Below are 131,783 nucleotides of genomic sequence, written 5' to 3' on the forward strand. Positions count from 1 at the left end.
GAAATATTTACTGTATCGAATGAGTCTCGTGAGTGCCAATGTTTTTTGTTTGTTTGCCTAGCGCTCAGGGCTATTACAATGTGACGTTTTTCTCATACAACTTAAAAACAAGTCATCATCCATCCAAGTACACATATACTAGGACAGTCGTGGGACCACAGCAGTCAACGCCAGGGAGAACATCCGTTATCAATACTACAGAGGGAGAGGTTTAGTATCATCACGTGTACATGACATAGTCAGGTGACATACGGAGCATCTGGCAACAGTATGACTCACAATGAAAATGATAGTTTATTACAGATTAAAATGCAACAAAATTTGATGTCTACTGTCTACCTGTTCATAGTCCGTCACATCACCATGACTTCCTGTCTACCAGTTCATAGTCCGTCACATCGCCTTGACTCCCTGTCTACCAGTTCATAGTCCGTCACATCGCCATGACTTCCTGTCTACCAGTTCATAGTCCGTCACATCGCCATGACTTCCTGTCTACCAGTTCATAGTCCGTCACATCGCCATGACTCCCTGTCTACCAGTTCATAGTCCGTCACATCGCCATGACTTCTTGTCTATCAGGACATAGTCCGTCACATCGCCATGACTTCCTGTCTATCAGGACATAGTCCATCACATCGCCATGACTTCCTGTCTACCAGTTCATAGTCCGTCACATCACCATGACTCCCTGTCTACCAGTCCTAGTCCGTCACATCACCATGACTCCCTGTCTACCAGTTCATAGTCCATCACATCACCATGACTCCCTGTCTACCAGTTCATAGTCCGTCACATCACCATGACTTCCTGTCTACCAGTTCATAGTCCATCACATCACCATGACTTCCTGTCTACCAGTTCATAGTCCGTCACATCACTATGACTCCCTGTCTACCAGTTTATAGTCCATTCCATCACCATGACTTCCTGTCTACCAGTTCATAGTCCGTCACATCACCATGACTCCCTGTCTACCAGTTTATAGTCCATCCCATCACCATGACTTCCTGTCTACCAGTTCATAGTCCGTCACATCACCATGACTTCCTGTCTACCAGTTCATAGTCCGTCACATCACCATGACTCCCTGTCTACCAGTTCATAGTCCATCACATCACCATGACTTCCTGTCTACCAGTTCATAGTCCGTCACATCACCAAGACTCCCTGTCTACCAGTTCATAGTCCGTCACATCACCATGACTCCCTGTCTACCAGTTTATAGTCCGTCACATCACCATGACTTCCACTCTACCAGTTCATAGTCCATCACATCACCATGACTTCCTGTCTACCAGTTCATAGTCCATCCCATCGCCATGGCTTCCTGTCTATCAGGACATAGTCCGTCACATCACCATGACTCCCTGTCTACCAGTTCATAGTCCATCACATCACCATCACTTCCTGTCTATCAGGACATATTCCGTCACATCGCCATGACTTCCTGTCTATCAGGACATAGTCCGTCACATCGCCATGACTTCCTGTCTACCAGTTCATAGTCCGTCACATCACCATGACTCCCTGTCTATCAGGACATAGTCCATCACATCACCATGACTTCCTGTCTATTAGGACATAGTCCGTCACATCACCATGACTTCCTGTCTATCAGGACATAGTCCGTCACATCACCATGATTTCCTGTCTACCAGGACATAGTCCGTCACATCACCATGATTTCCTGTCTATCAGGACATAGTCCGTCACATCACCATGACTTCCTGTCTATCAGGACATAGTCCGTCACATCACCATGATTTCCTGTCTATCAGGACATAGTCCGTCACATCGCCATGACTTCCTGTCTATCAGGACATAGTCCGTCACATCGCCATGACTCCCTGTCTACCAGTTCATAGTCCATCCCATCACCATGTCCCCATGTCTTACGGACGCAATCAGTAGTGTTTTCTGACTTATCGCAGATTCTACAGCTGATAATTAGGTTTCTTATATGACATTGTCACCGAGTGTCATCTGCGTGTGACTGGTGTACACATGGCGACAGCCACCCCTGCTCTCAGGCTCCTAATGTGACATACATATATTTCACTGCAGAAAGGTTACAAGAAGCGTGCACATATTGCGTGAAGCAATTACCAGCTAATTATAAGTTGTTTACATTAATCTAAAGTGACTTGACGGAGGATAAAACTTCGTAATTTCTGAAATTACGACGACTATTTCTGAATACTGATCACGTTTGTGAATGTCGCATGAACTCATGGAGTTGAAGCACGTATTTCCATTTTATTTCTTGTAAGCCAACTGTTTAATACAACATGGCAAGGTGAGTGAGTGAGTGAGTGAGTGAGTGAGTTAGTGAGTGAGTGAGTGAGTGAGTGAGTGAGTGAGTGAGTGAGTGAGTGAGTGAGTGAGTGAGTGAGTGAGTGAGTGAGTGAGTGAGTGAGTGAGCGAGGGAGTGAGTGAGTGAGCGAGTGAGTGACTAAGTGAGTGAGCGACTGAGCATACCTTAACGCTGCGTTTAACAACAATTTAATTATCACTGCGTGATATTTTAAGCGAACCAGGTGCAGGCCTGGGACGTTTGCCACTTGCTTGAGCACGTTTTTTTGTTTTTTTGTTTGTTTTTGTTGGGGTTTTTTCGGGGGGGACAAACCAAGAGTCATAATCAGGGCGACATGTGGAGTGAGTCCCAACTCTATACAGCAAATTGCCACGCCTAGCGAGGTTCTATTGTCCGATCTAGCGAGGTGTTATTGTACACGATGTTTAATTAAAGCTTTGTTTCAAAACGTGCCCGCTGCAGCTATCAATTATCCCCCGGCCACGAGCTGAGAATATCCACAGATCAGCCGCACAGATTTCGTCCGTCCAAACCACCAGCTGGTCTGTGCTACCTCCTCCGCCGTGAAACTCCGGAGAGAGAAAATGGTTTGAATGCAGTGAAGTCAAATACGTTTAAGGCATGAGCGGATGTCGATACGATTATTTGATGCCGTTCTGTTATTGGCTACTGTGGACATAGAACTCTTACTGGAGATATTTAAGGTACCTACACAAGGCGGAAACGCTCACGAGAGACCATTACACTTCGATCTGACAAATCCCCGCTTCCCACGTCTCATCGGGCAATAGTTCTTGTCTTTGATTGGCTTCGGTTATTGGTGTCACAGCGAGGGAGAACACGGATGTTCTGTTGCAAGGAGCACAAGGAATACCGTGAGTGACACACAGACACACGGCTAGCCGAGGCTGTGGGTGTAAGGTTGAAATACACGTCTCCTAACTGCCAGTATTCTGTAAAACCTTGGATAGATTTCCGGAACTTTACCCCTCCCAGTGAAGGGGCTGTGAAGTATATGGAGCCCCTGTGTTGAAAGTTGTCAACTTTGTGTGGCAGCTGATGCCGATTGTGGGAGAGTTGTGTTGGAGCCGGAGCCAAGTCTCAGGGTACCATCCTGCAGCCCGGGGGAGCCGCGATACGTGACCCAGGTAGGGAGAACCCACATATATCTCACACAAAGCAATATAGGGGATAGCTGTATGTACTTAAAGCATATCTAGTTTATATAACAGGTGTAACCTTTATTTGTGTTTGTTTCCATTTGATGTGTTTCTTAATATGAGGATAATGTTCTCATAAATAGGAATTGAAACTGGTAGATATATTATGATGTTGTTGTGGAATGACTAACAGACGTTAGGGTGCATTATTTAGCACTGACGTTGAAAAGTTGAAATGTAAAAAGGTTGATGATATGAGATGGTTCAGAATATTGCTCTTCAAAGTTAGCTAATATCTTTCTCACCAGTCGAGCGAAATAATGTTTGATGGTGGCAAAAGATTAAACACATAAGAAATGGTTATTCGATGTTGATGTTTTTTGTGGCATCACTACCTCATATATTCATTTATATATTTCATGTGTATACGAGTTTGAATATTACGATTGAACCCATTCTTGAAATACTGCGTGGGTCACTATCAAAATTATTTATACGTAACTCTTTTTCGAGCAAATGTTATGATTCAAATTCAACATTACAATACTGAGAAATATTTTAGCTTGTCTTATCAGAGCGGCACAATTTGTCATATATATGAGATGATTTATTATAAATTCATCAATGAATATTGGTCAAAATAATGTTTAATACTCCCTCGTCTGATAACCTATCTACATTGTGGGTAATAGTTGGGGGGATTCATGGAGAACCTAGTTGGTAAAACTCTTGACCTGTCGTTCCACCTCGCCCAAGTGACGGGTTATGTTTTGATGACGTTTGTATTTTTTGGTCAAATCCAATCTTCAAGTGAATACTTCCTTTTTGCCCCGCATATCATTGAGAAAGACACAGGTCTTCGTCCGACATGTTTCACTGATATCCCCGGGGTGGGTGAGTAAGGGCGGGGGAGATCGGGGGGTGTTGTAACTCCATCTTAGGATGTAAATGATGCATATTGGAGGAAGAACTTTGTTCTTGTCTTTCCAGGTTTCCTAATACATGTATACTTAAGGTGTTCATCACAGATGTTCGCTATGAAATATACAAGTGTATTCGGAAACCTAAGAAAAGCAGGTAGAAAGATAAGAATATGAACCTGTACTCGCACACTGAAACTTGCCTGGGGCAGTGTCCCACCTGAGAGGAATATACTTGTTTTGATGTGACATGTTGTGAGGGCTCGAGCCCTGATTCCTTATGTGGAGAAGGCAGTTTCAGTGAATGGCGTAACCGTGAGTTGTGCATGATGCTGTGAAGTGGACGTGTTCTGTGTGTTGTTGCTGTCGGAGGGACGAGACACGTGGCACATGTACTCTGTATAGATCCGTGAACACAGAGTTGTGCATGATGCTGTGAAGTGGACGTGTTCTGTGTGTTGTTGCTGTCGGAGGGATGAGGCACATGTACTCTGTATAGATCCGTGAACACAGAGTTGTGCATGATGCTGTGAAGTGGACGTGTTCTGTGTGTTGTTGCTGTCGGAGGGACGAGACACGTGGCACATGTACTCTGTATAGATCCGTGAACACAGAGTTGTGCATGATGCTGTGAAGTGGACGTGTTCTGTGTGTTGTTGCTGTCGGAGGGATGAGGCACATGTACTCTGTATAGATCCGTGAACACAGAGTTGTGCATGATGCTGTGAAGTGGACGTGTTCTGTGTGTTGTTGCCGTCGGTGGAATGAGACACGTGGCACATGTACTCTGTATAGATCCGTGAACACAGAGTTGTGCATGATGCTGTGAAGTGGACGTGTTCTGTGTGTTGTTGCTGTCGGTGGAATGAGACACGTGGCACATGTACTCTGTATAGATCCGTGAACACAGAGTTGTGCATGATGCTGTGAAGTGGACGTGTTCTGTGTGTTGTTGCTGTCGGTGGAATGAGATACGTGGCACATGTACTCTGTATAGATCCGTGAACACAGAATTGACTTGATTCTGTGAATGTATCTGTACCAGTAGCCACATCTCTCTCCATTGGTTCTACACTTTCTACTATACCACCTGATGATACAGAGATTTACCAGAGTTGACACTGCCCCGATGTGCATTGTTATAGCGATGGTATGTCCCAGTCGTGGGATTCTGCTGGGAGACGGAAGGTGCGCCTTGCCCTATCAGTCTAGGCGCAAGCGAAATTTCTGAATGAGAACCGTGACTTGCTAATGGAATTGAAGGTTTAATCACATACTGCAATTATCTAGATAAGATCGTGTCGACACTGAAGACGACGGGGCTAGCGTCGGGGGAGCCTGTGTGGACACTCCGACCCCTGCAGAGTGCGATGTTCAATAGTACATGCTGTGGGAGAGTCGGGTAATAGCTGCATACAAACACGTGGTGTGAGGTGTTTGAGTAATGGCGAATGACGAAACATGTGCTCTGACATTGTCGAGCAACAGCACAAACGACAAAAGAGGGAACTGACGAAATGATAGTGTCAGTGTCATGACGTTAAAATGTCTTTCAAAATTGATTTATGTCGGGACGTGAAAATGTCTAAACAAAATCATTTCGGGCGTGTAGATCAATATCTGGTGTGTCCACAGGCAGGACACATTGATGGCATACTGTTGATTAACTTGTGTATGGTTGTGCTCGGTATTGCCCGCCTCTCCGACTGAAGAGCTACCCCAAACTGGGCCACGTTGGAGAGTGCTGGGTCCCGCGAAAATCCCACAGATGCTCTGTTGGGGACATGGCAGGGGACATGGCAGGGGACATGACAGGGGACATGGCAGGGGACATGACAGGGGACATGGCAGGGGACATGACAGGGGACATGCCAGGGGACATGGCAGGGGACATGACAGGGGACATGGCAGGGGACATGACAGGGGACATGGCAGGGGACATAGCTGGCCCGTCCAATGCCAACCTTCCTATCGGAGATAATAGGTGACTACCTGGGCACGATATGGTCTGGCATTGCCATTTTGCAGTCAGAAATATATGCCGATCATTCTAGCGAATGGAAGAACAACAGGACGCAACATTTCGTCCACATATCGCTGGCCAGTCAAATGTCCATTCACAATAACCGAATCAGTTCATGTGTCATGTGTGATACCGCCCCCACACAATGTCCCTACCGCCTCTATACCGATCATGGTCAAGAATTGTTGCCCCGGAATACCGCTCGCCGCTACGTCGCCAACAACGGTTTCTGCCAAAACGTTGATTCCCCTGTATATAGGGTGTAACGCCAATGGCGTACATCCCGTCCGTGGTGTTGCCTAGCCCACCCCATTCTTTGCCGCCTATGGTATGCTGTTAGGGGCACACTTTGCTTTCTCAGACGGGCTGCATGGAGCCGGTTTTCAACGGTAGGCGTTGAAATTCGCCTTCCCGTTAGGAGCTTATTTGAATCTTTGACGTGACGACCTACTCTAGGTGTTGGATTTTAAGGGCCTCCAACGCCCCCGTCACATTGCAACACCAACCCCCGTGTTCCCCAAACATTCGGGAAACTTGGGATAAGTCCACCCCATACCTCTACCCCCCACAACCCACAATTCGCCACTTTGTCTGTTCACTGGAATATGCTCTCGAAGTCACTTTAAGCGCGTGCTAAGCTCAGTTGCAAAAGTGATAGATGTTGTGTTCATATACAACGACTCGGTATTGTAAATGTACACCTCAACGACAGCTGCATCCGCATCATTCGTTACCTTATTTTTGGTCGGTTGTATATACTCTCTCCTTCCCCCAGACCCCCCACCCCACCCACCCCCCACCCCCACACCCCCAACACCAACACCCCCAACACGCACACCTAAATGGGTAATATTTCCAAGGTATACCTTTATAGGAAGTAGGATTTCATAGGCTAAGCTGTAGTGTAATTAAGATTTCAGAGGTATAATTATATACCGAGCGAGATTTCCTGATAAATGATGTGTAACTAAGTGTTCAAAGCAAACTACAATCAGTATGTAAATATGTATATTTTATCTTATTATGAGATAGGTTTTACTAAAACCTTATAGTTATGGGTATCCCTGGTTTTACACTCTGTAGAAGTTCCAAGAATCACAAAATCCACTTTCTTTTGCCATGTCGATATTCAAAGATGCACAGCAAACGTAGACGTTGAGTATTTCTGCTGTGATTTCAAAGAAGTGTGAATGTTGTCATATTTCATTCTCTGTAATGTTGAACAACGCAGTGTTCTAAATCAGTGACTTGATCACGCGTTACTGAGTGAAATAACCTGGAAGATATACACAGAGGGAGGAGGGAGCAACTGCTTGTGGTATTTGAATCTCCTTGGAACAGTCTACCTATTCGCAATTTTCTATTTTATGGTGTTCTAAAGTTTACGAAATAGGGAGCAAGCTTCTCATTTCTTTCCACGTGGACGCCGCACCGCGTATCAGTAGCTAATAACGAGCATTAGAAAAAGCGTCATGAGATGATGGATGAAGTCTGACAAGGAGATGAATGAAGCTGCGCGCGACCTTCAGCAGTGGGGGGTAACGTCTTCGTGCCTCACGGCTGCAGCTTGAACAACCTGTTATACTACGCGCTCGACAACCTGCAGATATATACTGAAACGCCATGATTATTTCTGTACATATGCACAATCAATGGTTTCAGTCAGAACACAACATGAGTGTGAACAATTTTAAGGAATACATACATATATAGACCTTATATAGACCTTATATAGACCATATTTAGCCCATATACTTTTCTTACATGCCACAGACCCGTGGAGATCCGGGGTAGAATAGGTCTCCAGCAACCCCTGCTTGTCCCCGTGAAGATCCGGGGTAGAATAGGTCTCCAGCAACCCCTGCTTGTCCCCGTGAAGATCCGGGGTAGAATAGGCCTCCAGCAACCCCTGCTTGTCCCCGTGGAGATCCGGGGTAGAATAGGTCTCCAGCAACCCCTGCTTGTCCCCGTGGAGATCCGGGGTAGAATAGGTCTCCAGCAACCCCTGCTTGTCCCCGTGGAGATCCGGGGTAGAATAGGTCTACAGCAACCCATGCTTGCCAAAAAGGCGACTATACTTGTCGTTAGGGGCGACAAACGGGATCGGGTGGTCAGGCTCGCTGAATAGGTTGATGCATGTCATCGTATCCCAATACCGTGGATCGCTGATCATAATGTCAGTCACTGGATTGTCTGGTTCAGACTGGATTATTTACAAACCACCGTTATATTTCTGGAATATCGATGTGTGCGGCGTTAAACAACAAACAAATAAAAATATCTTACAGGTCACACTATATATATCTCTGTCAACGCTGTGCTGCAGGGTAATATCTTGAAGATACAGTAGTCCACACGTAAGTCTGTTGGTATTTCTCGGGACCGGAAACAACAAATTGTAATTCGAATCAGTAGAGCTGCTTCTTTTTCTGTGGTCACTGCCGAGGCTTGACGCCATGTACCAGCAAGGTGAGCTGTGAGGCTTGACGACATGTATTAGCAAGATGAGTTATGAGGCTTGACGACATGTACTAGCAAGGTGGGCTAAGGCTTGACGACATGTACTAGCAAGGTGAGCTGTGAGGCTTGACGACATGTACTAGCAAGATGAGTTATGAGGCTTGACGACATGTACCAGCAAGGTGAGCTGTGTGGCTTGACGACATGTACCAGCAAGATGAGATATGATGCATGACGGCATGTACCAGCAAGGTGAGCTGTGTGGCTTGACGACATGTACCAGCAAGATGAGTTATGAGGCTTGACGCCATGTACCAGCAAGGTGGGCTATGAGGCTTGACGACATGTACCAGCAAGGTGAGCTATTATGCATGACGGCATGTACCAGCAAGTTGAGCTAGTATGCATGACGGCATGTACCAGCAAGGTGAGATATGATGCATGACGGCATGTACCGGCAAGGTGAACTATGATGCATGACGGCATGTACCAGCAAGGTGAACTATGATGCATGACGGCATGTACCGGCAAGGTGAGCTATGATGCATGACGGCATGTACCGGCTAGCTGCAAGTTCAATTACTGCAAGCATGTCATACATCAGCTGTGGCCATTACACTCTGGGCATCAGTCCTCCTTAACACGGTGTATTCTGAAGCCGCTTTTTAGGTTCTTTCTAGATCGGTATTCAGGACGCGCCAAGGAAAACGTCACGTCCTTTTTTATATTAAGGACGCATAAACTTCCCACTAACATGCAAATGTGTGTCACATGTGTGTGTGTGTGTGTGTGTGTGGCGGGGGCTGGGGTGGGTTTGGGGAGGAGTGGGGTGTGTGTGTGTGTACGGCGGGGGCTGGGGTGGGTTTGGGGAGGAGTGGGGTGTGTGTGTGTGTGTGTGTGGCGGGGGGGGGGGGGTGGGGGGGGTTTGGGGGGGAGTGGGGTGTGTGTGTAGGTGGGCTGGGATTGTGTATCGATATTAGATATTGTTTAGCTACAGCTACAAAACCAGTTAAAAGTTTGAATTTAAAACTATGATCCTGATTTTGTTTCAAGATAAACACTGTCTGAAGTATAATTAGTTTTTATAAATAATTTTTGGGGAGAATTTTATTTTAGCATCATCATAGCTTCCGGCACGCGAAAGAAAAGCCTTGATGAGAATGTCAGTTTGTATCGCGGCACATCGGGCGGAATGGTCTTCACAGAGAATACAAGACTTGATGAGAATGTCAGTTTGTATCGCGGCACATCGGGCGGAATGGTCTTCACAGAGAATACAAGACTTGATGAGAATGTCAGTTTGTATCGCGGCACATCGGGCGGAAAGCTCTTCACAGAGAATACAAGACTTGATGAGAATGTCAGTTTGTATCGTGGCACATCGGGGGGAATGGTCTTCACAGAGAATAAAAGACTTGATGAGAATGTCTCGTGGCACATCGGGCGGAATGGGGACCATATATGTTACTTTTGTCGAGTTTCAATGCGGGAGAAAACATTAATGTGAAATGATCGATGAGTATCGGTTTTAGTAATTCAAAATATATGAGCGATTGCCCTTTTATTCACAGTCAACGCATCATGCTACGCATATAACGATTATCATATGGTAGTTGACTCGGGGCAAGCGAGGGGAACACTCGATCGGAGTGGGGTGCGTTATCGAGTTATATTATATCCCCAAGATCAATGTCCACTCTCCGCAAGAAACACGTAAACTATTCAGGACAAAATTAGTTATGGCATGCTTAGATCGGCATCAAAACCTTCCATGAAGAGAACCCAATACAATCAATTTACTTGAATATTGGCGCTGCCAAACCATTCACTGCGCGCTTCTTGCATCAAGGATTATCAGTAGAAGCTTAGAAGGCTATCACCTCCATCGTTCCACCAGAATCTCGCCTCGGCTCAGTCATTGTCCCAAGGGCAGATGTATGTTTGCCTCTAAAGGAGGTCTAGTCGACGTATTGTTTCTGCCTGTAGGCGAACATGCTCCACTTGCTAAACTTCATGTGACACACGGAACAGTGACAGGGACTTTGTTAAACATTCGTGACCAACTCCTGTTATTCCGGGACAAGCCGAATAACGACTCGGGACCCTCTCGTGGCCATTTTTGCGACCTGGTTCCGTCTTAGCGCAATTGTCAACTCGTTGCGTGATGGTTCACAGATGTTTTCCCATATATTATATATGTTTCAGATGCAATTTAAAGCACATCGGGACGTGCGGAATTAAAAAGTATGATTTTACACATTTAACTATGCCTTGGGTATACTTTTAGATGCAAGACATATGTAAAACCAAAACTTATTTCTGAGGGATTCTTTGTCGAAGAACTTGAAAACATACGCGCACTCTGATTGGTTTGTCGTATTTTCGCACATAACATTCATCGATAGGGGAACAAGTCTTCTTGCAGGTTAGGGAAAGGGGCGAGTGGTGACGAATGTTTGTGAAAGTCTCGATATCCCCGAGCTCTGACTGGAACGACCGCTTCAATACCCGCCATCACCACATCGCCACATCACCACGTCATGACGGTGGCATGTTGATCCCCTGCACTGAAGACAGCACTATCACATTTCAATGTCACATCCCGCACCGTGATGCGATAAACCTCAGTGAACACAGACAGCATATAGACAGCTCATCCTTGAAGCGGTTTGTACTTGGTGGGGCTGTAGAAACGGCGGATATCATAGCAGGATCCCACACGTCAATCGGTCTATAGAACTGTCACACTTCTTCATATCGTGCTCCACACACCACTGTCCAGTAGGCCTCCATCGATGGTCGATAAATCAACTTAATTCACAGCTTACAATTAAATTATACTAAATTTGAATTTCCAAAACAACATAATTTCGTCGTTTTTTTCCGGGAGGATGTTATTCATATTGATATATCTGACAGTTGTATTGAGCGTGAACTGTTTCTAAGTGGTGTCGCGGGTGATGTATGGTGTTGGAGACTATGCGGTACTGTTGCCAGCACCTCCTCATCAGTTGAATGCCTGGAATGAGCTCTTCATCAGTTTCTTATGAATACTGAAACAGCGGGCAAATAAACGTCAGTCAAATAAGATTGTAAATTGACTTGACGTTGAATCAATTAATCATTTACAGAAACAAATAAATCTGATGAGCTGTTCTTTCGGTCAGGACGCCAAGTGAGTGAAGTGGGAATTATAAATGCAAATGTTCCATTATAAAACTGCATCAATTCAACAGCTTTGCATAATCAGCAGTTTATTGCCTATTCATGGAAATTAATGTTTTCTAATTTCGAAGATGCGGGAGTTATATGGCCATGAATGTTACATTCTTAACTATAAAAAAACGTAACCTGTTTAAAAATGGATTATGTATGAATATATGTATTCCGGATGTATACAGTGAGTATTTACTATATGCTTAATTACAAGTCTTGGTTTCGCGTGAAACACATTTTGTGAGTGAGTGATGCAGGTCGGGTCACCATTACATTTCCTGTCAAAATATCCAGTATACACATGCTACAATCCACGTGTCAATTCCTTCAAACCAAAACCTGGGGATTTTCAATTTGACGATCATGAAAATATCGCATAGGATTATTACACGAACATGATAGCAACAGATCAGTGTTCACTGAGATATAACAGTTGTCGACTGTAGAACAATAAAACATCTGTTTTCAAAAAAAGGAGCCTAGATTCATCTAACGAGCTATCAGGTTTTCACCGTGGGCGGACGTCGATGATGCCAGGAACCTGATATCAAGAACGTTTTAGACTTCTAGTAATGTTTGTTCTAGTAGAATTCTAGTAGAATTTTGTTTTTATTGACATTTAATGCGTACAATGTGATAAATAGAAGCTAAACTGAGACGATGACATTTTCTGAATACGTCGTAACAGCTTAGACTAGATGTAACTGCATCTTGCAAATGACTGTAATGCTAGAGGTGTATGCGTTCAGGAGACAGCACATCTCATGACTTCACTAAACACTATTGATAAACATCTCCATTACAAGTAGTTATTTTCCAGATTTATTTGCACACCATATCCTCCATTGATGAATGTCTGAGTTTCAGTAGATGACTAACTTTCAGACAAGGAGAGTATGTGCAGTTGACCTTTAAATGAGATCACTACGAACATATACTTAACGCTATTGCAAATCACCCATGTGTATATGGAGGTTTGAGTTGGAGCCGTTCTGTTCAAGAACATGAAACTGTACAAACCTTCAGTCGCCTAAGACCACATGGTGATGAACAGTTTTAATATCACTGGAAACAAGCTGCGAATAAGAATTTATTACTGGCCCGTGAAGAGATCACCCGTTTAATAAACATACAGCTGTATTACACATTGTTTAATACCAAAACGCGTGCTTATGTACTCTCGGAACACGTTTTTCACGAACAAATATTGAAAGCTCTCAACATCCCTTGGCTTGTTCAACGACATTGCGTGTGGAGTTGATAGATCACTGAGAGGAGCTTATGCACACTTGATGACCCCAGCAACCTTGTTGCTGGGTTGACGTCACATGGCATTGTTTCGCCGATGGATCTTGCAACAACATTCCACAAATTACGTCATCGGGTATTGTGACGTTAGTGTAAGCTTTGAGGTGCAAGGCCCGTTCCATAAGGCAATCGTATTGTAGCGCAACGACATTCGTTAGTCTAAGTTAAAGTATATGAGTATATGGTATTAAATCATACGTTTCAACTTTTGACGTGTTTGAAGTATTATTCTGTTAAACTCAATTGGACTATGCCGTGGATCGTGTAGGTGTCAGCCTATTCATACTCAACAATATAATCCCCAAAAAGTTATAAATGGCAAGTAATAAATAAAATACTAAACTCGCTCCCGTGTAAAACCAATTTTATGAAACATAAAATATATTAACGCTATTGCAATCGCGTATATGTATATGGAGGGTTGAGTTGGAGCCGTTCTGTTCCAAACTAGAATATGAAAATATTCAACTCTCATTCGCCTACGACTAAATGGTAAAGAACAGTTTTAATATCACTGGAAACAATCTGCGAATAATGATGAATTAAACGGGCAGGTAAACCTGATTAAAAATGTTATGAATTAATGACGTGTGTTCATGGACCCAAGAAAATAGTTCCCGAACGCAACAAATTGTCATTGTCTGCACGTGCAAGATGAACACATTGTTTGCTGTTTCATGAACAGCAGGAGATAAGCACGTGTAACATTGCACGTTACCGTACATCGAGTCATATCCTGGTATTGGGCTAACGGTGACAGTCAACGTCAGGTGGAACAACATTTTAACGTCACTCAGACCGGTGGAAACCTGGGGCGGCGGTACGATACCACTGGACGTGTTTCATATGTCCTCAGTACCTGCCGTCCTTGGAGTCAACCACAGTGGCGACATGAGAACCCCGTTAACTTTGTCCTGCGTTACATTTTTATGACGTCACGCCACTAATGCACGTTAATGTCACAGACATTGGTATATAGAGGTATCCCGATATATAAGGGCGATAATAATCGCCTAGTGTGTCAGGGTACCTGCACTCAATGGTCACCTGTATCGTTTATATTTTGTAATTAATTCGGAACTGAGACAAAATATTATAAAATTAGTCTATGTGAGAGTTGTACATCCGTGCAGGATATCATCAGATATGTGGGCTGCAGCTAGGAGTTTATGTGAGAGTTGTACATCCGTGCAGGATATCATCAGATATGTGGGCTGCAGCTAGGAGTTTATGTGAGAGATGTACATCCGTGCAGGATATCATCAGATATGTGGGCTGCAGCAAGGAGTTTATGTGAGAGATGTACATCCGTGCAGGATATCATCAGATATGTGGGCTGCAGCTAGGAGTTTATGTGAGAGATGTACATCCTTGCAGGATATCATCAGATATGCGTGCTGCAGCTAGGAGTTTTTGTAAGAGATGCACACCCGAACAACATATCAGCAAATATATCGGCTCCAGCGCTAGGAGTTTATGTGAGATATACACTTCCGTACAAATAGCATAGTATACAGGGCTTTGTCTTTATGAAAGAGATGCGTATGTCCTGGAGTATTACAGGTGGCTGGGTGGATCTCCTGGAGTATTACAGGTGACATGACGCATGTCCTTGAGTATTACAGGTGACTGGGTGGATGTCCTGAGGTATTACAAGTGACTGGACGTATGTCCAGGAGTATTACAGGTGACTGGACGCATGTCCTTGAGTATTACAGGTGGCTGGGTGGATGTACTGGAGTATTACAGGTGACTAGACGCATGTACTGGAGTATTACAGGTGACTTGACACATGTCCTGGAGTATTGCAGGTGAATAGACGCATGTCCTGCAGTATTACAGGTGACTAGACGCATGTCCTGGAGTATTACAGATGACTGGACGTATGTCCTGGAGTATTACAGGTGACTGGACGCATGTCCTAGAGTATTACAGGTGACTGGGTGGATGTCCTGAGGTATTACAGGTGATTGGGAGGATGTCCTGGGGTATTACAGGTGACTGGGTGGATGTCCTGGTGTATTACCTGTCACTGGAAGGATGTCCCGGAGTATTACCGGTCACTGGACGGATGTCGTGGAATATTACAGGTCACTGGACGTATGTCCTGGAGTATTACAGGTGACTGGGTGGATGTCCTGAGGTATAACAGGTGACTGGGTGGATGTCCTGGGCCCACTTGCACAAAGCGATCTTAGCGCTACGACTATTGTAAGCCTATGTTAACGTATGGGAGTTACGATCATCTTAGCGCTTAGATCGCTTTGTGCAAGTGGGCCCTGGAGTATTACAGGTGACTGGACGTATGTCCTGGAGTATTACAGGTGACTGGACGCATGTCCTGGATTATTACAGGTGACTGGACGCATGTCCTGGAGTATAACAGGTGGCTGGGTGGATGTCCTGGAGTATTACAGGTGACTTGGTGGATGTCCTGGAGTATTACAGGTGACTGGACGCATGTCCTGGATTATTACAGGTGACTGGACGCATGTCCTGGAGTATTACAGGTGGCTGGGTGGATGTCATGGAGTATTACAGGTGACTGGACGTATGTCCTGGAGTATTACAGGTGACTGGGCGCATGTCCTCCAGTATTACTTGTCACTGGACGTATGTCCTGGAGCATTGCAAGTTTTGGATGGGTGTCCTGGGGTAATACAGATGACCGGGTTGATGTCCTGGAGTATTACAGGTGACTGGACACATGTCCTGGAGTATTATCGGTCACTAGACGTATGTCCTGGAGTAATACAGGTGGCTGAATGCATGTCCTGGAAAATTACAGATGACTGGGTGGATGTCCAGGATTATTACAGGTGACTTGGCGTATGTCCTGGAGTATTACATGTGACTGGACGGATGTCATGGAGTATTACAGGTGACTGGACGTATGTCGTGGAGTATTACCGGTCACTGGACGTATATCCTGGAATATTACAGGTCACTAGACGTATGTCCTGGAGTATTCCCGGTCACTGGACGGATGTCCTGGAGTATTCCCGGTCACTGGACGGATGTCCTGGAATATTCCCGGTCACTGGACGTATATCCTGGAATATTCCCGGTCACTGGACGGATGTCCTGGAGTATTCCCGGTCACTGGACGGATGTCCTGGAGTATCACCGGTCACTGGACGTATATCCTGGAATATTACAGGTCACTGGACGTATGTCCTGGAGTATGACAGGTGACTGGACGCATGTCCTGGAATATTACCGATCATTATAAGTGACTGGGTGGATGTCCTGGAATATTACATGTGGCTGGATGTATGTCCTTGAGTCTTACCGGTAACAGGACGTTTGTCATGGAGTATTTCCGGTCACTGGACGTATGTCGTGGAGTATTTCCTGTCACTGGACGTATGTCCTGGAGTATTTCCGATCGCTGGACGTATGGCTTGGTGTATTACAGGTAACTGGGTGGATGTCCTGGAGTATTACAGGTGGCTGGATTTATGTCCTTGAGTCTTACCGGCAACTGGACGTATGTCATGGAGTATTTCCGGTCACTGGACGTATGTCATGGAGTATTACCTGTCACTGGACGTATGACCTGGAGTATTTCCGGTCACTGGACGTATGTCCTGGAGCATAACAGGCAACTGAACGTAGGTCATGGAGTATATCCGGTCACTGGACGTATGTCATGGAGTATTACCTGTCACTGGACGTATGTCCTGGAGCAGTGCAAGTTTTGGATGGGTGTCCTGGAGTAATACAGATGACCGGGTTGATGTCCTTGAGTATAACAGGTAACAGGACGTATGTCCTGAAGTATTACCGATCACTTGACGGATGTCCTGGAGTATGACAGGTGACTGGACGCATGAACTGGATTATTACAGGTGACTGGGTGGATGTCCTGGAGTATTACATGTGACTGGGTGGATGTCCTGGAATATTACAGGTGGCTGGACGTATGTCCTGGAGTATTACAGGTGACTGGACGTATGTCCTTGAGTATTACAGGTCACTGGAGGTATGTCCTGAAGTATTACCGATCACTGGACGGATGTCCTGGAGTATGACAGGTGACTGGACGTATGTCCTGGAGTATTACAGGTGATCATTACAGGTGACTGGAATATTACAGGTGGCTGGATGTCCTGGAATATTACAGGTGGCTGGATGTATGTCCTTGAGACTTACCGGCAACTGGACGTATGTCATGGAGTATTTCCGGTCACTGGACGTATGTCGTGGAGTATTTCCGGTCACTGGACGTATGTCCTGGAGCATCACAGGTGACTGGACGTATGTCCTGGAGTATTACAGATGACTGGACGTATGTCCTGGAGTATTACAGGTGACTGGATGTATGTCCTGGAGTATTACAGGTGACTGGATGGATGTCCCGGAGTATTACAGGTGACTGGACGTATGTCCTGGAGTATTACAGGTGACTGGACGTATGTCCTGGAGTATTACAGGTGACTGGATGTATGTCCTGGAGTATTACAGGTGACTGGATGTATGTCCTGGAGTATTACAGGTGACGGGACGTATGTCCTGGAGTATTACAGGTGACTGGACGTATGTCCTGGAGTATTACAGGTGACTGGACGTATGTCCTGGAGTATTACAGGTGACTGGATGGATGTCCCGGAGTATTACAGGTGACTGGATGGATGTCCTGGAGTATTACAGGTGACGGGACGTATGTCCTGGAGTATTACCGATCGCTGGACGTATGGCTAGGTGTATTACAGGTAACTGGACGGATGTCCTGGAGTATTACCGATCACTGGACGTATGTCCTGGAGTATTACAGGGGGCTGGTGTCCTGGAGTATAACAGGTGACTAGACGGATGTCCTGGAGTATTACAGGTGACTGGACGTATGTCCTGGAGTATTACAGGTGACTGGACGTATGTCCTGGAGTATTACGGGTGACTGGACGTATCACAAGACCAAATAGCGTCCATTCCAATTTGGAATGAACGTTGGAATGCTTTGGAAAGATCGCTCATTCCAAACTTTCCAAAGCTTGGAAAGATCGATCTTTCCAAACAATCTAAAACTGGAAATGTTTGGAATGACTTGGAATGGTTTTGAATGGTTTGGAATTGTTTGGAAATATGGTTAGAAGGAACAAGTTAAAATATGTTTTATCAGTAATTTGAACAATAAAAAGACTATGAATTAGGGGCTTAAGGGGTCGCTTATATAGTAATTTTGAAATTTTGAGATTTGGAAAGAATGCCAAGAGTGGGTGGGGGACGAACTAAGGGAGCTGTGTGTGTTAGGTGGTTGTTAGATAAGGTAGTTTTGGTTTTATTATTTTATTTGGGGTTTAAATGCGACTAATTAGTCCTGTTTTAATTAGGTATAAACCTAAGGCTTTGAATTTTTCTAATTTATTCTATGGATTTAGGATTGATTCTAGTGTAAGTCCGGTTTTAAGATTTAGGGTGGTCAGTAGTGTTGTTCGGTGTGTTTGGTAGTGTGTGCAGTGAATGAGTACGTCTTCTGGTGTTTCTTGTTTGCAATGTGGGCAGTTTCCTGTGTAGATTAGCTATTTTACGGTGATTATTTAGTTTGGTGCGGCCTGTTTGTAGTTTAGTAATTATTCTGTCAATTTTTTTGGATGGGTGTAGTATTTTTGGTTTATTTAGGGGTTTTTTTAGTACTTTCCTGATTTGGCTATTTAAGTTTTGGTATATATTTTGCCATTTTTTTGTTGATTTTTTGTTGAGTGAGACTTTTCTGATTTTGAGCTGGGTAAGTTTAAGCTTATTTCTGGGAGTTAAAGGGATCATTTTGCTGCTTTATCTGCCTTTTCATTTCCAAAGATTCCTACGTGGGCGGGGGTCCAAATGAACTCTATTTGTTTACCTGCCCTAGTTAAGTTGTTTGAGCTACTGAGTATTTGATTTATTAGTTTGGGGTGGTTTTTAGTGTTTTTATTTTTGAGGGCTTGTAGTCCACTGAGGGAGTCGGTTAGGATGAGGATTTTTTTTTTTTTTTTAGATTGCTGATTGTGTAGTGCTGAGACAACTACTGACTGATATAGAAGATTTAACGTGCGCTTTCCGACTGCAGCGTATTTCGCACACGGGCCTGGCCGGACCATTTAATGTATTCCGAAAAGGGTGAAAGCGGTGTGTGCAACCCAAGAGGGGTCTTTTAGGGGTTGCTTACATTGAATTTTTGAGATTTTTAAATTTGGAATAAATGCCGAGGTGGGTGGAGGAGGGAACTAAGGGAGCCGGGTGAGGTGGGTGTTTGTATGTTTATTGGATTTTGGATTGGTAGATTAATTAGTTTTTAGATGCGCTTAATTAGGTCTGTTTTGATTAGGAATACGCCTAGGACCTTGAAGTTTTCTAGTTTATATTGAGGGTTTAGTATTTCATCTAGAGTAGGAACCTTATTTAGATTGAGGGTGGTTTGTAGAGTGGTTCTGTGTGTTTGGTAGTGGGTGCAGTGGATGAGTGCGTGTTCTGTGGTTTCGGGTTGTTTGCAGTGGGGGCAGTTGCCTGTGGTGTGTCTTTTAAGTTTTTTTAGGTGGTTATTTAGGTTCGTGTGTCCTGTTTGGAGTTTTGTAATTAATCTGTCAATTTTTTTAGAGGGGTGTAGGATTTTAGGTTTGGCTAGTGGTTTTCTGAGCACTTTTTTTATTTGGCTATTTGAGTTTTGATATTGATTATGCCATTTTTTGGTTATTTTTTGTTTGTTTACACTTTTAATTTCTGATTTTGAGATGGGTAGGTTTAGGCTTATTTCTGGTATTTTAAGAGATAATTTAGCTGCTTTATCGGCGCTTTCGTTGCCGTAAATTCCTACGTGGGCGGGGATCAACAAGAAGGTCATTTGTTTGCCTGCTTTTGTTAGGTCGTTGGAGCTTTTAAGTATTTGGTTTATTAATTTAGGTCGTTTTTTGGTATTTTTGTTTTGGAGGGCTTGTAGTCCACTAAGGGAGTCGGTGAGAATTAGGATTTTATTGTTGTTTTTAGATTGTTGGTTATGCAGGGCTGAGGCCATGCCCATAAGTTCGGCCGTGAATATAGATTGGTTGTTAGGGAGTCGGTAAGATTGTGTGGATATAACTGGTTGTGTGGTATGGACTCCGAAGCCTGTGTGGTTGGAGATCGGGTCTGAAGATCCGTCAGTGTATATGTGACACCCATTTGGCCAATTTTCGTGTATGTATTCAAGTGTGGTGGTTTTAGCTATGTTTGGGTCGGTTTGTTTATTTATTTGGTTAGCTAGCGTTGTGTCTATTTGGGGTATTTTGAGTTTAGGGGTGAAGATATTTGATTTGTTGCAGTTTAGTTTAAGATTTTGAGTTTGGTGTTCATTGAGGTAGTTAGTTATTCTTTGGGATATTGGGGTGAGTAAGGGGTGTTTGCGAGCTAGAGTTTGGTTTCTTGGGCTTATGTTTTGGTTAATTATGAGACAACTAATATGTCTCAAGATTAAGTATTCGGCTGGATGGCAGCTGCCATTTAATTACAAAACAGACAGTCGTCTAGACGGCTCACATGTAAGTGCGCCGACATGTGCCTAAGATCATAAAATGTACGATCTTTGGTAACATCTAATTTATTGTTGTCTCACGCCAGAGCTGTGAATAATTCTGTTCATTGAACAATTGGAATTCAGGAAGTTATCAATAATTGTTTTACTTAACATAAGATAAGATAAGTTGTTTACAACATAATATTATGATGTCAGGACGTACTACAGTCAAAACCATATATTTTAAAATCAATTTAATGAGAGACTATGATTTCCAAGTCCCGATTAGCAAATCAATGAGGTATCAGTTTCACCACATGTGCACAGACCGCCTATACTTATATATATATATTTTTCATAACTATTCTCCAGTTAAAGTCCTATCCTCTTATCAAAAAATCTGTGAGAGTGATCATCATTAACGAAACTCATTCTCGTCAAAGAATACAGAACAAATGAAGAATCAGATGCATACATTTATTGCCATGCTTCATTCATCACGTGACTAAAGTAATATTACGGCTGAAATCTTACTTGCATGGTTGTTTTAATAGAAAACTTACGGTTTAAAAACACAAGTGATCTTAAATAATGTTTTTAGGTTTGGTTTATAAATACAAGAGAAGACTTTTTATACATATAAAACTGGTCGAAAATACAGCTGAACAATAGAAAAATAAAAATAGGAGTTGTGAATAGTGACAAATTTTAATTACATCACCGTGTCAATATTTATTGATTGATTCCGTCAAACAACTGTCAAACCATTTATTGCCATGTACGTACATGTACACAGGAAGTCGGCGCTGTCCGAGGTAAATAAACATCGTGGTTTTATGACGGGAGATCAGACGAACCGTGAACCAGGGGCATGTGACGTAATTACACCTAAAGGTGGTAGAACCAGGGTATTGTCTCTTGGACTGGCTAATTGACCGTACGTATAATTGGTAAATATATTCGTTTTGACACCCGTGTTTCATGCGCATCCCGGCTCATAAGCAGAATACAGACAAATGAGGCCCCGTGATCAGCGGAGCGTGAACAACATGGATGCCGCCTTTCGGCCGTACCGAACAGTCAAGCTGCGATTTCGGAACTGAATCCAATTGCAAGCGGAGACAAGATTACTTCCCTTACCCAAACATGATCGTTGCTCAGAAATCATGAAATTAATGCGAGCATGACATTTATGCGAAAAATGCGATCGTCAGTCCCTTATTTTAATATGTTTCATTTCATCATGATAAAAAAGTGAGTCACTTATAAGGTTACCACGTTGAAAATGGAAACGATCGTTAACAAAAACAACAAAATGTATTCTCTCATCACTCAGCCTAACAGTGATGTAACTGCAAATTAAACAATCAAGTACGCTAAAGTATTTCACATGGTGGGTGGAGGACCAGGGGCACTTTGAGTTTGACAGGTGTCATCAACTGGTCAAGTAACATCACGGTTTGTATATTCACGTTGATTGGACAGTCTAGACTGGCGCCAACAAATCATGACGGCGTCTTCAGAACAGAACAGAACTTTATTTCTCCCAGGTTTAGGCTTACGTGGATAATGGAAAAATTTGTTTAAGTGATAGCACATTTGTAATTCAATCTAATATACTTTCCTTGATTGATTATATGGCTGCGGTCGTAGATCCGGATGTATCTAAATATGCTCAGTATATACACAGGGTTTATTGTTATACTATTAGGTTTAATAGATACAATTGAGTATTTATACCCTTGATCATAAAGTTAGTCACTACTTTCACTCTTTGATTTGTATGATTTGGGTTATGATTAAATTGACAAAATAAGAAATCATTCCGTGTATATGTGAATTATATATTGTACCCCAATACGTAATTAAATTGTGTATAAATAAGAACACTAGGTTAATTACTGTAATTGATTTATTTGATAAACATATTCACATTTAGTTGTGTGATATGTCACAGAGGTAAAGCTAATTCATAACAACTAATTGTCCCATTTATTTGGTTTCTATCTTTTATATGAAACAAATGCTATAACATGGGGTGATAAACTTCATTGGCAATAGACGTAGCATATAATTGTCCACATGAACAGTCTACTCTGTTCCAGATATGTTTATTCATTTTGTCAGCATTTAAATCGTTGCATTCCTGGCTAGATGATTCATTTGACGAAATCTTGTTCCCTGTTTTGAATTACCGTCAGATAGTTCCAGAACAATTATAAAATTTTCAGCCCTATGTGTTGCGCATAATTCCGAGATAATTCGAAGTTTCATATTCTTGTACGAACACTTCAAAATTCATTTATACCTAGTACTATTATGTACATATGTTTATAAGTTCAAATTATAATAATGAGGCCCTCTATATTCTCGAAACGGTCTTTGTTCTACGACAACCGTAAGGCGGTATGGGAAAACAAAATATTTGTTTAATTGTTCAAAGTTCAAAGTCAATGTCATGTGATTATAGACAAGGAAGATAAGAAATTAAATATAAAGAGTAGCCACTTTAAATGCCAAAATTTCTTTTAGTTAAATTTGCTCACGATTTGGTCTTTTCGTGGTACATAGTGCCAAAATACTCTTAATTATTTACTTTCATGTCATTACTAATCTCACATAAGGTCAAAAGTTGTACAACTTTTAACAGATATGATTATGACATGTTGTATCCAAACATTTCCAAACATTTCCAAACATTTCCAAACAAATCCAAGCTTGGAAATATGACCTTTCCAAATATTGGAATGGTCATATTTCCAATTGGAATGGTGGTATTTCCAAGTTTTGGATTTTTTGGAATGGATGATATTTTGTCCAGTGTATGTCCTGGAGTATTACAGGTAACTGGATGGATGTCCTGGAGTATAACAGGTGACTGAACGTATGTCCTGGAGTGTTACAGGTGACTGAACGTATGTCCTGGAGTGTTACAGATGACTGGACGTATGTCCTGGGGTATTACAGGTGACTAGACGGAAGTCCTGGGGTATTACCTGTCACTAGACGTATGTCCTGGAGTGTTACAGGTGACTGGACGTATGTCCTTGAGCAATACAGGTGACGGTGTTTCAGTCCTCTTTCATTGAGGGTACGGAATGAGGCACTAAGTTTAAACAGCGTGGTGCCTGACTACCAGTGGTGCTTGTGCAGGTTGGTGTACGTTGACTTTACATTCAACACGATTGTCTAAATTAGTGTGAAATCGATATGAACAACCCACATACTCAAAGGGACCTCTGATTTAATTCCTTATAACAGTAGGTCGGTCGTTATAATTATAAATACAACATATATACAGCTATGAACGGGACCAACAAGCAGTTCGTTATATCCGTCATGTCGTTGTAAGCGGGTTGGTTATAAACGTAGTTTACTGTATTATCGCCGCTTCGGTGACAACAGAGAACAGTTCCACTGTGTGTCCTTGCAGCAACACCCACAGTCGGCTGCTGGCAGGAAATCGAATGGCTGTTGGCTTGCATCGTATACGCAGATTGGCGGACACCTTTTGCAAATGCGAGATATTTGTGAGCAGAGAAATCAATGAGTCGGACCACGAGTGTTTTCCAGAGTGATGTTATGCTTAATAGAATATGTTTAGTAGAATGGGATATTCTCAGTATTCTCGCCTATATCTTTGATGGATCTCCTTCCCAGATTTACTTATTCAACTCAAGGTGTTGAGATGCTGACGGAGACGATGTCCCCATTACCGGATGGGAAGCTCGTACATGCTATTTGAACACAGCTATGAGCATCTCAACGGCACCCAGAGTACCAACTCGACAGCTGAGCATTTCGTCATCATCTTAATGATACTTCAGTGGAGCTCAGAATTACCTTAATGCATTTCTATTAAGGTAAAACGCGACGTTTCTATTCCGATTTCACATTCACGCGTTCCTACGGTTATGTTTTAAATGTCATAAACACTGATGGGTATTTCCATATTTATTAAGAAAAAAACTGGGATTTCTCTAGCACGAATAAATACAGTACTGTAGCGTTGTTTTTGTTATTTTGACAGTTATCTGGAGCTAGACGTTTTTGCATACATTAGGAAACGCCTGCGATCTAATGTTCATTAGGGCTGTTGAGTAGTTTCTCATCCAATGCTCATATTATTCTATTTGTTGTAACTAAACCAGATAAGATGTACTGCAGAGCAACTGTAGCATACCTAGACTCATTTCATCTCACGTTTTGAGGAACTATTGTTTTCCGCGATAGAGATAGCTGTTGCACGTTAACCAGTGTGAACAAGAAGTCAGTGAATAACTCCGAGGAACGAATTGGTGATATAGAAACTCGCATGCTCCGACGTTCATATAGCTTGGGCCTCACACTATGAAGGTCAAACTCACACAAGTGAAGGTCAATTCGTAAATGAACTCCTGCAGTCAGTCACTTGACGTCCATGGGCGTATGAACAACACTACACATTGTGACGGTACTGTATTTCCTGTATGTAAATAGTACCCCAATACATTCTTTTTTCCTAACGAAAAAAAAATACACACCGACATTTATTTGATGCGTTCCCCTTTAAATTAGCTTTTTTCATAAATGGAAATCGTCCTGTCTACGATTCGGCCCCTCGTGGCGTCCGCTGACTGGGACCAGTTATCCTGGAATGTGTTTCAGAATGTATTCGACATTTCCGTACGATAACTCTAATCAGTAGTTGAGTATCACCGACCATTCAATGACGAAACACTGAAGATGTCTCCCGTCGATACGACTGTGTGTGCCGTGTTCACGTCGTGAGCTGGAAGTTCGTGCATGACGTCGCGTTGCCACTGTTCCGTGAGGTAGTCCGTTCTAGAACTGTTCCCCTCATCAGACACTAACTCGTTCATGTTCTACGCGATGTGTCTTCCATGCATGCACAACTGCGTGCTATATTGTTGGCAATCACATTCATACTCAGTGTGTAGCTCTACTTAAAACAACAACATGGATTTGACTGTGCAAGCTTTCCACAATGCAGCGTGGTGATGACGTCACACAAGGGGATACGTGCAGCTGTTGCAACATTGGAGTCAGTAAATTCGAGGTTTAGAATTTACAGAATTTGAATCAATTTCAAATTAACGTATCAGTCCAATGACGTGAGTGTATATGTTCTCTCGTCGGAATGTATGTAGACGGGGTGTTCGGCCTGTATTTGATAAACATCTTCTCTGATCTCGCCGCTTCTAATGTGAATGTGTGTGTGTGTGCGTATTTGTATGTGTATTTGTGCGTGTGTATGTTTGTGTATGTGTGTACCCGTGTGTATGTGTGTGTAGGTATATGTATGTGTGTTGGTGTGTAGGTGTATGAGGGGTGTGTGTGTGAGTGTGTGTGTGTGTGTGTGTGTATTTGTGAGTATGTGTATGTGTGTAGGTATATGTATGTGTGTTAGTGTGTAGGTGTGTGTGTGTATCTGTGAGTGTGTGTGTATGTATGTGTGTTAGTGTGTGAGGTGTGGGTATCTGTGAGTGTATGTATGTGTATGTGTGTAAGTATATGTATGTGTGTTGGTGTGTAGGTGTATGAGGGGTATGTGTGAGTGTGTGTGTGTGTGTGTGTATTTGTGAGTATGTGTATGTGTGTAGGTATATGTATGTGTGTTAGTGTGTAGGTGTGTGTGTGTATCTGTGAGTGTGTGTGTATGTATGTGTGTTAGTGTGTGAGGTGTGGGTATCTGTGAGTGTATGTATGTGTATGTGTGTAAGTATATGTATGTGTGTTGGTGTGTAGGTGTGTTTGAGGGGGGGGGGGGGGGGGGGTGTATGTGTGTGGGAGGTATATGTATGTGTGTTGGTGTTCAGGTGTGTTAGGGTAGTGTGTGTGAGTATTTGTTATTATGTGTATGTGTATGTGTGTGTGTAGGTATATGTGTGTGTGTTGGTATGTAGGTGTGTGAGACTTTTGGGTTTAGAATTTATCAAATATGAATCAATTTCAAATTATCGCATCAGTCAAATGACGTGAGTGCGTCTGTTCTTTCGTCGGAAGGTATGTAGACGGGGTATTCGGCCTGTATTTGAGAAACATCCTCTCTGATCTCGCCGCTTCTAATGTGAGTGAGTGAGTGAGTGTGTGTGTGTGTGTGTGGGGGGGGGGGGGGGGGGGGTTCAATGCCCATCACGGTCTCTCAAAGGTTTAGGACGGTGCAAAATTGGCAGAAGATCTATTCTTGTGCGACTCGTCTTGGCGGAGACATAGCAACTACGACCATAACATCCAACTTAAGATTGACTGTTTGGTTATGTTCAAGAAGAAATCGCTACTGTAAATATGACAAAAGCCTACAAATGTCCTTACTGTCAGTCAGGCCACGTTCCTACCTTGCTAGTTCTGTTACTGTCACCATTCCCTCACACTCCAGGGCTGATTTATGTACAGAACAAACAGACAATACAACAATCGCGCCAGCACTGCTGATCACAAGAATTCCAAGGACAATAGTCCTGTCTGGACGTCGTCACTTAGTCCCTCTTCCAGCTTAACAGTGCAAGACAAGTAGGCATGCGGCCCTCAATTATTGGTTATAATCAGATTCGTGCATTTCTCTGTTTGCTAACACCGTCTTTGTGGCTGTAATTGGATGAAGTACGGTATAGGACTGACTGTGTTGGTAATTGATGCCCGGCGGTTGGCCACGATGGTCCTGGGGAAATAACAATGATAAATGGAGCGCTGTGTTGTAGCATGTCTAACTCAAGCATCACATCTATCATTGCTCATCAGATCAAACAATTCTCTTTGTTCTTCCTTAATACTGATTGACTATATAACACAAGGACGAGGGGCCACATGCATGCATACGTTAATCATTGAACCAAGGCATGTATATATGACACACGTGGAAAATAATGACATGCCAGCGTGGATGGCCCAATACCAGCACCATGCACAGTACCAGCACTTTGTCCACAGGCGTATGTTTCCGCTGATCATGTTGATGTAGGGACCGCGTTTTAATAGCTAAACGGGGAGTGATACGGTGTTAACACTGTTGCCACATTGATGTTAAATGTTGTCAGATGGTTACAGATTGGTGCTATCTAAGTTGAAGTTGCCTGTCACAGATACAGTTTGTAAACAATATGCCCACGACCAATTTCTTGACGAAACATGGCCAACTGCTTTTCAGCTGTCTCAACCTTGAGACCAATGGTTTATCCTACAATGACGTGAACAAACAGAGAGATATTGTAATATTTCGTACGTTCTGTCATCACTATGAAATCAACAGTTGTGTATTCAGGATTATCATGACAATACAATAATACTATTGTAACCACAGCGTATATTGTAACAGGAAAAGTACACTATACCTTGTATTGTCTTCAGTACCTGTTTCATGGCCTCACAGATGCACAAAGGTGTTGGCGTGTAACGTGACGGGAATACACTCATTCTTCTAACAAAATAAGGACATCGATTTGCCTTTAGAGAAAGAAGCATTCATTTTCTGTCCTTGACTGGAATATACGTGTGAGTCGTTATTAGGAAACCCAGAATACTACAATGTAATGGTATCATCATCATTTGGGTAATATCTTGTATAGAACCTATCTGATCATTCGTCAATGAACTCTTAACACCAAGATCATCACCTCATGAGACGGCTCGTGAACGTCCTTTCCCCAACTTATCACCGCCTCCACTCGTAATCCCTACAAATCCCTAAGAATCCCTACAAAGAGAGATATGTTGCTGGATCAACATTTTACAAATGTTAAACCAAATTCTTGTCTCAAGGATTAACCTCAATGCTTAATACCACCACGGCAGGACGGTGTATATATTCACAGAAAATATTTGAGATGAGTGGAATTAATACCATCTGATTTTTTAAAAACTCAAAGATTTGCTTGGAGATGTTGCACTCCCACAAGATAACCAAGTTCAATTCTGTCAAAACATTTTAACACACTTGAGAAAGAACTGCGTTCCTTGGTCCATGTGACATTCGGTGTTAAATGTGGTCACCATAGTTACAGGTACATATCTATCTTCAGAGGTTGGGGGACAAATTGTCCAAAACAATGAAAGTAAATAACATCTGAAGTTTACCTAGAATTCAATATGTGAAATGCTGTCAAAACATCAACAGGACATTCGCCTGACACGTGACTCGGAAGGGTCCATTGGGGGGATGCGTCTCTCAACGGCCCAATACCTATTTATTGCTAAAGCTTCATAAACGTTAAATCTCCATATCTATGGGAACTAAACTACCCTCTCCTTTAAACACAAACTAACAGACAAGAAATACCAATATTCACACGTGATGCAAACATGATAAATAATGCTCTTTCAATAATAGGGTCAATATCATTCTACACATGACGACACTTGGCATACTTATTACACATCACCAGATCGTTTTTAACACACAATTCTTTTAAAATCGCATGCATTCTAACTACTACGACATATGGTTGATATTAAATGAAACTATTTGTCCCATGAGGAGATATATACGTGACTGTCTCGTCCACTGCTCAGCCACCGGCCACACCAATGTAGTTTGTCTTCGGACTCAGTTACGAGAAGCGAACCCGCTATAACCTTCACATGTTTCCGGCAAAAGAAGAATTTGATGGCATTGTATCCAGCATCATTCACACTAAAACGGTTATTACCGTTAGGTAGAAATGACATTCACCCCAGGAGAGATGACAATCGAGAGACAGTCTCGACAAGGTCATCAGAACCATGTTCTAACCGCCGACAGCATAAAAACGATATGATACGCAACAAATAAAAAAAATTAAATATAAATATGAAAAAACACTACTGGCAGCAGATGTCCGGCCTGGTTCTACTTTCCTCATAAATAAATGACTATACATAATGAATATCGTTCAGGATCCTGCACATATATCAGTATATATTTATAAAGGGAGAAATATCAGTGTAACTCCTGTTAGCGGATGTACTGAGAGCATCGATCTCCGCGCTCGATAACTTACCATATATAGTTATACCATATCAACCAGGATGAAATATGTTTCAGAAACACACAATTAACCACTTCGTCAGGGCCACACAGTCATCGGTCACAAAGAGAACTGTCCCTCTTTGTCGTCTGCAGAGAGGATGTGCAAACGAGGTCATTTCAATCAGTGAATCATCACGTTAATGTAAACAGAATGATATATGTCTGGGTTCATTATATTTGTAAATAGCACTGTCACGACGACCGCGTCTTTTGACGACCATTGATAGTGAGGAGTAACACAAATAAATCATGTCCCGCCAGGTGGAACTACAGTTTGAGAGATATTTCCAACCATCTGGTACGGAAGTTCAACTTCAAAATAACTAAAATTAAGTTCGGGACCATTTGTGTCATTATTTCTACAAACTGTCACTCCTATGACTTATCCAGGTGATTTCCAAGAAATGACTTCGTCCAAGCTGTGCCAATATGCAACAGATTGCGATGAAATAAAATATATATCTATGGAGGACTATTTCCTCAATTGTATTTAAAACCTATGTATTTTTAACCATTAATTTGAATTAGACCAGAATAAAAGTTAATATTTTTTAACTTGAGTAATATTTGTTAGGTTTATCGCTCCATGTGTTCCCGGCGCGGCATGTTCTCAGAAAGCTGACCTGTGTATGCACAATTAGCTAATCATGCGGTCAAACAGACTACTGATTTAATAGCGTTTTTGTCGTTATTGTAGAATGAATAAAAACCTACAGTGTTGTGATATTTGAGGTCGCCTCACTGTAGATTCGATGCCGCTAAAGTGCTCCGTTCCATTGCATCCTCTAAATATCAGTAATTTACTTCTACAGAATTGGACACTGATATGCTAACCCCTGTCAGTACATGTCCGGCCTTGCTGTACCTGCCTTATGTGGGTATGGATAACACCGCCTCCATTGTCCAGTGGTAGAGCGTCCGCCCGAAGAGCGGAAGTTCAGGGCTTCGTCACACCAAAAGACGTTAAAAGATAGTACTCGGCATTAAGTGGCTAAAACAAGGACTGGACGTGGGGTACCGGTGTTAAACTGCTGCATGCATATGGACACACACACACACACACACACACACACACACACACACACACACATACACACACTATGGATAGGTTTTTATACACTCGGCCGATCAAGATCACTCCTATATTCTGTTGAAGGGCGTTATTGTAACTCTCGTTACCACAGTCCAGTCTTGCCAAAGGATCTTCAGAATCATTTATAGCCAAGGTTTATTGTGGTGTTTGAGATTGGTGCACGATCCAGATTAGTTCTGTATTTCTATAAAAGAGGAATGGTCATATTTTAACTCTTTTCAGCAGTACTATTTCAACCCGTGACGGCATGTGCATATTAGGCATACAGTTATACATAAGACCGTTCAATAGTAGCAATATATGTCCACGGAATGAAACATGGATAAGCCTTAACTTCATTTCCGCCCGGAATGCACCACGTGATTGCATTTACCACTGTTCTTCCTCTTTCTCTACACAAGTGGATAGTTGAGGGTGATTCTCATCAGTCAGGAATTACGTGATATTTTCAAAGCAAATAACATTATTTCCTGCACGGTAATATTTATGTCAAACAATAAAACTTGAAAAACAAACCGATTTCTGCATGTCTTTTGGTGAACCTTTGACAGGAAATGGATATTTTCTCATATTGAGCTGACTCCTTATTGAGCTGACTCCTTATTGAGCTATTTATCCTCTTGTTGAACAAACCCCTTGTTCATGTTTAGCTGTTCATGTTTATCTGCAGGTGTCGCCTTGCATTGTCATCAACATGTTCGGTAAGCAGTAGACTTCAGAATACAAAAGGAAATTGCCTGCCACAAATATTGCATTGTTCCAAGGTAAAAAAGGTAAAAGAAATATTCCAGTCAGACTTTTAAATAAAAAACGATCAGGTTTTGCTGCAATAGCTGAAAGAATATGTTACCTCAATACAACATCCCAGCCATGTACGTGTGTATCACTTGTGTTACTGTTACACACAACACAATCCCATGTCCATGAAGAAATTAATCATTCTGAAAGTGGTGGATCCTGATGGGGGTACAACTGTTTACAACTGATGACACTTTGTATGCGCAATTCCTACCATGAACACATGTTGATTTAGTTGTCAAACTATTAACAACGGCTTACATAAGTATTTGTGATTGTTGCGTATGCTGGATGTAAAATATCTGAAAGCCACTCTCTCTTTACATGACGACCATGTAAACACCAATGTAGCCGCCACGGTCAGATTATCTGTCATCTACATCGTGACATGCATACAGTATAGTCCCACGTGTATGAAACTCCTGTCTCTGTGGTAATATAGCCGTAACCGCAGCAGCACACGCGTGTTGTGTTGTCAGGAGTTGTCTGCAGCGAAACAGCACAATGACATTTTAACTGTAGAGTTCCAGTGATCTGAAGGATGGAGCAACCGTTTGATCATTTAGCAGACACTTGTCAAAAGGATACGTTAAACCTTACGTAGAAATTGTTAAAGAAATAATAGTGTGTTCTTCTCTACATTGTATGATACCATGTTCATAATAACACTTTGAAAACAAATTCAAACGATATGTCAATTCTTAAAATCATATGGCATTAGCTTTTGAACTTGTAATGAATTTCGAGATTATTTCGTCTGAAACATTCGCAGTGCTTCATTACTAACAGCGAATTACGTCCATAGATTACGCGACGTCGTTTTATCGTGCACAAAACGAAACATACTTTGAAATAACTGCGAATGAAAAGATTTGATATTTATTATGATGGAAAACATATCGTGTTGGAAACCCAAATTGGAAAGGTTCACAGCGAAATGTTTAATTAAATCTCTCTATATCTTTGAATTCATCGTCCTGAAATATAGAAATATAGATAACTGTGAATGAAAAGATTTGATGGGACTCAACAGTTCTGAGCTACATCCAGCTACCAGTGTAAAAATCTGGTTAAGAATGATATTAAAAACAAGTTTTTACGGCTGCGAACTGCTCTTTGATATTAAGGGTCAAAACTTAATGTCATTGAAAATACTCAACGCTATTTCGCACGAACTGTACAAGGACTTGATAAAAGATCTCCATCAGAATCAACTATTGCTAATCTTGGGCTTTGGACAATGATCGGCTATATCGACAAGTGTAAACTTCAGCTGCTTGGCCGCTTATGTAACTTAACCTGTAACAGTTTTGTTAAACATATTTTTTGTGCATACATTGCAAATCCAACTAATCCTAAATCTGTATGTGGAGATTCATTATCAGTTCTTAACAAGTATAACCTACGAAACCTTTGTACATATGTAAGCTGTGGTGTATTTCCTACAAAGAGAAACTGGAAGCAACTTGTTAATAAAACCATTCATGAATATGAAGAAAATATGTCGCGCAGAAAAGTTTCTGTCAATACAGGTCTTTCACGCTTCATGCTAATACACACAAAGCTTACTCACCATATACGCAACTAGCATATCTGTACCCAGAACAGACGTCAAGTTGAGAATTTTGTGTCAGAGTTTCATCACGAAACAAAGCTTCCAGGGACTGTATATCGTGTAACAAGCATGCCTTTGATTATGATAATCACATCATATTACATTGTGAAGCTCTACTGCAGGAAAGAAATGACCTGTTTTCAACTTTTATTGATCTGCTTGATGTTGAAACCTATGTCCAGTTGGAATTACAAGATGAAGAAGATATGTTGTCATTTTTCTTTGGTGCTGATACTCACTTCTCAAAATGTATTGATATTGTTACTTGGGAATCTGTTATTCTGATATTTTCGGCTTATGTACTTACACTAAGGCCTTACCTTGATTATGTCATCTGATCTTACCTTTTGTACTGTGTGAATGGCATAACACTGGTGTATACACTATATGTACAGGTAATATGTGTTTGTGTGAATACATTTGATTAATTATGTATAATCTTCGGATTAACTTGTGGAGGAAATAAAGAATCTCTCTCTCTCTCTCTTTGAAAACAAATTCAAACGATATGTCAATTCTTAAAATCATATGGTATTAGCTTTTGAACTTGTAATGAATTTCGAGATTATTTCGTCTGAAACATTCGCAGTGCTTCATTACTAACGGCGAATTACGTCAATAGATTACACGGCGTCGCTTTATCGTGCACAAAACGAAACATACTTTGAAATAACTGCGAATGAAAAGATTTGATATTTATTATGATGGAAAACATATCGTGTTGGAAACCCAAATTGGAAAGGTTCACAGCGAAATGTTTAATTAAATCTCTCTATATCTTGTCGTTGAATTCATCGTCCTGAAATATAGAAATATATGAATCTGTAGTGACCAGGCACTGTTGGTATCATCAGTACAGTGCATTTTGTGGATATCATATTGAATTTTACGCTATTTTCAGGATTTTGTAAATGCCATTACAAAACAGGTTTGTAAAACAAACTGTCCAGGCGAATACAGTCCTTGCTTCTGTAAATATTTTAATGCTGTAGCCATTGCAAACACGCGGATGTTGTGGTCGATGTATGATCACAATAATGCTGTTGCGGATGGAGACACGCAGATGTAGTGGTCGCTGTATGATCACAATAATGCTGTTGCGGATGGAGACACGCAGATGTAGTGGTCGCTGTATGATCACAATAATGCTGTTGCGGATGGAGACACGCGGATGTAGTGGTCGCTGTATGATCACAATAAAGCTTTGTGGATATAGACACAATCGAATTGAGACAACGATGCATGTTATCATTCAATAACCATCAAATAGTCAATTCCCTTACACTGATTTACCCACCTGGACTAGAAATACAGGAGACCAGTGAGGCCGCCTCATCTGTTTCATATTCACATCTTTGCATAAAGATTCAGAGTGACAAAACACTCTCCCCAAGACTGTGTGATAAGAGGGATGACTTCAACTTTCCAATAGTCAATTTTCTTTATGTCGAGCAATACACCTGCAGCTCCAGCGTTTTAGTGTATACATTTCACTTCTCTTGAGTTACATTTGAGAATGTGGTTTTCAAGAAGATTTCAAAAGACGTTATGTAGCTCTTGCTCAAAGGCTGTCTGATCACGGTTACAACAATCAAGGCCTCAGTAAAGCTTTCAAAAGTGTATGGTACACGTGTGGAGTACATTTCCAAATGTAAGGCATCAGTGACAAAAATGATGTCCTATGCAATTTCCTATTCTTGCCTTTCAGGTGAACAGTTGACCTGACTTTTCATGTGATTGTGACGGGTGCCACCGGTTGGGCTGTCTGCGCTCACCATTGTGCGAACACCCGGTTTCATCGCTAGTTGATAGTGATTCATAAACACCTGCTCCTGATATTGTCGGAATCGTACAATCGACTCTGTTTTGGGCAGACATTTTCCATGAATGTGGAAAGTGTTATGTCGCTTCTTGTTTGGATGATCCTGGCACAGTCAGGCTGGTAAGGCTCATCATCAGCTCAGGGTCCTTGCCCCCTCTACACGCAGCCCAGACAGCGAATGGGACTTCTCCCATGAAACGCTGCCTAGTCGAACCCACCCAGATCTTTTCGGAGAATGTGAAACTCCCCAACACTGCAGGCTTCTGCATTACCAAGATTGTCAGAAGGGCTGTATTCCTGGTAGCAAACCCGGGTACTCTCCCAATGTCAGTCAACAGATTGGGAGGCACCTAACCTAGAACAATGGGGTGTCGGACAACTTGGTACTTGATATGCAAGCGTGGCATTTCAAAAGCGAGGTCTGCAAATGTGCAATGTTTTTCATTAATCTTGTTAATCACATTAGTGTTAAAAGTTACAGAAACTTCAATAATATAAATGATTTCATTGGATTTATCAAAAAGGACAAGATCAGGTTTTATGGCCTGGATACGTCTGAGGCTGTATACGGTCCTATTTCAAAGAATTTTGTATTTATCATTTTCCATGACGCCCTCTACATATCCTGGGTTGTACCATGGATGGACTTATGTGTCAAAACCAAAAGCATTACGAAGACAATGTCGCTTAAGATACTGTATTTGTGCTAAAGCCGGGCATCCACTGACAATGTGTTGGGAAGTCATTAAATTTATTGCATATAATTTACATTTAATATTTACATTTTGATGCAAAATCACACATTTGACGGTTTCGGGTGGGAAGTGATTGGTCCTGAGTAGCAGACAGAAAGCCTTCTGTTTCACCTTTCAGGCCAGCCCACTTCATACAAGGGAAGGACTTTGCAGGGTTACTGATCCTCGCAACACACTGCACATGAACTCGATGCAGTGGTCGTTCAGATAGCCTCTACTTGAAAAACTGAGTCTGGGCCGATTTGAGACACTCGCTTGGTTGACACTCAATTCTGGACCGTCCAGCAGCACAGAACCATCAACAAAATACACATTGACATTGGGACCCGCCAAAAAAACTGCGGAATGCCTTGTTTTTATAACGAGTTTTGACATGCTTCACAAGAGGGTCATCAAACAAATACATGTGTGCAAAAGTGGACTGTACAATTCTATCATGAAGATGATTGGTAAATATAAGCGATTGATGGAAGAACGAGGGTGGTGGGATCTATTGTTTGACATCAATCTTCGTGTAAGGATGTCAATACCCTGCAATTCTTGTTTCGTCCAATCCACAAGACTATAGGAATAAGAAAGGACGGGTACAGCATAAGTATTTGTGGCTTTAACTGTATTGTGAGCGTTCAGCTCTGAACTCCAGATTTTCTGAAGCCTTGACTCTGCCCGACGTTTTTCCTTAATATGAGCATTCTGGAGTTAATAGAGAAATATGGAGAAATATAACACACTGGAGATTGAGTAAGTTCTGTTACCAGGGACGCCGCCATTAGAAGGGTTTACCCGCGTAGATGACGATGTCGGAAGCTGGTCGTTTATTAATCCTGGTATTGACGCCGGTCACGTCATTCGGAAGGCTATTAGCGTTATTAAGTGATTGCGGTCGATGTTTGTGTCGGACTAGGGCCCTTATGATTGTCACATGTAAATATCTGCCTCTACGCTTCAGGAAACAATGTCGATCTAACTCCCCTCCTTCGACAGGCTATATTTTGCATGATTACATTAATCTTTCAAAACTAATATTTTTGTGGTTTTAAGATTTTTCATGACAAAATAATACAACAATAAAAGCCAGTTGAGCTTTCTTTAAACGATTTCTATTTGACATTAAAAATTACAACTAGGAGATAAACATACTGTGTATTCAATGTAGCGGTAGGGTACCTGCATTTTGTGGCCAATAACTGTAGAAGTCTACCCACATTCATTGAGAAAATATTGGCTTCCGCTTGCGACCGTCAAACAAAATATCAAATTGTATGTTTTCAAATACTTGTGATCACTATCATTTATATATTTCCGCAATGTGCACTTTGAAGAATAATCAAAGAGCTGATCTCAAGTTACTGTTTTCTGACGAAGTAACCTTTCTAGAACACTAGGGCAGACACTTTAAAAAAAGCAAATACTTTACAGTTTCATTTAACTTAATGGCTTTGCGTTCCCTCGGCACACAGAGAAAGCAGAAAAACGACTTGGCGTGTCGTCAGTTTACGAAAACGAAATGCTTTCTGAAAGCATAGCTTTCAACATGGATTGTTATTACCCCGCTCGCTAAGTAATGCATAGGGTGTCACTCCATACATCTATCTGCAGCGACATACGTCAAACGCCATACATCATACGTCACGCCTAAATACCCATCGGAGACACAACATCCGTGCGTCAAACGTGTGATGTGCAAGGTAGAGCTAATTTTATTCGTTTTAATTGGAGCGAATGAATATGGTTTAACTCCGCTTTTAGCAATATTCCAGCAATATCACGGCGGGGACCCCAGAAACTGGGCTTGTGGGTAATCGAACCTGGGTCTTAGGCGTGACGAGTGAACGCTTTAACCACTAGGCTACACCACCGCCCCCGTCTTAATTGGATAACCGTGACATCACACATGGAACATAAGGTTGGAAGTTTCTTTTGATTCATACGTAAAGAACTAGACTGCAGATTTACTACACTATATCGCATCGGGCTCTATCCATGTGCCTGATAAGGTCAGTCTCTTGGTCAGTGTTCATGGGCGTGATGCGCCCTCTAACTTTCAATTTGATTTAAAGCAAACAGTTCAGCGTGGTGAATTGACGATATGTAGGCTTACGTTGGATGATGCGACTTGCCATCGGGGTCCCATTCGAAGCGTATTTTGTGGCACTGTTTCCAGAAGTTGTTTTTTTTATGAATGAACGTAAGCGACTGCACGATCAGATCAAACTGACCATTCCCGGTATAATTAACAAAAGCGACACAACAAAACAGAAAACTCCGTGAAAGAGTTGTGTTCATCCAGTGTTCGTGGCGACAGGTGGTGACAGACAGCGACAGTAGGTCCGACATTAAAAAAACCCGGCGCTGTTCGACGTTATATATTTTCTTACAGTTGTACTTACAACGATGTGATTGAATTACAATTAATTGAAGAATTTCTTAAGTACAGATGATCTTGAGCGCTGCTGCTATCCTGTTTGCAAACACAATACCAAGAACTCTTTTTGCGTACGCATAGAAACTGACAATACCCATGTTTGGACATTACTATTTATTGGCTTTGCAACCAGCTTCGGATTGGTCTGCTAAACGAACGAAAAGTGTTATGTACTTACACTTAAATACATATCTAACGTGGGTAATACATAACGTAACACACTCATTCTAGTCAGATACCATTTGTACGAAACTAGTGAACTTTCCATTGACTTTCCTTTCGCTCGGTCCCCAGAGTCAACTCGTTTCCTAAAACGGTATCTGACGAAAATGAGTGTAGTGTTCTCTGCATAATGAATTCTTCGTGAGTGGTCAAGTGGGTGGTCATAGGTGGTCAAAGGACAGCTGTAAGCGCTGTCTCTTCATATCACAATACAGGATCCGTCGCAGCCAAAACAGAAACACCCAGGAAGCAGTCCGCCTGGAGACGTGACGGAACACCGTCTGTCGTTTGTCCTGCAGTCACGGGGCTCTGGACGGACTTTCAAATGTAACCTTGTCATCAACTGTAGGTACTTAAATTCCCGGGCTTCTTGCGTATGATCTATGTATTGTTTACAGGTATTAAATAAACATGTATTTTACATGTATCAAATCGAGAGACAAATAGGAAATGAAGTTTTACATATTCTTGCCTTTACAGTTTCAAACACCTCTAATTGTGCTATGCCACAATTTATTTCAATATACACTGCTCAAAAAGGTTATTCTCAGATAATTGAGCAAAATGTATATCCATAATAAATGCATATCCGTAATACATGCATATAGTAAAAAATCATATCCGTAATAATTTCATTCATACGTAATACATTCACATGCGTAATACATTCACATGCGTAATACGTCATAAATTCATATATGTAATGTTTTTATTTATCATATACTTCAGTGTGAACGAATGAGTTTTTTTAAGATGAGAAAAGTGATAAGTGAACAGTTGATATTTCTCTGCAGTGAACATAACACATTAACGGAAGTTACAAGAGTTACCTCCCCTCGAATTGTCTCCCTTTATCATACGTGTCTAGCACTTACACAAACTGTTGAAGTCCTCTTTGATAAGGCAAAGTGATAACAGATGGTCATTTATGAAGTTAATATCGCTTCTTGCCGTTTGTTATTCCCTCAAAAATGGTTCGTTATAAACTGTAAATTTCTCATTTAACTCGTCAATCGAGACTGTTCGTTTCGCAAATCGCCATTTTTGTTACTTCACCAGCGTGTATTTTTTCACTTCAAACAGCAGTCTCGTAGTTTCAAGAATATTTTTGGTAAAAGATGATTTTGTATATAATCATATCTAAATGTATGTTAGGGAATTTTCGTGACCCTAAATATTGTTATATACTTTTTGTTATTTGTTTTAAGATTTGGCAAACACAAAATTACTTTTTAAGTCGCAAATACAAGGGGTGGTGAACTGTCCATGTGTGTCTGTTAGGGAGAATTTACATTTCAAGGTTTTACATTTGTAATGAAATAATTATTTTTTTGGGTAGACAACTACACAAAAAGTATATAATAAATAGTATATTCCATGTGTCTCGTGAAATATCATGTTTCTCTCATCTCGTGACGGGGCTACGCCACTGGTGAAAATATCTCTTTTGTCTCCGTCACTCGATGAGAGAAACATGATATTTTACTCGACACATGAAATATCCTGGATATACGTTATACATTCAAATACGTGGACATATGCAGGTTACAACATGCATTTCGAAAGGTATATTTTCCAAACTTGGTCTTCTATTCTTTATTCCCGCATTCTGTGTGTCTGTGTGTCTATGTGTCTGTGTGTCTAATGTGCGTCTGTGTGTCTAATGTGCGTCTGTGTGTCGAATGTGCGTCTGTGTGTCTAATGTGTGTCTGTGTGTCTTATGTGTGTCTGTGTGTCTAATGTGCGTCCAATGTGTGTCTGTGTGTCTAATGTGCGTCTGTGTGTCTATGTGTCTGTGTGTCTAATGTGCGTCTGTGTGTCTAATGTGCGTCTGTGTGTCTAATGTGTGTCTGTGTGCCTAATGTGCGTCTGTGTGTCTAATGTGCGTCTGTGTGTCTAATGTGTGTCTGTGTGTCTATGTGTCTCTGTGTCTAATGTGCGTCTGTGTGTCTAATGTGTGTCTAATGTGCGTCCAATGTGTGTCTGTGTGTCTAATGTGCGTCTGTGTGTCTATGTGTCTGTGTGTCTAATGTGCGTCTGTGTGTCTAATGTGCGTCTGTGTGTCTAATGTGCGTCTATGTGTCTAATGTGTGTCTGTGTGTCTATGTGTCTGTGTGTCTAATGTGCGTCTGTGTGTCTAATGTGTGTCTGTGTGTCCAATGTGTGTCTGTGTGTCTAATGTGCGTCTGTGTGTCTATGTGTCTGTGTGTCTAATGTGCGTATGTGTGTCTAATGTGCGTCTGTGTGTCTAATGTGTGTCTGTGTGTCTAATGTGCGTCTGTGTGTCTAATGTGTGTCTGTGTGTCTAATGTGCGTCTGTGTGTCTATGTGTCTGTGTGTCTAACGTGCGTCTGTGTGTCTAATGTGTGTCTGTGTGTCTAATGTGCGTCCAATGTGTGTCTGTGTGTCTAATGTGCGTCTGTGTGTTTATGTGTCTGTGTGTCTAATGTGCGTCTGTGTGTCTAATGTGTGTCTGTATGTCTAATGTGCGTCTGTGTGTCTAATGTGTGTCTGTGTGTCTAATGTGCGTCTGTGTGTCTAATGTGTGTCTGTGTGTCTAATGTGCGTCCAATGTGTGTCTGTGTGTCTAATGTGCGTCTGTGTGTCTATGTGTCTGTGTGTTTAATGTGCGTATGTGTGTCTAATGTGCGTCTGTGTGTCTAATGTGTGTCTGTGTGTCTAATGTGCGTCTGTGTGTCTAATGTGTGTCTGTGTGTATAATGTGCGTCTGTGTGTCTAATGTGCGTCCAATGTGTGTTTGTGCGTCCAATGTGTGTCTGTGTGTCTAATGTGCGTCTGTGCGTCTGTGTGTCTAATGTGCGTCTCTGTGTCTAATGTGTGTCTGTGTGTCTAATGTGCGTCTGTGTGTCTAATGTGCGTCTGTGTGTCTAATGTGTGTCTGTGTGTCTAATGTGCGTCTGTGTGTCCAATGTGCGTCTGTGTGTCTAATGTGCGTCTGTGTGCCTTGTGTTGTTTTGCATGTGTCTTGCGTGTGTGTGGTGTGTGTGTTGTGTCTTCATTTTGTATGTTGTGTGTCATGCATGTGTGTTGTGTCTTCATTGCGTGTGTGCTTTGTGTCTTGAATGTGTGTGTCGTGTCTTCATTGCGTGTGTGTTGTGTGTCCTGCGTGTGTGTTGTGTGACTTGCATGTGTGTTGTGTCTTCAATGCGTGTGTGCTGTGTTTTCATAGCGTTTGTGTTGTGTCTTCTTTGCGTGTGTGTTGTGTCTTCATTGCGTGTGTGTTGTGTCTTCTTTGCGTGTGTGTTTTATGTCCTGCGTGTGTTGTGTGTCTTGCGTGTGTGTTGTGTCTTCTTTGCGTGTGTGCTGTGTCTTCTTTGCGTGTGTGTTGTGTCTTCATTGCGTGTGTTGTGTCTTCATTGCGTGTGTGTTGTGTCTTCTTTGCGTGTGTGTTGTATCTTCATTGCGTGTGTTGTGTCTTCATTGCGTGTGTGGTGTGTCTTCATTGCGTGTGTGTTTTATGTCCTGCGTGTGTTGTGTGTCTTGCGTGTGTGTTGTGTCTTCTTTGCGTGTGTGTTGTGTCTTCATTGCGTGTATGTTGTGTCTTCATTGCGTGTATGTTGTGTCTTCATTGCGTGTGTGTTGTGTCTTCATTGCGTGTGTGTTGTGTCTTCATTGCGTGTGTGTTGTGTCTTCTTTGCGTGTGTGTTGTGTCTTCATTGCGTGTGTGTTGTGTCTTCATTGCGTGTATGTTGTGTCTTCTTTGCGTGTGTGTTGTGTCTTCATTGCGTGTGTGTTGTGTCTTCTTTGCGTGTGTGTTGTGTCTTCATTGCGTGTGTGCTGTGTCTTCATAGCGTGTGTGTTGTGTCTTCATTGCGTGTGTGTTGTGTCTTTATTGCGTATGTGTTGTGTGTCCTGCGTGTGTTGTTTGTCTTGCGTGTGTGCTGTGTCATCATTGCGTGTGTGTTGTGTCGTCATTGCGTGTGTGTTTTGTCATCATTGCGTGTGTGTTGTGTCTTCATTGCGTGTGTGGTGTGTCTTCATTGCGTGTGTGTTGTGTGTCCTGCGTGTGTTGTGTCTTCTTTGCGTGTGTGTTGTGTCTTCATTGCGTGTGTGTTGTGTCTTCATTGCGTGTGTGTTGTGTCTTCATTGCGTGTGTTGTGTGTCTTCATAGCGTGTGTATTGTGTCTTCATAGCGTGTGTATTGTGTCTTCATAGCGTGTGTATTGTGTCTTCTTTGCGTGTGTATTGTTTCTTCATTGCGTGTGTGTTGTGTCTTCATAGCGTGTGGGCTGTGTCTTCATAGCGTGTGTGTTGTGTCTTATTGCGTGTGTATTGTGTCTTCTTTGCGTGTGTGTTGTGTCTTCATTGCGTGTGTGCTGTGTCTTCATAGCGTGTGTGTTGTGTCTTCATTGCGTGTGTATTATGTCTTCATAGCGTGTGTATTGTGTCTTCATTGCGTGTGTGTTGTGTCTTCATTGCGTGTGTATTGTGTCTTCATTGCGTGTGTAGTGTGTCTTCATAGCGTGTGTGTTGTGTCTTCATTGCGTGTGTGTTGTGTCTTCATTGCGTGTGTATCGTGTCTTCATTGCGTGTTTGTTGTGTGTCCTGCGTGTGTGTTGTGTCTTCATTGCGTGTGTGTTGTGTCTTCATTGCGTGTGTATTGTGTCTTCATTGCGTGTGTATCGTGTCTTCTTTGCGTGTGTGTTGTGTCTTCATTGCGTGTGTGCTGTGTCTTCATAGCGTGCGTGCTGTGTCTTCATAGCGTGTGCATTGTGTCTTCATTGCGTGTGTGTTGTGTCTTCATTGCGTGTGTGTTGTGTCTTCATTGTGTCGTCAATGACATATAACTCCAAGGAGGAGTTCCAGATGCGATATTCCTGAGTCGAGTTGTTTAATCTACCAGTTTGTGTGAAGTTCCTTCTGTACTTTGAACAATTAGTGCTAGTTACATACATATCCACAGTGAACATGGCACATTACCCCCAATCGATGTTGAGATCTCTACTGTGCATTCTCTTACAATCATAGACGTCGTTGTCATCAAGCATCATTTAACTGATAATTGCACTGATTGAAACATGTCGGTAAGAACTTCCCATTAGAGACGATATGAATGTTGGTTAACAAGTACTTGTTCAGTCACCAAAACTAAAACATAACAAAAATGTGCTTTATTATCGCACGGGTAACCCAATTCACGAGTTTTAGGGCTTGCCTGTGTGTTTGAGAACCTTGCTCCCCTATGTCCGGCACGGCGTAACGTTGTGTAATTCTAAGCCCATATAACCTGTACTGAATAGCAGAACCTGGCGTGTAGCATACACTATTTAACACATCTTGCGTCTGAAATCAATTATTAATAGAAACACTTAGTTTGAAAGACCAATGTAATATCTCATGTCAAATGCAAGTTTTTAACGGTATTTGATTAGCATCGTAACAAAACGTATTTTCTCTTATTTTGTTCATGAAGCACAGCCACTTAAGTGAAACATGAGTGAAACTGACGGCATCCTTGAGCGATGTCCACGCTGCGCATGTGTGTTTACGGGTGAATTATTGATTTCATCATTAAATGTATATCTTCCACATTAATAACCACTAAAAGGTTTTCTGTAGATTGAATGTCTAAGTGAAGTTTGATCACGTTGTGTTGTAGCTTGCGGAGCACAATCTATATGTTATTGGCGTCATTGTGAAATCCACTAACATTTTCTATGCAAGTATGTACCAGGGAGCAGGGGGAAAACTTGGGCTCGTGTTGGCAGAAAGGTTGGGTTGAAACATCACAACCACACACTGTTGACAGGCTTACAAGGAATCAGCGTTAGTCTTCTTCGGTTTATCAACGGGCAAATCAATCTAAAACTTCATATATATTTGCACTTTGTTTTTTTTATTCATAACTCGATGAACCTAAAGAGAACAGCACATCAATGTTTACGTACGTCACAAAAATAGGGGATACTGGGAAATAACTTAAAATATGGGATACTGGGAAATAACTTAAAATTTCCAAAATTGTACGAGATATTAGTTTCTAGTTATAGTTGTATAATAATACTGAATGACATGGGAAGACATTAGTGAAGGCAGAGAAGTATGACGGCGGATGTGGTGACCACCAACGATGCTGCAGGACACGCAGGACACACAACAAACACGCAATGAAGACACGATACACACGCAATGAAGACACAACCCACACGCAATGAAGACACAACACACACGCTATGAAGACACACTACACACGCAATGAAGACACAATACACACGCAATGAAGACACAACACACACGCAATGAAGACACAATACACACGCTATGAAGACATAATACACACGCAATGAAGACACAACACACACGCTATGAAGACACAGCACACACGCAATGAAGACACAACACACACGCAAAGAAGACACAATACACACGCAATAAGACACAACACACACGCTATGAAGACACAGCACACACGCTATGAAGACACAACACACACGCAATGAAGAAACAATACACACGCAAAGAAGACACAATACACACGCTATGAAGACACAATACACACGCTATGAAGACACAATACACACGCTATGAAGACACACAACACACGCAGGACACACCACACACACACACAAGACACAGCACACACGCAATGAAGACACAACACACACGCAATGAAGACACAACACACACGCAAAGAAGACACAACACACGCAGGACACACAACACACACGCAATGAAGACACACCACACACGCAAAGAAGACACAACACACACGCAATGATGACAAAACACACACGCAATGAAGACACAACACACACGCTATGATGACACAGCACACACGCAAGACAAACAACACACGCAGGACACACAACACACACGCAATGAAGACACACCACACACGCAATGAAGACACAACACACACGCAATAAAGACACAACACACACGCAATGAAGACACAACACACACGCTATGAAGACACAGCACACACGCTATGAAGACACAACACACACGCAAAGAAGACACAACACACACGCAATGAAGACACAACACACACGCAAAGAAGACACAACACACACGCAATGAAGACACAACACACACGCAATGAAGACACAGCACACACGCAATGAAGACACAACATACACGCAATGATGACACAACACACACGCAAGACACACAACACACGCAGGACATACAACACACACGCAATGAAGACACACCACACACGCAATGAAGACACAACACACGCAATGAAGACACAACACACACGCAAAGAAGACACAACACACACGCAATGAAGACACAACACACACGCAAAGAAGACACAACACACACGCAATGAAAACACAGCACACACGCATTGAAGACACAACACACATGCAAGTCACACAACACACGCAGGACACACAACACACACGCAATGAAGACACGACACACACATTCAAGACACAAAGCACACACGCAATGAAGACACAACACACATGCATGACACACAACATACAAAATGAAGACACAACACACACACCACACACACGCAAGACACATGCAAAACAACACAAGGCACACAGACGCACATTAGACACACAGACGCACATTAGACACACAGACGCACATTAGACACACAGACACACATTAGACACACAGACGCACATTAGACACACAGACGCACATTAGACACACAGACACACATTAGACACAGAGACGCACATTAGACACACAGACACACATTAGACACACAGACGCACAGACGCACATTAGACACACAGACACACATTGGACGCACAGACACACATTGGACGCACATTAGACACACAGACGCACATTAGACACACAGACACACATTAGACACACAGACGCACATAAGACACACAGACACACATTAGACACACAGACGCACATTAGACACACAGACGCACATTAAACACACAGACACATAGACACACAGACGCACATTGGACGCACATTAGACACACAGACGCACATTAGACACACAGACACACATTAGACACACAGACGCACATTAGACACACAGACACACATTAGACACACAGACGCACATTAGACACACAGACACACATTAGACACACAGACGCACATTAGACACACAGACACACATTAGACACACAGACGCACGTTAGACACACAGACACATAGACACACAGACACACATTAGACACAGACGCACATTAGACACACAGACGCACATTAGACACACAGACGCACATTAGACACACAGACGCACATTAGACACACAGACGCACATTAGACACACAGACACATAGACACACAGACGCACATTAGACACACAGACACACATTGGACGCACATTAGACACACAGACGCACATTAGACACACAGACACATAGACACACAGACACACATTAGACACACAGACACACATTAGACACACAGACACACATTAGACACACAGACGCACATTAGACACACAGACGCACATTAGACACACAGACACATAGACACACAGACGCACATTAGACACACAGACACACATTGGACACACAGACACACATTAGACACACAGACGCACATTAGACACACAGACACATAGACACACAGACACACATTAGACACACAGACGCACATTAGACACACAGACGCACATTAGACACACAGACGCACATTAGACACACAGACGCACATTAGACACACAGACACACAGACGCACATTAGACACACAGACACACATTGGACGCACATTAGACACACAGACACACATTAGACACACAGACGCACATTGGACACACAGACACATAGACACACAGACACACATTAGACACACAGACGCACATTAGACACACAGACGCACATTAGGCACACAGACACACATAAGACACACAGACGCACATTAGACACACAGACGCACATTAGACACACAGACACACAGACGCACATTAGACACACAGACACACATTGGACGCACATTAGACACACAGACACACATAAGACACACAGACACACATTAGACACACAGACGCACATTAGACACACATTGGACGCACATTAGACACACAGACGCACATTAGACACACAGACACATAGACACACAGACACACAGAATACATACACAATCATTACATTTATCAATAAAATCTCTGATATCAGCACAGTCCATTTTACGATTCCGACTATATCATAAGCATGTGTTTATGAATCATTCTATCATTAAGTTAGAAATTACTCGATTCTAATTGTTTAATCAGAGGTTGTCAAATCTCAATATATAAATTTTCGTCGTTTTCATTGCGATTCCTGCACATGGCAGAATGTGCGCATGCGTCAAGGTGTGAAGACGTGTTTATGTCGTGGGAGAAACATCAGCACTAAAAGTGGTGAAAAGTCAAGTAATACTTAATCAAATTTCATATTATGGTGTGATATGACTTCATGAATTTTGGTTATATAATTCTCCACTACAAGTCGACATTGTGCTTGTAAACGCACCTGTAATCAAGCTCACCTCAGGTCAGGTAGATATCGACTTTTGAATTCGTCAGCCGTGCGCCCGCCCTTCTCGTGCGGCCATGGGAGTCACACTACAATGTTGGCGTGTCCGCATTGGGATATTTTTACCCCAAACTCATCAATCAAAGTTCAAAGTGAGTAAATTGACTTTATCAGGAACATTTTTACAAAGACAATTTTGTTTTGTACTCATTCTCTGTTCACCTGTGTACATGAGTGGCCGACTCACAACTGACTGTGGGGACAGACGTACCGAACGTTACCGTGAGAAAGTTTTCAAATTCACATGTGACAGTTCTGATACAAATTGTGGTAGCAACGCTGTTAAAAGTCTTTTGTGACATTGAAATGAACCCTGGGCCAAGGGATAGGGTATCTAATTGTCGAACTAGGTCGGCGAGGCAATCAACCCTGACTGACGAGGGAGACAACGAATTGAATGTCGATACTGATCATATCGAGAAAAATGAAACGGATATTCAGAAAAGTATCAGGTCGGGAATTTCAGGCTTGAACAAAAGGTTTGACAATGTGATATCTGAATTCAATAATGAATTTGATAAACTGAAATCAGAAAATACTGAACTGATGAAATGTGTGACAGATTTAGAGGATGGTGTTGATAAGGCTGAAGCACAGAGCAGACGCAATAACATTATAATGCATGGCATTGAGGGGTCTCCGGATGAAACTTGATATCAGACTGAGGAATTAGTGCGAACGTTTTTGAAGGATGATTTAGACATCGAGGATGCAGGTTCAGATCCTAATGAATGCGCACACCGGTTAAAAAGCAAAAGTAAATCAAAACCTATTAAATGCAAATTCCTCTCTTACAAATCAAATCCAGAGTGTTTTCAAGTGCTAGAGATAAGTTAAAGAAGAATGAGACCCTACGAGTTGGAGAAGCCTACACATTGAAGACACGACAGACTAGAGCCGGACTCACCCACCCCATGCTGGACACTAGAGGTGAAGACACGACAGACCAGAGCCGGACTCACCCACCCCATGCTGGACGCTAGAGGTGAAGACACGACAGACTAGAGCCGGACTCACCCGCCACATGCTGGACACTAGAGGTGAAGACACGACAGACTAGAGCCGGACTCACCCACCCCATGCTGGACGCTAGAGGTGAAGACACGACAGACTAGAGCCGGACTCACCCACCCCATGCTGGACGCTAGAGGTGAAGACACGACAGACTAGAGCCGGACTCACCCACCCCATGCTGGACACTAGAGGTGAAGACACGACAGACTAGAGCCGGACTCACCCACCCCATGCTGGACGCTAGAGGTGAAGACACGACAGACTAGAGCCGGACTCACCCACCCCATGCTGGACGCTAGAGGTGAAGACACGACAGACTAGAGCCGGACTCATCCACCGCATGCTGGACACTAGAGGTGAAGACACGACAGCCTAGAGCCGGACTCACCCACCACATGCTGGACACTAGAGGTGAAGACACGACAGACTAGAGCCGGACTCATCCACCGCATGCTGGACACTAGAGGTGAAGACACGACAGACTAGAGCCGGACTTATCCACCGCATGCTGGACACTAGAGGTGAAGACACGACAGCCTAGAGCCGGACTCACCCACCACATGCTGGACACTAGAGGTGACGACACGACAGACTAGAGCCGGACTCATCCACCGCATGCTGGACACTAGAGGTGAAGACACGACAGCCTACTTATCTTATGACAAGCTCATCGTAGGTGATGATATTTTTGTATTAGACAGTAATGGGGGATTATAACGGGTGTGCAGTACACGAGGTAAACACTCATCGACCCGGAGCAGACCCGGTCACCATTCTCCTGCAGACAGGGCGGATAGCCCACCCGACCCGTAGCAGACCCCGTCACCATTCTCCTGCAGACAGGGCGGATAGCCCACCCGACCCGTAGCAGACCCCGTCACCATTCTCCTGCAGACAGGGCGGATAGCCCACCCGACCCGTAGCAGACCCCGTCACCATTCTCCTGCAGACAGGGCGGATAGCCCACCCGACCCGTAGCAGACCCCGTCACCATTCTCCTGCAGACAGGACGGATAGCCCACCCGGCCCGTAGCAGACCCCGTCACCATTCTCCTGCAGACAGGACGGATAGCCCACCCGGCCCGTAGCAGACCCCGTCACCATTCTCCTGCAGACAGGGCGGATAGCCCACCCGACCCGTAGCAGACCCCGTCACCATTCTCCTGCAGACAGGACGGATAGCCCACCCGGCCCGTAGCAGACCCCGTCACCATTCTCCTGCAGACAGGACGGATAGCCCACCCGGCCCGTAGCAGACCCCGTCACCATTCTCCTGCAGACAGGGCGGATAGCCCACCCGACCCCCAGGGGAGGGGCGACGGGAGACGCGCCGAAGGCTCTTCTTCTCGCGCTTCTCTTTCTTCTGCTTCAGACAAGGAAGAAGGCCGTGGCCCACTGAAGTACCAGCCCGAGTCACGTCACAACTTCCCCGTCAACAGACAACGCCTCTAAGCTCGACATTTAACATAAATGTCGAGCTTGGAACGTGCAAGGCTTTCATTCACACATTCAAAACACAGACTTTTTGAACTTTTGTCAGAAATATGAAATAGTTTGACTAATAGAGACCATGCAACCTGTCACTGACAGGGTTAGAAATATTTTCCCAGACTTTATTTGGTTTGCATCACTTGCCAGGAGATTGAAAAACTCTGGAAGATTTTCAGGCGGAGTGGCTGTGTAGTGAGTGATTGAGTGAGCTAATGCTTTACGTCACATTGGCAATATTTCAGCCATATCGTGGCGAGAAATTATACATTTTGAATACATATATTTTAACTAAATAAAAACCTGTCATCGATGGACAGTAAAATTACTAGAATATCACAGATTAATATTTAAAACTAGCATTCAACTATAAAAAGACACACTATAAATAACGGTACAATATAAAAAAGGGCTATAGATCGCCAGCAGCTGAAGGTAGATCACCATACTAGGGACCATGGGGACTTACAGTACTTAAGCTTCCTGCATGGAACCCAGCAGGATTTACATCATCCCTTCAGCAGTTAGCGGTTGTACGCAAAGTTAGCCACAATTAAAATCACAAATATATAAAAAGTCTAGTAGGCAGAACTATTCTTCGAATGACATGGACTTACTATATCCTCTCAGGGGGACAATAATTTTACACTACGTCAATCCCCTTTGAGGATACAGCCAATAACAAACTCAGATATAAATTCATTCTACCAATTTTAAAAAGTTTTTCATTTTATACAAGACATTATCAAAATTTACTATACAATTCTATTTCTTTTAAAAACTCAATAATTAAATGAGAATGAATATTGTTAAAAAGATCCTTTAGAGAAGATGATTTGAAATATTTATCCCTTGTGATGGCAAAATCAATACAGTCCAATTGTTTTCAGTCCAGCAGGACATGCTTGACCGTGATTCTCTCATCACAAGGGATACAAAATGGACGATCTTCACCTTTTAATAAATATTCGTGACTATATCTACTATTGCCAATACTACATCGCCGTAAAATGACCTCTTCAAATCGGGACTGACAACCCAAGTAGGTGTAACCGATATTTGGTTTAATTTCATGTAATTTATTGATACCTACTTGAGTGTCCCACTTCTGTTCCATTTGATCTCTGATGTAACATCTAAAAACAGGTTTGATATCGCTGTATGGATTCAGAAGTGGTGTCACAGATTTGTTGTGTGCTGCTTTTGCAGCAGCATCGGCCATTGTGTTCCCAATGATTCCAACAGGACTAAAGACGATGTCATATTGGCCAGTAGCAAGTTTATTATATGATTCAATAATTTGGATTAAAAGTGGATGGTTACATGATATATTTTTGATATCCTGAAGACATGAGAGAGAGTCTGAAAATAATACAAACTGCTTATGCTTAGATTGTTTACCAATATATTTTAGAGCTGTTAAAATGGCATGGGAATCGGCTGTAAAAATGGAACTATGATCTGGAAGTCGTGAAGAAATAGCCCTGGATCCAATGACAGTGGCGCTGGCAACCGCGTCACCATCTTTGGATCCATCTGTGAATATAGTTTTGTAAGTTTTATATGTGTTCCGCAACTGATTAAATGCTTGTTGGTAAATTGGTTGGTTTGTTTCGGATTTCTTAAGTTTAGTTAATGACAGATCAACCTCTGGCTATACCAACTGCCGTGGTGGAGAAGACAAAAGCTGAGTTGGAGCTTTATTTTTAAGATCGATATTAGCAGCAGAAATAGCAGGTTTGATTCGTAGACCGAGTGGAGGAATAAGTGATGGCTTTTTAAGGTATATGTCCTCATAGAGAGGATGAAAAACGCAACCATATGCAGGATAAGTTTGATTTGAATAAAGCTTTGTAAGATATTGTAATGAGAGTTTTATCCGACGTTGATTAAGTGATGGCTCATCAGCCTCCACATACAGACTTTCGATAGGGGATGTTCTGAAGGATCAAAGGCAAAGCCTCAGGCCTTGATGATGAATACTATATAATATTTTTAAGTTACTTTTACCGGCTCCACAACAGATGATGGAGCCATAGTCCAGTTTAGAACGGATGAGTGCTCTGTACAGTTGGAGGAGGGATTTCTGATCCCCTGCCCACTTTGAATTTGAAACGACTTTCAGAAGGTCAAGGGCCTTCAGGCATTTATTTTTCAAATATTTTATGTGTGGTAAAAAGGTCAGATGGTGGTAAAAAAAAATGCCCAAGAACTTGGCTTCTTTTACAACTTTAATAGGAGTGCTATCCAAAACTAGTTCTGGGTCTTTATGTGATTTGTATTTTCTACAAAAATGTATACAATTCGTTTTTTATTTTGAAAATTTAAAACCATTTTCTAATGACCATTTATTGATTTTATTTAGACATAACTGTAATTGTCTTTCAATAGTATGCATATTTCTACCACGACATGAAATGTTAAAATCATCCATGAATAGAGATCCATCAATGGAATCATTTAAAACCTTAGATAAGCTAATTATCTTAATACTGAACAATGTGACAGACAAAATATTGCCTTGTGGGACAGCCTGATTCTGATTGTAATGATCAGACAGGGTGGAACCAACACGAACTTGAAATTGCCTGTCTGATAAAAATTTGGAGATAAATTGAGGCATATCTTTTAAAAGACCATGTTTCCATGTAGTGTCATATGCTTTTTCTAAATCGAAAAAGATAGACACTGCATGTTGTTTGTTTATGGTGGCATTTTTAACAAAAGTTTCCAAACGAACTAAATGGTCGATTGTACTTCTGTTTCTTACGGAAACCACATTGTATATGTGTTAGTAGATTGTTGGTTTCCAGGTACCAAACTAAGCGATTATTGATCATACGTTCCATAGTTTTGCAAACGCAGCTGGTCAATGAAATTGGTCGATAATTTGAAGGATCAGTATGATCACGACCAGATTTAGGTATTGGAACAATAATAGCTTCACGTCACGAAGAAGGAAATTCTCCTGAAATCCAGATGTCATCAAATATTGTTAAAAGGGTTTCTAGACATGATTGTGGTAAATGTTTGAGGAGTTGATAAGGTATATTATCCGATCCTGAAGCAATATCATGACCTTGCCAAAGAGCAGTATGGAGCTCAAGCATGGAGAAGATTTCATTATAATCTTCCCCATTATCTGATTTGAAATTAATAGATTTCTTTTCTTGCTGCTCTTGGTATGATTGGAATTTAGGGACATAATTCGACGAGGAAGAATGTTTAGACAGAGTTTCACCAAGTTTATTGGCAATATCTGTTTCTGTCAACAAGTCATCCTCATGTTTAAGATGGTGGATGCTAGTTTTCAAACCCTTACCTTTAATTCTTTTAATCATGTTCCATACTTTAGACAATGGAGTACGTGAGTTTATTTTAGAGACATATTTTTGCCAAGATTGGCGTTTGTTTTGTTGAAATATGCGCCTGGCTTTAGCATTCATAATCTTGAATTTATTTAGATTATGCACCATTGGATGGCGGCGGAAATAATGCTCGGCCTTTTTCCTGGCCTTCCTAGCTTGTTTGCAAGCATCTTTAAACCATTGTTTTCGTATGTGAGGAACCGCAGAGGACTTTGGAATACATTCATCAGCAATTTTCGTTAATACATCAGAAAAAAACATTTCATAGGATCAGGTGAGGTGAAATTCGGTTTAACGTCGCGTCCAAGATTATTGCACTTATATAGCGACGTGCATAGGATCAGGAACACCAATAAAAAGATTAGGTTTAAGTTTGTTGGTACAGAGAGTTCCATAGAAGGCCCAGTTAGTTTTATTAAAGTTCCATCTTGATGATAGAGGAACATCAGATGGGGTCACAGGCTTTAAAATAGTAGGGAAATGGTCACTTCCACAGAAGTCATTGTGGACTGACCATTCAAATTCATTCAGTATTTTTTAATCTGTAATTGACAAATCCAGAGAAGAGTAAGTACCTATTCCAGGATGTAGATAAGTGTCTAAACCGTCATTAAATATGCACAAATCGTTATCAGAAATGAAATCTTCTATGGTCTTTAAATAAACCCCCTCCCATTGAAACAGCTGATTTGACTAAAGCCTTGAAACCCTGGTAAACAACTTTTAAACAAGAATTGTATGACGGTCTTTAAAGTTTACATGCATGCTCTATCATACATCAAAGTTGTGAGAAACTGACGACCAAAAGAACGTCTTTCTCTTGGGTGTCTGATACGTTCTCCATAGGGGCGGTGGGTAATCCTAGTGGTTAAAGCGTTCGCTTGTTCTTCCGAATACCCCGGTTTGTTTCCCCACATGGGTACAATGAGTGAAGCCCAATTCTGGTGTCCCCCACCATGATATTGCTAGAATATTGCTAAAAGCGGCGTAAAACCATACTCACTCCGTAGTTGCTGTGACGTCATCGTTCAAATCAAAATTGGTTCTGGCAAGAGCTATCTTCATGTTTGGGATCCGATGGCAGTCTGACGGAGCCAGATCATGAGAATAAGGAGGGTGCTGAAGGAGTTGAAAGCCACATTCGTGTATTGCAGCCATGGCAATTACTGATTTGTGTACTACTGTCCTGATGGACGAACCCACCTTTTAAATGTTTGATAGGTTTTCGTCAAACAACAGTCCGAATATAATCATCATCTTTAAGACGGTAAGACCCGTGGTGTGCGTGAACTCGGGCAGTTCAATATTTAACAGAGATTAACAAATACAACTGACCCACACTATATGCATTAACAGTAGTAGTCAATGACGATAGCATACATTACGTACAGCACTGCAACACGGTGATGACGGTTGAATGATGGTTGGAGTCTTTTGATGTTGGTTACTTCTTGGAAATTTCTGATTTTATAGTTTTTGAGGCTGGTTGTTAGGGCTTTGACTTTGTCCAAACTGGGTGCTGTGGCTGGGGTTGTCATGGATATGGTCTGATAGAGCAGCTGACTTAGAAATTTCTGAGTTTTGATGTTCTTAAATTGGGGTTTTGAGAGGCATTGATGTTTCGCCCATGTGCGATTGTCCACAATTACACGGAATGTGGTTTACTGCTCCCACTGCTTGTTGCTGTTGGCTGTATGGTGGTTTTCCTCTGGCTTTAATAGTGTTCTGAATGATGTTATTCCTATTGAAAACTACATCAATGTTGGCTTGTTTCGTTATGAGTCTCAGGATTTCGTGGCGAGTAGTTCGAAAGTAGGAGGCTGATCACAAAGGGTGCAGACTGTTCACGGGGAGATTTCAGGGTTTTCCTGGTATTACTCTGTATTGTCTGTTGCACTTACTGTTCGGGCTAGTGTCTGTGAACTTGTTTGAGATGATTTAGTTCAGTGGTAAGATGCTGCTTGGTTGAACAGATGTCATGATCTCGTCTGGCTCTGGTTGAGATGCTTCCTTTCTTGACTTGATGTGGATGATTTGAGGCATAGTGAAGATACTGATCTGTGTAGGTTGGTTTGCAGTAAACAGTGCCCTGGAGCTTGTTGTTATTGTCTTTCTGTACAAGTACATCAGACAAGGGTAGTTGGCAATTCTTCCTCCATGGTGAAGTGCATATGTGATTGTTGGAAGTTGAAGTAATCCAGCAGGGTTCTGGGGTCATTGTTGGGATGAAGATGACAAAGGTGTCCTCTACGTTGCAGGACTATCAGAGGAGGGTCAATGGAATGTTACCAGGTGTTTTTCGTCTAGGTGGGTCATCAAGATGTCGGTGATTAAGGAGGGTTGTCGGGGACTTGGCTGTTTTTCCTAGAGGTGCGAGGAGGTGGCTTTGGGTGAGGCTGACATTGGTTGAGTAAGGCCTTGTGCTGTTTCTGTAGGCTGTTGGTAGAGTCTTTCTTGAGTTGCATGTTGGTGGATTGATTGAGGGTGCTGTCAGTTGAGGCTTTTGAGGTGGTATCTATGATGACAGTTGCCTTAGATGTCAGGTGCCACATGGCAGGGTGTCTCGCTACTGGATGTCAGGTGCCACATGGCAGGGTGTCTCGCTACTGGGTGTCAGGTGCTTCATGGCAGGGTGTCTCGCTACTGGACGTCAGGTGCCACATGGCAGGGTGTCTCGCTACTGGATGTCAGGTGCTTCATGGCAGGGTGTCTCGCTACTGGATGTCAGGTGCCACATGGCAGGGTGTCTCGCTACTGGATGTCAGGTGCCACATGGCAGGGTGTCTCGCTACTGGATGTCAGGAGCTTCATGGCAGGGTGTCTCGCTACTGGATGTCAGATGCCACCAACCACATTGCCTCACTACTGGATGTCATATTCCATGTGACACATTATACGGGAGTCCTGCAGGTGTAGTTGAAATGTACGTGATACACCTGCAGATGTAGTTGAAATGTACGTGATACACCTGCAGATGTAGTTGAAAAGAACGTGATACACTTCCAGATGTAGTTGAAATGTACGTGCTACACTCACAGGTGTAGTTGAAAAGAACGTGATACACTTCCAGGTGTAGTTGAAATGTACGTGCTACACTCACAGGTGTAGTTGAAATGAACGTGATACACCTGCAGATGTAGTTGAAATGTACGTGATACACCTGCAGATGTAGTTGAAAAGAACGTGATACACTTCCAGGTGTAGTTGAAATGTACGTGATACACCTGCAGATGTAGTTGAAAAGAACGTGATACACTTCCAGGTGTAGTTGAAATGTACGTGCTACACTCACAGGTGTAGTTGAAATGAACGTGATACACCTGCAGATGTAGTTGAAATGTACGTGATACACCTGTAGGTGAAGTTGAAATGTATGTGATACACTTCCAGGTGTAGTTGAAATGTACGTGATACACCTGCAGATGTAGTTGAAATGAACGTGATACACCTGCAGATGTAGTTGAAATGTACGTGATACACCTGCAGATGTAGTTGAAAAGAACGTGATACACTTCCAGGTGTAGTTGAAATGTACGTGCTATACTCACAGGTGTAGTTGAAATGAACGTGATACACCTGCAGATGTAGTTGAAATGTACGTGATACACCTGCAGATGTAGTTCAAAAGAACGTGATACACTTCCAGGTGTAGTTGAAATGTACGTGCTACACCTGCAGATGTAGTTGAAATGTACGTGATATACTCCGAAACGTTGTGTTCCTCATAATTCACGACTTTGACAAGCACGTCTCAGTTGTTGTTTCAGTCTCTGGTATCTGGGAGGCGGGATTTGATTCCTGTGGGAGACCTATTAAGATCTGGAGTAGAATAGGCCTTCGACAACCAATGTTTGCCGTAAATGGCGACTGTGCTTGTCGTAAGGCGACAAAAGGGATCGGGTGGTCAGGCTCGTTGATGTCGTTAATGTATGTCATCGTATCCTAACTGCGTGGATCGATGCTCATGATATGAATCACAGGATTGTCTGGTCCAGAAACGATTATTTACAGACTGCCGTCATATAGCTGGAAGATTGCTGAGTGCGGTGTTAAACAAAAACAAATGTAGTTGGGAAGCGAAACTGATTTTACGTAATTGTCGCAATATCTGGCAATAGCAAGGCAATGGGCACAAGAAATGTGGTTTACATGTGGGGACTCGAACCCGGGACACGGTGTGACGAGCGAGCGTGTTAGGTATTCGGCTACCCCACCAACGCTTAATCTGGTGTAACGTTCTAATCCATATAGCAGCGGTTGCGTCCCTGTCTTTAATGTACACATCCTGCATGTTTCAGCTTCATCTTCATCTGCACGTGCTGCCGAGGACGGGACATTGTCGAGATGAGTGGACAGAACACCAGCTACTCCGTCTTCCTGCAAACAACGGAACTCTTGACCAACGCTTCCGGTGCCCCTCTCGCAGACTCTGGCGTCAGCCTCACCGTCACAATCATCCTCGTCCTCATGTACACCCTCATCATTCTCGTCGCCGTCAGCGGGAACGTCGCCGTCTGCTACATCATCCTCTCCGACCACCGGATGAGAACAGTCACCAACCTGTTCCTCCTCACTCTGGCTCTCAGTGACATCATCAAGGCAGTGATCTGCAACCCGTTCTCTGTGTTCGCTAACCTCATGCTGTACTGGCCATTCGGGAGTGTCATGTGCCCCGTGTGGCAGTATCTTCAGGTGGTCGCCGTTTACGTCAGTTCTCTCACCCTTGTGGCCATGAGCCTTGACAGGTTCGTCGCCATTTTATTCCCTCTAAAGCCCCGGATGTCAAAAAGTCGTCTGCTGGTGATAATCGTGTCAATACTCTTCCTGTCCTGCGCACTGCCTTTACCAACAGCTGTCAAGTCGAAGGTGACGTACCCCAAACCCCAGTACCCAAATGACCCGTCGTCGAATGGGCTCTGTCTGGAGAAATGGGACAATGACTTCCATAAGTATGTGTACAGTATGGGTATCATGGTGACACAATACTTTCTACCCCTGTCAGTTCTCGCATTTACAAATGGGTGTATCGGCTATGTCGTGTGGCTTAAAAAGCCCCCAGGAGAAGCGGATTCTGGACGAGACAACAGATTGGCTGCATCGAAGAGACGGGTAGGTTGTCATAAAGGAATCCTACACATTTTATACATCTCTGCTGGGTACATGTGTGAACTTGTTGGGTCTGTATCCTCTGGGCATGTAGGATTCTGCCGACTGTTTATTGCACATGTAATGTTTAAGTGATACCATTCCCGCGAGTTGTGTATACGACTCTGTGCATTTACGTTATGGTGTTTCCCTCCCTCGCGCATAGCCTACGTTGTATCTAACTGATACTGTTCCTCTGCGGACTGTGTATAACCCGCGTTACATCAAACTGATACTGTCCCCTGCGAACTGTGTATAACCCACGTTGTATTTAAGTGATAGTGTTCACCTGCGGAGTGTGTATAACACACGTTGTATTTAAGTGAAAGTGTTCACCTGTCGACTGTTCTTAACCCACGTTGTATTTAAGTGAAAGTGTTCACCTGCGGACTGTGTATAACACACGTTGTATTTAAGTGGTAGTGTTCACCTGCGGAGTGTGTATAACACACGTTGTATTTAAGTGATAGTGTTCACCTGCGGAGTGTGTATAACACACGTTGTATTTAAGTGAAAGTGTTCACCTGTCGACTGTTCTTAACCCACGTTGTATTTAAGTGAAAGTGTTCACCTGCGGACTGTGTATAACACACGTTGTATTTAAGTGGTAGTGTTCACCTGCGGACTGTGTATAACACACGTTGTATTTAAGTGGTAGTGTTCACCTGCGGACTGTGTATAACACACGTTGTATTTAAGTGGTAGTGTTCACCTGCGGACTGTGTATAACACACGTTGTATTTAAGTGATAGTGTTCCCCTACGGAATGTGTGTAACACACGTTGTATTTAAGCGATGGTGTTCCCCTACGGACTGTGTATAACACACGTTGTATTTAAATGATAGTGTTCCCCAAAGGAATGTGTGTAACACACGTGGTATTTAAGCGATGGTGTTCACCTGCGGACTGTGTATAACACACGTTGTATTTAAGTGGTAGTGTTCACCTGCGGACTGTGTATAACCCACGTTGTATTTAAGCGATGGTGTTCACCTGCGGACTGTGTATAACCCACGTTGTATTTAAGTGATAGTGTTCACCTGCGGACTGTGTATAACACACGTTGTATTTAAGTGGTAGTGTTCACCTGCGGACTGTGTATAACACACGTTGTATTTAAATGATAGTGTTCCCCAAAGGAATGTGTGTAACACACGTTGTATTTAAGCGATGGTGTTCACCTGCGGACTATGTTTAACCCACGTTGTATTTAAGTGATAGTGTTCACCTGCGGACTGTGTATAACACACGTTGTATTTAAGTGATACTGTTCCCCTACGGACATTGTGTAACACACGTTGTATTTAAGTGATAGTTTTCCCCTGCAGACTGTGTATAACACACATTGTATTTAAGTGATAGTGTTCCCCTACGGAGAGTGTGTATTACACGTTGTATTTAAGTGATAGTGTTCCCCTATGGACAGTGTGTAACACACGTTGTATTTAAGTGATAGTGTTCCCCTGCGGACTGTGAATAACCCACGTTGTATTTTAGTGATAGTGTTCACCTGCGGACTGTGAATACCCTGCGTTGTATTTAAGTGGTAGTGTTCACCTGCGGACTGTGAATACCCCGCGTTGTATTTAAGTGATGGTGTTCCCCTACGGACAGTGTGTATTACACGTTGTATTTAAGAGATAGTGTTCCCCTATGGACAGTGTATAACACACGTTGTATTTAAGTGATGGTGTTCCCCTGCGGAATGTATGTAACAAACGTTGTTTTTAAGTGATAGTGTTCACCTGCGGACTGTGAATAACCCGCGTTGTATTTAAGTGGTAGTGTTCACCTGCGGACTGTGAATAACCCACGTTGTATTTAAGTGATAGTGTTCACCTGCGGACTGTGTGTAACAAACATTTTATTTAAGTGATGGTGTTCCCCTGCAGAATGTTTATAACACACGTTGTATTTACGTGATAGTGTCACCCTACGGACAGTGTGTATTACACGTTGTATTTCAGTGATAGTGTTCCCCTATGGACAGTGTGTAACACACGTTGTATTTAAGTGATGGTGTTCCCCTGCGGACTGTGTGTAACACACGTTTTATTTAAGTGATAGTGTTCCCCTATGGATAGTGTGTAACACACGTTGTATTTAAGTGATGGTGTTCCCCTGCGGACTGTGTGTAACAAACGTTGTATTTAAATGATAGTGTTCACCTGCGGAATGTGAATAACCCGCGTTGTATTCAAGTGGTAGTGTTCATCTGCGGACTGTAAATACCCCGCGTTGTATTTAAGTGATAGTGTTCACCTGCGGATTGTGAATAACCCACGTTGTATTTAAGTGATAGTTTTCAACTGCGGACTGTGAATAACCCGCGTTGTATTTAAGAGGTAGTGTTCACCTGCGGCCTGTGAATAACCCACGTTGTATTTAAGTGATGGTGTTCCCCTGCGAACTATGTTTAACCCACGTTGTATTTAAGTGATAGTGTTCCCCTGCTGACTGTGTGTAACACACGTTGTATTTAAGCAGCAATGTTCACCTGCGGACTGTGTATAACACACGTTGTATTTAAGTGATGGTGTTCCCCTGCAGACTGTGTGTAACACACGTTGTATTTAAGTGATGGTGTTCCCCTGCGGACTGTGTATAACACACGTTGTATTTAAATGATAGTGTTCCCCTACGGACAGTGTATAACACACGTTGTATTTAAGCGATGGTGTTCACTTGCGGACTGTGTATAACACACGTTGTATTCAAGTTATAGTGTTCACCTGCGGACTGTGAATAACCCGCGTTGTATTTAAGTGGTAGTGTTCACCTGCGGACTGTGAATAACCCACGTTGTATTTCAGTGATGGTGTTCCCCTGCGAACTATGTTTAACCAACGTTGTATTTAACTGATGGTGTTCACCTGCTGACTGTGTGTAACACACGTTGTATTTAAGTAGTAATGTTCACCTGCGGACTGTGTATAACCCACGTTGTATTTAAGTGATAGTGTTCACCTGCAGACTGTGTGTAACACTCGTACTATTTAAGTAGTAATGTTTACCTGCGGACTGTGTATAACACACGTTGTATTTAAGTGATGGTGTTCACCTGCGGACTGTGTGTAACACACGTTGTATTTAAGTGATGGTGTTCCCCTGCAGACTGTGTATAACACACGTTGTATTTAAGTGATAGTGTTCCCCTATGGATAGTGTGTAACACACGTTGTATTGAAGTGATGGTGTTCTCCTGCAGACTCTGTGTAACAAACGTTGTATTTAAATGATAGTGTTCACCTGCGGACTGTGAATAACCCGCGTTGTATTTAAGTGGTAGTGTTCACCTGCGGACTGTGAATACCCCGCGTTGTATTTAAGTGATAGTGTTCACCTGCGGATTGTGAATAACCCACGTTGTATTTAAGTGATAATGTTCAACTTCGGACTGTGAATAACCCGCGTTGTATTTAAGAGGTAGTGTTCACCTGCGGCCTGTGAATAACCCACGTTGTATTTAAGTGATAGTGTTCCCCTGCGAACTATGTTTAACCCACGTTGTATTTAAGTGATGTTGTTCCCCTGCGGACTGTGTATAACACACGTTGTATTTAAGTGATGGTGTTCCCCTGCTGACTGTGTGTAACACACGTTGTATTTAAGTGATGGTGTTCCCCTACGGAGAGTGTATAACACACGTTGTATTTAAGCGATGGTGTTCACTTGCGGACTGTGTATAACACACGTTGTATTCAAGTTATAGTGTTCACCTGCGGACTGTGAATAACCCGCGTTGTATTTAAGTGGTAGTGTTCACCTGGGGACTGTGAATAACCCACGTTGTATTTCAGTGATGGTGTTCCCCTGCGAACTATGTTTAACCAACGTTGTATTTAAGTGATGGTGTTCCCCTGCTGACTGTGTGTAACACACGTTGTATTTAAGTAGTAATGTTCACCTGCGGACTGTGTATAACACACGTTGTATTTAAGTGATAGTGTTCACCTGCAGACTGTGTGTAACACACGTAGTATTTAAGTAGTAATGTTCACCTGCGGACTGTGTATAACACACGTTGTATTTAAGTGATGGTGTTCCCCTGCAGACTGTGTGTAACACACGTTGTATTTAAGTGATGGTGTTCCCCTGCAGACTGTGTATAACACACGTTGTATTTAAATGATAGTGTTCCCCTATTGACAGTGTGTAACACACGTTGTATTGAAGTGATGGTGTTCACTTGCGGACTGTGTATATCACACGTTGTATTTAAGTGATAGTGTTCACCTGCGGACTGTGTAAAACAAACGTTGTATTTAAGTGATGGTGTTCACCTGCGGCCTGTGAATAACCCACGTTGTATTTAAGTGATGGTGTTCCCCTGCGAACTATGTTTAACCAACGTTGTATTTAAGTGATAGTGTTCCCCTGCTGACCGTGTGTAACACACGTTGTATTTAAGTAGTAATGTTCACCTGCGGACTGTGTATAACACACGTTGTATTTAAGTGATGGTGTTCCCCTGCAGACTGTGTGTAACACACGTTGTATTTAAGTGATGGTGTTCCCCTGCGAACTGTGTATAACACACGTTGTATTTTAATGATAGTGTTCCCCTATTGACAGTGTGTAACACACGTTGTATTGAAGTGATGGTGTTCACCTGCGGACTGTGTATATCACACGTTGTATTTAAGTGATAGTGTTCACCTGCGGACTGTGTAAAACAAACGTTGTATTTAAGTGATAGTGTTCACCTGCGGACTGTGAATAACCCACGTTGTATTTAAGTGATGGTGTTCCCCTGCGAACTATGTTTAACCCACGTTGTATTTAAGTGATAGTGTTCCCCTGCTGACCGTGTGTAACACACGTTGTATTTAAGTAGTAATGTTCACCTGCGGACTGTGTATAACACACGTTGTATTTAAGTGATGGTGTTCCCCTGCAGACTGTGTGTAACACACGTTGTATTTAAGTGATGGTGTTCCCCTGCGAACTGTGTATAACACACGTTGTATTTTAATGATAGTGTTCCCCTACGGACAGTGTATAACACACGTTGTATTTAAGCGATGGTGTTCACTTGCGGACTGTGTATAACACACGTTGTATTCAAGTGATAGTGTTCACCTGCGGACTGTGTATATCACACGTTGTATTTAAGTGATGGTGTTCACCTGCGGACTGTGTATCACAAACGTTGTACTTAAGTCAGAGTGTTCACCTGCGGACTCTGTATAACACACGTTGTATGTAAGCGATGGTGTTCCCCTACGGATTATGTTTAACCCACGTTGTATTTAAGTGATAGTGTTCCCCTGCTGACTGTGTGTAACACACGTTGTATTTAAGTGATAGTGTTCCCCTATTGACAGTGTGTAACACACGTTGTACTGAAGTGATGTTGTTCACCTGCGGACTGTGTATAACACACGTTGTATGTAAGCGATGGTGTTCCCCTACGGACTGTGAATAACCCACGTTGTATTTAAGTGATGGTGTTCCCCTGCTGACTGTGTGTAACACACGTTGTATTTAAGTGATAGTGTTCCCCTACGGACAGTGTGTAACACACGTTGTATTTAAGTGATGTGATCCCCTATTGACAGTGTGTAACACACGTTGTATTTAAGTGATGGTGTTCTCCTGCTGACTGTGTGTAACACACGTTGTATTTAAGTGATGGTGTTCCCCTACGGACAGTGTGTAACACACGTTGTATTTAAGTGATAGTGTTCCCCTATTGACAGTGTGTAACACACGTTGTATTGAAGTGATGGTGTTCACCTGCGGACTGTGTATATCACACGTTGTATTTAAGTGATAGTGTTCACCTGCGGACTGTGTAAAACAAACGTTGTACTTAAGTGATAGTGTTCATTTGCGGACTGTGTATAACACACGTTGTATTCAAGTGATAGTGTTCACCTGCGGACTGTGTATAACACACGTTGTATTTTAATGATAGTGTTCCCCTATGGACTGTGTAAAACACACGTTGTATTTAAGTGATGGTGTTCCCCTGCAGACTGTGTATAACACACATTGTATTTAAGTGATAGTGTTCACCTGCGGACTGTGAATAACCCGCGTTGTATTTAAGTGGTAGTGTTCACCTGCGGACTGTGAATACCCCGCGTTGTATTTAAGTGATAGTGTTCACCTGCGGACTGTGAATAACCCGCGTTGTATTTAAGTGATAGTGTTCACCTGCGGATTGTGAATAACACACGTTGTATTTAAGAGATAGTGTTCACCTACGGATAGTGTGTAACACACGTTATATTTAAGTGATAGTGTTCCCCTATTGACAGTGTGTAACACACGTTGTATTGAAGTGATGTTGTTCACCTGCGGACTGTGTATAACACACGTTGTATGTAAGCGATGGTGTTCCCCTACGGACTGTGTTTTACCCACGTTGTATTTAAGTGACAGTGTTCCCCTGCTGACTGTGTGTAACACACGTTGTATTTAAGTGATAGTGTTCCCCTACGGACAGTTTGTAACACACGTTGTATTTAAGTGATGTGATCCCCTATTGACAGTGTGTAACACACGTTGTATTTAAGTGATGGTGTTCCCCTGCTGACTGTGTGTAACACACGTTGTATTTAAGTGATGGTGTTCCCCTACGGACAGTGTGTAACACACGTTGTATTTAAGTGAGAGTGTTCCCCTATTGACAGTGTGTAACACACGTTGTATTGAAGTGATAGTGTTCACTTGCGGACTGTGTATAACACACGTTGTATTCAAGTGATAGTGTTCACCTGCGGACTGTGTATAACACACGTTGTATTTTAATGATAGTGTTCCCCTATGGACTGTGTAAAACACACGTTGTATTGAAGTGATGGTGTTCCCCTGCAGACTGTGTATAACACACACTGTATTTAAGTGATAGTTTTCACCTGCGGACTGTGAATAACCCGCGTTGTATTTAAGTGGTAGTGTTCACCTGCGGACTGTGAATAACCCGCGTTGTATTTAAGTGATAGTGTTCACCTGCGGACTGTGAATAACCCGCGTTGTATTTAAGTGATAGTGTTCACCTGCGGATTGTGAATAACACACGTTGTATTTAAGAGATAGAGTTCACCTCTGGAGTGTGAATAACCCGCGTTGTATTTAAATGATAGTGTTCCCCTACGGACTGTGTGTAACACACGTTGTATTTAAGTGATGGTGTTCTCCTGTGGACTATGTTTAACCCACGTTGTATTTAAGTGATAGTGTTCACCTGCGGACTGTGTGTAACACACATTGTATTTAAGTGATGGTTTTCCCCTGCGGACTGTGTGTAACACACGTTGTATATAAGTAGTAGTGTTCACCTGCGGACTGTGTATAACACACGTTGTATTTAAGTGATAGTGTTCACCTGTGGACTGTGTATAACACACGTTGTATTTAAAGTGATAGTGTTCACCTGCGGACTGTGTGTAACACACGTTGTATTTAAATGATAGTGTTCACCTGCGGACTGTGTGTAACACGTTGTATTTAAGTAGTAGTGTTCACCTGCGGACTGTGTATAACACACGTTTTATTTAAGTGGTAGTGTTTACCTGCGGACTTTGTATAAAACATGTTGTATTTTAGAGACAATGATTCCCTGCGGACTATGTAAAACCCACGTTGTAGTTAAGTGATATTGTTTGCCTGAGAACTGTCATCTTCCCGAGGCAAGTGATTTAACTGACTATAAAAGTCCATTTTCCGCCCTTGCCGAACTAGGCTGGTATTATGGAGTTACATTTTGGCTGGACTAACGAGTCTATGCATAGTCCAATCAAAATGGCGCACTGAAATCGAAATCAGGTTCGTAAAGTGTCAAGCAGATTTCGGTCGACTGCAGGATTTGCAAAGCATGTGCACCGCTAACTCGTTGTCAACAGATATTTTCTAAATCTGTTCATGCTTTTAATCAATTTACTCACGTGATTTGATGCACTTCGCGATGTAAGACTCGTTTTATCACAATATAGATCTTGATTATCGAGCAGAACGTCTTGACTGGGCGCCATCGTTTTGTTTGAAGCAAATGCAAGTGATACGAGAGGTTGAATCTGATTGGTCAATAGGAGAGGCATAGAAAGGACATAACTGGTAATAGCCACTGGTGGCGCTACGATCGAGCCCAGGAATTCCAGCCTAGTTCGGCAAGGGTTGAAACTGGACTTTTAAAGTCAGTTAACTCTCTTGCCTCGGGAAGATGCAGAACTGTATATCACCAACGTTGTATTTTAGCGAAAGTGTCCCCCTGCGGACTATGAATAACCCACATTGTATTTCAGTGGTAGTGTTCCCCTGCGGACTGTGAATAACCCACATTGTATTTCAGTGGTAGTGTTCCCCTGCGGACTGTGTATAACCCAAGTTGTGTTTAAGTGGTAGTGTTCCCCTGCGGACTGTGTATAATCCACATTGTATTTCAGTGGTAGGGTTCCCCTGCGGACTGTGTATAACCCTCATTGTATTTCAGTGGTAGTGTTCCCCTGCGGACTGTGTATAATCCACATTGTATTTCAGTGGTAGGGTTCCCCTGCGGACTGTGTATAACCCACATTGTATTTCAGTGGTAGTGTTCCCCTGCGGACTGTGTATAACCCACATTGTATTTCAGTGGTAGTGTTCCCCTGCGGATTGTGTTTTACCCACATTGTATTTCAGTGGTAGTGTTCCCCTCCGGACTGTGTATAACCCATGTTGTGTTTAAGTGGTAGTGTCCCCCTGCGGACTGTGTATAACCCATGTTGTGTTTAAGTGGTAGTGTTCCCCTGCGGACTGTGTATAACCCACATTTTATTTCATTGGTAGTGTTCCCCTGCGGACTGTGTATAACCCATGTTGTGTTTAAGTGATAGTTTCCCCCTGCGGACTGTGTATAACCCACATTGTATTTCAGTGGTAGTGTTCCCCTGCGGACTGTGTATAACCCATGTTGTGTTTAAGTGATAGTTTCCCCCTGCGGACTGTGTATAACCCACATTGTATTTCAGTGGTAGTGCTCCCCTGCGGATTGTGTATAACCCACATTGTATTTCAGTGGTAGTGTTCCCCTGCGGATTGTGTATAACCCACATTGTATTTCAGTGGTAGTGTTCCCCTGCGGATTGTGTTTTACCCACATTGTATTTCAGTGGTAGTGTTCCCCTGCGGACTGTGTATAACCAACATTGTATTTCAGTGGTAGTGTTCCCATGCGGACTGTGTATAACCCATGTTGTGTTTAAGTGGTAGTGTCCCCCTGCGGACTGTGTATAACCCACATTGTATTTCAGTGGTAGTGTTCCCCTGCGGACTGTGTATAACCCATGTTGTGTTTAAGTGGTAGTGTCCCCCTGCGGACTGTGTATAACCCATGTTGTGTTTAAGTGGTAGTGTCCCCCTGCGGACTGTGTATAACCCATGTTGTGTTTAAGTGATAGTTTCCCCCTGTGGACTGTGTATAACCCACATTGTATTTCAGTGGTAGTGTTCCCCTGCGGACTGTGTATAACCCATGTTGTGTTTAAGTGATAGTTTCCCCCTGCGGACTGTGTATAACCCATGTTGTGTTTAAGTGGTAGTGTCCCCCTGGACTGTATATAACCCATGCTGCATTTAGATTCTTTATTACAGTATAAAGGCCAAAGGCCCATAATACATGCTTGATTTTATTAACATGTACTGCGCTTACGCTAATATAAAGGCAGGTGTACAATCATATGCAAGAAAGTGTGGTACATGTTTCAAATATTACCAACAGTTGTTTAACATTGAGACATTATGTTTCATTGAACTATAAATATCACTCATCATTTAAGAGTGCAGTTCCGTGTTTATAAACTTTATGTAAATACTGACAAGTATCATGAATAACATAATTATCTGATGACCTAATACTTTTGCAAGAAAGTGTGGTACATGTTGTTTAACATTATAAATAGTGTGTTTGAATGAACTATAAATATTATTGAACATTATGTTTAAATGAACTATAAATATCACTCTTCCTTTAAGAATGCAATTCTGTGTTTATAAACTTTATGTAAATACTGACAAGTATCATGAATAACATTATAATTATCTGATGACATAATACTTATAAACGCCTGTAATGAGGCTGATCTAAAGTGCCTAACAATGTACATACTTCTTAGGTATACTGTTTACACACAAGGAATACATGATGTTCATCTTCAATAGATGAAATACCTTCCTTGAGACAAAAAGGGCACAATCGCATTAAGTATTCAATATTATTATAACGTCCCGTTTCTATTGCAAGTCCATAATTACCACATCTAAATCTTGACATGGCTGTCCTGATAGATAAGGGTAGATTATAGGATAGATACCATTCAACATTGAGTAATGACTTAAACTGCCTATAATAATATGTCTTTGAAGAACTACCTAGTTCAGCAACCCATTTTTGATGGAGATTATCAAACAATCTCTGCTTGAATGTTGAAATAAATGTATCAATATGACCCACATCCTGTGCAACCCAAACAAATCCAAATCCAAATTGAAACATGTTTTATATGTGTGACCCAATTTACTCTTCCACTCTCATCCTGTGATAACATCATGCTATAACATTGAAATGGTAATCTGTTGTCATTTAAATTAATAAGTTTAGTCCAATATTTAACTGCTCTTGTCATATAAATATACTGGAGAGGAATTCTTCCACATTCCCCTAGAACCATATTATTTGTAAAACTTTTACCAACTTTAAGTATCTGTTTACATAACTTTATCTGTACACTTTCAACTCTCCTACAGTAATTCACACCCCATATCTCTGCACCATAACAAAGAATGGGTACAACTGTAGCATCAAATATTTCAAAAAAATCTTTACATGATAAATTACCAAATTTCCTGGAATATGTATAAATAGCCAATAAAGCTTTTTGTGCTTGGGCGGTGAGTGAAAGATGTGCCTTACTCCAAACAAGTTTCGGCGTAAAAACCAGACCCAGATATCTATATGACGATACAACATCAATCTGTTTTCCCATAAAATACCACTTCTCATATGCACGCAAAGGGCCTCCATTACGAAAAAACATTATCTTTGGTTCATTCAGTGGTAGTGTTCCCCTCAGGACTGTGTATAACCCATGTTGTTTTTAAGTGGTAGCGCCCTCCCCCCCCCCCCCCCCCCCCCCCGGACTGCTTATAACACATGTTGCATTTAAGTGGTAGCGTTCCCCTCAGGACTGTGTACAACCCATGTTGTGTTTAAGTGGTAGTGTTCCCCTCTGGACTGTGTATAACCCATGTTGTGTTTAAGTGGTAGTGTTCCCCTCTGGACTGTATTAACCCATGTTGTGTTTAAGTGGTAGTGTTCCCCTCTGGACTGTGTAAAACCCATGTTGTGTTTAAGTGGTAGTGTTCCCCTCTGGACTGTGTATAACCCATGTTGTGTTTAAGTGGTAGTGTTCCCCTCTGGACTGTATTAACCCATGTTGTGTTTAAGTGGTAGCGTTCCCCTCTGGACTGTGTATAACGCATGTTGTGTTTAAGTGGTAGTGTTCCCCTCTGGACTGTGTATAACCCATGTTGTGTTTAAGTGGTAGTGTTTCCATCTGGACTGTATTAACCCATGTTGTGTTTAAGTGGTAGTGTTCCCCTCTGGACTGTGTATAACCCATGTTGTGTTTAAGTGGTAGCGTTCCCCTCTGGACTGTGTATAACCCATGTTGTGTTTAAGTGGTAGTGTTCCCCTCTGCACTGTATTAACCCATGTTGTGTTTAAGTGGTACTGTTCCCCTCAGGACTGTGTACAACCCATGTTGTGTTTAAGTGGTAGTGTTCCCCTCTGGACTGTATTAACCCATGTTGTGTTTAAGTGGTAGTGTTCCCCTCTGGACTGTGTACAACACATGTTGTGTTTCAGTGGTAGTGTTCCCCTCTGGACTGTATTAACCCATGTTGTGTTTAAGTGGTAGTGTTCCCCTCTGGACTGTGTATAATCCATGTTGTGTTGAAGTGGTAGTGTTCCCCTCTGGACTGTGTACAACCCATGTTGTGTTTAAGTGGTAGTGTTCCCCTCTGGACTGTTTTAACCCATGTTGTGTTTAAGTGGTAGTGTTCCCCTCTGGACTGTGTTTAATCCATGTTGTGTTTAAGTGGTAGTGTTCCCCTCTGGACTGTGTACAACCCATGTTGTGTTTAAGTGGTAGTGTTCCCCTCTGGACTGTTTTTAACCCATGTTGTGTTTAAGTGGTAGTGTTCCCCTCTGGACTGTATTAACCCATGTTGTGTTTAAGTGGTAGTGTTCCCCTCTGGACTGTGTATAATCCATGTTGTGTTTAAGTGGTTGTGTTCCCCTCTGGACTGTGTACAACCCATGTTGTGTTTAAGTGGTAGTGTTCCCCTCTGGACTGTGTATAACCCATGTTGTGTTTAAGTGGTAGTGTTCCCCTCTGGACTGTATTAACCCATGTTTCGTTTAAGTGGTAGTGTTCCCCTCTGGACTGTGTACAACACATGTTGTGTTTCAGTGGTAGTGTTCCCCTCTGGACTGTATTAACCCATGTTGTGTTTAAATGGTAGTGTTCCCCTCTGGACTGTGTATAATCCATGTTGTGTTTAAGTGGTAGTGTTCCCCTCTGGACTGTATTAACCCACAGTGTATTTTATTATCCCCTGCCACAAAGTCAACAAATCATAAATTGACACCATGGTGTGTTTACTTTGATGCTGTTCCCCCGAGGATTGTGTAGAACCCAAGTTTGTATAACATACTGTGTATTTATATTATGCTGTTCCCCTGCGGACTGGGCATAACACATGTTGTATTTAAGTGATGTTGTTCCCCTGTGTACTGTCTATAACCCACTGTGCAGTTAAAGCAGAAAAGGGACGTGTAACAGTTTTTTGACATTAAGACATGTTTTATGCCTATTATTACCTATTCACCATGGACGTTTTCTGAGGATGTAATGAAGCATGTTATGAGCTGGTAATGCACAAAACTACAGAGCGCCGTTACTGTTACCTTTGACTTTAAGACACCGACGATGGTTTCAGTTAGCACGTGTGATAAGGATCGCCTCTTTAGATCTCTAGATAAACCAATCATGTAATTGCATGCGTCTTCTTACACGATTAATGACCACGATCATGCTGGTGTGATCAGGCAGCTGTGTCCAGATATCAAGGCTAAACGTCGTGGAACACGCTCCAAGGATGTGCTGTTTCCCCAAGACAATGCACATGTGTAAGGTCCATGCAGTCCATGAGTGAGTGAATGAGTTACGAATGAATGTCACATCGGCAATCTGCAATTCATGATAGGAGCTTTGAATTCATTTAACATCCTCCCGATTCACCAGAATTTGCACCGTCAGATTTCCACCTCTTCCCTCAGTTGAAGACAGAACTGTCTTGCAAACAATATGCTAATGCTGTTGGCGTTATTTCTGCTGTGGAGGACTTGTTACAGTTTGACACCAACATGGGTAATCCTACACCTGTGGGATCCAGGCACTTCACCATCGTTTATGTACTTCGGGATTATGTTGCGGAATACTTAGAAGCCAACTCCATAAACGCAGTGCATCAGAGTTAGGCTCAGAACTCTACAGCCATCCCTTGTCTTTTGCTCTCAGAGAAGATGGGTGGACGCCCGTCTTGGTAACTGGCTCGTCACACCGCTCACGGGGTGACGAATGGGTCATCGCAAGTTATAACAGTGTTGGACATGCATCGTCCTTACTAGCCTCTGCCATAAATATCATATGAACAACTTCCATTCTAAATAGCGTTCAAAGAACTTCCATTCTGAAAACACATTGCAAGAGCGGATACAGCTTGTTGGGTTAAGAAGGGGAACTCGGGCAATTTAGTCATGTAATTGTGATGAGTGAGTGAGTGATTGTGTGAGTGAGTATGACAACATGACAACATGATATATTTTAAGTGTGTTCTGTTTCCCGCCTAGAGAGGCACCTCATTATTTCTCCATTGTGACAGCTTCCCGTAAAACAACCCCCAAAGTACGAGAATCTGTACTTTACAAAGAAAGTGTTATCCCAAATATAACATTTGTTACATTTTACCCTTTTCTAAATGGCATTGTGTGTTCATAGCTTCGGCCATGGGAGCCGTGCCAATTTACACTTGTCAGAGGCGCACTCAAAGTACGTGATCTAGACTACCAGTTGTCGGACTTTCATTTTTGTGGAAGCCTCGGTGGCTGAGTGGGTTAGATCGCTGACCTTTCGTGCTGGCGATTAGATGCCACACTCTGGCAGTGTGGGTTGGAATCCCGGACGGGACTCAACCCGAAAAAGTACGAGAATCTGTACTTTATAAAGAAAGTGTTATCCCAAATATAACATTTGTTACATCTGACCACTTTCTAAATTGCAATGTGTGTTCACACATACCTCCAGTATTTGGGTTCGAAAGGGCCAAAATGAAATAATGACTGCAAGCATCTGATCATTAATTGTGTGATAATATGTATGCATGTCCCCCTTAACGACGTCTGTATTCCCATCCACAGATGGTGAAGATGATCATCGTCGTGGTGCTGATCTACGCTGTGTGTTGGCTGCCGCTGCACGTCCTCACACTGGTGGGCGACCGCGACCAGAGCATCTACAACGACAGCTACATGAACATCGTCTTTCTCGCCATCCAGTGGCTGGCAACCAGTCACTCCTGCTACAATCCCTTCGTCTACTTCTGGATGAACCCAAAGTTTAGGAATGGTTTCAAGAGAATGTTGCGCTTCATTCAACTGCGGAAAATGAAGGAGAAAGACGCCAATGTCCCCTTCCATGCCGACCACCTGGACAGGGAGGCGTCCAGTCACTTTGACTCAGGGGGATCCAGGTACTACCACAGCACACGGGCCAGTAACCACGTACAGAGTGTGGACTGTATGTAGGTGATACACAATGCCTGGTACAGAGTGTGGAATGTATGTAAGTGATACACAGTGGCTGGTACAGAGTGTGGACTGTATGTAGGTGATACACAATGCCTGGTACAGAGTGTGGAATGTATGTAAGTGATACACAGTGGCTGGTACAGAGTGTGGACTGTATGTAGGTGATACACAATGCCTGGTACAGAGTGTGGAATGTATGTAAGTGATACACAGTGGCTGGTACAGAGTGTGGACTGTACGTAGGTGATACACAGTGGAGGATACAGAGAGTGGAATGTATGTAAGTGATACACAGTGGCTGGTACAGAGTGTGGACTGTATGTAGGTGATACACAGTAGAGGATACAGAGAGTGGACTGTATGTAGGTGATACACAATGCCTGGTACAGAGTGTGGACTGTATGTAGGTGATACACAGTGGAGGATACAGAGTGTGGAATGTATGTAGGTGATACACAGTCGATGGTATAGAGTGTGGACTGTATGTAGGTGATACACAGTGGATGGTACAGAGAGTGGGCTATATGAAGGTGATACACAGTCGATGGTACAGAGTGTGGACTGTATGTAGGTGATACACAGTGGAGGATACAGAGAGTGGGCTGTATGAAGGTGATACACAGTCGATGGTATGGAGTGTGGACTGTATGTAGGTGATACACAGTGGAGGATACAGAGAGTGGGCTGTATGAAGGTGATACACAGTCGATGGTACAGAGTGTGGACTGTATGTAGGTGATACACTGTGGAGGATACAGAGAGTGGACTGAATGTAGGTGATACACAGTGGCTGGTGCAGAGTGTGGCATGTATGTAGGTGATACACAGTGGAGGATACAGAGAGTGGGCTGTGTGTAGGTGATACACAGTGGATGGTACAGAATGTGGACTGTATGTAGGTGATACGCAGTGGATGGTACAGAGAGTGGGCTCTATGTAGGTGATACACAGTCGATGGTATAGAGTGTGGACTGTATGTAGGTGATACACAGTGGACGATACAGAGAGTGGACTGAATGTAGGTGATACACAATGGCTGGTACAGAGTGTGGACTGTATGTATGTGATACACAGTGGAGGATACAGAGAGTGGACTGAATGTAGGTAATACACAATGGCTGGTACAGAGTGTGGACTTTATGTAGGTGATACACAGTGGAGGATACAGAGAGTGGGCTGTATGTAGGTGATACACAGTCGATGGTACAGAGTGTGGACAGTATGTAGGTGATACACAGTGGAGGATACAGAGAGTGGAATGTATGTAGGTGATACACAGTCGATGGTATAGAGTGTGGACTGTATGTAGGTGATACACAGTGGAGGATACAGAGAGTGGACTGAATGTAGGTGATACACAATGGCTGGTACAGAGTGTGGACTTTATGTAGGTGATACACAGTGGAGGATACAGAGAGTGGGCTGTATGTAGGTGATACACAATGCCTGGTACAGAGTGTGGAATGTATGTAAGTGATACACAATGGCTGGTACAGAGTGTGGACTGTATGTAGGTAATACACAGTGGAGGATACAGAGTGTGGACTGTATGTAGGTGATAAACAGTGGCTGGTACAGAGTGTGGACTGTATGTAGGTAATACACAGTGGAGGATACAGAGTGTGGACTGTATGTTAGTGATACACAGTGGCTGGTACAGAGTGTAGACTGTATGTAGGTGATACACAGTGGAGGATACAGAGTGTGGACTGTATGCAGGTGATACACAGTCGATGGTATAGAGTGTGGACTGTATGTAGGTTATACATAGTGGAGGATACAGAGAGTGGAATGTATGAAGGTGATACACAGTCGATGGTACAGAGTGTGGACTGTATGTAGGTGATACACAGTTGAGGATACAGAGAGTGGAATGTATGTAGGTGATACACAGTCGATGGTATAGAGTGTGGACTGTATGTAGGTGATACACAGTTGAGGATACAGAGAGTGGAATGTATGTAGGTGATACACAGTCGATGGTACAGAGTGTGGACTGTATGTAGGTGATACACAGTGGATTTTACAGAGAGTGGAATGTATGTAGGTGATACACAGTCGATGGTATAGAGTGTGGACTCTATGTAGTTGATACACAGTGGAGGATACAGAGAGTGGAATGTATGTAGGTGATACACAGTCGATGGTACAGAGTGTGGACTGTATGTAGGTGATACATAGTGGAGGATACAGAGAGTGGAATGTATGTAGGTGATACACAGTCGATGGTACAGAGTGTGGACTGTATGTAGGTGATACACAGTGGAGGAGACAGAGAGAGGACTGAATGTAGGTGATACACAATGGCTGGTACAGAGTGTGGACTGTATGTAGGTGATACACAGTGGAGGATACAGAGAGTGGGCTGTGTGTAGGTGATACACATTGGATGGTACAGAGTGTGGACTGTATGTAGGTGATACACAGTGGAGGATACAGAGAGTGGGCTGTATGTAGGTGATACACAGTGGAGGATACAGAGAGTGGGCTGTATGTAGGTGATACACAGTCGATGGTACAGAGTGTGGACAGTATGTAGGTGATACACAGTGGAGGATACAGAGAGTGGAATGTATGTAGGTGATACACAGTCGATGGTATAGAGTGTGGACTGTATGTAGGTGATACACAGTGGAGGATACAGAGAGTGGACTGAATGTAGGTGATACACAATGCCTGGTACAGAGTGTGGACTTTATGTAGGTGATACACAGTGGAGGATACAGAGAGTGGGCTGTATGTAGGTGATACACAATGCCTGGTACAGAGTGTGGAATGTATGTAAGTGATACACAATGGCTGGTACAGAGTGTGGACTGTATGTAGGTAATACACAGTGGAGGATACAGAGTGTGGACTGTATGTAGGTGATAAACAGTGGCTGGTACAGAGTGTGGACTGTATGTAGGTAATACACAGTGGAGGATACAGAGTGTGGACTGTATGTTAGTGATACACAGTGGCTGGTACAGAGTGTAGACTGTATGTAGGTGATACACAGTGGAGGATACAGAGTGTGGACTGTATGCAGGTGATACACAGTCGATGGTATAGAGTGTGGACTGTATGTAGGTTATACATAGTGGAGGATACAGAGAGTGGAATGTATGAAGGTGATACACAGTCGATGGTACAGAGTGTGGACTGTATGTAGGTGATACACAGTTGAGGATACAGAGAGTGGAATGTATGTAGGTGATACACAGTCGATGGTATAGAGTGTGGACTGTATGTAGGTGATACACAGTTGAGGATACAGAGAGTGGAATGTATGTAGGTGATACACAGTCGATGGTACAGAGTGTGGACTGTATGTAGGTGATACACAGTGGATTTTACAGAGAGTGGAATGTATGTAGGTGATACACAGTCGATGGTATAGAGTGTGGACTCTATGTAGGTGATACACAGTGGAGGATACAGAGAGTGGAATGTATGTAGGTGATACACAGTCGATGGTACAGAGTGTGGACTGTATGTAGGTGATACATAGTGGAGGATACAGAGAGTGGAATGTATGTAGGTGATACACAGTCGATGGTACAGAGTGTGGACTGTATGTAGGTGATACACAGTGGAGGAGACAGAGAGAGGACTGAATGTAGGTGATACACAATGGCTGGTACAGAGTGTGGACTGTATGTAGGTGATACACAGTGGAGGATACAGAGAGTGGGCTGTGTGTAGGTGATACACATTGGATGGTACAGAGTGTGGACTGTATGTAGGTGATACACAGTGGAGGATACAGAGAGTGGGCTGTATGTAGGTGATACACAGTGGAGGATACAGAGAGTTGGCTGTATGAAGGTGATACACAGTCGATGGTATAGAGTGTGGACTGTATGTAGGTGATACACAGTGGAGGATACAGAGAGTGGAATGTATGTAGGAAATACACAGTGGATGGTACAGAGCGTGGACTGTATGTAGGTTATACACAGTGGATGGTACAGAGAGTGGATTGTGTGCAGGTAATGTAATGGATTGAACTAAATAATAAACAAAATGTCAGTGACACAAACACATTAAAGGAATGGGTTTATTATAAACCACACATAACACAAAGACGTGGTAGGAACGGGTTTATTATAAATACATGTGTTTGTGTTGTGGGTGGAACCTTCCTGTTGTAACTGAAACATGCCTTTAAGGGAGGGAGTGATTGAGTGAGTGATTGAGTGAATGAGTGATTGAGTGTGTGATTGAGTGATTGTGTGATTGATTGAGTGATTGAGTGAGTGAGTGAGTGAGTGAGTGAGTGAGTGAGTGAGTGAGTGAGTGAGTGAGTGACCTAGATATTCATAGTATGATGTTGTGCTTTTATTTTCATCAAAAATCTTTTTGTCTTCGTGAGCCAAACACTGGAACTCTGCTTCACATTATGTCCACACGCTGCCTGTCGCTTGATATAATACTTGCATACAAAGACACACATCACTCTGACAGAAGACACACGTGGTTCTCGATTGTACCGCTCAAGTTGTGAAATGTTAAATGGGAATTGTATCAGACATCATTTCGATCACTCATGCGTCAAGTTTGGAAATGTCCTCCACGTGTCTTCTATAACAAACTTGGAAAGCTTCACTAAAGCCTTGAATGTTGCCTTAATCAAGCAACAAGAGAAGTATATGGCGATCTTTAATATATTCATGGACAGAGCATGTTACAAGTTGTAAAATGGAAACACTAAAGGCTGGAGCTGCTGGAATATTGCTCGACAGAAAGGAAAAGTTAACAGTTGGAAAGTTGAAGTCATCACCCTTGTCACACAGTGTTTGTTTGTCACTCTGAATTTTAGTTATGCAGGGCTTTTAATGTGAAACTAAGGAGGCGGTTTCACTGGTGTCTTTTATTTATAGCTCAGGTAGCTACACCATTGGCTATTTGGCCGTTGTGGAACAATATCTGATCACCTGAAGCTTATGTTAAACAGCTTGGTCAAATCCCCGTGTTTTGATTTTGAAAATCCGAGCTGATATTTCGATTCATGTGCATAAAGAAACAGATAAGCAAGAAGGGCAACACAACGGGTGCCCACTGGGATGCCTACTTCTTCGAAAAATGTCTGTTGCCCAAATTTCACATAGATATTATCAATGAGGAAGTCCAGCGATGCAAATACATGTGTTGTTTTTACAGTAAACTTCAGATAACATTTGTTTTTGACAAATTGTGGTGAATACATGCATGCTTTACGATAAGTATGTCGCCGGTACTGAGACAAGCCTGGGCATCATCACGTCCATGTAGACAACCCTCTAGGACTTGTGCTGAACAACTCCTAATGCAGGGACACAACACGTGGACGTATCTTTATAATGGAAAGTGACCAGTGACAAGATACAATATTGAATGTGCCGTGTTTGTCCCGTGGAGAGTGTTATATATCAAATGGTATGTCCGTGGACGAGTTGTGAATAAATGTGACGTCAAATAGTAATGTCTTGTGTTGTGTTCACATGGGTGATGGGATGTGTATAAATTGGACTTTGTGAAGGATCGTCTGAGACACCCCGGCGGAAAGAAGCAATAAAATGTTTAAATGATTAACGGAGTTCAAGTTTAGGCCGCTGTTAGCAATAGTCAAGCAATATCACTTCGGTTGCCACCAGAAATTGGATTCATACCTTACGCATGTTGGAATCAATCATGGGCCTTCGGCGTGACGAGCCAACATTGTAACCACTAGGCTACCCAACTTCCCCTTCAGCTAAAAAAGATATTATCTATAAAATCGACAAAACCATTTTGCTAATCATCAGACATATCCGTCCGTTGTACGGGTTCAATCATATCATAGGAATGTGTTTGTGAATCACTATCAATTACAGTCCGTTTGGCTCCAGATAAGAACGATGACTTACAAAGCAACTGCTGTCATGCCCTCCGTATCCTGTTCAACCGGTGACATTCGTCATAAACACATGCACAGGCAAGTAGGTTTTCAGTTAAACAAACACGGCAACATATGGTGCCAGTCAAAACGATTGCATCGGACATTGTTTGATGACTGGAGCAACACTATGGGCTCTTGATATTATCATAAACTCTAAACGTATTCAACTTGAGTGTGTTTCAAACAAACTTTGACAACTGTTCCAATAACATGGCCCTGTCAGCGAGATGTCAGCGAGATGTCAAACGTGAAACTCGTCACGAGTGTGTGTATCTTATCAGTCCAGGAACACATTACCTGGCAAGACATGTGATCACTTAAAAATAGTACTGAAGTTTTCAGCACGTTCTCTGACATTGTTCCATTGCATATTGATATTATTGCTCAATTTGATATTATTTATTTTCATTTCGATTGCCAATTTGTGTATCGTACTTCTAAACACAGCAGGATTTGTACATATCAACTCAGCATTGGTAAGGCGTGATGGGGTTTACCTTCGTATAAACACCGCGCTTGTGTTTCTAATGATGACAAATAAACCCACGTACCCCAGTTGGGTAAGGCGTAGAAGGAAAGGAAGCGCTCACAGTTGCTATTTTTCATAACGGGAGCAAGAGTCAATGGTTGAAATAGCATTTAGAACTCTTTCCAAGCAAAACCTCGTCACGAAACTGATCCGTTCCAGAAAGAAGAGAAATTTTACATTACAAAACCTTTAAATGTATTATCGATAACAATCATCAAGGCAACTGTATAGTAAAGACATCAACTGTAAGGGATTTATGAAATTAGCAACAGTGATGAAATAATTACAGACTTAATAAGAACCTAGTGGACGCATTGCTTCACGGATACTGGGAAATGATGCTCCGAGATTCATAATGTAGGTCTCGATACACGGGTCACATATATTGATACACACAGTCACATATATTGATACACACAGTCACATATATTGATACACACAGTCACATATATTGATACACACAGTCACATATATTGATACGCACAGTCACATATATTGGTACGCACAGTCACATATATTGATACACACAGTCACATATATTGATACACGCAGGGCACATATATTGACATACACAGGGCACATATATTGATACACACTGTCCACATTTATTGATACACACAGGGCACAAATATGAGACACACAAGGCTGTCTTTTCTTGGTCAATCCTGCTAAAAGATTTTGGTATGGTTTATTTTGCTCGCCAGTCTAGTTTTATTGCGTTTTAACATTCAGAGCAAAAGTACTTGTTGCGAAATGGTGGAGCTAACGCCTGCATCCTTTTCATACCCAGTGTTCCAGTTCCAGTGAGAGAGGCGTCCCTATCTGGAGAAAAGCTGCACTATTAGTTGTCAATGGTTCACAAGATGGGGATTTTACTGCCATACAATGCATAGCAACGGTTTGCATCGAGTTAATGAAGCGGCTGTAAAATCTCACAAACCCATCATGACGGGAAGTAGTTAACCCGGTGGCCACCCAGCTCTCAAATACTGTAGTATGTTTCAAGTAGTTCGAGGGTAAGATACCATGTGGCAACTCTCTGATTTGGAAACGAACCTATTTCAATAAGACATTCAACATTTCTGGCATCCGCTTCAACATCCTCCATGATTATTTTAAAGTTGTGATCCCAGTTTGTTTCTTTGTCGTTTAACGCCACGCTCAGCAATATTCCAGCTATATATGAAGGGCGGTCTGTGAAAAACATGGAGTCTGGACCGGACAATCCAGTGATTGACATCCTAAGCATCGATGCACGCAATTGGGATACGATGATATGCATCAACCAAGTCAGCGAGCCTGACCACCCGATCCCGTTAGTTGTCTTTTACAGCGAGCATGGGTTGCTGAAGACCTATTCTAACCCGGATCGTCACGGATCTGACATGCTCGCTACAAACCGTAAAGTGTTCAAACCCGTCACGGTTATCGCTGCACTACTGGCAGTGTGTATTAAGACTAAAAGATCAAATTATGACACATTGATTTAGTCAAGCCATGACCGTGGTAAAATGTTATTGCTAATCCACGAAACGTAGGTAAAATGATGAAATCGGGTATTTTACACGGTATAATCGTATTGATGGTCAAATTACTCATAAGTAGTGGAAAAAATGAAACTACAAATTGAAACCGGATGATCATGCTTGCTATAGATACTGACGTTCTTAACTGATATAATGTCATGTCCTTAAATGTAGACACAGACTTAAACCAAAAGAATCATATTTCTTTCGAAGTATAATATTAATGTCTAAAAATCGTTCAGTATTTTAACACGCTTAGGTTCTTCTAGTCCGCACCGATCACCGCAATACAAAACAAAGAAGAAAATTACACTACGGAAAACAGCAACGTATAGCAGATAAAACAATTTTAAGTATAAGATCATGGCTGGATACAAATAGTATGAATCTATTGATAAGCAAATGTTTCCTTTTGCTAGTAACGAGTATGGACCTTTGTCAATTTATCTTCAAAACGCAACCAATTCAAGTTTTGGCATTAAACATCGTTCTTGGACCCGTGAAGATCCGGATTAGAATAGGTCTTCAGCAATCCAAGCTTGCCGTAATAGGCGGCTATACTTGTCGTAAGAGGCGACTAACGGAATCGGGTGGTCAGGCTCGCTGACTTGGTTGATGCATGTCATCGTATCCCAAATGCGTGGATCGATGCTCAGGATGCCAATCACTGGATTGTCTGGTTCAGACTCGATTATTTACAGACCGCCGTCATATAGCTGGAATGTTGTTGCGGGCGGCGTTAAGCAACAAACAAACAAACAAATAAACATCATTGGTGTATTTGCATGTGCTTTTATTGCACGTGCAAGGTGCACTCCTTTAGAAATAAAACCGCGGGGTCTGACTGTTGTAGACACGGTATTAAGAAACGAGTTTGACGTTATGCCTCGCCTAAATGAGGCACAGCGGAATAATGTGATTGACCACTGGCAGACTGAAGCGTCAGTCGGCTGTTGGGAGGCATCTACACGTGTCCCAGAGCACCTTAGGGAGACTTCGGTCACATAATTACCCCGTTGTGGTAGACCATTCTTACCTACGTGTTTACAGACGGGGTACTCATTAGTATACCCCCAGCTACGTGCAAGAAGTGGACACATGTGGGGGCGGGAGCGTTACGGTATGGGCTTCCATCTCACACAGTCGGGGAACGGATCTTGTTGTCGTTCAAGACAATCTCAACGCATTTCCCGAGTCAAGGGAGTTTACTGACTGTAAAGTCCAGTTTCCACACTTGCCGAACCAGGCTGGTATTAGGCTCGGTGGTTGCGCTACCTGTGGCTATTACGATTTATGTCCCTTCTATGTCCCTCCTACTGACCAATCAGATTCCACCTCTCATATCACTTGCATATGCTTCAATCAAAATGGCGGCGGCCAGTTAAGACGATCAGATCGGTAAGCAAGATCTATATTGTAATAAAACAGGTCTTACTTCGCGAAGTGCATCAAATCACTTGAGCACCTTAATAAGAAACATGAAAGGATTTGGAAAATATCTGATAACGGCGAGTTGGTGTTTTACAAATCCTTCAATCGACCGAAATGTCGATTTCGTTTCGCAATTGTGATTGGACTATGCATAGACCCGTTAGTGCAGCCAAAAAATAACTTCATAATTCCAGCCTAGTTCGGCAAGGGGGGAAAAAATGACTTTTCAGTTAACTCCCTTGCCTCGGGAAGATGATCTCAAATTTACTGCGAAGAAATCACCAGACCTCCATTCATGAACAACCAAGACGTCATCCACCAACAAGACAACCTGACCACACAGCTATACTGACCACACACAGCTATACTGACCACAGCTATCCTCGCCCACAACAAGACAACCTGACCACACAGCTATACTGACCACACACAGCTATACTGAACACGGCTATCCTCGCCCACAACAAGACAACCTGACCACACAGCTATACTGACCACGGCTATCCTCGCCATCAACAAGACAACCTGACCACACAGCTATACTGACCACACAGCTATACTGACCACAGCTATCCTCGCCCACAACAAGACAACCTAACCACACAGCTATACTGTCCACACACAGCTATACTGACCACAGCTATCCTCGCCCACAACAAGACAACCTGACCATACAGCTATACTGACCACAGCTATCCTCGCCCACAACAAGACAACCTAACCACACAGCTATACTGGCCACACACAGCTATACTGACCACAGCTATCCTCGCCCACAACAAGACAACCTGACCACACAGCTATACTGAACACGGCTATCCTCGCCCACAACAAGACAACCTGACCACACAGCTATACTGACCACGGCTATCCTCGCCATCAACAAGACAACCTGACCACACAGCTATACTGACCACACAGCTATACTGACCACAGCTATCCTCGCCCACAACAAGACAACCTAACCACACAGCTATACTGTCCACACACAGCTATACTGACCACAGCTATCCTCGCCCACAACAAGACAACCTGACCACACAGCTATACTGACCACACAGCTATACTGACCACAGCTATCCTCGCCCACAACAAGACAGCCTGACCACACAGCTACACTGTCCACACACAGCTATACTGACCACAGCTATCCTCGCCCACAACAAGACAACCTGACCACACAGCTATACTGACCACAGCTATCCTCGCCCACAACAAGACAACCTGACCATACAGCTATACTGACCACAGCTATCCTCGCCCACAACAAGACAGCCTGACCATACAGCTATACTGACCACACACAGCTATACTGACCACAGCTATCCTCGACCACAACAAGACAACCTGACCACACAGCTATACTGACCACAGCTATCCTCGCCCACAACAAGACAACCTGACCACACAGCTATACTGACCACACAGCTATACTGACCACGGCTATCCTCGCCCACAACAAGACAACCTGACCACACAGCTATACTGACCACACAGCTATACTGACCACAGCTATCCTCGCCCACAACAAGACAACCTGACCACACAGCTATACTGACCACACAGCTATACTGACCACAGCTATCCTCGCCATCAACAAGACAGCCTGACCACACAGCTATACTGTCCACACACAGCTATACTGACCACAGCTATCCTCGCCCACAACAAGACAACCTGACCACACAGCTATACTGACCACAGCTATCCTCGCCCACAACAAGACAACCTGACCACACAGCTATACTGACCACACACAGCTATACTGACCACAGCTATCCTCGCCCACAACAAGACAACCTGACCATACAGCTATACTGACCACAGCTATCCTCGCCCACAACAAGACAACCTAACCACACAGCTATACTGACCACACACAGCTATACTGACCACAGCTATCCTCGCCCACAACAAGACAACCTGACCACACAGCTATACTGACCACGGCTATCCTCGCCCACAACAAGACAACCTGACCATACAGCTATACTGACCACACACAGCTATACTGACCACGGCTATCCTCGCCCACAACAAGACAACCTGCCCACACAGCTATACTGACCACACACAGCTATACTGACCACGGCTATCCTCGCCCACAACAAGACAACCTGACCACACAGCTATACTGACCACACACAGCTATACTGACCACAGCTATCCTCGCCCACAACAAGACAACCTGACCACACAGCTATACTGACCACACAGCTATACTGACCACGGCTATCCTCGCCCACAACAAGACAACCTGACCACACAGCTATACTGACCACACAGCTATACTGACCACAGCTATCCTCGCCCACAACAAGACAACCTGACCACACAGCTATACTGTCCACACACAGCTATACTGACCACAGCTATCCTCGCCCACAACAAGACAACCTGACCACACAGCTATACTGACCACAGCTATCCTCGCCCACAACAAGACAACCTGACCACACAGCTATACTGACCACAGCTATCCTCGCCCACAACAAGACAACCTGACCACACAGCTATACTGTCCACACACAGCTATACTGACCACAGCTATCCTCGCCCACAACAAGACAACCTGACCACACAGCTATACTGACCACAGCTATCCTCGCCCACAACAAGACAACCTGACCACACAGCTATACTGACCACAGCTATCCTCGCCCACAACAAGACAACCTGACCACACAGCTATACTGACCACACACAGCTATACTGACCACAGCTATCCTCGCCCACAACAAGTCAACCTGACCACACAGCTATACTGACCACACACAGCTATACTGACCACAGCTATCCTCGCCCACAACAAGTCAACCTGACCACACAGCTATACTGACCACAGCGATCCTCGCCCACAACAAGACAACCTGACCATACAGCTATACTGACCACACACAGCTATACTGACCACAGCTATCCTCGCCCACAACAAGACAGCCTGACCATACAGCTATACTGTCCACAGCTATCCTCGCCCACAACAAGACAACCTGACCACACAGCTATACTGACCACAGCTATCCCCGCCCACAACAAGACAACCTGACCACACAGCTATACTGACCACACACAGCTATACTGACCACAGCTATCCTCGCCCACAACAAGTCAACCTGACCACACAGCTATACTGACCACACACAGCTATACTGACCACAGCTATCCTCGCCCACAACAAGTCAACCTGACCACACAGCTATACTGACCACAGCGATCCTCGCCCACAACAAGACAACCTGACCACAAAGCTATACTGACCACACACAGCTATACTGACCACAGCTATCCTCGCCCACAACAAGACAGCCTGACCATACAGCTATACTGTCCACAGCTATCCTCGCCCACAACAAGTCAACCTGACCACACAGCTATACTGACCACGGCTTTCCTCGCCCACAACAAGTCCGGATGCTCCCTGACCATCCCGGTTACCAGATCTCAAACTTATTGAACACTTTTGAACGTCATCCCGAACCTCAGACCCTCCCAGCGGTGTTGTCGACCCTGTATGAGGAGTATCAGAACATTCCAAGACCTGTCATCTGGAATATGATTCAGTCTCGGGTAAATCGTTACTGACATCGTGTGACCTTGACATTGTTCTTCAAGTTTAAGCTGTTGTCTCCCCTTTACAGTAAGTGCTTTCGACAGTCTACGTGTATGCTCATATCTGCATTCATAAATACTTAATGGAACTTTCTATTCGTTTCTTTTATTGAGTGGTATATATTGATTACACAGTACAGTATAACTAATGTTCCTTTATTTTGATTATGAAGAATGTTTTCATTTTTAGGGATCAGGCATTTCAATACTGTTGAATAAGTTGGTTTTAAGTGATGAGTGCAGATTGTGGGAAACCCGTGTACCATTGACGTGTACATGGCTATAGACTAGAATAAGTGCAACTGACTCGATCATGATAGTGTTTAAGCCCAATATGTTATCTTGCATGTTAAATAATAGATTTAGGATTTACATGTTGATAGAAATACGACTATTGGTTTAATTTGGTTTCTGGACAAAAGATATATAGATTTAAGGTGACAAGGTAGACACAATTTGTCATCCGTCAACTTCTAAGTAATGCCTATCAAACTATTTAGATTTAAGGTATATGACACTTTATCAGCTAAGACGAACTGTATATTTTGACATTGTAGACATTCACCATCCCCCATTACCTCACCCAAGTCCACCCTAGAGTAGACAGCCATGTAAAACTAATACAAACGTAAAGCATCTGGACACCGACAGTTCCGGCAATATCTCAATCAAGTAGCTGACCCGTGAAGATCAGGGTTAGAACAGGTCTTCAGCAACCTATGCTTGCCGTAACAGGCGACTATGCTTGCCGTAACAGGCGACTATGCTTGCCGTAACAGGCGACTATGCTTGTCGTAACAGGCCACTATGCTTGCCGTAACAGGCGACTATGCTTGCCGTAACAGGCGACTATGCTTGTCGTAAGAGGCGACTATGCTTGCCGTAACAGGCGACTATGCTTGCCGTAACAGGCGACTATGCTTGTCGTAAGAGGCGACTATGCTTGTCGTAAGAGGCGACTATGCTTGTCGTAACAGGCCACTATGCTTGCCGTAACAGGCGACTATGCTTGTCGTAAGAGGCGACTATGCTTGTCGTAACAGGCGACTATGCTTGTCGTAACAGGCGACTATGCTTGTCGTAACAGGCGACTAACGAGAGCGGGTGGTCAGGCTCGCTGACTTGGTTGATGCATGTCTTTGAATCCCATGTGCGTGGATCGATGCTCATGATGTTAATCACTGGATTGTCTGGTCAAGACTCGATTGTTTAGAGTCAACCGTCATATAGCTGGAATATTGCTGAGTGCGGCGTTAAACAGACAAACAAACAATCAAGCAGCTCTGGTAAACGACTTCCACAGGCTGTCACGATGTGTCCTTTATATAGTATCTATCTGTTTAGTTCACACGGCAACCGTCCACGCAGCAGGCCGCCGGAATGTTGCCATATGCGCCGATCCTTCTTTCTCTCGCCGCCTACGGTTTGTATTTGAAAAACATTTTGAAGTTGAAATACTCAACTAATTTCGGTAGAAATGTAAGCCAAGTGATCAACATTGATGCATCTTTATCTGGGATCATTAAATGTATGTGGATAATGTCTGATGTCTGATTGTCGTGTTTCAGTCAATCTGAGGTCGCATGTTCGTGTTAGTATGTGTCATGCTTGTTATCATCAACAGTTAGTTTTGGTGAATTGTTTGATGGGTATTTCTTAGAGGACGACGAATGACAAAGTAGATGCAATGTATGTGCAACACCTTCTGTGTCATACTGTAACAGCTGACAACAATGTGCACACACGGGGGTGATTAACATAGGTAGGTTACCTATTAACGCCAGGAGGATAACACTGTAGGATAACATCATGGACAGAGGGCACACGATGAGGAAGCCAATTAAACACGATTGCAAAAAACATTGCTAAATGAGCTTAAGGTAGGCGGATGGGATGAAATAGCCTTGATATCTGTTGATTGATGGTTACTGCCTGTAGATCAGGAGTGCCTGTACTAGTTTTCTTTTATGGGGCCGTTACACAGGATGGCGACCTTTGTGCTTCCCGTCTTCGACCATAACATTAGCCAGGTCGTCGTTGGAGGCTCAAAGAAGGCAGAATGGTTGCCTAGGTCGTTCCAAGGTGGTACACAGGAGGTGCCGTGAATTTTTGAGCATGTTCAAAACAGTCGCACAAAGGACGCTGGGGAGGTTGGTTGCTCAAAGGTGGCTCAAAGGTGGCTCAAAGGAGGCAGAAGGGAGGCACAAGCATTGCCGTTGTGCAGAATGAAGGCACAGTGGTCGCCCAATGGTCGCAAGGTAATAGATGCGTTCTGCTGCAAATTTTCCCTCTCAATCTGGGCGATGATGCTTCTGCCTCCCTTGTGCCTCCTTTTGGCGACCAACAGGGTGCATTGAACGATGACTGTGGCGACCGCTGTGCCTCCATAAGGCGACCACGGCAACCCTTGAGACACCATGGCAATGCTTCTGCTTCTGCTTCTGCCTCTTTTCTGCCTCCTTTGAGCTACCTGTAGTGCCTCCTCAGCTGGCAGCCCTCTGCAAGGGGGCCTTTAGTCATGGAGATTTAGTATTGTCCACAGTTGCAACTACTGCCGTTGGCTCTAAGTAGGGTAATCGGGAGGTGACGCTGGGGAAGTAGGTGTTGGCCTGCTGTTATAAAAAGGAGAATTATAAAGAAGTTGTTGGCTGTATATTGTCTACTTTGAAGTGTTGTTGCTTCAGTTGTGCTGGTGAGCGGCGAGACGTGCGTGCTGCCCTCCAACTGCACCGTGACACAGTGTTCGACGGGAGATTCCCCGCACTGCCTCGACAACCTGTGTACCTGCCTCGGGCTGTGTGACCCCCAACCCGACCTAGGTGAGCACCCACCTCTTACTTCTCACCCCTCGCTCCATACCTCCTCACCTCTCACCTCTCATCTCTCACCTCTCACCTCTCACCTCTCACCTCATCACCTCTCACCCCTCACCCTTCACCTCTCAAACCCCGCACACCTCGCCCCTCGCCTTCCTCCACTCGCCCCTCGCCCCTCTCACCTCTCCTCTCATATCTTACCCCTAACCTCTCACCCCTCACCTCTCACCTCTCACCCCTCACCCCTCACCTCTCATCTCTCAACCCTCACCCCTCACCACTCAAACCCCGCACACCTCGCCCCTCGCCTCTCGCCCTACGTCCCTCACCCCTCTCTCTCTCTCTCACACACACACACACACACACACACACACACACACACACACTAACTACACACACACTACACACACACACACACACACACACACACACACACACACACACACACACACACACACACACACACACACACACACACCTCTCATGGACAACCACACAAGAACATTTCAGTACCATTCTAAGACCCTCGCATGAAATGTATCATAACTGGTCTAAACAACTATGTAATGAGATCACTATCAAAATAGCAAAGCAGATTCTAGGAGTACCCAAAAAGTCGAGTAATATTGGATGCATCAGTGAATTAGGAATGTACCCTCTTACTTTACAAATATATATGTCCATGTATAGATATTACCAGCGTCTGAGAGGCTTGGAATGTGACAGGCTCTTATTCGATGCGTACCAGGAGGATATTATCTTGGCCTCACAAAAAATGTCCTGGACATCCTCTATCAAATATATGATGGCACACCTACTTCCCAAATCCAACAGTGAAAATGCCCCTTGCTCAAAATTCTATGAAGCTCTTCAAACAAAATTTAGAAATATATTTCTCATTGAAAGTGACCAAGTAAACACTGATAACCCCCACAAACTTGGGCATCTAGGACTTATTAAAGATAAATTTGAACTTAAGAAGTATGTTTCAGCTGTAAAATGTAAAGATCATAGATCAGCTTCAACCAAATTAAGACTCAGTTGCCATAATCTGGAGATTGAAAGAGGCCGATACACTAACACGCCTGTCGACCAGAGAATATGTAAATTATGTAACCTAAATAAGATAGATGATTAGAAACACTTCCTTTTGTACTGTCCAAATTATCAGAATGAAAGGCAGATACTTCTTCGAACACTAGACTTACAAAACTGCCAAAATGATAATAAAATCTTAGCAAATATCCTGAACCCCTGTCCTGAAAGAGCAAAATATGTTTCACAAATTATCTCCGACATGTTTATTAAAAGAACCTCACTTATAGACAACATCTAGATATGACCTTATGATTATTATGTCCTATCTATACAGTATCCGCATCATTAAAGTACACGCTGCCAGCCACCTCATGATATATATATATATAAATGTTTATACACTATGAATGAAATAATATGTAATATTTATATATATAATGTACATTATGTATATCTACGTTTCATGTTGATAGTTATATTTATTCCCATATGTAGATAGTTTGTACCCTGCCCTACGAGGGCGTTCCGTACAATAATAATTCTTGATTCTTGATTCTTGATTATTGATTCTAAATGGCGCCTTATCGTATTTACTATGCTGTGTTTACACTTAAGGGTATTTCAGTGTCGTTATTGTCGTGAAGGAAAGGTCCGCTACCTCAATGTTTCGTCAGCTCCTATTTCACATTCACGAACATGTCAATGAGTCTAGGAGTGACATGGGACTTTATCGTGTTTCTGTGTTGACAGGGCGCTGTTCCAAACAAGAGGATTGCTTCAACCGCTACGAGAACCACTTCATGCAGTGCGTGTGCACTCCAGTAGCCACCCTTCACTGTATTGACGGCCAGTGCCATTGTGGCTATCCCCGGCCATAAACACTACACATGTGCACAACACACACGTGCACAACACACATGCACAACATAGGAGTACAACACATACACAACTAACATTACAACACACGTGCACAACACATACACAACACCCATGCACAACACACATATACAACACACGTGCACGACAGACATATACGCCACAATTGTACAAGATATGCACAACACACATACACAACACACTTGTGTAAAGCATGAACGAATAAAACATCTGGAGGCCCGGTCTGTTTTGTGTCTGTACATCATGTTAGGTTCAATGTGTTTTACTACCTGAGTTCTGAACAATGCTGACTGTCCTCTCAGCTCGCTCTCTGGCATGTAACACTGCAGGCAAACATGTGGAAACTCTATCGCAGACTGAACCTACCCATTCCGAGAGACGGTTTTAGAACTCACTTAAATAAAAAAGCAGAAAATAACGATGCAACAATTAATCAGTTTTACGCAGGTTCAGACCCATCAATCAGTTCCTGACAACGTTCAACTCACAAATGTGATCGAGTAGTGTACGTCGTTTGATTCAGCAGTATGTAGAGACAGTGTAAGCTAGGCCTGGTGTATATTGACATCGTAAGCAGCGCCTGGTGTATGTAGAGACAGTGTAAGCCACGCCTGGTGTATATTGACATCGTAAGCAACGCCTGGTGTATGTAGGCAGTGTAAGCCACGCCTGGTGTATGTAGAGACAGTGTAAGCCACGCCTGGTGTATATTGACATCGTAAGCAACGCCTGGTGTATGTAGGCAGTGTAAGCCCGCCTGGTGTATGTAGGCACTGTAAGCCACGCCTGGTGTATGTAGACAGTGTAAGCCACGCCTGGTGTAAATAGACAGTGTAAGCCACGCCTGGTGTATATAGACACTGTAAGCCACGCCTGGTGTATATAAACAGTGTAAGCCACGCCTTGTGTATATAGGTAATGTAAGCCACGCCTGGTGTATATAGACACTGTAAGCCACGCCTGGTGTATATAGACAGTGTAATCCACGCCTGGTGTATATAAACAGTGTAAGCCACGACTGGTGCATATAGACAGTATAAGCCACAACTGGTGTATATAAACAGTATAAGCCACGACTGGTGTATATAGACAGTATAAGCCACAACTGGTGTATATAAACAGTATAAGCCACGACTGGTGTATATAGGTAATGTAAGCCACGCCTGGTGTATATAAAACATCCTTTGAATGTAGTTTTGGTTAAGACTATGTACAGCTTGAAATACGCTGAGGATACAGAACTTACTGAGGGATAAATACTGTAAACAAAAACTACACAATCATCTCAATAATCATCAGACATATCTGCAAACGGCAGACTGTCGTACGACTCCGACAAACTGATGATTAATTACAAAACTTCGTCTGAAAAGTATGATTGTTGTCCAGGGGTCAAGACTTTCTAAATAAAGAATCTTTCAATAGTCAAATTAAATCTTCAAAAGAGACATGACCGTTTCAGCATCGTAGAATCCTGAAAGTGTTCGTGAAAGTCTGGTAAATCTGATTTCTTTATGCATGCGAGGCTGAATTCCTGCTCGGATTGGCAACATCAAAACAAAGTAATTCGGCCAAGAAGTTAAACTCAGGCTTCAGGCATATCGATGACCTAATATCTTTCAATAAAGGTCAAAAAGCCAATTCCCCTTCACTGATATACCACATAGAGCTAGACCTGTGAAATCACCTTATCTGTTTCGTATTTAGATCTATGCATGAAAATAAAAATTGAATTCAATCTATGAAAGTAAAGTCAGAGCTTTTATGTTGACACAACAAAGGTATCAAGATAGTTAATGGGTATAAATATCTTGGGTTATTGATGAAAGCACTGGATCAATAAAATGAAGGTTACCTTTTAGAACAAATATAGCTCGTCTTCAAATGTTGTCAGTCATTCTGCATGTAAATCTTGTGAATGTCTCGCCTCGAGTCTTCCACCTCTCTGCTCTGTACACAGCAAACCTAATTCAAAATTAACATCGTTTTTAGTTTCAACGAAATCATTAAATGTGCCATTGTGAGACTTGGTTTCGAGACCGTTACTTCAACTTATTACATCTTCTGGTTTGTTTACAGGTCGCAGTCGCATGGCCGGAGTATTGCTGGTCGGCGTCAGGCAACAACCACATGCTTGTTGATGCACATTGCGACACCGGATGTCATCAGTAATGGTCAGTGATCCCTTCATATCATTGACAACGCTACCCTCCCTGTTACCTCCAATTGAATCTGTTTCATTGGATAATCATGACTGTTTACTAAGTACTTGACGTTATACATGTAAACTATGTGATTGTCAGACAGATACAGTTTTACTATATACTCTGAAATATCAAGCTTAAAAGAGTTGTACACCACAGAAAGGGTGCATTTGCTTGCTTGTAAATATAATCAACCCAGAAAGAAACATGAACCACAGAAACATATATTGAAGTATGTACGTTAAGAAGAGATGTTTCCAATGTGTACCAATTAATGGCAAAACTTATAATTTGTCAAGGTATACCACTGAGTGGCTATATTCATATCGAGACATGCTGCACGTGATTTCCAAACTGTACACGCTAAACCTGCACGAAACAAATGGTGCATCTCGAGTCATAGATTTATGACGTCACATGTGATGCGTGCATGAGCGTGGGTTCTCACAACATACCGGTATGTTCGTTTGTGCATCGAACAAATCTAATATCTCTTAAATGTGAGCAGTTCTTTACATTTTAGGACACATTGGTGGTTTTCTAATTGTCGGTGAGTATATATAGAACGTTGCAATATTAGTATCTTCATGTCCACGTTATTGTTAACTGTGTTATTTCCCTGAGGTCTTGTGTGCCTTATTGGTTGAACCTAACGTATGCCTGTCTGCTAAAGAAAACGCAAAATCTGTTTGTGTTTTTGGATAACTTGTGTATACAGTCTTAGGTGCGTGCTTTTCGACATGAATGGTGTTCTTTTCTCATGGAGAGTCTTCATAACCCGCCTTTTCTGCTAGAACAGCTGCAATCCAGTTTCACTTGGATTCATCCCGGATGTCTATCGACTCGTGAAGAAGTACGGACTGAAAGAATATCTTGAAATGTTCACAGACCCTAGAAGTTTTGTGAGTTACATATGGAACAAATGATACAGTCATTTATTTTATTATTCTTGAATAAGAAAGTCTGTTGAATTGATGTGTACATTGAATAAGAATATTTTGCTTTGGTATTTTCCTCGCCTCGGGAAGATGGTATTTTCCTAAATACTGATATTTACCTGAAAACAAGGTGTTTAAATCTCGAGACACTGTACAAATAACGTGTATTGTGTGAACAGGAGGAACACAGGGGCATACCTTTCTCTTGTAGAAAGGTGTTTTTACCTACTGGACGTACCAGGATCCGCGGAATATGGGTTCGAATCCTGGATCAATCCCGATCTCTGGTTTGTTACCACCGTCCACGTGATTGGCATGGCGGTAGCATCTGACCCCCGCGGTTTGTTTCCCCACACAGCAGCTGAGACGATACTTGTCTTCAGCTTCACCTGCCGTAAAACCCATTACTCGTGGGACCCGTGAAGATCCGGGATTGAACAGGTCTTCAGCAACACATGTTAAGGCGACGATGCTTGTCGTAAGAGGCGACTAACGGCATCGGTTGGTCAGGCTCGCTGACTTGGTTGATTCATGTGATCCTATCCCAATTGCGGGGATCGATGCTCATGATGTCGATCACTGGATTGTCTGGTGCAGACTTGATTATTTCAAGACGCCGTTATATAGCTATAATATTGTTAAGTGCGGCGTTAAACAGCAAACAAACAAACAAACATTATTCTTGGGTGTGTTGTCCAATCGTTTACACGACTAACATGAGAGTGTCTACAACTAAATAATGGGACAGGTATGTCCTCTCAGCATTTACGGACCTCTTGTCGCCAGTGAGGAAAAGTCCTCGGACAGCCGGTGACCCCAGTCACGTGAGACCTCGCCAGTGTCCAAGAAGTGGAGATAGGTGTGGCTCATATCAGTGTTGGCAGAACCTACGACCACCAGTCTACCACCATGAAGTGTCTCCTCCTGCTCGTGTCGGCTGTTGTAACAGGTACAGTATGTTTTGTAGTGTAGGCTATTACGACCTTTCTTGTGTCAAAATGAAGGCGATTACGCAATTCTAGTTTAACTACTTCGTTTCCACTGAGAGATAATGTCTGGTCTACCAACCAAAGGGTACACGCAAGTTTTGAAATTAACAAGTGTTATGTTTCTGAAATAAGTTTTCTCTCTACAGTAACATTACCGAAACTCAGAATATATTTGACGATACCGAGCGTATAGTCACACATAACACAGATTGCAAGTATTGTCACACATTACACAGATTGCAAGTATTGTCACACATTACACAGAAAGTAGGATATATTGTCACATAATGCAGATTCAGCAAGAATATAGTCACACATTGCAAAGAGAACAAGGACATAAACAAACATTACTCATGTAGCAAGGATGTAATCACACCTTACACAGATGAAAAGGATATATTCAAACATTATACCGATAGCAAGGATATATTCACACATGACACAGGTAGCAAGGATATATTCACATATGACACAGGTAGCAAGGATATATTCACTCATGACACAGGTAGCAAGGATATAGTCACATATGACACAGGTAGCAAGGATATATTCACATATGACACAGGTAGCAAGGATATATTCACACATGACACAGGTAGCAAGGATATATTCACTCCTGACACATGTAGCAAGGATATAGTCACATATGACACATGTAGCAAGGATATAGTCACTCATGACACAGGTAGCAATGATATAGTCACTCATGACACAGGTAGCAAAGATATAGTCACACATGACACAGGTAGCAAGGATATAGTCACTCATGACACAGGTAGCAAGGACATAGTCACTCATGACACAGGTAGCAAGGATATAGTCAAATATGACACAGGTAGCAAGGATATAGTCACTCATGACACAGGTAGCAAGGATATAGTCACTCATGACACAGGTAGCAAGGATATAGTCACATTTGACACAGGTAGCAAGGATATAGTCACATATGACACAGATGGCAAGGATATAGTCACATATGACACGGGTAGCAAGGATATAGTCAAATATGACACAGGTAGCAAGGATATAGTCACATATGACACAGGTAGCAAGGATATATTCACTCATGACACAGGTAGAAAGGATATATTCACTCATGACACGGGTAGCAAGGATATAGTCACATATGACACGGGTAACAAGGATATAGTCACATATGACACAGGTAGCAAGGATTTATTCACCCATGACACAGATGAAAGGGATATAGTCACACACTGCATGGGAACAAGTGCTTCAAGTCAAAATAGGGAATTATGTCAGACATCATTTCGGTCATTGATGGTCAAATCCTTTTGAAAACTTCACTCTCGCATCGACATCTGTAAGCCTGCTGCAACAACTTGTGCATGAACTGTGAGATGCTGATAGATGCTGAACAGATGAGGCAGGCTCGCTGGGCTCTCTTATATCTAGTGGAAAAATCAGTCGACGGGAAAGGGCTGTTTCATTATTTACGATATCGGATCATAAATATAATGAAGCTTGAGTTAAGATGCTTGGCCAAATTCACGTGTTTTTGTCTTTCTCATCAGAGCTTAAATTCTGTTTCATGTGAAAAATGAAACAAATCAGCAATACTCAAGCTATATGACGGCGGTCGGTAAATAATCGAGTCTGGACCAGACAATCCAGTGATTGACATCATGAGCATCGATCCACGCAATTGGGATACGAAGACATGCATATACCAAGTCAGCGCGCCTGACCACTCGATGCCGTTAGTCGCCTCTTACGACGAGCACAGTTGCCTTTTTACGACAAGCATGGGTTGCTGAAGACCTTTTCTACCCCAGATCTTCACGGGTCTATTACAAAAATACGACTCCATACATACACAGACGTAAACATATAGACATACATGGACAATTACAGGAATGTTACTATGTTAATATGTCCTTGTTTTGCTCCTCTCCACGCAGTGATGATGGTGAATGGCGAGTCCTGCAATGTCGACTCAGATTGTGTCGGCGGTATCACCAGTTGCTCCGACGGCAGCGACTCCGTTTGCATCAACGGACAGTGCACCTGCACCAGCGTGTGCGACCCGGAGCCTAACCTCGGTCAGTATCACTCTTACAACGTGTGTCGTGTGTACGGCGTCAGTCTGTCCCTGACGGTGTGTCGTGTGTACGGCGTCAGTCTCTCCCTGACGGTGTGTCGTGTGTATGGCGTCAGTCTCTCGCTGACAGTGTCGTGTGTACGGTGTCAGTCTTCCTGACGGTGTGTCGTGTGTACGGCGTCAGTCTCTCGCTGACAGTGTCGTGTGTACGGTGTCAGTCTTCCTGACGGTGTGTCGTGTGTATGGCGTCAGTGTCTCTCGCTGACAGTGTCGTGTTTACGGCGTCAGTCTTCCTGACGGTGTGTCGTGTTTACGGTGTCAGTCTTCCTGGCTGTGTGTCGTGTGTATGGCGTCAGTCTTCCTGGCGGTGTGTCGTGTGTATGGCGTCAGTCTCCCTGACGGTGTGTCGTGTGTATGGCGTCAGTCTTCCTGACGGTGTGTCGTGTGTATGGCGTCAGTCTTCCTGACGGTGTGTCGTGTTTACGGTGTCAGTCTTCCTGACGGTGTGTCGTGTGTATGGCGTCAGTCTTCCTGGCGGTGTGTCGTGTATACGGCGTCAGTCTTCCTGACGGTGTGTCGTGTATACGGCGTCAGTCTTCCTGACGGTGTGTCGTGTATACGGCGTCAGTCTTCCTGACGGTGTTTAGTGTGTACGGCATCAGTCTTCCTGACGGTGTGTCGTGTGTACGGCATCAGTCTTCCTGACGGTGTGTCGTGTGTATGGCGTCAGTCTCTCCCTGACAGTGTCGTGTTTACGGTGTCAGTCTTCCTGACGGTGTGTCGTGTGTTTGGCGTCAGTCTCTCGCTGACAGTGTCGTGTTTACGGCGTCAGTCTTCCTCACGATGTGTTGTGTATACGGCGTCAGTCTCTCGCTAACAGTGTCGTGTGTACGGCGTCAGTCTTCCTGACGGTGTGTCGTGTGTATGGCGACATATCATTACATCAATAACCAAGATGAAGAAATACTTAGAACAATAAATTTATGTTTCTACTTCATTATTTTTTTCGCATTCAGGAAGATGCTTCGGCAAGAATATGTGCGTCCAGTTCTACGAAGGTGGTCGTATTTCCTGTGATTGTCCAAACCACATCGCAAACCTCCACTGTATTGATGGAGAATGTCACTGTGGCTACCCATCGTAAGTATACAACTAACACTGTATTGATGGCTACCCATCGTAAGTATACAACCTCCACTGTATTGACTGTCAGTGTCACTGTGGCTACTCATCGTAAGTATACAACCTATACTGTATTGGTGGACAGTGTCACTATGGCTACCCACCGTACGTATACAACCTCGACTGTATTGACGACCAGTGTCTCTGTGGCTACCCATCGCAAGTATACAACCTCCACTGTATTGACGGTCAGCGTCACTGTGGCTACCCATCGTAAGTATATAACCTCAACTGTATTGACGGTCAGTGTCACTGTGGCTACCCATCGTTAGTATACAACCTCAACTGTATTGACGGTCAGTGTCACTGTGGCTACCCACCGTAAGTATACAACCTCGACTGTATTGACGACCAGTGTCTCTGTGGCTACCCATCGTAAGTATACAACCTCAACTGTATTGACGGTCAGTGTCACTGTGGCTACCCATCGTAAGTATACAACCTCCACTGTATTGACGGTCAGCGTCACTGTGGCTACCCATCGTAATTAAGTATACAACCTCCACTGTATTGACGGTCAGTGTCACTGTGGCTACCCACCGTAAATATACAACCTCGACTGTATTGACGACCAGTGTCTCTGTGGCTACCCATCGCAAGTATACAACCTCAACTGTATAAACAGTCAGTGTCACTGTGGCTACCCATCGTAAGTATACAACCTCCACTGTATTGACGGTCGATGTCACTGTGGCTACCCATCGTAAGTATACAACCTCAACTGTATTGACGGTCAGTGTCTCTGTGGCTACCCATCGTAAGTATACAACCGCCACTGTATTGACGGTCAGTGTCACTGTGGCTACCCATCGTAAGTATACAACCTCAACTGTATTGACGGCCAGTGTCACCATGGCTACCTATCGTAAGTTTACAACCTCAACTGTATTGACAGTCAGTGTCACTGTGGCTACCCATCGTAAGTATACAACCATCACTGTATTGACGGTCAGTGTCACTGTGTCTACCCATCGTAAGTATACAACATGCACTGTATTGACGGCCAGTGTCGCTGTGTCTACCCAACGTAAGTATACAACTTCCACTGTATTGACGGCCAGTGTCACTATGACTACCAATCGTAAGTATACAACCTGCACTGTATTGACGGCCAGTGTCACTTTGGCTACCCATCGTAAGTATACAACCTACACTGTATTGATTGTCATTGTCACTGTGGCTACCCAACGTAAGTATACCACCTCCACTGTATTGACGGCCAGTGTCACTATGACTACCAATCGTAAATATACAACCTAAACTGCATTGACGGCCAGTGTCACTATGACTACCCATCGTAAGTGTACAACTCCACAGTGTATAAGGAAAGTGTCACTTTTAGCTTGTACACATCCGCCTATACCTACCTAGACGTCTAGCCATGTTGAGTATGCCATCAATCCTTTGAATGTTTCTTGTTTGTTTCAGGGGTAATTAAGGTCACTGGTGGAAACAATCCTGATCTGACAAATTGTGGAAATAAAAATTCTGACGATATTTGACTTTTTAGTTTGATTACATTATGAAACACACACACTCTTGCTTGGCCAATGTTCTATTTGTGACCGAACATTTGCATTTCTAGGAGTTTGACGATAAAAGTAAATTGTCACTGATAATTTGTTAATTTGGTGAAAGAAATAGAAATTGTTTGCCACTAAAATGGCGTTCTTGCCGTCATAACTAATCTCTAACCAAAACCCCAGCCTTACCCCTCAACAACTAACCTCCCTAGAATATCAAATAGTCGGTCCGCTTGTGTATGTTGATCTGATCCATCACATACCAATTAACAACATATGACTATCCACTGGGAATATCAACTGTGCCAAAGGATTGAGATAGCAGAAGGTATGATCATCATATGTTTCTCTCTATAGTCTATATTAGGGAAGTGGAAAGTTGCCCTCGTGTCGTTATTGTATACCGTGTAATATTCAGCTGTGTTTTTGCAAATATATTGGTGAGTGATCTGTACAAGTGAACAGGGTGGTCGATACTCGCTAGTTGTGTAAGTGTACTTGTTAGGTGTCGATTCCCAAATTGAAACAAAGTTTACAAAGAAACCTGTACGTAAAAGAACTTGGTGTGAAACCAACAAACAAGCGGTGTGCAATCGACATACGTATTACAAAATTTACTTCGTTTATAAATCAATACAAATTACTGCACAGCAATTACAATGACAGTATACAACAGAGGGGTAGTACAATTACAATGACAGTAGACAATAGAGGGGTAGTACAATATTCAGTGACAGTAGACAATAGAGGGGTAGTACAATATTCAGTGACAGTAGACAATAGAGGGGTAGTACACTAGTCAGTGACAGTAGACAGTAGAGGGGTAGTACACTAGTCAGTGACAGTAGACAATAGAGTGGAAGTACAATATTCAATGACAGTAGACAATAGAGTGGAAGTACAATATTCAATGACAGTAGACAATAGAGGGGTAGTACAATATTCAATGACAGTAGACAATAGAGGGGTAGTAATGTATTCAGTGACAGTAGACAATAGAGTGGAAGTACAATATTCAATGACAGTAGACAATAGAGTGGAAGTACAATATTCAATGACAGTAGACAATAGAGGGGTAGTACAATATTCAATGACAGTAGACAATAGAGGGGTAGTAATGTATTCAGTGACAGTAGACAATAGAGTGGAAGTACAATATTCAATGACAGTAGACAATAGAGTGGAAGTACAATATTCAATGACAGTAGACAATAGAGGGGTTGTACAATATTCAATGACAGTAGACAATAGAGGGGTAGTACAATATTCAGTGACAGTAGACAATAGAGGGGTTGTACAATATTCAGTGACAGTAGACAATAGAGGGGTAGTACAATATTCAATGACAGTAGACAATAGAGGGGTAGTACAATATTCAATGACAGTAGACAATAGAGGGGTAGTACAATATTCAGGGACAGTAGACAATAGAGGGGTAGTACAATATTCAATGACAGTAGACAATAGAGGGGTAGTACAATATTCAATGACAGTAGACAATAGAGGGGTAGTACAATATACAATGACAGTAGACAATAGAGGGGTAGTACAATATTCAATGACAGTAGACAATAGAGGGGTAGTACAATATACAATGACAGTAGACAATAGAGGAGTAGTAATGTATTCAGTGACAATAGACAATAGAGTGGAAGTACAATATTCAATGACAGTAGACAATAGAGTGGAAGTACAATATTCAATGACAGTAGACAATAGAGGGGTTGTACAATATTCAGTGACAGTAGACAATAGAGGGGTAGTACAATATTCAGTGACAGTAGACAATAGAGGGGTTGTACAATATTCAGTGACAGTAGACAATAGAGGGGTAGTACAATATTCAATGACAGTAGACAATAGAGGGGTAGTACAATATTCAATGACAGTAGACAATAGAGGGGTAGTACAATATTCAGTGACAGTAGACAATAGAGGGGTAGTACAATATTCAATGACAGTAGACAATAGAGGGGTAGTACAATATTCAATGACAGTAGACAATAGAGGGGTAGTACAATATTCAATGACAGTAGACAATAGAGGGGTAGTACAATATTCAATGACAGTAGACAATAGAGGGGTAGTACAATATACAATGACAGTAGACAATAGAGGGGTAGTACAATATACAATGACAGTAGACAATAGAGGGGTAGTACAATATTCAATGACAGTAGACAGTAGAGGGGTAGTACAATATTCAGTGACAGTACACAATAGAGGGGTAGTACAATATTCAATGACAGTAGACAATAGAGGGGTTGTACAATATTCAGTGACAGTAGACAATAGCGTGGTAGTAATGTATTCAGTGGCAATAAATAACATGATGGCAGTGGTCAGTGTCAAATACAGAAACTACAGAGGTGACAGCACACGTCAGTGATAGTAATATTAAAACCATGGCTTTGTCTTTGACTGTGGTCCCACTAACTGAATTGTTAGTAAAACAACACTTGGCAATGACCAAACTTTTTTTGTCTTGATGATAGAACAATTTCATGAAAAACGTTTGTCGCCAGCGGGATTCGAACTCAAGAAGTCCGCACTGGAGGCTTACGAAGGTAGTCTTCTGCCACGGCGACATAAGAAATAGGGTATGAAATTAACAACTAAATATTTACTTACATCAGTACCAATTGCTTATCCCTTTATAAACTGCGAAATGTGTTTTATGCAATTTGTCCACAGTATGTTACTCTATGCATTCTAGTATTTGTCCAGTAATTGTTGTTTTGTAGCTTTTGCTTTTCGTTCAACGAAACGAACAGATTGAAAAGAAATTAATATTATCTTGATCAGGACTATATTTACTCATAATAGGCCCATCAACATGGCCAAGTAATATCTAGTTGATTGATAAATGTGCTCGAGTTGGTCATTAATGAATGGTATACTTGCATCGGGACATGCATTTACTAACCCAAATCTGCAAAGTGCGAGGTGCACGTGCAAAAGGGTCGGCGAACACATTTCACGTGCTTCACGTAGGGCCGACTCACAGTGTTCTCCCAGTTGAGCATAGAGTTCCTGAATATCTTTCATAATACCTTTAACAAAACAATGTTTTTTTAAGCATTAAGGTGCCATAAATGTTGGACATGAGACGTCTCGGACCCAAGTGTCTAATCGTTGAAATGGCTTCGCCCCTCGTGGTTTCAACGATTAGATACTGGGTCCTCGTGGTCTAACCTGTACATATTCACCCGCTGCCACAGTGGTCAAGCTTCCGACATGGGTTAGGCAGGGAATGATGGATGATGAGCTGTCCTCACATCAAAGCTGGTTCCGAAGCAAGGAAAAGTGTGTGAGGCACTATTGTCTCCTTTTATTGTCTAACCAGCTACTGGTATCATAATATCGATCACAGAATTCTCTCTTTACATCAACAGCCTAATCTCTGTAACCCTCTCAACCGCTCCTTAATTTATGTGATCACGAGAACATTTTTATCAAATAATCGTGGAGCAAACCTTTATCATGACATGTATTCCACTTAAATAATTTTTCTTGTTTCAATACTAAAATAAACTTTGACATCTAAAAGTTTGTGAGAAGATGGCATGCGGTCAGATTTAGTGCAAAGAGAGGTAACATCATGGAAATCAATTAGACAGACTCGGTTGTCTTGGAGTTCATATTCTAATGATTGGAGAGATGAGATAGCTTGGTATACCAAGAAATAAGCGGCTGTGTCCACTCTGCGTAATACCAGTAATCGTTGCTGAGTTTCATTGTTGTCTTGTACATTCATTAAATCACGACTTGTTACCTTCTGCCAATGTTTTTCTGAAAGTTAGATTTCACCAGGTGCTATGGTCTCGCAGTATATTTGTTAAAACTATTCAGCCAAATATGTTTTCATTTGTATGTAAAGCATTGTATGAAAGCGATGTATCTGTATAACTGAACAGCGCTCCACACGTTAAACCTTATTTTGTGAATGTACTGTATTATTGGCCAGTGGCGCCTTTACTAAAATAAACTCACTTTCACTCAGGATAGTTGTATACAGTATGATAAGTATGAATGGAGTGAATTCCGAGCTAAAGTTTCTTCACATGTCTCCAAAATCACCTTTGTCTGGATCGAATGGTAAACTATCTCTAAGAAAACAGCGTTTATCTTCTCGTAGTTTCAGCAAATGTACAATGTAGGAAGAAATATGTACCAGCCCCAACAAGGGTAGAATAGTTACACGTACATCAAGATGTGGAGAAACTGGGAATCCGATGCATAACAAAAGGCATGTGAAGGTAAGGCAAGCACCTCATGCTGAGGTAGCATTTACAACTCTGGAGAGCGGTTTTAATACTAAAGTCAAACCCAAGTGCCATGTACCTAAATGTGAATTGTAAGCACATGTTATGCATGGGTTTTCAACTCACGGGAGAATTCATTAACCTGATATTTACACAGGGGTAAACCTCATGAGTTTCCATGAGAAGATACCTGAATGTCGAGAAAGATTTAGAGTGAATTAGCCACCCATTACCTATATTTTCACTTGAAATGCTTTTGTCTTGAAATACCTGTTATCATAGGAAACATATGATCTGTTTGAGAAAAATAAGACCTTCAGGAGAAATATTTCAGATTTCAAAGCATAGTAGCTCAGAGACTCCATTGTGGTTCTGGTTGATGAAGGTCCCCAGCAATCCATGGTGGTCGTATATTGTGTGTCGTTACATCCCAAATGCGTGGATCGTTGCTCGTAATATCGATCGGCCCGTGAAGATCCGGGTAAGAATAGGTCTTCAGCAACCCATGCTTGTCGTAAAAGGCGACAAACGGGATCGGGTGGTCAGGCTCGCTGAGTTGGTTGATGCATGTCATCGTATCCCAATTGCGTGGATGGATGCTCATGATATTTATCACTGGATTGTCTGGTCCAGACTCGATTATTTACAGACCGCCGTCATAATGCTGGAATATTGATGCGTTCGGCGTAAAACAACAAACATACCAACCAACCAACGTAATATCGATCACTTGATCGTCCTGTCCACAGAATACTCCCTTTACTTCAACAGTCTAACCTCTGTATACCTCTCAACCGCTCCTTAATTTGCGTGATCACGAGAACATGTTTAATCAAAAATGCGTGCTGCAAACCTTTATGATGACATGATTTTCATCTGAAATATATTATCTTTTTTAAATACTCAGATAAGCTTTAACATATAAAAGTTTGTGAGATGTGGGCATGCGCTCAGTATCTGCTTCAAGTAAACATCATGAAGACTCTATGTGTCCTGGGACTTCTGGCTGTAATTGGTAGGTATATACACAAATGAGATAGATATCTCTCTGATAGTCTCTGATTCGCCGTTCTGTGCCTTATGTGTTCGAATCCAGGTTCGTCTGGTTTAGATTTCTCGGTTTGTAAGCGAGATTCCCGTGCTCGTGAGCTCCCCCAAACTGGTAACCGTCAAAGACCTGCATCATTCAAGTTTTCCTCCGAGTTTAAGCTACCATATGTGAAATAAGTGAAATACAGTTCAAAGCGTCGCTAAACCCCTCTAACTCACTCACACGTCAATTCACGTCGGTTACCGTATCATGTAGCGCAACCATCTGGGCGAACACTCTAATTCATTGCTTTCGGCTGCTGCAGGTTTCTGACATTAGTCTTGGAAACAAAGTTGCAATTTGGACGACAGAAAACATTCCAACTCACAGTATCCAGAGACACCGAACTTCGACTTTCTTTATATTTCTTAGCTCGGCCCTATAACGCACTAATGACTTGTGGAATGTTTCGAGTCACGTGATTAATTTAAAGCAAATAAATATAAAAACAAAAATTAAAAAATCCTACTTATCACTGTTTGGGAATATGGGTAAGCGCGCACTGAACGGATAATCAAATGACGTATTCAAATTGCAACTTTCCCGCTTTAGTGGCGTTTTATTATGTTCAGAACGTAAATATTTCTCTTAACATGAAGGTGCAGAGATTATGTGGAAGAAACTGTTAATTAGGCCTGTTCCAGCTTCGGACACAGCTTCACGACTGAACGTTGTAATAAGGTCTACCTAATGTCTGTTACAACCCGTTATGTAAAAAATACTCTCAATGTATTTGTTTTAGATTAAGGGTTACGGGTTGACCCTTGTTACAACTCTTAATGTAAAAAATATTCTTAATGTTTACAGGACCGCCTCCGTGGTCTTGTGGTAGAGCGTCCGCCCGGAGAGCGGAAGGTCCGGGGTTCGATCCCGGGCCGCGTCATACAAAAAGACGTTAAAAGATTGTACTTGTTGTTACCCTGTCTGGCGCTCGGCATTAAGGGGCTAAAACAAGGACTGGTCGGCTCGGAGTCAGTATACTGTGTCTGAGTGGGGTATTCATGTTAAACTGTGGCATGGTATCTCAGTGAGCTAGCACTATAAATCGGCATCAGTCCGGACTAGTACAAGCATCCACACACATACACGTGCATGCACGTCGCTATATAAGTGCAATAATCTTGGACGCGACGTTAAACCCAATTTCACCTCACCTCACCTCACCTCACCTCACCTCACCTTAATGTTTACATTAAGGGTTGAAGTGACAGATAATATCTTTATGTACATTTAGGGTTATCACTATGAAATAATACTTATCAAGCATTAATGAAACTTCGCGGTTTAATTTATTGTTACTTTGTCTAGATGTGCATCATTTTAGATTCCCTCTCTACAGCGACCACCAGGTTGCTATATGCAGGTTTTATAAAAGGGTTTATGACCCCTGACCCTTTTAACCTATTTCTATCAAACTTACAGCTGTACAAAGGTTATCTTTCGATACTCTGTAAGGGAACCTCATTTCCGTTACCATCCTAATACTATATAGACAGAAAGGAGGTCTCGGACCAAGCAGACAGGACCAAAGCGTATATGGTGGTGGTTTGTTAGAATGGTCACTAACAGAGTTTTAGGCATAAAATAATGGACATTTTGAAGCAGTCTTACGCATTTGACAGATGGAATTAAAAACATATGATATTAAAAATTCCAATGCAATGATGCCGTTGTTAAAAAAAACGTCTGTTTTACAAGTACCGTGTCGAGTCAAAAATAACCATAAAACGTTATAATTTTTTCGGATATGAAGCCTATACCTTTTCTATAGCAATTTAGTATATCCTGTAGCTTGACTATTGTTCATTGAACAGCAAAAAGAACAAAAGGCATACGACGTGTAGAGTATTGTGTGTCAGTTAGGGACCGACCATTCGAACTTCTGGGGGAGATGACATAAGCTCATCGTGGAATGTCGTACCAGGTGAGCTGTAAATGCTATCTTTCGACATATTCTATGAATAAATCATATTGGATTGTTAATAGATTTCGCATGACAGATGACGGACGCTGTACAAAGACGGATGGCAATACGTCACATAAGCCTTTCGGCCATCTTGTATGTATGAAAAATAATTAAGCTAACTAGAACTGTCCTATGGGGAAAAACGTCCCGCAGACGTATGATATTGTTAACGTGAGTATCCAAACGTCCCTCTGCAATCGCACTGGAAGACATAATCACAAGGTCTATTTGATTTAAGATTATATGAAATAGGGTAGAGTATTTAAAGGAGCAGTCAGAGGCCTGTTTTCCATTGACATGGTAAAAACAAAACCTATGTGGTCCAGTAAGGAATCCCATAACATGTCAATATACAAAATTTAAATGAAATCAGACAATTTCTAAATTTCGAACAATCAGATACCAGATGTTTTGTTGCCATGGTAACAGAATGGCAATGAAAACGAAGGCATCTCGTACAGCGTCCTTAGATACACCTACGTACATATCTTAAAAATCGATGTTGTAGTTTAGAAGTTGTCCAGACAAATTGAAATGACGAAGTAATAAAAGTCAATAACACCCCCGAAATGAAAACATAATTGCAATGTGCCCAACTACATGTTGAAGTGGTCACCCAGACAATGTTTTAATTGAAATCAGTCAATTGCAGGGGTACAGTGAACTAATAACCGATTGAAAGGATATTCACGGTTTTCTAAAGGACTTCATTAATAGATATTTACTGATTTAGATGTTTCAAACCTGTAAATTACAAAATGGCGACTATGAGGCCATCCTGGATTTCTGAATAAGGTTATATTACAGAACTTTGTGATCATCCACACCAAGTCTTAAATAAGGTAAATTATCTACATTTCGACCCAGCAGATATTCTGTTGATATTGTAATAAAATGTGCTTTGTGATTTAAATTATATGTAAACAGAATTTAACGAAATCGAACAACTAAATATCGACCAATCAGATACCTCGGTTACATTGCCAAGAAAACCTATCCAATCTCATGAAAACGAGAGACATTTGCACATACTTTTCTAAACTAAACAAGATATTCACACGCATCAACTTCGCTTTGCATTCTGTATTAGTTATGCACAGAGCTACTACAGACATTATATAATCGAGCTATTTGTAATACCGATGGATGATCCGGTTGTGCCATCAGTGTCCCCTTCGAAGCGTATGTAATGGCACTGTTGTTTGTTCACGACTGCACGACCAGATCACTCAAAGTGAACATTTCCGATATAAATCATTCGAAAACGCCGTAGAAGTGTGCCTGACTTCTGATTATGTGGCCCAAATTTATCCCAAATGTGAACAATAACATTCACTATCTCCAGCGTAAAACGCTATGAGTAGATCACGGTTGTCTTTTCTTATTCCGGTGGTGACCTTGCCCTTGTCACTGACATGCAAACAGCCGTGATTTTGTTGATTTTCACGTATTCAGTAAAGGGCGGTACAGTTAACATGAACGTCTTTGGCGAACATTCTGATTCCCTCTTCCAAAATGTGTACGGACATGATATAAATTCAACTGATAGATCAAGGAAACTGAACCATTTTGATTGCACAGCCGGGACACCGGACGCTTGAATTACCATAAGCTGGTGCTGTTATGTTTGCAAACACAACTGCAGGCGCATGTTGTTAATGCATATGCATAGAAATGTCAACAATGTCCATATTTGGGCATATATCAATATTCATGCGCAACCAGATTTTGCAACCGGTTTCAGCTTGGTATTTCAACAAAGGAACTTTCTATGGCATCTGAAAGTCCACTCGTTTCGTAAAAATGGTACCTAACGAGACTGAAGAAGAAGAAGAAGTAATTTATTTGTACTAAGGCCACTAGCCCATATACAATACATATGAGTGTAGTATTCTCTATTTACGAATAATAATAAGAAACCGAACGGAAACAATAAAAAATGTGAAAATAGCCAAAAGTACCCTATTTTTATATTTCCAATCAAACTTTGTTTATAAGAATCTTTTACAGTAAGGGGCTATATTTTGCATTATTTACCCTAAATGTAAAAAAGTAATTTTGTTGTTTCTCTTACTGTAAAAAAATTACATTAAGAGTTTACACATAACCCTTCATGTACGATTTTTTACATCATGAGTTATTTTCACATTGAGGGTTGTAACACAGGTCTTTCTGTCACACCTTAATCTAGTCACTGCCTTCAGAGAACACGGAGTCCATATTGTGTGTTTCTAGAAGTTTCTGTGAAGATCAAACTGGTGAGTTAAAGGCCCCCAAGGGCTAGACGATTTACAGTAACACGTGACCTTAAGTCCTTTGTTCACACGTGACCAGTGTTATAACTACCTGCTACTGCTACACTGTGAAGTCTGTATACTACTCCTTAGATTACATATTGTTACTCTAACCCTCCACATCACCTGTCTCACTTCTTGCCATTATAATACGTCTCAAATTTACGCATTTGGCTTCAAGAAGTGTAACAGGTTTCTGATACGCCAAAAGTGCATTGGAGCGATTCTCAGATCAGATTGGTTAGCACAAAGTGACGTCAGTTATCTGTCTTCCAAGGTGAGACATTTCACACTTTCTTTCTTTTTAAGATGACAGACAGACAGACAGACAGACAGAGAGACAGACAGACAGACAGACAGACAGACACTGACATCACATAAAACACACACTGGCATCATTGAACATCAAACGAAATTTGTCGATATCAGGTTTATCTAAAAGATTCAGAGACTTAATAGCATTCATTCAGAAGAGTTACCCTGATACCATCATATAATACGCAGTGAAACAATACAGTGTAAACAGGTATTTTGGACAGGTATAACTTAATAGTTTGGTTATTTTAATAGGTAACAACAGGTAAGAGACTACTTGAGGCTCGGAAAAGCAGATTATCTGCTCCTCTTCAGCGAAGGCTTTAAATCAGTTAGCTATTCATTCTGGACATACTAATTATTTCTCGTTGGTTGTTCTCTGACAACCTCTCTACAAACACGATTTGTCTTCCCCACAAATTTTACTCTGCAAAACCCAATTGTGATATTTGTGTTGTAGTGGTCTCTGTGCAGGGAGAAGTGTGTAGCAATGTCCGTGACTGCACCATCACTCAGTGTACCTCTGGTGGAACTATCACATGTGTGGTGGGAACCTGCACGTGCACCAGTCTGTGTACTCCGGAACCTAACCTAGGTAGGCGGGGTGTCATATCTCTCGGAATAGTGACCATATTTCGAAATTTAAAGGGTCAGTATGTAGATATTAAATATGTTTGAAATTGTTTTGACACGTCTCGTAAAAGTATGTTTGAGACATTGGGTCGCACTGAAGATATTACCAGGGTTTCTGACAATTATTGATTTACTAAATGCAGTGTTCATAATTTTCATCATAGGGAGTTAAACATGTATCAAACATTAAAGTAATCATGTGCACATAAATACTAGAGTATTGTATGTATTAATGTGTGCCTTCCCCATGATTGTTGATGTAACTGTGTTCATCATGCATAATTATACCTAACACGACACCTACAGCCAGATGCAGAGACCAGGATGACTGCCGTAACTCTTACAACAATGGTCAGATAGCCTGCACCTGCCGGCCTCTCTCCGACCTCCACTGTATTGACGGCGATTGCCACTGTGGCTACCCAACGTAAGTATACAACCATCACTGTATTTACGGTCAGTGTCACTGTGGCTACCAAACGTAAGTATACAACCTATACTGTATTGACGGCCAGTGTCACTGTGGCTACCCCTCGTAAGTATACAACTATCACTGTATTTACGGTCAGTGTCACTGTGGCTACCCAACGTAAGTATACAACCATCACTGTATTGACGGTCAGTGTCACTGTGGCTACCCATCGTAAGTATACAACCATCACTGTATTGACGGCCAGTGTCACTGTGGCTACCCCTCGTAAGTATACAACCATCACTGTATGGACGGCCAGTGTCACTGTGGCTACCCCTCGTAAGTATACAACCATCACTGTATTGACGGCCAGTGTCACTGTGGCTACCCATCGTATGTATACAACCCATACTGTATTGGCGGACAGTGTCACTGTAGCTACCCATCGTAAGTATACAACCTATACTGTATTGGCGGACAGTGTCACTCTGGCTACCCCTCGTATGTATACGATCTATACTGTATTGGCGGACAGTGTCACTCTGGCTACCCCTCGTATGTATACAATCTATACAGGATTGACGGTCAGTGTCACTGTGGCTACCCATCATAAGTATACAACCTATACAGTATTGGCGGACAGTGTCACTGTAGCTACCCATCGTAGGTATACAACCTATACTGTATTGGCGGACAGTGTCACTCTGGCTACCCCTCGTATGTATACAATCTATGCTGTATTGGCGGACAGTGTCACTCTGGCTACCAATCTTAAGTGTACAACTCAACAGTGTATGAGGAAAGTGTCACTTTGGCTGAGGATAGAAGCTTGTACACATCATCCTATCAATACCTAGAGTGTGCTATGAAAGCATTGTACATTTCTTGTTTGTTTCAGGGATTGATAGGATCGCTGGTGGAAACAATCCGGAGTACTGAAAAATTCTGGAAATAAACATTCCGATGATATTTGACTTCTAGTTTGATTACATTATGAAACACACACACTCTTATTACTGTTATTCGTACCTCCGACGTTTCTGCAAACTTAATGGACAAATGCTGTACTACTTGACACGGCCTCCTTGCAGTTTTTTTTAAGAAGTGCTCAATCATTGAACAGAATGGCCACAGTAGACCATCTAATTCGCTGAAACAAAGACAGTATTTGGCCAGTATAATCTCTGCTATCAAGTGTACGGTGGTGGGCTATTGCAATAGTAGTAACAGGAATTTATACTTAATGAAAATGTGGGTTACGGATCTGCAAACTAAATTTGGAAGTGAAGTTATTGTAGCTCTTTGATGTAAGTAGAACTAGCTTTGTTCAAAAATTGCAAGCTTATCTAACGTGGCTATCTGCAGAATCACAAAAATAGTATTACGTCAATGTCTTGAAATAAAAATTATTTTGACTCTTCATCAGTAAACAGATTAAGCCTTTCACATTTTGTTTTGCAATTATAAGGGGATTGCATAAATTTAACCGATAAATTATCATAAAAAGGTTTCACAATGATAATACTTACAAACATTTGAAGTGAAATAATCTCAAAACAATTTTCATGAATAAAACAATTATCACAGGACTTTAAATATCCATTTTACTCACATGATTGCAGCCATGTTTCATGGTAGTTCTACTCTAGACGATGTTGTAGTTGATAGTGGAGTCGTATACTGTTCACAGGACGGTTAGACGTCAGACGCAGTTTGATTATTGGTACCTGCTGACCATTCACACTGCTACATATGTATCATAAGTCAGCGAGCAGAAGATCATCATCCTTGGATCGAGGTTGTTCGAACAGTCTCTGTCTCGCGAAAGCAGCGAAGTGAAACCATCATCAGCTGGGCGACAAGTGAGAGGTGGACATTGTGATGTTGACGTGATGACCTCGACGTGATGTTGGAGAGCACGGTTCAGTGACTTCGTTGAGTCTCCCGAAAAGGATACATCTGAAACTTGGGTCATGCAGATTTCTAAAAAGGGTGATTTGTCGTCATTCTTTAGGTTGTAGCTGTCGTCTATGCATAGCATCTTACTGCTTGCATAAGCGATGGCTTGAGGTCCGGTGATTCCTCTGGAGATTGTAGTTCTAGTTATCTTCTGTAGGTAGTTGAGAGGTGATTGGAAAGTCCAGATCTCATACCAGTTGTGACTTAAGCGTGAGTAGTATAGGTAATGGTGATTCTGCCGCAACCCCAAATGGAGTCAGATTTATATACCTATACTGCTACTACAGATGGAATTTTTTATGTCAAAACGATGATGTGATTCAACAATCGTCATGAGATTAAACTAAATTGTAATAAAAAAATACTCTATTATTTTTACTCATACGCATACCATTATTTTGAACAAAGTGATATTCAACATTAAGTTCTTCCTTCATTTTACTAGGAGACCAGACTATATACTCTTTTTCGAAATTGGAAAGAAACAATTGATGACCGTATTTGGTCGGTTTGACATCACTGATATAATATATACCCTGTGGTAATTCTCGCCATTTGATTGGCTTGTAATTCTCCATTATTATATACTTATGTAAGCATTCTTCTAAATTATTGTGGTATGATCCAACGATAGGAAATAATCTATTTTTAATCTTCAACCAGTTCTTTGGTTTTGGCACGGAATAATTGACGCGCTTGTTGTCTCCCCTGTTCTATGAACTTTTTTTTCTCATCTTCGCTAATACCACTGGTCTTACGAGAATTTGATCGAATCTCCTGCTTCATTACATTATATTTGGTGAGTTCTGACAGCACTAAACGGATATCTAACAATCAGCCAGTGCTGTTGAAATATGATCCTCAATGCTGTTCAACTTTGCTTTGGCGAGTATCCAAATATTATCTTGTTTTAATGCTTTCTTTTGCAACTTACAAGAAATAAATTTTATTGCTATTCCTGCCAGTCCTTAGACTCCGGCCGCTACTTCCATGCCAAGAACGATAGGCGTGGCGATTATAGTTGATAATAAACCAACACCAGCTGCACCGAGTCCAATGCCAGCTGTTACAAATGCAGTGTCATCTCCGTCGAGAGCATTCACGGCTCTGCGATACTTTTTATACAATCCAAGTCTCAACTCCCTCTCCTTTTCTACTCAATTTTTTATGCTGTTTATTTGATGTTATGAAATCCATCAAAAGTATCCATCTTTTCAGATGCTTCATCGAGCACTGGATATAAACCCATAGTGTATATAATTATATCATATAATAGTCTTTAATTGGTCTTGCTTCAATGTTTTGAGAGTATACATCAACCTTATTAAATGTATATTGTACGGCATAAATATCTTAGTAAGAGAAATGCTATCACGTTTATTAACTTGGACCCCCTCTAGGGTTGCAACAGGTGATACTCCCATATAAATAATACTGCAACGTTGACGCTCGTGTTTCTTAAGCTATTTAATTGATAGACCTGGTAATATTTTGAAGGCATCTTCTGGTGCATCTCCAAACAAGACTTCAATAATAATTGTAGAAAGATCAGGTATAGCATTCAAGTCTTCTTTTATATCATTGAATTCAGTAACAAAATTTAAACTAACATTTTTTTATGCTGGACGACTCAATAACATATGACCTGGGTTTTCTGGCAGGGGTGCTACTAACACACTTTTCGTTTTGAGGGGATATAAGCCCCGAGTACGACCCCACTATTTATTATCTTAGTTAAATTATGTGCCTTACCCATCATCACATATGGTGGGGTAATGACGATATTCACAAGCCACTCGATTTTTGCTTCGACCAAAGTCCATTTATTATCATCGTTCGAGTAAGATTGTACAAAGGGTTTTTAATTGAGTCTACTAACGTCGACATCACTTAAATCTCCTAGATAAGCTGTGAATGTAACTTCTTTCCGCTGATATACATTATTTTGTAAGTGTAAAGCGTATAACTTGCCATCACTACCGGGTTTACCGAATCCTTCTGTGTCTCCAAGATCGGAAAGCGCAATTGTATTACATTGTCTACAGTTATGCCATCCAGGGCCCGATGAATCAATTAACAAGATGTATAACAGTACGCCCAATCCAAAGTAGACTACGTTTATGCCCCAGGACTATACATGTCTCCAAGTAATATGGAACTCAAGATCGGTCAAGTGATCGGTTATAATAATAAAATTGTTATTGCTTCCGATCAACAAAAACCAGGTATAAATTCAGATATTAATACCAAGTTAATAACGCAAACAAACACAGGCGAAACGGGAATAGTCAAGCCACAGTCATCGAAACAGCCATCTACTGACATATCTACTTACGCACAGCCACACATTGCCGCTAAAATTCAACAACATATCGATGAAAAAACAGCACTTGTAGTAGGTTGAGTCGCGGCTGGTTTACTCATGATTTGGATAAATAGTCTTTAACGGATAAGTACAACAGCCCTGCAATTGCTACGATCAGTGCCCACAAGTTTTGACAAAGCAAAGTGCCGGTCTTAGCTAATAAATTTAAGAGCCAGGAAACAATACTCCCTATTATACCGAGAAGTGCAGACGAGCTTTAACAGTGCTTCTCCTAATGCTTTTAAATGCTTTTTTATCCACTCTTTTACACCATTTTTATCACTAGGTGGTGTGCCACCTCCTATACCACCACCACCAGTTAACGCGAGAGTCAAAGTCAATATAATAAATCCCAATGCGTTAAAAAACTGTCAATGGTTATCCCATTCTCTGAACAATGTTTTAATTTTATCGGCCAGTGTAGTATCATCGTTGAGGACTTGATCGATAGTTTCTGGAATTTGACTGATTTGTGAACAAAGTGCGTTTCTATTACTGGAAGCTACTTCGAGGCGGGCCTATCTTTCGTCTTCTAAGTTACGCAATCTTTTAGCAATGTGGCGTCTACTGAATTCATCCCCCGCCTTTTCAAGTTTTGCTTTCTCTTGATCTATATGGGCACTCGTGAAGAGCAACCTCATTGTGGTGAGTGCTGGGTAACGCTAATAGCTCTTCCCCCGTGAGGAGCTGGGGCAGAATATTTCCACAGCACCCCATTGCTGGTCGTAAAAGGCGACCAAAGTGGGCAGCCCGTTTGCCGTGGGTTGCGTCCCTGTGTCGGCAGAGGACTGTAGTCATGTGGTTAAGGGCACTGGATCCAGGAACAGCGTTCCTTTGCCCAATACACCACTTCGACCCTTACTTCGCCTAGACGGGTGGTAAGATGGGCCCAGTCTTATCAATCGGCTGGTCATGCCAAGCCCTGCGCACCTTACTTTTTTGCTCAATCTTTGAAATATTTCGCTTGGAAATGTATATCTGTAATTGAATTACTTTTTGAATTTGTTGAATTAATGACAGAAATGTTTGAATATACATGAATATTGATTTTACACTACTTGATAAATTCCAAATTTGCCTAGATGCCAGTGCCAGAAGGTGGTGGCTCATGGGCCAATCCGGTGGATTTAATGATCTTAGATCGGTTCTTCTGCTTGAGTATACCCTCCTGGTATCCCTGGTGCCGTCTGATGGAGATCCACAGATGTGTGGCATCGTCCACGTTGACACTCCAAGGTGGGTGGGGAGCTAGGAGGGTGAACCACATTTAATACTACCATGGCACCCCCACTCAAAATACGCTCACACGAATCTGATGATTCGTTCTCTACTGAGGATGAGGATACTCATAAACGTCCCACTAATCCTGAATATTGGTCTCGATTTCCTGTAATGTCTGCTCCAGATGGTGGTCCTCTAAAACTCAATCCGTTTGCCATAGCAAAGGGCATAGAAGGTTTGGCTGGCAATGTGAAAGAAGTGAAAAACTACGATCTGGCTCTCTTCTTATTGAATGCAGAAAACCCACTCAATCTCAAATCCTCTTATCAACCAAATCACTGGCTAATGTTCCTGTTCAGGTTTCTCCTCACAGAACATTAAATAGCAGTAAAGGCATCGTCCGTGACATAACCAACACTTATCTATTCACATTCTGTCTTTCAGTGCGTCGGGACTCACTCAAAGCTGCAACTTAAGGGTAGATACATTTATTCCAATTCCCTTGCGATGTTACTCCTGCCAAAAGTATGGCCATGGATCAAAGTCATGCCATGTTCCAGCTGCATGTCATCGATGTGCTGGAACATGTGAAAACAATAGCATCTGTGACAAACCTCCACTCTGTGTCAACTGCTCTGGCAACCACCCCTATTCATCCAAAGAATGTCCAACTTAGAAACTCCAGTCTAAAATTTCACGAATCAAGCACGAGCGCAACATTTCTTTTTTCGATGCCAAAAAGATTGTTCTTGATCAGGAACATCCAGGTCCAACCTACTCACTGCTCTTTCAGCTTCTCTTCAGGTTTCTAAGACTAAACATGTTACATGTCACTCCACAGGTTGCCAGACTGACTACACGTGGACTCAAACATCTGGTCCCATGTTATTGTCTGCAGCAGTTCAGGTGAGGCATTCACAGGAGCACTCCAGTTCACAAACACTCATCACGTCACAAGAAATCACTCAGTCCAAGACTTCTTGTGATAAGGATTCAACTTTATCTCGAGAACAGCCATCAACTATATCAGCTCAACCATCTGACTCAGACAAAAATATCAAACAAATTGTTAAGAACAAGTCTAAACCACAATCAGAATCTTCCAAAAGGTATCAGAGTGGTAGAGCCTCAAAAGGGGCAGAGAATATGATCCATCTTTTTAATAAGTATGGATCCCTTGAGGACATGGATGTGTCCGAAATCAGCCATCAAAGGGCACATAGCTTGTCGCCCTCAAGGAAGGTGAGGGGTAGATCTCCTGTCAATCCCCCTTAAAGATAGTGTCTTCAAATAATATTGTACAGTGGAATTGTAGAGGGATAAAGACTAATTTTAATGAATTACATCTATTAGTCCAAGATTTTAATCCATCAGCATTCTGCTTATAAGAGACATATTTAAAGCAGACAGACAATTTTAACTTTCGTCAGTTCAGTGCGTATCATTCATTTTCTCCTTCAGGAGATAAGGCCACTGGAGGATCTTTAATCATTGTGCGACAGAATGTTATCCACAGTCCTGTTGTACTTAATACAAATCTGCAAGCTGTTGCAGTGCGACTTACTTCACACGTTGCATTTACATTGTGTTCTTTGTATATTCCACCGCCGTCAGCTCTTCAGCAGTCTGATCTTCAAACACTCTACGATCATCTCCCTAAGCTGAGGATTTTATATGTAATAATGATCTATGTATATTTAATGATGTCTCCCATACTTATCTGCATCCCGCAACCGGGACTTCTTTGGATTTTTCCCTCACTGATTCTAATCTTCTCAACGATTTCGATTGGTCTGTCCACAATGATCTTTGTGGAAGTGACCACTTCCCAACTGTTCTATCAACTGTTTATCCGACTGATGTTCCGACTGATGTTCCTCCTTCCACTTAATGGAATTTTACAAAGGCAAACTGGACTTTGTTTCAAACAATGTGCTTAAATAAAATAAAACCTGAATGTTTCACTGATGTTACCGATCCTATTCAGGATTTTTCTGATGTTTTAAATAGAATTGCTGACGAATGTATACCTTAATCCTCTACAATTCTACATATACGTAAACCATGGTTTAACACCGAATGTAAGGTAAGACACTAGCTAGAAAAGCGAGGAAAAGGCAGAGAAATATTTTCGACGCCACCCAACTGTCCACAATTTGGATAAATTGAAAATGTTAAATGCAAAAGCTCGTCGTGCATTTAAACAAAATAAACGCCAATCGTGGCAAAGCTATGTCTCTAAAATAAATTCCCGTACACCAATATCTAAGGTTTGGAATATGGTGCAAAGGATAAAGGGTAAAGGATCAAAATCAAGTGTTCACCATCTTAAGGAGGGTGACACTCTATTAACCAATAAATGTGACATAGCAAACAAATTAGGAGAAACTTTAGCTAAACACTCTTCCTCATCAAATTATACACCAACATTTCAAAAATTTAAAGACCAACAAGAAAAAAAGACAATTAATTTTAATTCTGATAATGGTGAGGATTATAACAACATTTTCTCCATCCATGAGCTGCATTGCCCTAGGGCAAGCTCATGATACAGCCACGGGTGCTGATAATATTCATTATCAGTTACTCAAACATTTACCCCAGTCATACTTAGAAACATTATTAAATATTTTCGATCATATCTGGACAACTGGAAATTTCCCTTCATCATGGCGAAATGCTGTTGTAATACCTATACCAAAACCTGGCCATGATCATACTGATCCTTGGAATTATAAGCCGATATCGCTTACTAGCTGTGTATGTAAGACCATGGAAAGAATGGTAAATAACCGACTTATATGGTATTTAGAAACCAATAATCTTTTAACAAATATTCAATATGGTTTAGAAAAAATAGAAGTACCATTGACCATTTGGTTAGACTGGAAACTTTTGTGAAAAATGCTGTCATTAATAAACAACATGCGGTGTCAATATTTTTCGATTTAGAAAAAGCGTACAATACCACCTGGAAACATGGAATTTTAAAAGATCTTTATGAAATGGGATTGAGAGGGCGTTTGCACTATTTTGTATCTCAATTTTTAACAGATAGAAACTTCCTGGTTCGTGTGGGATACACCTTGTCTGATTTTTACGATCAAGATCAAGGTGTCCCACAAGGTAGCATATTATCGGTAATGTTGTTTAGCATAAAAATTAACAGTTTAGCTAAGGTTTTAAATGACTCTATTGACAGGTCTTTGTTTGTTGGCGATTTTAATTTATCATGTTGAGGTAAAAATATGCACACGATTGAGAGACATTTGCAACTTTGTTTGAATAAAATCAGTGTTTGGGCAGAGCAGAACGGCTTTAAATTTTCTAAGTCTAAAACTAATTGCATTCATTTTACTGTCGAAAATATAAACGGCATAAGGACCCAGATTTACATCTAGCTGGAACCCCAATTAAAGTTGTAAAAGAAGCAAAATTTTTAGGAATAATTTTTGATCATCACCTTACTTTCTTACCGCATATTAAATATTTGAAAGCAAAATGTCTGAAGGCACTAGATTTATAGAAGGTCGTTTCTTATTCCAAGTGGGGAGGAGATCAAACGACCCTCCTTCACTGAGCTCGATTATGGCTCCATCATCTATGTTGGAGCCTGTAAAAACAATCTTATATTGCTCGATCCTATACATCACCAGGGTCTGAGGCTTTGCCTTGGATCTTTCAGAACTTCTCCAATTGACAGTTTATATGTTGAGGCCGATGAGCCATCCCTGAAACAACACTGTATCAAATTTCTACAGTACATCACAAAATTATATTCGAATCAGTCTAACCCTGCATACAATTGTGTATTTAATCCTCTTCATGAGGATCTGTACAGTAAGAAGTCATCTCTTATTCCGCCTCTCGGAATAAGAATTAAACCTTTTATAAATGCTGCAAATATTGATCTCGACAATAAAGCTCCTTTTTGCAAGCTTTCGTCTCCTCCTTGGCAGTTGGTAAAGCCACAGGTGGATGGTACCTTATCTAAACTTAAAAAAATCTGACACTAATCAACAACAATATCAACAAGAATATAATCAGTTAAGAAGTGAATATGATACTTACAAATCTATTTTTACTGATGGATCCAAGGATGGTGATGCTGTTGCCAGCACCACTATCGTTGGATCCAGAACTTTATCAACTCGATTACCAGATAACTCATCCATTTTCACAGCTGAATCAAGGCCATTTTGTCTGCTTTAGAATATATTAATAAACAGACTAAACATAAGTACTTCATAATTTTTTCAGACTCTCTCTCCTGTCTTCAGGCTATTAAAAATACTTTGTGTCAGCATCCAATTTTACTCGACATCATAGAACTACATAATAACCTTGCTACTGGCCAATACGACATCATCTTTTGCTGGATACCAAGCCATGTTGGAATTGTTGGTAATACAATGGCTGATGATGCTGCAAAAGCAGCACTCGACACATCTGTGACACCACTTCTTTTACCATACAGTGATTATAAACCTGTCATTAGATCTTACATCAGAAATCTAATGCAGAAGAAGTGGGACACCCAAGTAGGTATAAATAAATTACATGCAATAAAAGCAAATATCGGTTATACCTACTTGGGTTGTCAGTCCAGATTTGAAGAGGTCATTTTAAGACAATGTCGTATTGGACATTCACGTTATACTCATGAATATATTTTGAAAGGTGAGGATCCTCCATTCTGCATCCCTTGTGATGAAAGAATCACGGTCAAGCATGTCCTGCCTGACTGTGTTGATTTTTCCATCACTGAGAGGGTATGTAAGACCACGTCTTTCAAAGTATGTTTATTTCAGCCACGTTTTTATTCGTAGTATATATGTTCGTTTAACTTTGGCTAAACTTGTGAATAATCGCCAACAGCTGAAGGTCAATGCAGGTAGCAAAAGTACTGTAAGTCCCCATGGACCCTAGCATGGTGATCTACCTTCAGCTGCTGGCGATCTGTAGCCCATCTTTATATTGTATCGTCATGTATTGTGCTATTCTCTTTTATAATTCCTTACTAGTTTTATATCTTTTTCTGTGATAAATCTAGTGATTTACTGTCCTTCGTTGACAGGTTTTTAAGTAAATTTCAATATATGTATTATGTTTAACTATTGGTAGTCACGATATGGCTGAAATATTGCCGATGTGACTTCAAATTTTAACTCACTCACTCACTCACTTGATCTATATGCTTGTCAAGTTCAGATAGCTTGGCTATATTATTGATGAGTTCTCCTCGCATTTTTTGCATTGCCTTGTCAAGGCCTCGTTATTCCCTAATACTGAGCCCCAAGGATGGTACCTGTAACGTTGAAATATCGTAGTAGGTATCCAAGATTTCTCTGAGTCTGTCTGAGGCCATCTTCGAGCTTTCTTCCAAATTATCTTTATCTATGACACAGAGTTCGGCACGCACAGTCTTAAGAACCTTTGTAGTCTTTGCAGAAAGTTTTTCTCGTGAGTAGTCTACAAAACCTAATTCATTACGAACAATGTTGATGCCACGTTTACTGGTTATCGTAGACAAGGCTAGGGGCTTACGAGTATGAGAATTCATAAGATCAATATCCAGAGAGCCACGCAGTCACAATATTCCTTTACTATCTATCGTAAACTTTGAATAATCATGACCAATAGGAGTTTCTTTTAAGGCATCGTAATAATCATTTATGGTTGATTGCAAAAGTTCATCCTTAAGATTCGTAAAGCTGGTTTCATCAGAACCCTCTTCGATTGTACTCGGGTTATCAAAGTTATCTAGATTAATATGATCCATTTTTATATTAAACATAAGGTTACATAATTTCAGTATAACAATGTCTTCGCAATACGGATGCAAGTTAAACCCACAACGTAGACTCTGGAGAAGGGCTAAAGGACAGGAAAACTTACAGTACCAAGGTATTTGTAATCAGAACACATTGAGACTGCGTGTGGATGCTGATAGTGGTAATAATGCCTTTGCAGGAGATATAGCTGTTGCTGAAGCATTAATTAACCAATTCTATATTCCATTCGACTTTAAATTACTAGATAGTCACATGCCCTTTTATCAAGCATCCCTAGGCGATAGGTTAGAATATGAACTCATTTTTAATGACTACATCAGAGTAATTAAAGCTACTGAAGATGGTAGCTATTCTATTGACAATATCTCACTGGAGTACGATATGATAACAGATCCTGAATTAGCCAGACAAATTCGTAACCAGTATACCGGAAGTTTAGCCATTTTGTACGATTGCATGCTTTGACACCGAAAGATCACTAGGAACAAAAGGGATACAACGTGGAATATCAATCTAAACGTCCAAGCGAGATCGTTAAAGGGTATCTTAATGTTGTTCGAGGACCCCTCTGAAGCATTTGCAAGAGATACCGAGAAGTTCTACAATCCCAAGATTACAAAAGTAGCATTGACTATGGAGGGCGTGCCTAATCAACTTTATAGTCAAGGCATGCGAGCATATCAACAGTGGGATGAGATTAAAAAACTATAAAACGAAACACGGAAGTTAATGCGGTCCTGAAAGATCTGTCTCTCGGGGATGTATGGATGGCTGAATTCCTTACCACGAAGTATGCGCTATGGATCGACATGAGAACCACAGATGAGGACCAACTACAGGGCATTGGTTCGAGAATAGAAAATGCTAGTGTGGGTATTACTATACAGATAACGAAGCTCATGGAAGCGGCTGGTAAATTAAACATATATTTGTGCGGATTATGGACGCTCAACTTAATATACAGAATGGAAGATTCGTGCAAGCGATCTATTAATAATCTTTTATCTAAAGCACCACACTGCGCTATCATCTGTGGGAAAACGGGTTGCGGAAAAACAGCTTATATTCCAGATATTTCACAAAGACATTATCGGGATGTTTTCGACCATATTATTATTTTGTGCCCGACTATAAACGTTAATAAAACATACCTATCGAGGGAACATACCTTACAAGTATGTCACGAAAAATTCAAAGGAAAATCAACCCTTTTCATAATAGATGACTACAGTGCAAGTAAAGAACTTACCAAAAAGAAAGATATGCTTTCATATTTAGCATTCTCTGGACGACATACTCAGCAAAGGGTGTTGGTACTTACTCAAAAATACAACTCTGTCCTGAAAGATCTCAGAGAGCAGACCAAATGGGTAGCCGTGTTTCATTGCAAAGACCGAGATTCATTTGAGGAATGTCTACGCGAAAAATGATGTTATTTATACAAAGCTCGAACGAGATAAAGTCAGAAAACTGTTAGTGGAAACGAAGCATTGTAAACTCGTATTAAAAACCGATCAACAAGCTGCTTATGCAATTGTTTAGCAAAATTTAGCAACTGCTGAGCAAATGTAGCAACTGCTTAGCAAAAATACAGCAAAAATATAGCAACTGCCGAGCAAAATTTAGCAAATATAGCAAAATTATAGCAAAATTATAGTAATATAGCAAGATATAGCACAAAATACAATAAATTGAACATTACAACATGCAGAATTAGTTACAGATCAATCTTAAGATAAACATAGAGAAAGACTCGTGGCTTTGGTAGCCAGTGGAAAATGTTCCCAATATTTGAGGGGAAATTATACCACTGAAAAAATTGATAACATGACGGATGAAGAAATTAAAAAACTGTACACGCATTATGAGTCTAGACTGGGAGCTACCATGACTAAAACAATAGGTTTGGCTATGTTACAACTATACACAGTCGTAGCCTGTACGTTTCTTCCTATCCCGGCAGAACATCGCATGTATTTATGCGAATCTCTCGAGAAAGACCCATTCATCGAACATGCTATAGGCGCAGTAAGCTGTGAGTTTTATCATAGATACAGAATGTTCTTAGAGCCACTTACGACAGCTTTAATAACGGCTAGGTATTGTCTATTTAAACATATGTGCCCACTTACTAATAAATGAGACTCAAGTGACACCGATTGTGGAGACGCAACAACAAGTCCTGATTGCACAACAAGTGAACGATGAAACACCAGCGATTGCACAACCACAACAACAAGCCAGAGTGACTTAGAATCCTCGAAAAGTCGCAGCTGGTAGGAAGGGTGCGCTAGCGAGGAAGGCAAAACTAATACACAATTCAAATATTGAACATAGCACGATTAAAACTTGGGGTCCCTATACACTGGGGGTTGTTGCTATAGCGGTGGTATGGTTGTTTTATAAGACCAGAGAAGAGAAAACGTCACCAGCGATTGCACAACCACAACAAGCGATTGCATCACAAGTTCAATTAGAGTTAAGCCCTCATGTAATGTTATAAAAACATGACTACTCCAGTTACAGATGGTAAAATGTTGGTAAACGCAACATATCATTCAGTGGTGGTCAGCAGCTTGGCCATTGGCTATGCCCGTATAGCTAAAATGATTACTAAAGCCACACCATATATATATATATATATATATATATATATATATATATATATATATATATATATATATATATATATATATGATATCGGTATGATGATTCTTGATTTAGGATTGGCAATGGCAACAAAAGATATGCTAATCAAACAAGGGCTTATCCCAGAAGACGTAATGAAGTAATTAAACATTTGAATATTTTATAAACATAGTATGTTAGTACATAAGATGTAAATTCATACGCATGAGCCAATCACAAAATTGTGTAAAAAGCTGTATTGCAGATTTTTGTGGAATCCATTCCATTGCAATTAGAAAAGGACATATTAATTATACTTGTTCTGTGTGGAATTATGGTCAAAGGTAGTTACTGTTTATGTAAGAGTCACGGTGCTGACAAGAAACCGTTTCAAATTATTTATGAGAGGATAAAGGCTTACCGAAATGAGATAAATAGATTGGATACAATTCAAACCAATTAGAGATTGGTTCATATGTTGTTATATATCACAATGACTTATGTTGTCAGAGAGCTGAAAGCTTTGGCAAAAAATCGTGGTTATTCTCGAGTGAGAAAAGCTGAATTGATTGTTCTACTCGGTTTGGAATACAACAAACCCCAGACTGTTAGAGTACTCAAAGCTCAAGTGAAACAAAAGTGGGCTGAGAGGTTATTCTCGAATGAGAAAAGCTGAATTGATTGATTTACTAGATAATAATCAACCCGATGATAAAAATAATCCATCAGTTGATGAGTTAAGATTTGTACCCACAGCCGGCGTTGGTAAATATCTAAGAGGTTTGAAGATGGATATTAATTCCAACATGGATGTTAATGATGTTAAGCCCATCATATCGAGCAAAATTAATGAGGAATTAGATGATTTAAATAGTATAAAATACCAGCTGACGGTTAAAATGTCATTGAGTAAATATGACTCCGAATATACTGAACCTTATTTGCGGAGCTATCAATATAACCAAATCCGATACTATAAGCACATCATTAGATGCATCAATTCAGAGGATACAAGAAACTTTAGAACGCTGGACTAAAAGAGGTTAGGGTTTGGGTGATGATAAAATAGATAGTTTATATTTAGATATAGCAAATTATATGCCTTTCAAAGGTGGATCTTATTTAGATTTACCCTCATATTATAAAAAGAAGAAAGCCATAATTAATGTAAAAAATAAAGGCGATGACTGTTTCAGAATGATGATAAGATCTTCATTGTTCCCCGCAGATTCTAAAATCAGAGGTGTTGGACAGACTGCTATCAGGATGGATATGCCTAAAGAGGGAAAAAATATATTAAAGTACCGTATATAATTTACGCTGACTTCGAAGCACTTATCAAACCTATAGAAAATACGGAACACAATACTGAATGTAGTTTTACATACAAAACTCAAGAACATATTCCTTGTGGGTTTGGATATAAAGTTGTAAAGTATGATGGGAAAACAAACCTGCCCGTGATTTACAGAGGTTCTGATGCAGCGGGAAAGTTCCTAGAACATCTACAAAACGAAGAGAGATATTTAGGAAAAATTTATCACGTAAGAAACCCATGTGTTTGACGAGGGATGATTGGAGGGCCTATAAGAAGTCGATGATTTGTCATGTTTGTAATAAACCACTCAATGGGGATTCCGTAGGAGATCATTGCCACGTCACGGGTAATTATTGGGGAGACGCTCATAACGAGTGTAACTTGAAACTAAACATGAATTCTCAAACAATAGCCATACCCGTTGTGTTTCACAACCTTAGGGTATATGATTCTCATCTCATTATGCAAGCTATCTCAAAGACCGACGGCGGCTTAACGTGCATTCCTAATAATATGGAAAAATACATATCATTCTCGTTGACTAAAACTATACATTATACGGACAAGGATGGGAAAGCTAGAATAAAGCAAAGTAATGGACTTAGATTCATAGACTCCGTACAGTTTCTCTTATCTTACCTGGACAATTGAGATGCAAACAATCCCAATGACTTTGCAATAACAAATAAAAGATATATCGATCAGTTAACTCGCCATTTGTTGTTGAGAAAAGGTGTATATCCTTACGAATATATGGATGATTGGTCAAGATTCGACGAAACTAAATTACCATCCCTTGAATCATTCTATAGTAACTTAACAGAATCTAAAATTCAATGCCGATTATGAACACGCTCTGACGGTGTGGGATAAATTAGTTTGTAAGAATTTAGGCGATTATCACGATCTGTACTTAAATACCGATGTACTGTTACCTGCCGGTATATTCGAGATATTTAGAAAGACATGTTTAAAACAATAAGGCTTGGACCCGGCATGCTACTATTCCAGTCCCGGACTTTCGTGGGATGCATTGTTGAAAAAGACCGGGGGAAAACTAAAAGTACTCACCAATTACGATATGCACTTGTTTATTGAGAAGGGTTAAGAGGTGGTATATCGATGACGGTTAAAAGGTATTCTAAGGCTAATAATAAATTTGTGGAAGAATATGGTCCGAGTAATCAAGACACGCACATATTAGTTATATCTATCGTTAGGCATGAAACTAAAGAAAATACACAAGAGTTCTAAAGTTTGATCAAAGACCTTGGATGGAGCCCTATATAAGGCTGAACACAGATTTAAGAAAGATGGATACCAGCGTTTTCGAAAAGAACCTATATAAGCTCATGAATAACTCAGTATTTAGTAAAACTATTAGAGAATCTAAGGAAGCGTGTTGATGTTAAAATGGTCAGATCTAATGAGGAAGAAAGACTCAGGAAACTTATAGCCAGTCTGGCTTTTAACAGAAGCAAGATATTTGATAACGACTTAGCCGCTGTACATATGCAGAAAAGTAATATAAAATTCAACAGACCGGTGTACGTTGGTATGAGTATGCTTGACTTGTCAAAACACTTAATGTATGACTTTTATTACAACGAACTTAAGAAGCAATACGGCGATAGATGTGAGGTGTTATATACCGCCACAGATTCTTTGTTGATGGAAATACAAACCGAGGATGTGTATAAAGATATGGCAGAAAAAATGTGCGACACGAGCGATTGCACAAAAGATAATCCACTGCACATCGTAGTAAATAAAAAGGTGTTTGGTAAGATGAAGGATGAATGTGCTGGGACCCCTATAGCGGAGTATTCGGATTAAGACCTAAGATGTATTCTATAAAGAAGTCTGATAATGGGGAGATAAGAAAAATTAAAAGCGTTAAGAAGTATGTGGTAAAAAAGCATATCAAACACGAACAGTATAAAGAAGCATTTTGAGAAGTGTCAATCACAGGATGTATGGATTGAGAATGAACAAGACATCATTATCCCCCTTAGATACAAAGAGATTGATTGATAAGAATGGTGTAACTACCTACGCTTATGGCTACTTAGGGCGGTAATACTTTATTGTTGGGAACTATGAGCAACTCTTCTCGTACAAATGCCCTGCCCGGTCCATCTTTAAGATAATAAAGAATAGGCTCTCCTTCTTTCATAACCAACCGACTAATGTTATATATCTTAAGAGACCAAATCAGATATGTTGCACGACGTTGGCCTCCTTCAAGTTCGGCGGGCTGATATAAATATCTTACGCTTACTCTATCCGGAAGTTTTTGTTCTTTGCCTCTCCACTGTGCTGAAGTTTCGGAAGTCTCAGATTTCATTTTAATCGCATCGGATGGTTTCTTCCTGATTAATCTCATTACTTCATTATTTAGCGCTGATACAACAGCTGATAATCATGTCACCACCCATTCGGTTGATCTTAATCGTTCCGATTTCATTTCAATCCCATACTGATAGCCAAACAAACGTTCCGCTAATGTCCGGTTAAATCTTTCAACAACAGCTTGACTACGGTGGGCCTCTTTTTCACCACGCCTGATTTCGACATCGTGCTTTGTTAACATTTTAGTTACTGATCCCATAAACTTGCGACCAGGATGTACTTAGAATAACTTAGGCCATTTTAGTGGTCCACGTTTATATATGCGGCTCAGTGCATTAGCCACTTCTGTTGAATCTTTCGAGGTTAATGGCTCAGCCTCTTTGTATCGACTAGCCACATCCACTATGGTTAAATCGTATTTAAATGTTTTGCGTCTTACCTTATCATGGGGAAGAAACAAGAGGTCAGCCTGATGAACTTCATTCGTTGAAAAAATATGAAACTTCTTCCTCGGTACATAACGCGGTGCTGGTAAGTATATTTGCCACATCACTTGTTTCATTAGCCAATCCTTGGCCACATCTTTAGATACCTTAGCCGCAGTGGCTAATTTTTTTATTGCTCCTATACCTTTCAAATATCCTCATGGCCTATAGTAGATTTTATCAATTATTAATTATTATTGATATTTCTTTTAATACATATCATGACAATTGTTGAATCACATCATCATTTTGACATAAAAAATTCCATCTGTAGTAGCGGTATATGTATATAAATCTGGCTCCAGTGGGGGCTGCGGCAGAATCACCATTACCTATACAACCAGCGTGATTGACGCAGATTGTTTCTTAAAGGTGAATGTTACTTCTGGTGTTACTTCTGGTTGGGCCCCAGTCACTATCTAAGTCAATGTTACTTATTGGTGTATCGCTGGCGTATGCTTGTTACTTATAGTCACCACCTTATTGGTGTTAGGGGATCGTCATCCATAAGTATTGTGTGAGTAACAATCAGCTGGCCATAGGGGATCCCATGTAAGATTTAAGTATAAAGTCTCAGTGTAATCGAGTCCTTATTGCTTGGAGAGTGGCAGGCGTCAACCAAGAATGTGATGGGGGTCCCGTGTGTCCACTGACACTCCCTCTTTGTCCCTCCCTCACACCAGAACAAACATACAGTTTTATACATGATAATGAATGCATTCACAGAAGTACGTACTACATTCGGATTGGACAATAAAAGCAATGAATATTATACAATTTCATTTGCTTATCTATCTATAATGGAGCAAAGACAAGTGGCATGTCGCTTGTGGCGTCAGTCAGCAATCTTTAATTACAAATGACGGACAACGTCACAAAGGACGGAGAGGCCAAGCTGTGACACTTTATTATCTAACAGAACTTTTATTTTGTGACGTCAGTATGTCAACTGTGCTAGACGATATGGTTTTACTTTAATGATTTAACATCTAACTTTATATTTCTTTATGCTCATAAGATATGGAAATCTGTAATCGTTGTAAATATACATATACATAAAAAGAAGCTGTATGACAATATCTGCAGCGACTATACCTGTGAATAGAAAAGCAATTAGACAGACTCGGTTGTCTTGGAGTTCATATTCTAATGATTGGAGAGATGAGATAGCTTGGTATACCAAGAAATAAGCGGCTGTGTCCACTCTGCGTAATACCAGTAATCGTTGCTGAGTTTCATTGTTGTCTTGTACATTCATTAAATCACGACTTGTTACTTTCTGCCAATGTATTTCTGAAAGTTAGATTTCAACAGGTGCTATGGTCACGCAGTATATTTGTTAAAACTGTTCAGCTAAATATGTTTTCATTTTTATGTACAGTATTGTATAAAAGCGATGTGTCTGTATAACTGAACAGCGCTCCACACTTTAAACTTTATTTTGTGAATGTACTGTATAATTGGCCAGTGGCGCCTTTACTAAAATAAACTCACTTTCACTCAGAATAGTTGTATACAGTATGATAAGTATGTATGGAGTGAATTCCGAGCTAAAGTTTCTTCACATGTCTCCAAAATCATCTTTGTCTGGATCGAATGGTAAACTATCTCTAAGAAAACAGCGTTTATCTTCTCGTAGTTTCAGCAAATGTACAATGTAGGAAGAAATATGTACCAGCCCCAACAAGGGTAGAATAGTTACACGTACATCAAGATGTGGAGAAACTGGGAATCCGATGCATAACAAAAGGCATGTGAAGGTAAGGCAAGCACCTCATGCTGAGGTAGCATTTACAACTCTGGAGAGCGGTTTTAATACTAAAGTCAAACCCAAGTACTATGTACCTAAATGTGAATTGTAAGCACATGTTATGCATGGGTTTTCAACTCATTGGAGAATTCATTAACCTGATATTTACACAGGGGTAAACCTCATGAGTTTCCATGAGAAGATAGCCACCCATTACCTATATTTTCACTTAAAAGGCTTTTGTCCTGAAATACCTTTTATCATAGGAAACATATGATCTGTTTGAGAAAAATAAGACCTACAGGAGAAATATTTCAGATTTCAAAG

At 41.8% G+C, this 131,783-nt stretch overlaps 4 protein-coding genes across 6 annotated transcripts; all 4 read left to right on the forward strand.

Moving 5' to 3' along the window:
* The first annotated feature begins 3,056 nt into the window (after window positions 1-3,056).
* On the forward strand, window positions 3,057-76,001 carry LOC124120406 (RYamide receptor-like). Of its 3 annotated transcripts, XR_007219998.1 has the most exons (4): window positions 3,057-3,465; window positions 58,255-59,065; window positions 73,570-74,038; window positions 74,203-74,221. XR_007219998.1 is itself a non-coding variant. In XM_046483221.2 (3 exons), the coding sequence occupies exons 2-3, from the start codon at window positions 58,301-58,303 to the stop codon at window positions 73,954-73,956; spliced, it is 1,152 nt and encodes a 383-aa protein (XP_046339177.2). In that variant the 5' UTR covers window positions 3,058-3,465; window positions 58,255-58,300; the 3' UTR covers window positions 73,957-76,001. The 3 variants fall into 3 exon arrangements, 2 of the variants coding, with proteins under 2 accessions (XP_046339177.2, XP_048248767.1); XM_046483221.2 differs by having other exon boundaries at window positions 3,058-3,465; window positions 73,570-76,001; XM_048392810.1 differs by lacking the exon at window positions 3,057-3,465 and adding an exon at window positions 48,013-48,178 and having other exon boundaries at window positions 73,570-76,001.
* A 12,287-nt stretch (window positions 76,002-88,288) lies between these two features.
* On the forward strand, window positions 88,289-91,930 carry LOC124120405. Its single transcript, XM_046483220.1, has 3 exons — window positions 88,289-88,382; window positions 89,644-89,778; window positions 91,564-91,930. Exons 1-3 carry the CDS (start codon window positions 88,340-88,342, stop codon window positions 91,689-91,691), a joined length of 306 nt encoding a protein of 101 aa, XP_046339176.1. The 5' UTR covers window positions 88,289-88,339; the 3' UTR covers window positions 91,692-91,930.
* Window positions 91,931-95,648: 3,718 nt separating this feature from the next.
* Window positions 95,649-100,582, forward strand: LOC124120411. Its single transcript, XM_046483227.1, has 4 exons — window positions 95,649-95,801; window positions 97,764-97,904; window positions 98,920-99,043; window positions 100,514-100,582. Exons 1-4 carry the CDS (start codon window positions 95,762-95,764, stop codon window positions 100,521-100,523), a joined length of 315 nt encoding a protein of 104 aa, XP_046339183.1. The 5' UTR covers window positions 95,649-95,761; the 3' UTR covers window positions 100,524-100,582.
* A 5,213-nt stretch (window positions 100,583-105,795) lies between these two features.
* Window positions 105,796-112,552, forward strand: LOC124120409. The gene is made up of 4 exons (XM_046483225.2): window positions 105,796-105,888; window positions 110,999-111,133; window positions 111,478-111,598; window positions 112,482-112,552. Exons 1-4 carry the CDS (start codon window positions 105,810-105,812, stop codon window positions 112,486-112,488), a joined length of 342 nt encoding a protein of 113 aa, XP_046339181.1. The 5' UTR covers window positions 105,796-105,809; the 3' UTR covers window positions 112,489-112,552.
* Window positions 112,553-131,783: the final 19,231 nt, after the last annotated feature.

This window comes from Haliotis rufescens, unplaced genomic scaffold (assembly GCF_023055435.1).
Source record: "Haliotis rufescens isolate VD_foot unplaced genomic scaffold, xgHalRufe1.0.p SCAF_11, whole genome shotgun sequence".
NCBI classification, from domain to species: Eukaryota; Metazoa; Mollusca; class Gastropoda; order Lepetellida; family Haliotidae; genus Haliotis; species Haliotis rufescens.

Coding starts and splice junctions, on each gene's coding strand:
- LOC124120409 (XM_046483225.2), top strand. CDS start 105,810: ATGTGGGCATGCGCTCAGTATCTGCTTCAAGTAAACATCATGAAGACT. Junction 105,889..110,998: donor GGGACTTCTGGCTGTAATTG/GTAGGTATATAC, acceptor TTTGTGTTGTAG/TGGTCTCTGTGCAGGGAGAA. Junction 111,134..111,477: donor TACTCCGGAACCTAACCTAG/GTAGGCGGGGTG, acceptor CGACACCTACAG/CCAGATGCAGAGACCAGGAT.
- LOC124120406 (XM_046483221.2), top strand. CDS start 58,301: ATGAGTGGACAGAACACCAGCTACTCCGTCTTCCTGCAAACAACGGAA. Junction 59,066..73,569: donor TGGCTGCATCGAAGAGACGG/GTAGGTTGTCAT, acceptor TCCCATCCACAG/ATGGTGAAGATGATCATCGT.
- LOC124120411 (XM_046483227.1), top strand. CDS start 95,762: ATGAAGTGTCTCCTCCTGCTCGTGTCGGCTGTTGTAACAG. Junction 95,802..97,763: donor CGTGTCGGCTGTTGTAACAG/GTACAGTATGTT, acceptor CTCTCCACGCAG/TGATGATGGTGAATGGCGAG. Junction 97,905..98,919: donor CGACCCGGAGCCTAACCTCG/GTCAGTATCACT, acceptor TTTCGCATTCAG/GAAGATGCTTCGGCAAGAAT.
- LOC124120405 (XM_046483220.1), top strand. CDS start 88,340: ATGTTGCCATATGCGCCGATCCTTCTTTCTCTCGCCGCCTACG. Junction 88,383..89,643: donor TCTTTCTCTCGCCGCCTACG/GTTTGTATTTGA, acceptor TTGTTGCTTCAG/TTGTGCTGGTGAGCGGCGAG. Junction 89,779..91,563: donor TGACCCCCAACCCGACCTAG/GTGAGCACCCAC, acceptor CTGTGTTGACAG/GGCGCTGTTCCAAACAAGAG.